This window comes from Dendropsophus ebraccatus, chromosome 6 (genome assembly GCF_027789765.1).
Source record: "Dendropsophus ebraccatus isolate aDenEbr1 chromosome 6, aDenEbr1.pat, whole genome shotgun sequence".
NCBI lineage: Eukaryota > Metazoa > Chordata > Amphibia > Anura > Hylidae > Dendropsophus > Dendropsophus ebraccatus.
In genome coordinates this window covers 3879120-4023298 of record NC_091459.1, presented here as the reverse complement: position 1 = coordinate 4023298, position 144179 = coordinate 3879120, and the positions used below count along the sequence as shown (strand labels likewise).

Sequence of the window (144179 nt, the reverse complement as noted above, 5' to 3'; positions counted from 1 at the left end):
CTGTAGTCAGTAGTTAAGCACAGCACAAAGGCCGAGTCACTTCTGCATGCTGCTAAAATTTCTAAAGGGTACCCCAGACGGCTAGCTCTACACAGTAGGAGGAGTTGTAATCCCTGATCGTGTGTCATTCTGTGGCCACATGGTAGCTTAGATGGATGTTCATTCCCTTGGATACAGGAACATTCTCTTAAGACTCCAAGCTAAGTACCAAAGTAGTCTTGCTGAGGATCCCACATTCACCCCCACAGACCCTTAAGTCGCTTCAGCTCCAAGGTTACTCAACTTCTCAAGGTTACTCATCTAAAAGCCTATTGTCTTCAAAGTAAACTCAACTCTGCAGTATATCTCCAGCTTCTATGCTGTGTAAAGTATCTAAGTTATCTGCTCTTATCCACCACTGTGTTGACTGAGTCAAAGTACAAAAGTCTGTTGTTTTGCTAAAGATTCCTATACTGTGAGAAATTTATCACTTTCTGAGAACTCCTGCAAAGCTATATCTGTCTATATATATATATAACTCTATCTCATTGTATCGTATTCCGAGTTCTCCACTAAAGACTTTTACTGTTTAAGTGTTTAGAGTCTTCAGTAGTGTGCAACTCACACAGCTCCCCACCACTATAACCACAACTCCAAGTATCCCAGCAGTGCCGGGTCAGTGTATCCAGTGGTGGCCACAGCTGGTCCCATTCCTGGCTACCGGGACAAGTGCCGTGCGATGCCTCTACCATCTGCCCCACTGGGTCGCTGTACTCGCACGCTGCACAGCTAAACTAAAAACTGCATAAGGAAAGAAATCTTAAAAAGCACAAAATATTTCTTAGCCAGCTGGCCTCCCGTCTTGGCTTCTCCAGGTTTCCTTAAGGTCTCAAACTGCACTGAGTTTCACCGCAAAGAAAATCATGGTCTAAAAATATAAAAATATAAAGAATCAAAAAGAACATTGATGTCATTTTGTTTTTAAAGGCTCGAATGTAGGTTCTTGTCTATGCATTTTCTTAAAGGGAATGTACCATCAGGCCCGGGCTGAAGCACTGGAGGCGGGCTGACCCACCCCCAGTAGGAGGAAACCCCCGCACCACTATGATACGGCTCTATTGATTCTAATGGAGCCCTGTCATAGAGGGTCGGGGGGTTCGGCCCACTGGGGGTGGGTCAGCCCGCCTCCAGTGCTTCAGCCCAGGCCTGATGGTACATTCCCTTTAAGCTGAAACATTAAGGATTAAATATGTGACTAGAAGATCTATTAGGTCTTATATCTGGTTTTCACCATTCTGTGCTTCTTTAACTTTTTATAAATGTGTTCGTGTAATGCTCTCAGGCAGATCCCATTTTTCACCCTTTTTAGGGATAATGGCTAGGATATGTATGCAACTCTTCTTGTATATCTATTAGGTTATGCACCTGTACAAAATACTTTCCAACACCTGCATATATAGTCAAAGGCCTATCAATCTACCCACATTAATCTAGCCAGTGATAACTACATAAAATGCCCATGTAAGAATGGGTTTCCCACCATTAACACCATATCATCACGTCCAACCAACCAATTTAAAAACAAATAAAAAATCTGTTTAAGGCTGGGTTCACACTATGTTTCTACAGTCCATTTTTTTCATCCGATTTTGCAAAAAACTGATGGAAAAATGGATAGAGACACTGAAGCAATTGTGTGCGTCCGTTTTGATCCGGTTTTCTATTAACTTTCATTATAAAAAAATAAAAAAAACGATCAAAACAAATGTGTTTTTGTTAGCATACACAAAAACGTGCCACGTTTTTGTGTGCACTAAAAAAAACAACTATTTTGATTTTTTTTTGTTATAATGGAAGGTAATAGGAAACTTCCATTGTGTGAACATAGCCTAATAGTGGGAGGGCTCAAAAAGGGAACTATCAACAGGTGAGCGGACTCTAACCTGCTGATATGTCCCTATTGCACAGGAGACGCTGAGGAGGATGGAATGTCTCTCATAGTGTGTCTCTTATAGTGTGTCTCTTATAGTGTGTCTCTTATAGTGTGTCTCTTATAGTGTGTCCCTTATAGTGTGTCTCTCATAGTGTGTCTCTTATAGTGTGTGCCTTATAGTGTGTCCCTTATAGTGTGTCCCTTATAGTATGTCTCTTATAGTGTGTCTCTTATAGTGTGTCTCTTATAGTGTGTCTCTTATAGTGTGTCTCTTATAGTGTGTCTCCTATAGTATGTGTCTCTTATAGCGTGTCTCTTATAGTGTGTCTCTTATAGTGTGTCTCTTATAGCGTGTCTCTTATAGCGTGTGTCTTATAGTGTGTCTCTTATAGTGTGTCTCTTATGGTGTGTCTCTTATAGTGTGTCTCTTATAGTGTGTCTCTTATAGTATGTGTCTCTTATAGCGTGTCTCTTATAGTGTGTCTCTTATAGTATGTCCCTTATAGTGTGTCTCTTATAGTATGTGTCTCTTATAGTATGTCTCCTATAGTGTGTCTCTTATAGTGTGTCTCTTATAGTGTGTCTCTTATAGTATGTCTCTTATAGTGTGTCTCTTATAGCGTGTCTCTTATAGTGTGTCTCTTATAGTGTGTCTCTTATAGCGTGTCTCTTATAGTGTGTCTCTTATACTGTCTCTTATAGTGTGTCTCTTATAGTGTGTCCCTTATAGCATGTCTCTTATAGCGTGTCTCTTATAGTGTGTCTCTTATAGTGTGTCTCTTATACTGTCTCTTATAGTGTGTCTTTTATAGTGTGTCTCTTATAGTATGTCTCTTATAGCGTGTCTCTTATAGTGTGTGTCTTATAGTGTGTCTCTTATGGTGTGTCTCTTATGGTGTGTCTCTTATGGTGTGTCTCTTATAGTGTGTCTCTTATAGTGTGTCTCTTATGGTGTGTCTCTTATGGTGTGTCTCTTATGGTGTGTCTCTTATAGTGTGTCTCTTATAGTGTCTCTTATAGTGTGTCTCTTATAGTGTGTCTCTTATAGTGTGTCTCTTATAGCGTGTCTCTTATAGTGTGTCTCTTATACTGTCTCTTATAGTGTGTCTCTTATAGTGTGTCCCTTATAGCATGTCTCTTATGTGTCTTGTGTGTCTCTTATAGTGTGTCTCTTATAGTGTGTCTCTTATACTGTCTCTTATAGTGTGTCTCTTATAGTGTGTCTCTTATAGTATGTCTCTTATAGTGTGTCTCTTATAGTGTGTCTCTTATAGTGTGTCTCTTATAGTATGTCTCTTATTGGGTGTCTCTTGTAGTATGTCTCTTACCTTCCTCCTCGGTGTCTCCTGGGTAATAGGGTACTATGGGCAGGTTACATTCGTCTAACCTGCTGATATTTCCCCTTTAATAAAACTGTTAACACAGCGTAATATAAAAGCCCAACCAAGAAGATATCTAAGTGGTTTTCAAGGTTTTCAAAAGATCCTGGAAAATTTTAACTGTTACGAAATACAAAATATTAGGTTAAACTTGTCTTATTATACATGGAAAGCTGGAGGTTACCATTACTAATTTTGTTAGTATGAGAATAAGATCATTTTCCCTTAATATTTCAATTACCAAGTATATTATATCCAAGTCTAATTGGTTATGGTTAGATAAAAGCAGAGACACTGTTGGCTTTTACACCAGGGGTTAGCCACAAATTGTAGACTTAGTGACTGGCTTAGAAGGGGCCTCCCGGCCTTCCAAGGCGGCATAATACAGCGAGAATCCAGCTGACTGCTGGGCAGCAATTGTGAGAACCAACAAGAAACTCTAGAAGAAACCTGCACATAGCAATGTGACATCTAAACATCAGTGATGAGCGAATAGTATTCCATCAAATAGTACGCTATTCATGGTTTTCGATTGCGTTTGAATATTCGAACAATAACGCAATAAAAATTCGATTCGCCCTCCCACATCCGCTGGCGCTTTTTTCCAGCTAATAAACATGCAGGGTGGAGGGACCGGCACTAAACCATGTGACCTCCTGAATATTAGAATAGGGGATTTCAGAATTGTGTTACTTGCTGGTTGGAGCTAGAGAGGGAGAGACTGTATACCAGGGAGAGAAAGCTTTTAGGTGAAGTTAGGTAGGGAGGGATCCCCAAAGTATAAAAAACAGATATTTAGAAGCTGTTGTGAGAGAGGCAGTGTGTTCAGACATCTACTGATAGTGTATACGGCTGTATACTATGATTGCGGTTTAATACCTGTTATCTTGCTACTACTGATTTGAGCAGTCTGCGTCCTGTAAAGGAGTTGAATAGCTCTTTCATTTTATTATTGTAAAAAACAATTATATATTCGGTATTCGGCTGTATACTGTGAGTGTGGGATAATACCTGTTATCTTGCTACTACTGATTTGTAGTTATCGTTAATTTTCGTTATTACCTATTTTACACTACACCTGACCTGATACGTATGCAAGTGCTTACTGCTAGCTTGAAACGTACACTTCTACTTTACGTCTGTAATTTGTTTGTGAATGTTCGTCGAACACAAACCGATCATGAACATTTTTTCTTGTCCATGTTCGGGATCCAAACCGAAAATTGGGATGTTAGCTCATCACTAGTGGTCGAATCTTGATTTCCAGGTCCCAAGTATTTTTCTCCCATAGACTATAATGGGATTTGATATTTGTTCGAATATATACGAATATCAGGAGCTATTGGAATCAAATTTCAAATTATCGAATATTTCACTATTCGCTTATCTCTACTAAACATGCCTGAACTAGTAACATGCAGGGCTGTGGAGTCAAAGTCGTGGAGTCAGAGTCAGAGTCAGAGCTAGCTTTGGATAGAGTCAAAATAATTATTTCTGACTCCAGCTTAAAAGAATATCTTTTCGTATAAATTTTATAAATGTTCCTCATCAATATATTTTATGTTTTATCAATCTAAGCCCCTTATTTATTAAAACCAGAAAAACCCTTTCTCCGATACATTTAGTTTCCTCCATATATCAGTAATAGGACACTGACCCTATTAGATAAGGGTGGTCGGGGAATATATCAGTAATAGGACACTGGCCCTATTATATAAGGGTGGTCGGGAATATATCAGTAATAGGACACTGGTCCTATTAGATAAGGGTGGTCGGGGAATATATCAGTAATAGGACACTGGTCCTATTAGATAAGGGTGGTCGGGAATATATCAGTAATAGGACACTGGCCCTATTTGATGAGGGTGCTCGGGGAGAAGTGGGCGGTCCCTATTTGGCAGTTTGTTTGAGTCCATTGTGTGGGGTGAGATCTGTGCTGGTCTCTTCCTGGATGCTGGATGACTGTATATGAGCGGCAGTGTAATATGGAGATATCCTGTGTAATATAGAGGAGGAGGAGGAGACATAAGTAATGTAGCAGTAATATCTTTCCTCAGGAGAAGATTATGTGTTTTCCTTCAGTGTGCTATGGCTGCCGCAGACTGTTTGTGTGTGTGTGTGTGTGTGTGTGTGTGTGCGTGCGCTATGGCTGCAGCAGGCTGTGTGTGTGTACGCGCTATGGCTGCAGCTGGTGTGTGTGTGTGTGTATGTGCTATGGCTGCAGCAGGCTGTGTGTGTGCTATGGCTGCAGCAGGCTGTGTGTGTGTGTGTGTGTGTTAGCTATGGCTGCAGCAGGCTTAGTGTGTATGTGCTATGGCTGCAGCAGGCCGTATGTTTGTGAGTGTGTGTGTGTGTGTGTGTGTGTGCATTCTATGGCTGCAACAGGCTGTGTGTATGCTATGGCTGCAGCAGGCTGTGTGTGTGTGTGTGTGCATGCTATGGCTGCGGCAGGCTGTGTGTGCTATGGCTGCAGCAGGCTGTGTGTGTGCTATGGCTACAGCAGGCTGTGTAAGTGTGTGTGTGCTATGGACGCAGCAGTCTGTTTGTGTGTGTGAGTGTGCTATGGCTGCAGCAGGCTATGTGTGTGTGTGTGTGCTATGGCTGCAGCAGGCTGTGTGTGTGCTATGGCTTCAGCAGGTTGTGTGTGTGTGTGTGTGTGTGTGCTATGACTGCAGCAGGCTGTGTGTGTGTGCTATGGCTGTCGCAAACTGTGTATATCTGTGTGTGTGCTATGGCTGCAGCAGGCTGTGTGTTTGTTTGTGTGTGTGTGCGCGCTATGGCTGCAGCAGGCTGTGTGTGTGTGCTATGGCTGCAGCAAGATGTGTAAGTGTGTGTGTGCTATGGATGCAGAAGGCTGTGTGTGTGTGTGCTATGGCTGCAGCAGGCTGTGTGTGTGCTATGGCTACAGCAGGCTGTGTGTGTGTGTGTGCTATGGCTGCAGCAAGATGTGTAAGTGTGTGTGTGCTATGGATGCAGAAGGCTGTGTGTGTGTGCTATGGCTGCAGCAGGCTGTGTGTGTGCTATGGCTACAGCAGGCTGTGTGTGTGTGTGTGTGCTATGGCTGCAGTAGGATGTGTAAGTGTGTGTGTGCTATGGATGCAGAAGGCTGTGTGTGTGTGCTATGGCTACAGCAGGCTGTGTAAGTGTGTGTGTGCTATGGACGCAGCAGGCTGTCTGTGTGTGTGCTATGACTGCAGCAGGCTGTGAGTGTGCATTGGATGCAGCAGGCTGTGTGTGTGTGTGTGTGTGCGCTATGGCTGCCGCAAACTGTGTATTTCTGTGTGTTCTATGGCTGCAGCAGGCTGTGTGTGTATGTGTGCTATGGCTGCTAGAGATGAGCGAATAGTGAAATATTCGGAAATTTGAAATTCGATTCGAAGAGCTCCTGATATTCGTTTATTCGAACGAATATCGAATCCCATTATAGTCTATGGGAGAAAAATACTTGGGACCTGGAAATCCGGAAATGATGCCAACACCTCTGGATGCATAAGGGACAGCAGGGGAAGCATGCCTGGCTGCATCTAACACTAGTGATGAGCTAACATCCCAATTTTCCCAAGTGTACGCCGAACATTCACGAACAATTTATGAACGTAAAGTAGAAGCATACGTCTCGGTCTAGCAGTACGCACTTGCGTACATATCAGGTCAAGCGCAGTGTAAAATACGTAATAAGAAAAATTAACGATAACTACAAATCAGTAGTAGCAAGATAAAAGGTATTATCCCGCACTCACAGTATACAGCCGTATACACTAACAAGGGCTTTTGGGGGTCTCTTCCTACCTAACTTCACCTAAAAGCTCTCTCTCCCTGGTATATAGTCTGTCCCTCTCTAGCTCTAACCAGCAAGTGACACCAATCTGAAATCACTATTCTTATACTCAGGAGGTGACGTAAATTAGCCAGCCAATCACAGTTAGAGGTTTTTTTTAAAGTCCTGCCTATTTGTAGTGCCTGTCCCTCCCCCCTGCATGTTTATTGGCTAGAAAAAGCGACAGGGGGGGGGGGAGGGCTAATCAAATTTTCACTGCATTTTTATTCAATTATTCGAACAAAACCGAATAGCTCGAATAGCAAAGTATTCGATTGAATAGCTATTCGATTGAATACTATTTGCTCATCACTAATGGCCGCAGCAGGCTGTGTCTGTTTGTGTGTGTATGCGCACTATGGCTGCAGCAGGCTGTGTGTGTGTATGTGTGCCATGGCCGCAGCAGGCTGTGTCTGTTTGTGTGTGTATGCGCACTATGGCTGCAGCAGGCTGTGTGTGTGTATGTGTGCCATGGCCGCAGCAGGCTGTGTCTGTTTGTGTGTGTATGCGCACTATGGCTGCAGCAGGCTGTGTGTGTGTATGTGTGCCATGGCTGCAGCAGGCTGTGTGTGTTTGTGTGTGTGTATGCGCACAAATCCTACATGCAAAAAAGTCCCCCCCAAGACTCTACATTCTAAGTATTACAATGTGTGTCAGGTTGTGTATTGCAGCTATACTGAAAGTGAGTCCCCCCCCACTGACTGCAATGTCTTATTTGCACCCAAATGTGTGAATGTCTATAAATATATCCTTATCCTGACTGGGGCCACGTTTGTGATATGTGACTATTGCTGTGTGGACTGTATTTTACCTGCCCCCTGTTCTTTCTGATTTACTGTATATTTAAAGTGACTCTGTACCCACAATCTGCCCCCCCCCCCCCCCCCCAAACCACTTGTACCTTCGGATAGCTGCTTCTAATCCAAGATCTGTCCTGCGGTCCGTTCGGCAGGTGATGAAGTTATTGTTCTAAAAAACACGGCACATGGGCTGGATCGTTAAGGCACCTGTGTAGTTTTCACTGCAGAGGAATAGAAAAAATGGTGAAGAGGGCGGGAAGGGGGGACGGAGGGGTGGTGCAAAGCTAGGGCACAGATACTCCAAGCCACGGCCGTGTGGCACGGGGCTGCAAGTTTAATAGTAGTTTTTTAGAACAATAACTGCATCACCTGCCGAACAGACCCCCCGGACAGATCTTGGATTAAAAGCAGCTATCCGAAGGTACAAGTGGTTTGGGGGGGTCAGATTGTGGGTACAGAGTCGCTTTAAGATGTTTTACCCTTTTACTCCCAGTAATTACAGACTGACTATATACATCACAGTGTTAGTGCATCGGCATCAGGGGCAGTGGGGCTAGAGTGACTTACACCCTTGGTCACAGGCATAAGGAAGCTAGGGCATGCCACCATGATGTCCCAGCCAGGGCGGATCGCAAAGAGTCCCAGCCTGCTCGATTTTTAAATGCCCCCCCATAGTCTGCAGGATGCTGTAAATGCTCAGGAGACAGATGCCCAGTGTTCTAGGTCACACAACTGCAATTCTGGTGTCACTAGCATCACTCTCCATCAGGGATGGGGAACCTATGACCCTCCAGCTGTTGCAAAACTACAACTCCCATCAGCCTTTAGCTGTCCAGACATGATGGGAAACACATCCGTTTTTTAGCGTACACATGCTAAATGCTAACAAAATGGATACGTTTTGATTTTTTTCTTTTTTGTAATAGAAGTTAATGGAAAGACAGATCAAAACGAATGCACACTAATGGATGTTTTTATCAGTTTTTCCTCTGTTTTTTTTTTTTGCATAAAATGGATTGGGGGGAAAAATAAAACTCCAAAGAGGCAGTGTGACCCCAGCCGCCACCTTCTCTTTTTATTATAGATATTTGTGAACAATACCAAGACACAAAGAAAACACCTAGGTACAGGACAATGTCAAAGCAAAGTCTGTTGGCGTCTTATACCAGCGGGTTCATGTCTTAAAAGAGTTTGTTTTTTTGTAATTTTATGCAGGTAGTTAAACAATGTTAGTGTATGAGAATCTGGGATTTGTTCAGATACTCATTGTTAACCCTAGAAAGCAGAGACGCTGGGGAAGGAGTAACATAGTTCCGTCATTTCGGCTTAAGAGCGGTATGATCAGCTTATTGGGGAGGTAATCTACTCTTATTATACTGTAGTATTGCACAATATATTAACAGGGCTATATACAGTATATACACAAGGCTATATACAGTATATACACGGGGCTATATACAGTATATACACAGGGCTATATACAGTATATACACAGGGCTATATACAGTATATACACAGGGCTATATACAGTATATACACGGGGCTATATACAGTATATACACAGGGCTATATACAGTATATACACAGGGCTATATACAGTATATACACAGGGCTATATACAGTTTATACACAGGGCTGTATACAGTATATACACAGGGCTATATACAGTATATACACAGGGCTATATACACTATATACACAAGGCTATATACAGTATATACACAGGGCTATATACAGTATATACACAGGGCTATATACAGTTTATACACAGGGCTATATACAGTATATACACAGGGCTATATACAGTTTATACACAGGGCTATATACAGTATATACAAAAGGCTATATACAGTATATAAACAGGGCTATATACAGTATATACACAAGGCTATATACAGTATATACACGGGGCTATATACAGTATATACACAGGGCTATATACAGTATATACACAGGGCTATATACAGTATATACACGGGGCTATATACAGTATATACACAGGGCTATATACAGTATATAAACAGGGCTATATACAGTATATACACAGGGCTATATACAGTGTATACACAGGGCTATATACAGTTTATACACAGGGCTATATACAGTTTATACACAGGGCTATATACAGTATATACACAGGGCTATATACAGTATATACACAGGGCTATATAGAGTTTATACACAGTCTCCTTCCTCTTTCAGATTCTTTGTATAGGATATCTATATACCGCTCAAGTTTCAGCTTTGATGTTTTGTAAAACAAATATTTTTCTATAAATAATAACATATGACATTATCTAGTACATTTTCTGACTAGTATTGTGGGGGATTTGTTCTATAACACTATATCTGTTCTTCCCTATATCATCTAATTGATTAATCACCTACACTACTTACAAAATATACATATCACAGGAACATGTCAAAACTTTTGATCACTCAACTGAGATTCCTTCCAACTGGGAGAATGAGGCAAGAGAAGAGCACGGTGGTGCATGTCCCTCCCCAGCCCGCAGAAGCTTCCAATGAGGCGACTGCATTATAAATCTACAGGGGATTGGATGGCAATGATTCATATGGGAGAAGTGAAGCTCATTCTCCCATTTGGTGGGGGTCTCACCACTGAGACCCTGACCAATCAAACTTTTGACTGTGATATGTCAAATGTTTTTTTTTAATTCATAGGTAGCTATAAATTAAGATTTAGTTGTAATGAGCAGACAAACACAAAAAGGTGAATCCCCCAAATCACTGAGGAGTGCTGATGTCTCTTCTCCGAGGAGCGACCTCTAAGGAGTTCCTGGTCTCCGCCAGTGCTTGCTGCAAGGCTCGCTACCCTCAGAGAAGAACCTCAGTGACCACCGACTGAAGAACTGAAGGAGCCTGTGGGCTGAGCTATAAATACAGGGGAGCAGGTGCATGACTGCCACTAGAGGGAGCCCAAACCAGCAGATCAGCTCGATGCAGAAAGGCTGTGGCAGGAGAAGCATGTGACAAAAGGGAGATGATCACAATGCAGTGTGACCCTGAGCAGGTAGGGGGCAACGGACGGCCATAACATTAGTTTCGGACCAAACTAACTCTAAAAGATTCCCAACCCAGGGAATCCATTATAGTAATCTATGGATGCCTTATGCATGTTTTATGATCCATTCCTGCAAGACAATATTGCTGATATTACAGAACACTCTACCAATCGTATTGCAGAATCTTTTCCTTAACCGAGTTTGTTGAGGCGGCAATAAGAGGCTATATACAATATAAAGCAGGTGGTTTCAATGTTATGGCTGATCTGTGTCTGACCTTGGTATTGACATGCAAGTTTCATGGTTCCTTTTTCTGATGGTACCATTAGTAGTGAAGCACAAGAATTACGGGTTGTACATACTATGCACTTATGATTGTGGAAAAGAAAATTGTCCATATACAATAAGCCGTGGAAGTGTTTAAACTAGAGATGTCATAAATCTCTCCCGGCTGCTTAACCTGCACTTAAAAAGTAAATGAGCAGCAGGATTTCTGACAGCTTTCGGTGATCACAAATTACATTACTTGCTTGAGTTTTATTATTTCAAGATCTTGGGCAACTTTCCAACCCCAAATTGTCTTTTTCTTCGTTGGCTTTCCGCTCATTCTTATAGTTTCCATAAAGTCCCTAATAACTATTTTTACTTTTTGTTCCTGGCGCTCTCATAAGATTAAATACTAGTTTGACTTCTAGGCAGAGAATAGGTGCCCATTGCCCTTTTATTTTAAGTCTGCTACTTATATTTTCCTGAAATTACAATTATTTTAGGGAATTTCGTCTTTCTGGATGAAGTAGGAGGTAATAGTACACAGATACACAGCACTTATACCAGTGACAGATAAATACTTATATAGTTTTTCTTTCAAATCAACTGGTTTCAAAAAGTTTTATAGATTTGTCATTTAATTCTATGTAAAAGTCTTCCAGTACTTATCAGCTGCTGTATGTCCTGCAGGAAGTGAGGTATTTTCTCCAGTCTGACACAGTGCTCTCTGCTGCCACCTCTGTCCATGTCAGGAACTGTCCAGAGCAGCAGCGAATCCCCATAGAAAACCTCTCCTGCTCTGGACAGTTCCTGACATGGACAGAGGTGGCAGCAGAGAGAACTGTGTCAGACTGGAGAGAATATACCACTTCCTGCAGGACATAAAGCAGCTGATTAGTACTGGAAGACTGAAGATATTTAAACAGAAGCAAATTACAAATCTATATAACTTTCTGAAACCAGTTGATTTGAAAGAAAAAGATTTGGCCGGAGTACCCCTTTAATATGATATTAGGGTATTGATAGGAGATGTAGGGATAGGTTCTGGTGCTGGGATACTGTTGGTGCTTGGACTTGGTTCTTTATCTTTGCCTGAGAAGAATCGGTATATTTTAAAAGTGTGTTTTTTAGCTCCCACTTTTATTGCCTTGGATCAGGACAGACGTGTGACCACCAGGTGCTCCAAGATGAAATACCCGGAATCTATTCACAAATATGAGCAACGCTTTTCAGTGCTGTACTAGCGCCTTCCTCAGGCTCCTCGGGGATCTCTGCTTATGGACTATCATATTGTGCAGGCAGCGGACTTCCATTCATACGTTCAGTAATGTTGTGCCTACCGGTTAGCTCAGCGCTGTCAGATTAGTCTGATAATATTATGCATTTACCATCTCACCGCCGCTGACCGTATTGCACTATAAAGCTCCCCTTATGTTTTTTTTAATTGTCTTTTCTTTTTCGTTTGTAATATTACCATTATATTAGATAATAAATTATATTAAACATCTTGCTTACTTTCACTTATACAGCCTCTGCAGTTCATCATGTGAGCTTTATTTCCTCTCTATACTTGTATACAGTATAGCTGATTTCCCACTGTAGACTGCCTTCTGTGTGCTCTCCTTGCTTTCACCAGCCTACATGAGCTGTCCTCTGAGGTTTCTCTCTCCCCTTGTCCACTCTTCGAGTAGTGTGTAACTTTCTCCCTATCTATATATTGTAAGATAATTCATATATTCCATGTTTATATTTGTTAGAGCAAATGAGTAAATGAATGTGCTGACAAACATTTTTGCTCTTTTTGGGTTAGGCTACCTATATTTACATACAAACAAATGCTCCGCTCGACTGAGCTTTCATGTTCACTGAATATAGAGGAGAAATATTATCTCCCCTGACTTCACACATTGAGGGGCAGTCAGAAAGCCTCATGCACATTGCACAGGTTTCCTAAATGTTTTTATCTAATGTGTACGGGGGGGAGGGGGGGGGATTGGGAAATAATCGATTAGTCGGCTTGCCTCAATTCGGTTTTAACAGTGAAATATATCTCCTCCTGTAGATCCATTTCACACCAGTAACAACCTGCACCATCTAGTTGAAAACGACTGTGCTTTACTGTAGTTTACTGTTAAATGCAAAAACAACATTAAGAAATAATAATATTAATAATAATAACAATAATGATGATGATTATTATTATTATTATTATTATCATCATCATTATTAGTATTATAGCAATTTATCATAGTTCTATTCCCCTATTCTCCTTTCCAATGTTCATGTAAATCAGTGGCGTAGCTATCATAGAGGCAGGGTAGGCAGTTGCTATGGGGCCCCTGCAGGAGGGGGGCCTGGGGAGAAGGTAAGAGCATGTGTCCTTCTGCTTAACCCCTTATGTACTGCAGTGTGTAAGTGACAAAATGTTTACTTACATGCTGCAACACAAAAAAGGGTTAACAAGCATAAGACAGAGATCTCTGCTTCACTGCTCTGATAACCTCTGACCTCTGTTCTCCAGCTGCGCAATCAAGAAGGAAAGGAAAATGTGAAGAGCTCTGTGCAGAGGTCAGAGGTATCTTCTTGTCTTCTAAACATTGGGTCACTTACACACTGCAAAAATTAGCTACAAAAATATGTGGTGTGTATCAATCTAAAACATAACGTTTAATACTACTTTTAAAATATACGGACAAACAAAACATGAATTGGAAAACTCTGCCACATCTCAATCAATGGCCACACTTAATCGATAATGCAGAGTGGGGACAAAGACAGTCACACTTACGGTTCTGATGTTTTCAAGGTCATCCGGCCCCAAACTCAGTGATGGTCTGGGAAACAAAATATCCCACAGTGAGTCACATTGATTACTGTACCTCAAAAATTAAAAGAACCTTGATAGCTGGGAAAATGCCCTAGTCAGCCCCTAATACAGACCAGGCTCTCCCTAGTCTGTCCCTGTCACAAGACACAAGGCCATTGAAAAAATCCTATGGGGTCTCATACAGACAGGGATCACATCACCATATTGCAGTCAGATGTGATCCTATACAGACCCCATCTTATACCTCTACGAGTTTCCCTCCTCAGCAATTAAATCTCAAGGAGTTCATCAGGAGGTTAATCCAAAAGGATAAATACGTCCCTGGGGTAAGGATACAGATAGATGGAAACCCACAGCGGGACCTGGCACCATGGATGGTGTGACTGTCTTTGTCCCCACTCTGCATTATCGATTAAGTGTGGCCATTGATTGAGATGTGGCAGAGTTTTCCAATTCATGTTTTGTTGTAAGTCCGTATATTTTAAAAGTAGTATTAAATGTTATGTTTTAGATTGATACACACCACATATTTTTGTAGCTAATTTTTTCTTGGAATAATAGGTGGTTGATTTTGATCATTTTTGTTTTGCTGTGATTTCACTTACACACTGCAGTACATAAGGGGTTAAACAGTAGATAGTCTGCTCCTGCACCTATGTATTTAACCATAAGGGCTCCTAATGGGCCCTTATAGGTAAAAACTGTGGACTGACAGAGCAAACAGGCATTGGCTCCCTGCTCTGACAGTCACTCTTGTGGCTGCAGCAAGGATTCTGCCAGGATTCCACCTGGATGTGAGGACAGCGGATAAAGGCGATGGGGACGTGGCCAGCAGGAAATTCGAACAGCGATCGTCACCAGAGGGATGGTAAGTATATATCCTGGGTGTGTCTGTGGTTTTTTGGGGGGTGGGGTGGCAGAGTACCCCTTTAATTACTGATAATGTGTCGTAAATTGGGCAATTCACATTAAAATAGTGCTTTTTATGGCAATTTTGGTGGAATAATTTTATCTTACCGCGGTTGCGCAATGGACATTTAATCATACACAAAAATGTTGACGACCACATTTTTGGTTATGTTAAAAAAAAATATATATTTAAAACGATGCAAAAACGGATGAAAAAAAAAAAACTAACGACGTAGTGTGAAGCCGACCAATGATTGACATCTCACTTCCTTCTGTGTTTGCTTTTGGAAATTTTGTTCTCATTCTGAATATAGTGATTATTTTCCATCAAAGACAATAGGGGCCGCTCTGGCAGCTCAGTATTAAGTCACTATGTGCTGTACGTGAGAATTTCACTACAAATTATAAATGAAATTGCTCAGAACAACTTCCAGTAATGATAGATAGAACAGGAGCCTGTGTTGTCGCAGTTTCTAACATACAATCAGTTGGCCCTGGTAGTCACTTCCTTCTCTGGTTACCTGCAGTAGACAGTGCTGACAGTCACCTGTCTCATGTTCTCAGCTTGGAAAATAAGAACATCCGCCTTTGGATGAAGTTGTATTACTTGCCAAATTTTTAACAGATGCTCAACTTATCCATGAGGAATGGAGCTGTGTCATTGTTTTCTGTATTCTCTGCATTGTTCTGTTATTCTATGATATGCTCCAGGTATCCAGTGTTCATATATATATATATAATATATTTATACACATTACCACAACATTTAAATTGAGAAAAAAAACAGTACTAAATACAAAATTTAAAGGGGTAGTTCACAAAAAATCAACTGGCACCAGAAAGATTTGTAATTTACTTCTATTAAAAAAATCTTAAAGTGACTCTGTACCCACAATCTATCCCCCCCCCCCCTTGTACCTTCGGATAGCTGCTTTTATTCCAAGATCTGTCTTGTGGTCAGTTCGGCAGGTGATGCAGTTATTGTCCTAAAAAAACAACTTTTATACTTACAGCCCCGTGCCCTATGGGAGTATCTGTTCCCTAACTTTGCACCACCCCTCCGTCCCTCCTCCCCACCCTCTTCATCATTAGGAATGCCACTGGGACATTTTCTCCATGCTGAACATTGCACAGGTCCTTAATAATCCAGCCCATGTGCCGGGCTGCCACAGGTGATGAATAGGAGGCAATCTGCCTGGAGCATTCCTAATGATGAAGAGGGCGGGGAGGAGGGACAGAGAGGGATGGAAGTAACATTTAACACTATTTGGTCCCGATGTAGCAATATTATTTAAAAAACAAAGCATATAAATAGTTTTTTGTGTCAGTCTTTTACAACTCTAACAACAATCCTGGCACCCCACCTTCTGAACTGAGTGAATGTGAGTAAAGGTGGCCATATATCTTCAATAACTATTGGCCGACCGATCCTTCAGCTGACAGTTTTCTCTCCCATCCAGCCCCATCCTCCTCATACACAGGAATGGCCGGCATGGCCGAGCTTTCCTGTGTTCTCTGCCACTGCCGGACAGATCTGGTGATGGAAAAGAGGTTGGGTGGTGATTTTCCATCGCATCCATTCCCTATGTCCACTGACATTATTTGTGAAATGACTGTCCAGAGGGCACATCTTATACTGGTGTCCGAACCCACTGTGAACAGAAAGTACCGCCAACATTTAGGGCCCCGCCTTCAACTTTGCCTAGGGCCACACTTAGTCTACGTGCCATGTGTATGGTGATCATACATAAATGTGTTACATGTTCTGCACACATTTGTCACGGCCGCGGCGGCATCCCGTGTTCCGGGCCGCCGCCGCAACCTCCTCCTGCCCCATGCAGCCACTGGGGTCCTTGTGCAGGGACCCGGCGCTGCTGCTAGTTCGGCCCCTGGGGGCGCCTCACCTTCCTCCGCTCCTGTCTCAGATTTAAAGGGGCAGTGCGCTCCTAATTGGTCCACATGTCAATCACTCCCCTATAAGTTCCAGCTCTGCCCCCTTCCAGGTGTTGGAGCCTCTACATGCTTCCCTTAGCGTTTGGCCCAGCTTCCTGTTGTTCCTGACCTTAGTCCTTGTCCCTTGTTCCTGTCTTCAGTCCTTGTCCCTAGTCCTTTCCACCTGCCTTCCCATTGTTCCTGAGTCCTGTCCGCCACCTGCTATCACGTCTACAGTCCTCTGCCTGCACTATCTCCTGCCTACTGCTCCTGCCACGCCTCGCCTGCCGTCACTAGCAACCAAGCCAGGGGTAGTGACCTGGGGGTCGCCTGCCGCAGCAAGTCCATCCCGCCTTGCGGCGGGCTCTGGTGAAAACCAGCGGCCGCTTAGACACCGCTCCCTGGTGAGGTTAGTGCCATCGCTGGTGACGGTCCAGTGGATCCACTACTCCAGGCGTTACAGTAGGCTCCAACAATGGATCCCGGCGAGGTGCCTGATATCCGTGACGTAGCCAGAGTGGTCGCTCAACAGGCCCTACAGATCCAGCAACAGTCGCAGCAGATCCAGCAACTGACTGCCGCCTTACAGCAGCATACTACTGCTCAGCGCTCACCACCTACTGCTGTCTCTTCGAAACTACAACTGGCTCTCCCGAGCAAATACGGTGGTGACCCCAAGTTGTGCAGGGGATTCCTGACTCAGTGCACCATGCATATTGAACTTTTAAGTAGTCAGTTTCCCACCGAGCGCTCTAAAGTGGCTTTCATCATCAGCCTATTGGAGGGTAGAGCTCTGGTTTGGGCCACGCCTCTCTGGGACCGAGATGACCCTACTGCTGCCAATCTCCGAACCTTTCTGGCCGACTTTCGCTCCGTCTTTGAGGAACCTGCCCGTGCATCTTCGGCTGAGACTGCTCTACTTAATCTCTCACAAGGGAATTCCTCCGTTGGCGACTATGCCATCCAATTTCGCACCCTGGCAGCAGAGCTAGACTGGAATGAGGCCGCTCTAGTAGCCACCTTCAAGAAGGGTCTGTCCAGTCGGGTGAGAGACGTGCTTTCCGCCCGAGACCTACCTACCTCCCTGAACGAACTCATCCTACTGGCCACCAGGGTTGATACTCGTTTTTCGGAGAGGGAGGAGGAGGTTCTGCATGAACAACGACTAAGCCTGTCCCGTCGCCATCACCAGCTGGCGCCGGTCTTTCAGAATCCTGACATTCCGCTGTTCCAGACGTCTCCTGAGGTTCCTATGCAGGTGGAACGAGCTCGCTTGACGCCTGATGAGAGAATTCGTCGTCTACAGCTGAATCTCTGCCTCTACTGCGGTGGCCCTGATCACTTTCGGCAGAGAGTCACTAGCAACCAAGCCAGGGGTAGCGACCCGGGGGTCGCCTGCCGCAGCAAGTCCATCCCGCCTTGCTGCGGGCTCTGGTGAAAACCAGCGGCCCCTTAGACTCCGCTCCCTGGTGAGGTTAGTGCTATCGCTAGTGACGGTCCAGTGGATCCACTACTCCCGGCGTTACAACATTGGATGCATAATTGGCTCATGTATCTATGTATACCTCATTGTTAATGTGACTAATACTATTAGATTCTCATGTGATCTCCTTCTATTTATAATTCTGCTTCTCAAATGTAATAAAACTAAAAGAATAAATTAGGAATATGAAAAAAAAAATGTATTAATAATATTGGATCAAGCAGCTGAAAAAACACAACCTTGACATTGTGGTAGATGTAATGCATAGTATTGTGCGTCATGAGCCTAATGTAAAGATGGGAGGTTGTTATAGACAATTATAATCACATTAAGATATTTTTTGTTCATAGTAACAATATGAATGACTAAAACCTTCTCAACACTTAATAATAATGCAACGAAGTTAGCAAAAATTCGCTTTAACTAAAAAACGTTTTCCATACTTCATAAAAAAATTGCTAAACATGGCGATCTTGATGGCAGCCGCACATGTTTCTTTACAGTACAGTCATTGGGCGGCTACAAAGCATTATCTATAATCCCTTGCAGCTGTCCAATCATGTGCACGTCTTCCTGTGATGCCAGCATTCACCCCTCACACTTTATATAGTTATCTACTTTGTGGAAGTGGGCAGTCGGTTGTATTTAGGGGAAAGAGGAACTGCAACAGACACGTTACTAAAAGACAGGGAGAAGTAAGCAAGGTATAGGAGAGAGGTAGAGAAAGTGAGAGATAGGTAGAGGTTAGTCAAAGATAGGAGAGTTCATAGTGGGTGCGTGTCTTTGGGTGAAGTTAAATCTATTGTTAACCCAGTGTGTGGGTGCTGTGGGTGAAGTTAACCCAGTGTCCATTAACCCAGTGTGGTTCTGGTGGGTGAAGTTAACCCAGTGTTAAAGGGAACCTGTCACCCCCGTGCCGGGGTGAAGGCCGCCCGACGCCCGCTAGAGCCGGATACTTACCCCATCTCGCCAAATCCCGCTCCTGGAGCCGGTCACAGGACGGAGATATCCTCGTCGGAAGCCCGGCGCGTGCCCTGCAGAGATGAGTCCGACGCCCAAAGAGAATGACGGCTCCATTCATTCTCTATTGGCACCGGACCCATCTATGCAGCGTGCGCGCCAGGCTTCCGACAAGGATATCTCCGTCCTGGGACCAGCTCCAGTAGCGGGAATTGGCAAGATGGGGTAAGTATTCAGGGCTCTAGCGGGGGGGGGGGGGTTGGGCAGCCTTCACCCCGGCATGGGGGGTGACAGGTTCCCTTTAAGACAGTGCCCAGTTAACAAAGTGTGGGTCTTGTGGGTGAAGTTAAGCCAGTGTCCAAAAAAACCCAATGTGGGCCCTCTGGGTGAAGTTAACACAATGTTAAGCCAGTGTTCAGTTAACCCAGTGTGGTACTATAGGTGAAGTTCAGCCAGTGTCCAGTTATCCAGTATCCAGTGTGGTTCCTGTGGGTGAAGTTAACCCAGTGTGGGTGCCGTGGGTAAAGTTAAGCCAGAGTCCACTTAATCCAGTGTGGGTCAAGTTAACCCAGTGTTAAGCCAGTGTCTAGTTAATCCAGTGTGGGTGCTGAGGGTAAAGTTAAGCCAGTGTCTAGTTAATCCAGGGTACAGTAGGTGCTGTGGGGGAGGTTAACCCAGTGTTAATGTAGTATCCAGTTATCCCTCTGTAGGGTCTGTGGGTGAAGTTAACCCAGTTTTAAGCCAGCACTCAGTTATTCCAGTGTGGGTCCTGTGGGTGAAGTTAACCCAGAGTTAAGCCAGTGCCCAGTTAACCCATGGTGGGTGCTGTGAGTGACATTAAGCCAGTGTGCAGTTGACAAGGTGTGGGTGCTGGGGGTGAAGTTAAATCAGTGTTTCTGCTTAGTGGAGTTCCTGGTGGCCTTGACACAACAGGAAATTGGGCAGAGGAAACGTCCTGCCCTTGGCACGGATTGGTGTTGGCACTGCTTTGTGAGTACCATTCTGGTGATTGCTGGCTCCGGGATTGACTACTGACTGCCATGGACCTTGAAATTATAATGATTTATAAGATTATAGCAGCTCGGTATTTTTCTGACCACTGGGTACTACTTGGAGCTGCAACGTTCATCCAAGCCTGTTAGGATCACAATCTCTGCCATTGCCACTGGCCATACTCTCAAAGGGGCCAGACTTCTTTGGACGCTTTGACATCTTTGCAGAACAAAATTCACATGGGAGAACTGGTTTATTTTAATTGAACTTAAAGTGACACTTGTTGTTGCCTCTAATAAGGGATGCAAAGGGTGCAACATAAGGGGAGGTGAAAGGGTAATTTAATGGGGATTGGAACTTGTTAAATGGTTTATTAAAAAGAGATTGGGTGTGTTTTGTCGTGATGACAGGGCGAGGTGCTGGAAGCACACAATGAGCTATCACAAGACTGGACCCAAATTAACCTTGGAGGCAACATTATTGTGACCTCTCCTAGACAAATATTAGCAGTGGATACTCATAACAGTATTAATTTCAAATTAAATTATTAAAATACATTAATATTAAATTAAATATTTAAATAAGTATTATTTCAATCAAAATTAAATCCATCAACGTCCACTGTTGTCCTTGGAGAATAAGTAAGTGTATGCTGCTGATCCACCAACATTCACTGCTGTCCAGGGAGGAAGCGCCATTTTAATTTCATAATCTTCATTTTCAACCATTTTCATTATTTTACAAATATAAATAAAAACATATATTGACACCAATACGCCAACACAAATAAAACAATACATACAATCATATAACTTATATAAATGAAAAAGACATTGCCATTTTACCCTCTGACTATATCCAGTAAGTTATGACCTTTTAATTCCTTTGGGTATGTGCACATTACGGAACCTATCCATTCTTTGGATGGATGACGGAGTCCGCCTGTGCATAGAACAGAGTCTATGACACGGGCGGAGACGCGCATGGCCGATAGAGTTCACAATCGGGTGTGAGCTGTGTAATCCGTGATTGGTTTTCCGTCGCAATGCCGTAGTGTGCACGTACCCTTTCTCTGCAAGAACTTATATCCTCCCAATGGGCTAAAGAATTAAACCCCATACAATATCCGTACTTATACCCCATGCAACCCATTACCAGATGACTTCCTTAACCCTAATGTCAACTATTAATTAATTGAAAAGCTGGTGAACTCAATAACACCTCCCAAGCAGCCCATAGCTAGTACCCATTCTAGTATAGTGGGCGGGTTCTGAACCTTCCATTTTCTAGGGATGACTGCTATTGTGTAAAGGGTGAATATCCCAGAGTGACTCTATCCAATAAGAGATTATACAACAAAGCGAGTGCATAGGCAGGAGGGGAGGATAGAAGGAACAGACTCTCCAGTCTAGTAGGTGGAGATATCATATCACTTCTTCTACTGGCCAAATTAACAAAAGATGATAGTTCCCTATATGATAACCGAGATACAGATGACGCAGGATGCAAAGTTTTAAAAATCTCCCAAGTTGGGAGGGGGGACCACCCCAGCACGTGATAGAATCTTAGCTCCTCATTTTGTGACTAAATGCTGGATTTTGAAATACAGGCGGAAGTGGGCGATTTTTCTTAACCAAAGAGTCTGTCCTTCTAATCCTATCCCAAACTGAAAAACATTCTACTAAGGGAGGAAAGTCTAAACCACGTATTCTATCATTCGGTCTATCCTCGGGTAACAACCACAGCAAAAGATTTAAATATGGATAAGTAAGATGTCTATCTCAAGAGAGACCCACTGTTTTGTCTCTCTATGGAAGTGCCAATCAAATAGGCGGAGGAGTACTGCTGCCCCATGGTATATTTTCAGATCCGGGAGTCCCACACCCCCCTTTAGTTTAGAACGGGTCAGTGTGCAAAAACTAACTCTGTTCTTACGGCCTCCCCATATGAATAGCAAAAACGATCTCAATTTCCTAAAAAAAGATAGCTGGAAGTCGGTAAAGCCTGAAACACATATGAAATTCAAGGCATGATGTCCATCTTCAAGACATTAACCAAACCAGGACAGTTTTTTATTCAAATGTTTATGTAGATCACTAATCATCCTGTCCAGTAATCCCATAAAATTAAATCTGTACAGTTGCGTGGGATTTTTCGGTATATTTATGCCCAAATAATTTATACAGTTTGACTTCCATCTAAAAGGGAATGCCTGGGCCAGATGTTTAACCTCACCCCTCTGCAACGATATCTGCAGGGCTTCTGAGATCACCAAATCTTCTTAATTCTTTAAGAATACCAGGAAAAGAGATTCTTGGATGTGAGACATATAATAGCAGATCGCCGCCATATACTGTAGTGCCGTCTTAACTTGCAAGGGACCAATTTGAAGACCGTGTGCATTGGGGTTTTTCCCGTATTGCAATTGCCAGATGTTCCATAACGATTGCATATAATATGGGAGACAGGGGGCAATCCTGTCGGGTTTTATACCTAATCAGGAAAGGACTCGACAGGAATACCACTATTGGGCGGTTGGTTAAGTATATAAATCTAGAACCTAATCCGATTTGATCAAGCAAAGCTCTTAAAAATCCCCAATTCACACAGTCAAATGGCTTTTCGCCATCTATCGATACCAAACAACAGGGGGGTCCTTTCTCCTTAGATTCGGATATTAATCGATGTCTTATCGATGTTATCCTTTGCCTCTTATCCTCTAACAAAACCCACTTGGTCCCAATGGATTAAAGATGGGAGAATAGGGTTCAATCGATTCGCTAATAGCTTAGAAAAAATCTTCACACCATTTTACACTGAAGATCCAAAAACATCCACTGCTGTCCAAGGAGAAAACATAATTTTACACTGCTCATCACCAATGTCCACAGCTGTCCAGTACGAAAACATACAGCTGCAGATTGACATTTTTGACACTTTTTTACAATTTGACAAATTTTAAAATATTTTTCACTTTCAAACAAATGTTTTACAAACCTTTACTCTGCTATAGCCCCACTGTTGTAGCTGCAATAGTTTAGCTGTTTCATTGTGATTTGTTAAGATTCGGGTGACAAAGTTTTCAAATTTTACTGTAAGAATCTCTACTGAAAGGTTGTCTCTACGAACAAGTATCAGCTTATTATTAAGCTTAGTGACCAAAACTTGCAAAACATGATTGTTTAAAAAAAATATATACAAAAATTCGAGTTACTTAAACTATGTCTAATGTAAAAACTTAATTATGTTTTTTTGTTAAACATATTAAGATTTTTTGTGATGTTTTCTAAAATTTTCCATTTTACTATCTATATATTAGAATAATCCCAAATTCTTGATTCCTGATTTTTAGACTGGCCACCAAGCCTAATAATATTTAAACTCTTGTTTTGTAGAGAAAACTTTAAGTAGTCTCCTCCTTACCATCACAGGCAGAATTACAGTGTAGTAAAAGGTGATGTTTATGTAAAGATAAGAGAAGATTAGGACATTCATAATAGGTGGATAGATAAAGCTCCATATCTCTTTGCAGAATGAGCTTTACATAGGTCATAAGGCATGCCTAGAAAACTCTCCCATATAGCTCAATAGGGACTTCACTAGTTTATTATTTCAAAATTATTTCAAATTAATATAAAAAGAGATTAGAAAGGCATTACATTCCTTCAAACAAAAGGTAACATTCTGATTACACATTACCCCGAAGTTGTTATTTCACTATTATAACAAAGACGGTAGTTTTCCCTATTTTATTAGTAGATGAATTTTCTTTTAAACAACAAACATAAAATATATTGAGCTTCATTTAATAGTTATTTATATTTCTAAATATAGAAACACACAATGAACATTCTGTAGCAATTTTTTTTTATCAGCCCTCAATAGCAGATCAGATTACGGCCCTCGCTCTAGAGCTGACAGACCTGTGGTTTCCCCAGCTATGAGGCTTTCACCACATCTCTTTTTCCCCACTGGACTGCCAGGCAACCAGCAAGTTGTCTAAGTGTAGTCATGTGATGGTCGAAAGCCTGCAAACCATCTACTGAGCGTTTATTTTCCTGAGTCTTATTTACAAGGCTAATTGCGCTTTACACATCCATAGTATGGCATCTATAGACATCTATTGTCTCCTTCGATACCTTTGTACGTCTTCAGTGTCATACCTCTTAGTGACCAAGAACATATCCATTTTTGCATCTTCTTTCTCCCCTTCTTAGAGTAATAATACTAATTTTAATAAGCAATATTAAGTAATATTTTTTTTAATTACAGAGCCACTTGAGGGCTTGTTTTTTGCAGGACCAGTTGTAATTTGTAATGGTATGTAAAATATTATCTGGATTATTCAGGTATGCTTAGAACAATATACAATTTATCCAGTTTTTGTTCTGTTTTACTATGTTTTTTAATGTCAGCACTAGAGATGAGCAATTTTTTCTTTTCGGCAGGTTCATCAAAAGGAACCTTAGATGAACTGCACTAAAACAGATAAATGATTGCAGTAGTTTAGCTGTTTTAGTGCAGTCCGTGCTTCCCCAGCGTCCTCCTTCTCTGATCTCCCCTGTCCACGGCTGCCAAAATCCCACTCAGCCAATCATTAACTAAGACAGATAATGCCGCGATCACTAACTGGCTGAGCGGGCTGTCATTTACAAGACAAAATTGACAGCCCGCTCAGCCAATCAGTAACTAAGATGGGACAGCGCCGTGGCTAGTGATTGGCTGAGGGGCTGTCACTCTTGTCTTGAGAGTAACAGTATGTTCATCCAATCACAGGAAAGCAGCCAGTGGTTGACTTAGCAGGCTGTCACCCTTGTCCTGAAAGTGACAGCCGGATCAGCCAGTCACTGGCCAGGGCGCTGTCCCATCTTAGTTGCTGATTGGCTGAGCAGGCTCATGGTGGATATGAACAGTGGGGGCCACTGGAGACCCAGAGGATGACACCAGAGGATTGTGGACAGGTACTTTTATTGTATACCCTTATATGTGTGCCCACCATCTTTATGAACTAAAACTTTTTGCAAATTTCGGTACAAATCTCAGTTGAGAATATTTGGTTCGCACATCCCTATTCAGCACTGCCGGAGGTAATATTCACAGAACCTACATGACAGATATGAAGATCTTTCAAAATCCTCCAGCTGCCATGGTAACCAGTAAACACACCCCTCAATTGCATCACAATGGGTGGGAATTAGGATCCTGACCGGTGCAACACCTTTCATTTAACCTTTTAATTGTTGATCATAAGTGAAAGATCAGAGAGCATGCTTAATCTGTGCTGGGGGATAACTTACACAGGAAAGTATTATAGAGGTAGGGAGAATTGGTTACTGATGCACTGGGGTGCAAGGTGCTCTACAAGCAGAAATGCAAGAAATTTCAGCAGCAATGAAAGTCTTACACTGAACTATTGTTGTTGCCGCTAAAGGAAAGAGGAGATTACACTGTAGCACTGTGGACATCCTGTACACCAGAGTGGTGAGAGATGAGAGGGGAGCCATGGTTTTCCTTATAGGAACAGTCTGGCTCATTGTGGAGGTACACAGATCAGGCTCTCAGACTTTTCCCTCTCCTGCACATAGCACATGCTAATCCCCGCCCCCTACTTCCTGTATTCTCTCTTGAGTCTCTGTTACTAGAGACATAAATCACCTGACATTAGGCACTGATCAGCAGACTGGGTGACACTTAGGGTACTATTACACCAAGCAATTTTCTGACGACTAACGATAAACGATCTAAACGACCGCTAAGGCAAACGACCCAAAATCGTTCGCCCAAGTACACGAAACGATGATCGTTATTTATGATTGTTCTTGCGGTCGTTTAGTCATTGCTATTGCGTATGTTTCAGCTGCGAATTCTTATTCCACCGAACGATGTGCAAACGATGAGCGCACGATCAAACGATAAAAATAGGTCCGGATCCTATTAAACGATCAACGATTTCTCGTTGGTCGTTTAATCGTTGCCTGCTATTACAGGAAATGATTATCGTTCAAATCCGAACGATTTAACGATTTTTCAAACGATAATCGTTCTGTGTAATACCACCCTTAGAATCCAATACTTTATAGCAGTTATTCTAAGAGAAGGATTCATTTTGGTAAAGTAATTAAAAAAATTGTTAGGAATCACATAGTCTATCAAATGGAGGGACGTTAATTGAAATAATAGCGACTATTGAAGACAGTATTCCTATTTTTGTTCTTTATTTTTAGCCCTTTGTTATAAAACTATGAGTCACTATAAATAGAGTCACTATGTGAATGTTGACACCAGATCTAGTAGGTGGCACTGTATCCACATGACAAGACTGCTGGGATGATTGATATGCAGATTTCTTGGATTTTAACGGCAGTATTAATGGCCGATTACTAACAGTTTCCATGGGCACATTGCTTTTGACTCATATAGTAACATGTATCTATGGTGATTCAGAAGTTTGTTGTATTTGATGGAACATGTTTTGTGCTTGCAGAATGTATGTCCTGTTACTATATTGTAGTGTTTGCCAGCATAGTGCACAATTGTATCTGAAAATTGCTAGAGTCTAATAAGATCGACCGCCCTTAGACATTAAGAAGTTCCGATAAACAATAATGCAACTGATATTTTAAGTGATACTTGTGCTTCTGCGGTGCGTTAAAGCATTGGCAGATGATGAAGGCCGCCATCTGCCGCTTCAATGAAATCCTGACCAAAGCAATACGAAGAAAACCCAACTGTATTTAGAATAATGTTACCTAGGTTTGGCCGCTAGCCGTCCAATTTCTTTCAGTTTTAATTTTAGCCTTTTTTTGTATTCAGTTTCTCAGTTGCCCCAGTATTACTTTATATGCTGTTATTTTTAGCTCTATCGCTCTTTGCAGCTGTTTATTGTAAGCGGGTCGAGTTTCATTTTTCGGAGCCTTTTTAAGAGAAAGCATATCTTCTAAAGCTGTAGAATTTTTAGATTTTTTTTTCTCCTTTGTGATCTCGCTTCTATTGTTGATCCCGATTTCTAGAATAAACTGCGGAGAGCTGCAATACCCAAGAACAGAACTAAGTTAATAATGCATAAGTAGGCTATGTTCACACAACGTACAGACAACAGTCATTGTTTGGCACTCAAAAACAACGTCTGCTGTTCCATTGAAAATTTAAATCAATGCGCAATCGCCGAAAATAATTCACGTCAGTTTATTCAATGGTCATGTCAAACAACGGCCGTTGTTTGCAATGACTCCAATGCAAGACATTTCACTATAAAAAGACCAGACATTTTAACAGTTTGTTTATTTTAATTGTTTTAATTGAACGGCCATTCTTTTCATAAACCAGACTATGCTCACACAACATTTTTTTTTGTTGTCCATACTTTTGGACAGCTGTCATTTTGAGCCAAAAATACAACCGTATTCTGACAATTACAGCCACAAATAATGCTCTTTATTGATGGCCATAATTAGCAGTTGGGCCGTATATTTGCCTCTAAGTGACGGCCGTCAAAAAATGCAGATAAAAAGAAAATTTCTCCTGGAGCCTTTGGAGCTGATTTTTTTTTCTATTGATGCAATGACTTTTCTTGTGAACTCACACGTAGCACGATACTTTGCTTCATCTATCCATCCATCAGTACCTTTATACTGAGAGTGACAGCTGAAATGATGTCTAAAACTTCAATGCTGGGTCTGTTACACTGAACACTGTAAAGAATAGAAGACTTACCTAGTGTTCTCTGTGAAGTCCAGCAAAATACAGTAATTATCACTCAATGCTTTTATCTTTGACATTAAAACTGCAACATCAGCAACTTTCTGATCGGGATGTTGCTTTAGCCTTTACGTGCTTATTTTTAGAGATGAGTGAACTTACAGTAAGTTCAGGTTCGCACAAACCCAAGCGCTCGACATTTGAATCCTGCTGCCAGAGATTGGTAATTTACTTCTTAGAAAAAATATTGTATTCCAGTACTTATCAGCTGCTTTATGTCCTGTAGGAAGTACTAAATTCTTTCCAGTCTTTAACAGTGCTCTTTGCTGCCACCTCTGTCCATATCGGGAACTGCCCAGAGCTGAAAATCCCCATAAAAAACCTCTCCTGCTCTCCAGACTGGAAAGAATACATACACCACTTCCTGCAAGACATAAAGCAGCTGATAAGTACTGGAAGACTGGAGATTTTCTAAAAGTGAATTACAAGTCTCTGGCACCAGTTGATTTAAAATATTTTTTTTCTTATTATTTAAAGGAGAACTTATTTTTTAATGTGTTATTACATGAGGAAAATTAGACAAATTCGTAATGTACACTAATTATGGGAAATGCACATACAGTGCTATACATATATAACATATAGTGCTATTTCCCTTAATTTAGTAGATCAGACAAGCTTCAATTTCTGTAAAAAACCGTGACGTCACGAATCAGGTGTAATTCATCTGAAGTGTCCAGCAGGAGCCGCAGTATATGTAGAAGTCTATGTAGTGTAGTGTCTATATAAGTCTATGTGGCGTAGTGTCTATGTAAGTCTATGTAGTGTAGTGTCTATATAAGTCTATGTGGCGTAGTGTCTAAGTAAGTCTATGTAGTGTTGTGTCTATATAAGTCTATGTGGCGTAGTGTCTATGTAGTGTAGTGTTTAGTGAGATGATTTTTTTTTTTTTTTAAAGTACAAAATTCTTTATTGATTTTTATGGATTAATTTGGGGACCAAGGACACCGGGCAGCACGGGGAGGAAAGGTAGTTAGATGCAAGGGTACCTCTCTCCCTCCCTACCCAGTGCCATGCGGACTGAGCATGGGTCAGGAGCGCTCATAGTATGAGTAGATGATGGGAGAAGTAGTACAGTGTGTATCTCTCTCTCTCCCTGCTCAGTGCTGTCCATCTCCCTCCCTCCCAGTGTGAGCGCTGGTCATCGACAGCACAGGGAGGGAGAGAGGGAGATGCAAGTAGGCTTGCTCCCCAAATTAATCCATAAAAATCAATAAAGTATTTTGTACTGTAAAAAATTATCTCACTGACTAAACACTACACTACATAGACTTACATAGACACTACACTACATAGACTTACATAGACACTACACTACATAGACTTCTACATATACTGCGCCCCCTGCTGGACACATCATGTGAATTACACCCAATTTGTGACGTCACGTTTTTTTTAAGAGAAATCAAAGCCTAAGGGAAATAGCAGCATATGTGCATCGCCCATAATTAGTGTACATAAGAAATTTGTCTAACTTTGCTTATGTAATAACATATTAAAAAATATGTTTTGGCCAGAGTTGTCCTTTAATATGAAGATCAGCTTGTGTGATCAACTTTTTTATATTATAATTATGTGTTCTATCAAAGTCTATGGAAAAGCATCTCACAATGCACATGTATGAAAACAGGTGTAATTTATTTTATGGTCCTTTTTTGTTTCCATTTTACAGTGTCCAGACTATAGTTTTTACTGTTTCTAGAAATGTTGTGGTTTTTCTAAAAAAAATAACTTGCACATTCTGATACACAGAACAAATAATAATATAAAGTACAGCAACAATTCACATCACACAAATATTTATAATCTTCCTTAAAATCTGAAAGTGGAAATGTATCTCCTAATGGTAAAATCCAGAAATTCCATGTTAGACACGCTGAGGAATACGTCTGGAAATCTGGTTACATAATAAAAGTACAGACAATTCATAAATCTTTCTAATCATTCCTGTGGAACTAATAGAGGTCGGTAATCTGAAGGAAAAAAACTTCCCAGAAATATCTCAGGGGTTTTAGCTGCTGAAATCGTTTCCATTGACAGAAATATTATAATATTTATCTGAAGGAAAGAGGCCGGAGTGTTGTTTAGTCTTTATTACAGCCCCCCTCTTACCTTGGCATCTACATATATAAAGGAAACCCTGAGTTGTTCAGGATCAGGTAGTTCTTAATAATATTATAACTGTAAGTTTACCTATGTTTAGTTGAACACTTAGTGACATTTGAAGTTATACATTTATAAGCACAATGCAATTCAATTTCAAAATCTTTTCTACACAATAATTCTGAATGAAGTAACATTTTTCATTAAGGGTGCGTTCACTCGTACAGGATCTGCAGCAGATTTGCTTTAAAACTAATCTGCGCCATTGAATTTGCTGCAGATTCTATACATGTGAAACACGCACTAAATGGGTATTTCAAGAATAAATGACTTGTCCCTTATCCACAGGATACAACCTCCGAACCCCCCGGTGATCTCTGTATCAGCCTCCAGCTTCTGTGTTGTTAATAGAGCCACGAGTACGGCACGTTACCAATATATATATATATATATATATATATATATATATATATATATACACACAGCCCAACATACTGTTATATATAACCCAGTATACTATTATATATACAGCCCAGCAAAAAAAAAAAAAAAAATATATATATATATATATATATATATATATATATATACAGCCCAGCATATCATTATATATATATACAGCAATAGACAAACCTTACCTACCAACCCTTCTCCTATATCACTATCCTTACCTACCAACCCTTCTCCTATGTCACTATCCTTACCTACCAACCCTTCTCCTATGTCACTATCCTTACCTACCAACCCTTCTCCTATGTCACTATCCTTACCTACCAACCCTTCTCCTATGTCACTATCCTTACCTACCAACCCTTCTCCTATGTCACTATCCTTACCTACCAACCCTTCCCCTATGTCACTATCCTTACCTACCAACCCTTCTCCTATGTCACTATCCTTACCTACCAACCCTTCCCCTATGTCACTATCCTTAACTACCAAACCTTCTTCCATGTCACTATCCTTACCTACCAAACCTTCTCCTATGTCACTAACTATTCTTACCTACCAACCCTTCTCCTATGTCACTATCCTTACCCACCAACCCTTCTCCTATATCACTACCCTTACCTACCAACCCTTCTCCTATGTCACTATCCTTACCCACCAACCCTTCTCCTATGTCACTATCCTTACCTACCAACCCTTCTTCTATGTCACTATCCTTACCTACCAACCCTTCTCGTATATCACTATCCTTACCGACCAGACCTTCTCCTATGTCACTATCCTTACCTACCAACCCTTCTCCTATGTCACTATCCTTACCTACCAACCCTTCTCCTATGTCACTCTCCTTACCTACCAACCCTTCTCCTATGTTACTCTCCTTACCCACCAACCCTTCTCCTATGTCACTATCCTTACCTACCAACCCTTCTCCTATATCACTATCCTTACCTACCAACCCTTCTCCTATGTCACTCTCCTTACCTACCAACCCTTCTCCTATGTCACTATCCTTACCTACCAATCCTTCTCCTGTCACTATCCTTACCTACCAATCCTTCTCTTACTTCATTTCTGATAGGATCCTCTCCTTCTGTGCTTTTCAGGCCATTCACAATAGCAGATTTTATCTCCAACACTTGCATCACTTCAAGGAAAAATAGAAAAACGGGCTGCCAAAAACTCGAGTGAGTAAACATAACAGAATTGGCGTACGGTACCACCTCCCCCTAAAAAAGACCGGACTACTTGGAAAAGAAGATTTTTTATTTTACTATAAAAGAATCAACGAGGGTTCTCTGGGGTGTTTTATTTTAATGAGTTTTCAAAAAGTTTTTTTTCCTACTTTTTTTGGCTTAATAGTAGAAGCCGTCTAATAGACGGTATGCATTACTAATCTGTGATTTAGCGTTAAACGGTAGAACAGCTAACACTCAAGGAGTGGGTTGGAGTCAGCTCACCGACACTCCCTCAATCCATGTGCTCGGACGAGCCCAATTCACGGCTCCCAACGAAATAGAATCTGTGTGTATGTCCAGCACAACAGAATAGGATCAGGCTTTCTCTCCACATAAATATCTTTATTGCAAATCCATAACACAAGGGACAGACAGTTTCGTTGACGCGTTTCGGCGTAGGCACATGCCTTGTTCACAACTTCCTGGCTCTTAAAAAAAGACCATTCCCCCAACATATTTATGGGGTGTGGAATACTGCATCACATGATCAGACAATTAAAACCAGATAACATACACATGATTAAAAACACAAGTTGGAGTACGAGGAACATGTTCACTATTACAGGTTATAAGAAAGATACAGAATATATATACAGAAACTTTTGTAACATAGTAACATAGTAAACTAAAAACATGATACCAATAAATACCATAGTGTATATATAACAGGATAGTAAAATCGCACAAAAAACGCATAGCTGCCTAATAAGTGAGAATAAGGTCATGTCTGGAATGTAACCCCTGTGGTAGTCTAGTGGCCAACCTGAATATCCAAAATGATTCCCTATTCAGTATCTGTCTCCTATGGCAACCACCTCTGCTGGGCCTACAAATTTTTTTCTATGCCCATCACTCTCAAGGATTGCACTTCACCCCCATGTACATCTCTAAAATGTTTAGAGAGTGAAGAAACATTGAATGCTTGCCCTTTACTGTCAGAGACATGACGCCGAATTCCAGTTTTCATGCTATTGGTAGTGCAGCCGACGTATTGTATGTTGCAATCCACACAGGTGGCTAAATAGACTACAAACGATGTGTTACAGTTTATATAACTATTGATTTTATATTCTTGTCCATTAGTACATGATTTAAATCGTTTGTCTGTAACCATATGTGTACATGTTATACATTTTGGATGGCCACATTTATATGAGCCTTTTATATCCAATCACCGGATTGCAATACATGGATGGTGACAGAGATGAGCCTAGGGTTGGCGCTCTTTTAGAAACAACTCTCACCCCCTCCTTAGACATTCCCCATATGGGATATTATGAATAACATGAGGTGGATGACACAATGTAGCTAATAGGATGCTGTTACCCACACATTCCTTCCGATACGGAGAAACCTCTATACTATTCTTCCCACCCTTCAGTCGTACGTCCAGGAAAACAATCTCTTTATCACCGTAACATGAGGTAGATTTTAAACCAAACTCATTGTTGTTCAAATATTCTGTAAAAGAACGGAAAGTCACCTCCGTGTATCTTCATACGATTAACAACTCATCTATAAACCGTCCTATCCAGTGTAGGCTGTCACGAAAGGGGTTACTATCAGAAAAGATGTATTTCTCTTCTAATACGGCCATAACTATATTAGCCAGCGAAGGGGAGAATTTCGCTCCCATGCTGACTCCCTGTATCTGTAGAAAAAATTCTTGATTGAAAGAAAAATAGTTATGCGTCAAAGGAAAATTAGTGGCCATTATCAAAAAGTCTACCTCTACATGTGTATATGACCCATACTTGGCCAAATAATATTCTTAACATGTAATGGCTATTTCCTTAGGTATGGATGGATACAAAGCTACTACATCCAGTGTGGCAAGACTCCAATCGTCACTCCAGCCCATATTCTGGACTATGTTGAGCACATGTTTTGTATCCCTAACATGGGATGGTGTGACGCTGACTAATGGCTGCAAATAATTGTCGACCCAGGATCCCAGTCGCTCACCCAAGGATCCAATCCCCGCCACAATAGGCCTAAGTGGGGGAGGGAATTTACCCTTATGGACCTTGGGTAGCGAATGGAATACTGGGATAACTGGGTCAGTAACGTACAAAAGTCCGATTGTTTTTGTGTAATGGCTCCCATGTGGACCCCTTCAGTTAATAATTTTTTTAGTTTGTCTTGAAATATTTTTGTTGGGTCCGACATTAGTTTACGATATGTACTCTCTTCAGACAACATTTCATAGTTAAGTTTTTCATACAATCCCGAGTCAAGCACCACAACTGCCCCACCTTTATCCGCATTGCGGATAACTATGTTTTTATTTTGTTGCAGTTCCTGTATTGCTATTCTTTCAGGCTTAGTTAGATTGTCACGGTGGGGAGTTTGTTTGGAGCTTGACTCTAAGGGCCCTATTCCACTGGACGATTATCGTTCAGATTATCGTTAAATCGTTCGAATCTAAACGATAATCGTTCGGTTGAAATGCAGTAACGATTAACGACCGAACGAGAAATCGTAGATCGCTTTATAAGACCTGGACCTATTTTTATCGTTGCTCGTTCGCAAAACGTTCGCAAATCGTTCGCATTGAATAAGACATCGTTCGGTCGTTCGCAACAGATACGAACGCAATAGCGAAGAAATACGGAAGAAGAAACGATCGCAATTACGATCATAAGTAACGATTATCGTTCCATGGAAATGAGTGAACGTTTTCAGGTCTTTCGCAATAGCGGTCGTTTGAGATCGTTAATCGTTAACGATTATGCTAACGATAATCGTCCGGTGGAATAGGGCCCTAAGATCGTGAGATCTCTTTCAACCAGCTCCTGAAATCTATCCAGCGCGTCACAGCGTGACGCTAACACTAACCTCACACTTACTACCCCAGTACCCACCGCCACTAGGGGTAATGGGGAGAGCCAGATACCGTTAGGCCTGGAGCATCAGAAAATTATAATACAGGACGGCAGCAGGCTGGGACCCCATGCATTTAATATATATATATATATATATATATATATATATATATATATATATATATAATATATATAGATATACATATATATAGAACTAATGTGTGGAGTCCCCCCTATTTTCCATAACCAGCCACATACAAAACCAAGTAGCAGCAGCCTGACACTATCAGGGTGGCGAGGGACATCTATTTTGGGGGGCAAAGGGGCCAGCCGAGGCTCTGTCACCCAAGGGCCCACAAAAACCTGGAGCCAACTCGGCATAGGAGCAAAGGAAAATGACATGGCAATAGTCTCCCATGCATAACAGTGAAACGGAGGGAAAATTCAATATATACATCAGTATTAGGTCACTCTATCATTGCCCAAATATATTTTGCCTCCTCTTATGAAACAACAAAGCAGTTGACTAGTAAAACTCATGGAATCTGGAATTTATGACTAAGTGGAATAACCACATGTAAAGTTTATTATAGAGTGGAAAATGTCAGAAGATGAAAGACAAAAATCATTGTATGCCCCAAATAGCCCAAAGTCTGTTACATGCCCCATGGGTCCATCCTGAGACCAGAAGACGTTACAGAGCACATCCTCACATATGGAGACTGCAACATGTATAGTGTATAAGTGGTGTATCCTTCTTGCTGATGTATGCGTTATTCACTACTTATCATTTCTAGGTTTTCATCAGTCTTGTTTATTTTTCCATTAATATAAAATATTTGGTCAAAGATTATAAATGAAATGGGTAGAAAACTGACTTCCACCTCAGGGTTTTCGTTTTTTTATTTATTTTTGCCTTTGTCTGAATCCCCACCTCAGGTTAATAGGCTTATAAACCTCAGTATTATGTTACGTCAGTGTTGGATCTGTGTCATGCTTATAATGTTATTTAGATTAAGAAAGGAGATATATTAAAAATCTAATTGAATACATGGACTGGGGACTATGACAGTGGATAATATATTTATTGGAGTTCTCAATCAATATGTTCTGTCTACCTTCATTATATACTAACAAATCTGAAGACTTGTTGTTCTTATGTCTATTCTGTATTGATTCGGCTCAGATAAAAGTTCTATATGCTTAACTGAAGAAATAAAAATAAGAACTTTCATTTCTGGTGTATGTAATCCCGATTGAGGACCTTCCCATGGATCCAGTCAAGATAGATGCTATTAAAGACCAAGAGTTCTCCAGACTCTCCAAAGATTCCTAGAAGATTCCTTCTCTTGTAAAGAGAGAGGTAGAGTCAAGGAGCAAGCTGTATGCTGCTGGCAGATACCGTGTGAAGAGCCATTAACCCATTCCCAACACCATCTAACCTGTTCCAAACACCATCCAACCCACTCAAAGCACCATTTAACCCTATCCAACCCCCCTTCAAGTAAACCTTTTACCGCATAATTAATCATTTTCCAAATCCAATGAAATCCTTTCCAATCACCTTTTAACCCCTTCTAGGCACCTTTTAACCCCTGTGTGGTCCCCTTTGTATCCGCTGGGTGTCAGATGGCATTAGGTTTGTTGTCACATAAAGTTTTTTCCTCCAATGTCCTTTGATTTTGCTGGTTGAAGGTAACCCAGTGAAGCACCCATCAGTTTATAGTGTGTGGCACAAGCATAAGTGGCACTTTACACCCCGTAAAAATCTTTCTTCTCCTGGGTCAATTTTGCTCTCCAAATTCGACAGAAGTATGTCTAAGTGTCCAAAGAAGCTTCATGACAGCCAGTAGCCAATCCCGGAGCCATCATGAGGGAATGCCACAATTCTGGGGCAAGGGCAGGAAGTTTCCTCCGCCGCGTCTCCTTTTGTGTCTCAAGTCAGCTTTGGAGGTCCATTAGCCAAAATGCTTCTGGAAAGCCTAGCCCTCTCCTTGCAGTCTCAACCTATGTATTTGGAAAATCTTTTCGAGGAATGAGAGGACAGTCAGCATTTGGAAGGCAGCAATGAGGCTCCAGGGGTTGCTTGGCCTGGGAGCACACAGGAGAGCCAGGAAGGGTAGCTTCAGCTGAAGCTATGGGATTGGACCTCATGCTATTGGAGGAAGATAACCTTGGAGAGGAAACATTCGTCGAGATGATGTTGCAGATTCACAGGCATCATCATCAGGTGATAAACATGTGTTTGTTCCTCCAAGCAAGCGTCAGGTTCCAAAGGCAAACTAGTCGACACACTAGCTTTCAGGAAGACCCAGGCACTTGACTGGTACCCCCAAGCCCAGAGAGAGACATTAAGCAGTGCACATGCTACAAAGACTGTTTGGCCACATACCTAAACATTGCACAGCTGTGCATTATACTCTACAACGCCATTGGAAGTGCTGGCCCCATCATATTTGTAACTTATAAGGATAACCCCCTGCACCCAGGCTTTTTATGTAATATAATGTACAATGTGCAGCCGCTATCTAGGACCGGGTTTGTACAAGCTTTATAAAACATTCGGTTTGATCGTGAACCAAACTTTTTGCACAATTAGCAACAATTTTGGTTTGTGAAGTTAAGTTCGCTAATCTCGACCCATAAGTTATCCTGAGGATATCTCATCATTACATTTTGCCCAGAAAATCCCTTTAAATATTTTATTTATTTATCTTTTTCCCACTGTTCATAAATCCATACAGGGACTTACGTTAAAAAATATTATAATAACAATATATTGGCACCCTGACATATAGCAGTATATTTTTACTATGCACCCGTTAGAGCATAGAATATTATTATTTTAATTCTATATAGATATATTGTCAAAAAGAACGTATGGCTAAACTTCATATCATGACATATGGGGAAGTCCCACAAAATTGTAAAAAGACAGACAGGCGGGGTATGCGGGAAATAATAAACAATGTTAACTCACCTATCATTGTGTTCTGTATCGCTGCTCCGGGGTCCCGTTCCCAGTCATCATGAACAGAACCTGTGAGCAGCACAATGGAGGCACAAAGAGGGGTGAGTTTACTTGTTTATTATCCCCCCATACTGATTTTTATTACCTTGAAACTTCCTCGTTAACAGTTAAAAGTTGATATGAAATATTCACCTTTGTCTACTTTTTTTTTTGCTTTTATTTTAAAGCGTGCACGTCATTGGAAATAAGGAGAGGGGGGTCTTTCTGCAATCGAGAAATGCTGTCGACATTTACAAATTATAATTGGCTCTGATCATAGTGTACACCATAAGGAGTTATTTACATTTCAGTCAGGAAGGACAATTACTGTGTATTCATTATAGCCCCTTAGTCTTACTATTCAAAGCCATTTTATTTTCATGCCCTTTCATAATAACTAGGGATTGATTATAAAATAATAGCAATAAAACATGTTGGCAGCTCAGGAAGTGATCCATAATTAGTTCGGATTACCACCTCGATGATTACCTCATTGTATGAGGTCACTGTGAAAATGAGACCCTTCCTTAGTCACACACTCTTGGTTTGCTTACGTCTTGTTTTGAAGGAGGAAAAGAAGGTGAAATGATTCTACAGAACTGGCAAACAATGTGTTTCAATGTGAACATGAAGTTTCTCAAACACTTGCGATAGTAAAGTTCTCCTTCGTCATCCTCTCTCTGCATCACATGCATCTCTAAGGACTGCAACCAGCAAATCACACTTATATCTAGCGCCTGAGCCTTAAAATATCATTTAATATTATGTAAATATTTACAGAAATTATAAAAGTAATTTTCCAATTAAATCTGACATTGCATTCCATTGTTTGTTTGATGACAAAAAATCCCCTCATGGTATATGTGAGAATGTGTTGTTTTTTACTTATTATACGTAAAATTCTTCCAAGCTTCTGTCTAATTGTAACTATTCTGTAAACATATATTACATAATAATATAGTCAATGTTTATAGTTGTCATATATATATATATATATATATATATATATATATATATATAGCTCTCACAATATTGAATAATAATAATTTAAAAATATAATCTAAATTCAATCATATATTTATTTTTTTCTGAAAAAATATTGTTTCTCTAAATGTCAAATATTTCTCTTTTTATCTAATTTGAAATAACATGTTGCCTTCTCTGAATAAGGTTCCGTTCACACCATGTTAGAGTTTATGCCTGATCATAGAACAATTTTTCCCCCCAAACCTGTGCCACAGATATTTGTTTGTTTAGTTGCATAGATTTACTCCTTACTCTTACTGTAAAAACATGCCATATACACTTTTTGAAAACCCTAATTTTGAAAGTCAGGGCCGATCAAATTTTTTCAATACAGTTAAATAAGGTCTGTTGGTAAAGGATATTCTAATGGCTTCCATTTGGTTAATAAAGTCTATGAGCACACTAGTCTACTCTAAGGCTATGTTCACACTACGTAAGTTTCTGGCCGTAGCGCGTTCCGTGAATAAGCGGCCGGAGATTGCGTACAATGGAAAGTATACGATCTACGGCTGCACAGTTCACACTATGTTCGAACTTACGCCCGGATCGTACGCGGCGCCGTAAAAAACGAACCAGACCATTGTTTGAGGATGGAAATGCTGTAACTTACGCCCGTAGCGTAACATGCGGTCCCGTACGGAGTGGTGATTTCTTCATTTTTCCACTTTGATTTGCCGATCCAAAAGGTTCAAGGGATTGCAGACAGGTAAGTATTGATGAGGAAATGGCTGAACAATTGTTTAGCTATTTTAGTGTGGTTCATTAAGGTTTGGTTTAAAGTAGACATGGGTGAAGTTTTTAAAAATTCAGTTTGCCAGGTTCACGAAAGTCAGTTATTTTGGCATAAAACTCACAAACCTGGGAAAATGAAGACTTCTCTCATCTCTACCTTTCACCATATGAGCCCTTACACTACAAGTTAGGAAGTGAGAAGGAGGGAAGGAATTTTTTGAGAAACAGGCATTTTTTCACTAATAGGTTATTTAACAACTGTGGTAGTAAGCAGGTGACAGCAAGTGTATACAGCAACATTGGCTTGGTTTGAATGGGGAGTTGATCCCCAGGGTCGGTGTACCTGGTGTTTTCTTTAAAAAGGAAAAAAAAAAAAAAAACATTCTTATAAGGCTATTATCATAATGCATCTTTTTAAAGGGGGAAGAAAGCAGAAACCTAGAAGGTTGATTCCTGAATCCTCCGGACGTCAGTGCAGAAAACAGTTCGATCAGTTGAGTGACAGCATCTTGCCACTGCAGCTTTATTTTTCTTAAAATGTGGTTTCACTATGATTATGCATTACAACATTATGTTAGAATTCTTGGGAACAGTCAGAACATGGAAGGGTTACATTGTGTGTAACAGTATACAGTATACCTACACTTTTCTTCCCTCCCGTATTTGGTTTTCATTTACTCCTTTTTTTTTTTTTACCGACCACCGGCACACTGGTTCTAATAATCTGTTATTTCCTTCAGGTGTTTGATGAGAATTTAATTCCAAATATCTTTTTACTGATGACAGAACCATCTTGTAAATGTCGTATTTTCACTTTTTGAAATGTAGTTGACTTTGGCTATATTTAATGCAAAGGTGTCTGGACGAGAATTATGGCCAGATTAACCCTTCTGTTTCACCAGTTGTTCATTATAGGCCACTATATTGCATTGTACATTGCTGTGCAAAGGTTTGGGTAGGTGCTATACTTACCAGAAATCAAGGCCCAGTCTCCTGAAGGCTGCTATATAACAGCTATACTTACTGTATCCAGGTCCAGTATCCTGAAGGCAGCTATATAACAGCTATACTTACTGTATCCAGGTCCAGTATCCTGAAGGCAGCTATATAACAGCTATACTTACTGTATCCAGGTCCAGTCTCCTGAAAGCTGCTAGATAACAGCTATACTTACTGTATCAAGGCCCAGTCTCCTGAAGGCTGCTATATAACAGCTATACTTACTGTATCCAGCTCCAGTCTTCTGAAGGCAGCTATATAACAGCTATACTTACTGTATCCAGGTCCGGTCTCCTGAAGGCTGCTATATAACAGCTATACTTACTGTATCCAGGTCCAGTCTCCTGAAGGCAGCTATATTACAGCTATACTTACTGTATCCAGGTCCAGTCTCCTGAAGGCAGCTATATAACAGCTATACTTACTGTACCCAGGTCCAGTCTCCTGAAGGCAGCTATATAACAGCTATACTTACTGTACCCAGGTCCAGTCTCCTGAAGGCTGCTATATACCAGCTATACTTACTGTATCCAGGTCCAGTCTCCTGATGGCAGCTATATAACAGCTATACTTACTGTATCCAGATCCAGTCTCCTGAAGGCTGCTATATAACAGCTATACTTACTGTATCCAGGTCCAGTCTCCTGAAGGCTCCTATATAACAGCTATACTTACTGTATCCAGGTCCAGTCTCCTGAAGGCTGCTATATAACAGCTATACTTACTGTCTCCAGGTCCAGTCTCCTGAAGGCTGCTATATAACAGCTATACTTACTGTATCCAGGTCAATTTATTTATTTCAATTCTTAATAAAATGGGTGGTTTCTCTTCAGTTGTGAAAAGTTCCTACTGAAACACTGTATAAACAACTCAGAAGCATCCTTGTTACATGTAAAGTTCTAAGGTTTCTGAGCATAGACTTTTTGTAGAGTCAGTCTACTTCAGTGAGGCGAGATGGGGAGAGAAGCATTAAGCTGAGTTCTCCTCATTTCTTCTACAGATTGGTGGGGGCCCTATAATGCTTTTCTACTAGAAAACATAATTAACTTGTTATGCTTACCTCTCCATGCTCCCCCAGCGTCCTGTTGCGTTGTCTCCAGTGTCCCCCCACTGACTGCAGTCCCGCCACTTCCAGGACAAACTCATCTGGGGAGCGACAGCCTGCTCAGCCAATCACTGACTGAGAAGGGACAATACTACAGGCATTGATTGGCTGAGCGGGCTGTCTCTCCACTAGGGAACAGCAGAAACAGGACACCAGGGAGGCGCGGAGAGGTAAGCATAACATGATAATTATATTTTCAAATAGGACAGCACTATAGAAAAATTGCAGGATAGCCCCTTTAAGGTAGCTACAGGCTATTTATTTAACTAACATTTTCATTAGTATAATAACACTTTTTTCCACCTCAAAATTCTAAAAGACCTTTAGCACCAGATCAGTGTCTGACACTTGGCCTTAGCAATGGAACAATCAGCCTTGGAAATCCATGATCCTAATGCATGCACATTATTTTGAGGCTTCCATTGATGGAACATTGTAATAAAATTACTGCATTACAAAAACAGTTAATCAGTAACCACAATAATAACTACATAATATGTGTGTTTGATTTTTAGTTTTCAAGACCAGACTGTACTATTTATAGGAATCTATCCATAAAGCTGCATTATATCAAGCAAAACAGTGGGTGCGTTCTCTGAGCACCATTCAAAGATGCACACTATATTCTAATAATGCTGAGCAAGCACTAAAATGTTTACATTTTTGTATATTTCGGCCCTTGAAGGATATTTGAACAAAATATACAAAAATTTGCTCATTAGAACATTAGAATGAAAAATTGTTATGGGTTACTGCGGCGGGCAGAAGATATAGCAATCATTCAGCTGTCACTTATTGAAGGTGTATGGCCACCTTTAGTCAAGCACCATGAGTAGAGATGATCAAATATCGGGATTTTGCAGGTTCGATCGAACTCGGACCTCTTCGAACCTTCCGCAATTGATTCCTGATGCCTTCCCCTTCCGTGGGGAAGGAGGAGACAGCCCTATTACCTAGGCTGTATCCCGGAATTCTAGGTGGTACTCGGGTCGTCTCCTCCTTTCCCACAGACCAGGAAGGCATTGGGAATCAATTGCGGAAGGTTCAAAAAGGTTCGAGTTCGATCGAACCTGCAAAATCCAGATGTTTGATCCTCTCTAACCATGAGGTGGTCGAGCGTCATACTCGATCTCGCACTATGCTCAAAAGATCAACACTAATTCTAATTATAGCGGCAGGTAGTTACAGCTCTTGCTCCTTTTGGCACATAGTGCAAGGTAGATTCAGGCCGAGGCATTTTGCACAATTTACCCATGACGTCATAGAAGCCAGCAGCTTATGATCGGCCTTACACACGTTTTTTGGAGGGGGGGGGCGTTTTTCTTTCCTCACTGGTGTTTTTGAGACTTCATTGGGAGTATTCTTGTTGTCTCATAAACGCCATTGCTGTGTGTTTTTTTCTGTCATTTCTGTTACCTTTTGTGGTCCAGCAGCGAGGTCATGTGAGGGAAAAAAGGTTCAGCACACAAAAACACCTAAACCACAAAAAAGATCATTTACACATAAAGTCAAAAACCTGAGAAAAAATGCCATAAGAAAAATTCAAATGCATGAAGAAAAAAAAAACACACCATGTGTCGCATTGGCGTTTTTTTCTTTTTTGCCTAAAAAAACACCAGTCAAAAAGTGTGTGTGAGGGCACCCTAATTATTGCACTTGATTTATAATGGACTAGGTTATTATTGGTTATAAGTCATTATAGGTTATTAGTGTGTTATATGTCAAAAACCCAAATTAGATCCTTCTTACCATTCTCACTAGCTATTTCCTTTAGCTTTTTACAGTATGATATGTCCATAGATTCATTTAGTGAAAATAGCGCGTCAGGAACTGTGAGCAATGTTCCATCTACAGGACACTTAACACTTTAGACCTAGCCTTTTAGACAGTAACCGGACAATTGTTACAACGTTTCAGCCATCATGCATTATCCTAGGAAACAAAGAGATAAACAATACATAGATCACAGTGTTACTCTATCACTTAGGAGTGGGGTTGTGGATTGACCACATTTTTGTTTGCACAAACCACTTCCTATAAAATACCCGCATAATCCCTTAATACATGTTATTTTATACTGCTTTAACATATGATCCAGAGCCACCGAACATAAGAAACTCGGAGTAAATAGTAAAACTCTGTGTCTTCTGCAATGGTTTACCACAATTTAAAAATATCAACCCTAATAAAATTTCAGCGCTATTTTGGGTCGCTTTACTTTAAACCAACCAAGCTACTGCAATAAACTGAAATTGGGGGCTTTGTCCTGTACCCAACAGTGCAATAGAACAAAATAAGAAAATAGCCTGTGGAATACAGCCTGGACAGGAAATACTATGAGCCCCGATTCCTCTAACAACAGATTTCTTGTTTATAAAATTGATATTTTTATCTCAGCTACTTGATTAAAAGGCATCCCAGATAACAGAATGTTTTATATGTTGCTGGGGACCCACTGAAAATAAAACATAACTGGGGCTGGCTCCAGGTTTTTGCAGGCCCTTGGGCGACAGAGCCTCAATGGGCCCCTCATCCATCCACTTTTCACCCATCATCCTGCGGTACCTGGGGGAAAGCGACCAAGGTGTCTGGTCTACTGCCTGGTCAACTGGTATGATGGTGTGGTAGCTGAGTGGGTCTAGGGTCAGTTGGGGACTTGTCATGGTAGCCTGGAGTGGTATGGAACCCATCCGCACAGTTTGGGGCCCCGCCCACAGAGAAAGGTTTAACCCAAGTGTAGGTGTGTGAAGGTGCGGGTGCGCAAAAATAGGCCAGAGTCCAATACTTGAGAAACTGAACAGTTTACTTGATGAAGCTTCAAGTGCAATATAGGTAAACTTGACAAAAATAAAGTTAATGTAATACAAAGAAACTTGAATTTACTCAGGTGCTTGTGAGAAAAGGGTTTGCAGAAGGGAGAGGAGAGGAGAGAGGGTGCCTGAAGGGCCTTGTCCAATTTAGTACTGTACTCTGCCAGGAAAAGTTTGTACTGAAGAGAATATCGAGAGAACACTCATATTCACATTTAAACTACATCTGACCGCCTTCTGCCCTACAGTTGCGAGCTACTTGTCCTGTCAGGGTAGTACGTGCCCCAGGCCTAGTTATCTGGACTAAGCAGACTCCCAAGACTCCTGGTAGTTCTGCACTGCGCAGTGGAATACCTAGAATTTCCGTATCTTTATTTCACTGGGGTTGGTTCCTGTGACTCCTAGGTAACTGCCCTGCATGTTTTATAGAGGTTCCTGGCATGGACAAGGTGATCCTTGTGTGGCTATTCTCCCCCTTGGTACTTTCTAGCACCGCACAGTGGCTGTGGCTTGCATAGAAAGAATCTATGACTTGCTTGCTTCTGTCCCTGTCATAGGACCTGGCCTAAGCCAGGCCCAGGTTTAACTTCAGCAGAGACCCCTGTCTGTGTAGCTACTTCATACACTCACTCTAGACAGACTGGACTAACTCCTCCCACCAGAAGCTAACGCCTTCCTACAGGGGTCTAACTGAACCCTACTGTGATTGGTGAGGGTTGTGTGTGCAAAAGAGAAAAAACAATGCATAGGATAAAACTGGAGGGAAAGCACCTGCATCCTTGAGACCATCCTCCTGAAAGGAGAATTAGGTGGACAAGGTGGTAGATCCCAGGATTTGAGAAGCTCCAGGCCTTTGTAGATGTAGATTTTGCCTTTTCAAGAGATCTGTGGCTTTGTAGGGTATCCCCATCAGTAAAGCACTGAGCCCTACTGCGTAATAGGATATACCGTATTTTACGGGTATAAATAAAAAAAAATAAAAAAACATTTAACTCACCTGGGGCCCGTTCCCGGCATCAGTGCACTACCCGTACCGTTCCCGGCGCAGGCACTGTGACGTACACTGCCTGCGCCAGAGATCCCCGAACCTCTCCCGGGCAGCCAAGCATCTTATTGGAGAGGCTCAGAGACGCTTGGCTGTCGGGAGAGCTTCGGAAGAATGAGAGGCTTCGGGAACTTCTGGCACCTCTCTCATTCTCCCGAAGCTCTCCCGGCAATCAAGAGTCTCTGAGTCTCTCTGATGAGGTGCTCGGCTACCCGGGAGAGGTTCGAGGATCTCCGTCTCCGGCGCAGACAGTGTATGTCATGCTGCCTGCGCCGGGAATGGTAGGGAGGTGCGCCAATGCCAGGAACGGGCCCAAGGTGAGTTAACTGTTTGTTTTTCTTATAGTGGTCACCCCATAAGGTGGGGATTCAGCCAATTTTTGAGCCCTCCCACCCCATGGGGCGACCATACCTGGCGAATAACACCATTCCGACTTCTAAGAAGGATTTTCGAGGTTAAAAAGTCGTCCTATGCCCCAGAAAATACGGTAATTCTTTACATGCATGGAGCTTGGCCGCTGAGTTCTCGGCAAACAGTTTCAGCTTGGAGTATGGGTCCAGTAATGGCTGCTGTTTCCTTGCAGCTTTTCCTTACTTTGAAACTTGCAAGAACATCTCTAGTAATTGTATTTGGGAGAGAATAGGGGACTCTGTGAGCCCACCTGTAAGCATGAAAACAGCGATTTAGCCAATTTTTATAAATATATCAGGTGGTGATTTGGTCCATTCTCTGCCTTAACATCCAATATTATTCCTTCTATTTCTGTCTGCGGCATCAGCCATTTTACATTGCATAGCTGTGACGGTATTATCCAGGATGTTGTGGGCATCTTCTAGCTTGTTATAGGCTGTAGAGTATGATGCCATTTTATTCTCCGCGTAGGAGACTATCTTCGATCTCAGTTAATGCAGTTTTCACCGTGATCAGCAATATGGAGAAATCCCTCCGTAGTGCCTCCTTAAACGCACATAGCATGGTGTCAGACACTACAGTGTTGGTAGTTTGGACCTCTGTGAATCCTGAGTCCAAATCCTGATGGTCCTCCTGTCTTGTATGCATAGGCTAACCCACATAGCTGATCAGAAGTGGACAGTCTCTGTCTCTGCTTATCCAGCCTGGTTGTGGGTGACGCTTCTTCTGCCTGTAATGGGGTAGTGTGGAGAAGCTTACACAGGGAGAGGTATACGATGCTTCATGGTTTCTCTTTCCCCTGCCGTCTGTTAAAAGTAACATTACTGTGTAATTCTCTCTGTTGCCTATTTTCTTTCGTTCTGTCTTTTTCACACTTTTGATCCGGATCTTTGAGCTGTATTATTCTAAAGTAGATGCTGATTTGTAAACTTACTTCTTCCCAAACCACCCAATTTTTTTTTTATAAAAATGATTTCCAGGAATTAAAGGTAGGTTCAAAGGAACATTTGGATGGAAGCATTAATGTTTTTTGGCCCCGCACAGGACTCCAGTCATAATACTCATATTTCTAAATGAGTTTATGTTTCACTGATATTTCTTGTGTAGCTCTGCAATTATTTTAATATCCTAATCTCCTTTTCATTCTCTGTTTGTTCCAATAGCTTGTGCCCATAGTAACAGCCTCTGGCAAGGAGAAAAATCTGGATTTCAGACTTTTAGTGACCATGTTCACTTAAAATCTAAACTTTTAACTGATAGAAAGAAACCCTTTATTGTTGTGCATGATGGAGAGAAGGCGAGGTGTGGCTTTAAAAGCCTAATGTAAATCTGTTCTATAGTACAAAACAGTATAAGAACAGAGATTAGTATTCTTATCTTTTAAACCACAGGTGTCAAACTCTGGCCCATGATGCATGGAGAACTAAAGCTTTGGCTGTCTGGGCATGATAGGAATTGTAGTTTTGCAACAGTTTCATACCCCTGTTTTAAAGAGTTAGTTCGCAATTAAACAAAAAAAAAAACAGCTGTTACATAGCTGCCTTTAGGAGACTGGACCTGCATACAGTAAGTATAGCTGTTATATAGCTGCCTTCAGGAGACTGGGCCTGGATACAGTAAGTATAGCTGGTATATAGGAGCCTTCAGGAGACTGGGCCTGGATACAGTAAGTATAGCTGTTATATAGCAGCCTTCAGCAGACTGGACCTGGATACAGTAAGTATAGCTGTTATATAGCAGCCTTCAGGAGACTGGACCTGGATACAGTAAGTATAGCTGTTATATAGCTGCCATCAGGAGACTGGACCTGGATACAGTAAGTATAGCTGTTATATAGCAGCCTTCAGGAGACTGGACCTGGATACAGTAAGTATAGCTGTTATATAGCTGCCTTCCGGAGACTGGATCTGGATACAGTAAGTATAACTGTTATATAGCAGCCTTCAGGAGACTGGACCTGGATACAGTAAGTATAGCTGTTATATAGCTGCCTGCAGGAGACTGGACCTGGATACAGTACGAATAGCTGTTATATAGCTGCCTTCAGGAGACTGGACCTGGATACAGTAAGTATAGCTGTTATATAGCTGCCTTCAGGAGACTGGACCTTGATACAGTAAGTATAGCTGGTATATAGCAGCCTTCAGGAGACTGGACCTGGATACAGTAAGTATAGCTGTTATATAGCTGCCTTCAGGAGACTGGACCTGGATACAGTAAGTATAGCTGTTATATAGCTGCCTTCAGGAGACTGGACCTGGATACAGTAAGTATAGCTGCCTTCAGGAGACTGGACCTGGATACAGTAAGTATAGCTGTTATATAGCAGCCTTCAGGAGACTAGCCTCGATACAGTAAGTATAGCTGTTATATAGCTGCCTTCAGGAGACTGGACCTGGATACAGTAAGTATAGCTGTTATATAGCTGCCTTCAGGAGACTGAACCTGGAAAGAGTAAGTATAGCTGTTATATAGCTGCCTTCAGGAGACTGGACCTGGATACAGTAAGTATAGCTGTTATATAGCTGCCTTCAGGAGACTGGACCTGGATACAGTCAGTATAGCTGGTATATAGCAGCCTTCAAGAGACTGGACCTGGATACAGTAAGTATACCTGTTATATAGCAGCCTTCAGGAGACTGGACCTGGATACAGTAAGTATAGCTGTTATATAGTTGCCTTCCGGAGACTGGACCTGGATACAGTAAGTATAGCTGGTATATAGCAGCCTTCAAGAGACTGGACCTGGATACAGTAAGTATAGCTGTTATATAGCTGCCTTCAGGTCACTGGACCTGGATACAGTAAGTATAGCTGTTATATAGCTGCCTTCAGGAGACTGGACCTGGATACAGTAAGTATAGCTGTTATATAGCAGCCTTCAGGAGACTGGACCTGGATTTCTGGTAATTTAAACTTACCAGATTTTCAGATTACAAACTATTCATTTTGCCTGTCTGTATAGTAAAAAGTAAATTCAGACATGTAATGCTAAATTTTTTTTGAGACAAGAATTTCCCCGGTGATTAGGCTGTGTTTACACATGCATTCATGTTGCATTTTTGTTCCGTTTCTGCATCATTTATTGCTGTTATTAAGAATTTAATTGCCGCCCAGCTGTACTTCATGGCATTACGGCAATAAAACTCCAACGTGTGTGAACATACCCATAGAGTTGGCCACCAACAATCTCTTTAGGCTGTGGTCACAGAATGGAAAATATGAAGGAAGCACTAAGGGGGCATTGACATGTTCCGTTCACAGTCCGTAAATACTGGGCCATGCTGGGTCAGTAGTGCAGAAATTTAAAATATTTTGGAGCTCCAAACTCTATTCTGTAACACAGCGCCTGTATTTATGGACCAGGCACAGAATGTGTGAATGCCCTCTTACACTTCTGCTGGATCCACTTATGTTTTTTGCTTAAAGACTACAGTGGCAGTTTTCCACAAAAACTACTGTGACAGCTATCTCAATATAACTTCATAAAGCAGACCTGTCAAAAGGAAAATAGCGTGCCTGCCCCCAGTGCTTCGGGGTGGGCCGGTGCACCTGAAAAGACCAACGCTGAGTGCGGGAACCAGGGGGGAAATTCCAAAAAAGGACCTTGCCACCACCAATAGATTAAGATAAAAAAGCACAGCAATGTACCTGATGGTCCATTCACTTTAAATAGTAATCTTTATGATTTAGATCTAAGCTGTTTTTCATTATTATGCAAATGAGACTCAAGTGCCCAGGCCCAGGGGTAGTCCAGGGAAGTCCAGCCCATGCCCCCTTTATCCATACCCACAGCGCGCTATAATCCACTTATCCTGTTTTGAGTGGCAGAAGTTAAATAAAAATGATCCTACTTAGACCACTGCTTTTTCTAATGACTGGAATTCTTTAACCCCTTTTCTCCTTACACATTCTGGGCCTTACAGTGTACTTGTCCTTTGGAAAAACTTTTGACATGTCATAGAGACATTATAGAGACATGTCAAAAGTTTTTATAAGTCCAGGTCTGAGTGTTCACACCTGTACCAATCGTGAGAATGAGCTGAGAGAAAAGACCCATTGTAAGACCCATAGACTTACATTAGGGGAAACAGAGACGAGAGAGGACCACACTTAGCATGGTCTTCTCATTCTCATGGGTGTGAACATTCAGACTTTTAAAGAATCTCTATGACATCTCAAAAGTTTTTGCAACTACAGTGACAATTTAATGCCTCAACTTTCTCTGAGCTGTATGAAGAGCTGTGCTCTTCATAGCACAAACGGCACTGTAATAAAGACATCCAGTATATATATATATATATATATATATATATATATATATGTGTGTGTGTGTGCATGAGAAACAGCATATGTGATATTATAAGTTACTGTATAGTATAGCAGCATGTGGTATATAATGTATAGTAACTGTATAACCCTGATAACACTGCAGCAGCTGGATATGTGATATATAAGTTACTGTACAGTATAACAGCATGTGGTGTATAATGTATAGTAACTGTATAACCCTGATAACACAGCAGCTGGATATGTGATATATAAGTTACTGTACAGTATAGCAATCAGCATGTGGTGTATAATGTATAGTAACTGTATAACCCTGATAACACAGCAGCAGCTGGATATGTGATATATAAGTTACTGTACAGTATAGCAGCATGTGGTGTATAATGTATAGTAACTGTATAACCCTGATAACACAGCAGCTGGATATGTGATATATAAGTTACTGTACAGTATAGCAATCAGCATGTGGTGTATAATGTATAGTAACTGTATAACCCTGATAACACAGCAGCTGGATATGTGATATATAAGTTACTGTACAGTATAGCAGCATGTGGTATATAATGTATAGTAACTGTATAACCCTGATAACACAGCAGCAGCTGGATATGTGATATATAAGTTACTGTACAGTATAGCAGCATGTGGTATATAACGTATAGTAACTGTATAACCCTGATAACACAGCAGCTGGATATGTGATATATAAGTTACTGTACAGTATAGCAGCATGTGGTATATAATGTATAGTAACTGTATAACCCTGATAACACAGCAGCAGCTGGATATGTGATATATAAGTTACTGTACAGTATAGGAGCATGTGGTATATAATGTATAGTAACTGTATAACCCTGATAACACAGCAGCTGTATATGTGATATATAAGTTACTGTACAGTATAGCAGCAAGTGGTATATAATGTATAGTAACTGTATAACCCTGATAACACAGCAGCTGGATATGTGATGTATAAGTTACTGTACAGTATAGCAATCAGCATGTGGTATATAATGTATAGTAACTGTATAATCCTGATAACACAGCAGCAGCTGGATATGTGATATATAAGTTACTATACAGTATAGCAACATGTGGTATATAATGTAGAGTAACTGTATAACCCTGATAACACAGCAGCAGCTGGATATGTGATATATAAGTTACTGTACAGTATAGCAGCATGTGGTATATAATGTATAGTAACTGTATAACCCTGATAACACAGCAGCTGGATATGTGCTATATAAGTTACTGTACAGTATAGCAAGCAGCATGTGGTGTATAATGTATAGTAACTGTATAACCCTGATAACACAGCAGCTGTATATGTGATATATAAGTTACTGTACAGTATAGCAGCATGTGGTGTATAATGTATAGTAACTGCAAAACCCTGATAACACAGCAGCTGGATATGTGATTTATAAGTTACTGTACAGTATAGCATCATGTGGTATATAATGTATAGTAACTGTATAACCCTGAGAACACAGCAGCAGCTGGATATGTGATATATAAGTTACTATACAGTATAGCAACATGTGGTATATAATGTAGAGTAACTGTATAACCCTGATAACACAGCAGCAGCTGGATATGTGATATATAAGTTACTGTACAGTATAGCAGCATGTGGTATATAATGTATAGTAACTGTATAACCCTGATAACACAGCAGCTGGATATGTGATATATAAGTTACTGTACAGTATAGCAATCAGCATGTGGTATATAATGTATAGTAACTGTATAACCCTGATAACACAGCAGCTGGATATGTGATATATAAGTTACTGTACATTATATAAATCAGCATGTGGTATATAATGTATAGTAACTGTATAACCCTGATAACACAGCAGCAGCTGGATATGTGATATATAAGTTACTGTACAGTATAGCAGCATGTGGTGTATAATGTATAGTAACTGTATAACCCTGATACCACAGCAGTTGGATATGTGATATATAAGTTACTGTACAGTATAGCAATCAGCATGTGGTATATAATGTATAGTAACTGTATAACCCTGATAACACAGCAGCTGGATATGTGATATATAAGTTACTGTACAGTATAGCAGCATGTGGTGTATAATGTATAGTAACTGTATAACCCTGATAACACAGCAGCTCGATATGTGATATATAAGTTACTGTACAGTATAGCAGCATGTGGTGTATAATGTATAGTAACTGTATAACCCTGATAACACAGCAGCTGGATATGTGATATATAAGTTACTGTACAGTATAGCAGCATGTGGTGTATAATGTATAGTAACTGTATAACCCTGATAACACAGCAGCAGTTTCTAGATACAGAATGGAGTGTGAGTGCATGGCTCATTATAGCAACAGTGTGTATAACTGAGTGTAAGCGCAGGCACATTATAGCAACATTGTGTATAGCTTAGTGTGAGTGCAGGCAGATTATAGCAGGAATAGAGAGGATGAGAAATACAAGGGCTGACAGAGACCGCAGGGAGGAATAAGCAGGGTATATGTGGGCACATAAATGCAGCACTCTCTGTCTGGGGAGAGAGGCGTTACAGCTATAAAGATAGTACCTCCACAGTCCTGTCCCCTGATGTAAGCCCCAGCCTGAAGTGGATCTGCTATGATTTGGAAGGTGAGGGAGACTTCCTGGGTCAGAGTACAGTGCTGTAGACCCCGCTATGCAGACCATGCCCCTCCCCCACTCCCCCTTCCACCCAGTACAGGAAGCTCTTACACCAAAGCAATGCTCCTACACCAAGTTACTCTTAAACCAAGGTACCACTGTGTATATATATCATCTGCCCAATAAAAGATCATAAGAACAGAGCTTCCATTAGAAATCCCATAAGGAGTTAAAGGGGTTCTCCAGTGCTACAAAAACATGGCCACTTTCTTTCAGAGACAGCCCCTCTCTTGCCTCCAATTTGGGTGCAGGAAGTTGTGTAACTTCGTTGCATTGGAGTGAATTGAGCTTACAGTATTTGCAAACCACACCTGACCTGGAGGGAGAGTGGTGCTGTCTCTGGAAGAAAGTGGCCGTGTTTTTGTATCGCTGGGGAACCTCTTTAATGAAGTTGAACCAGAGTGTGCACACTGCCACTCTATTCACTCATGGGACAGGGGATCTCCCCTTTCATGATCAGTGGGATCTGCTATCTTATTACCTACCCAACTATCACATGGATAGGTGATGTTAAGACCTTGGGAGAAGCCGGAAAAAGTAACCAGCCTTTTGTGATTATGATAAAAATATAACTGGTTAAACTAATCATTTTTAGAGTGACCCTATATAGCCCTTTCTTAGGATTTTACAAAATTACAACTTATAAAGACAATTGTGAAAAAATAATTCTGCATTTCCTGTGTTACATACGCTCGCCATGCGCCATTTCTGAATTAGAGCTGTAGAACGCCAATCATTACAAAATCAAAACATCATCCATTTGGTGCACTAAGTATAAGACATCATGGAAGCAAGGGAACAGATTTCTGTGCGTCACTTGAGCTTCAAATATAGGTATATTACACACAAGCATGTGGGAAATCAGATTCCAAACACCTTCATACTGCAGGTTTGTGTACTTACCGTCTTTTATAGTACGTAAGCTTTAACTCTCTTGTTGCCGGGTGATTATTACCATCTTCTATAGAGTGCCATTAGTTCCTGTATTTATAATAAGAGCTGTAAATATATAAAAAGGCACAACAAATATGGAGGCTGGTAATGACAAATACAGAGGGAAGGAGGACCCTGTCCACAAGAGCTTACAATCTATAAGGTGGGGGGGGGGGGGGTAGGTGAGGGAAGCAGCTGGTCACGTAGGAGTTGTAGGCGTTTCTACAAAGAGAGTCTTATAAGTTGCTTTGTAAAGTTTTGGTGGTGGGTGAGAGTCTGATTTGTTGTGAATATCATAGTATGGGGGACGCATGAGAGAAGCCTTGAAGATGGTTTTGTGAAGAGCGGACAACAGTTGTTAACAGTTTAAAGAGGTTTATGTCAGTAGTTATATGGCGTCCTATCTCAGGGTGGCATAAACTAGTGACAGAGAAGCTGAACAGGATGATGTATCACTTACATTGCTCTGTGCTGCTGATTCCCAGATCTTCTCCTAAAAACCATGGACAATAAGTAGTCCTCCCCATTATGTGCATGAGCCCAGTATTCCTGGATATTCATGAGAAGCAGAAAACTCCGCCCACCAGCTGCTGATTGGCAGTTATCTATCCATGCTGTGTATAGACAGTAACCTGTCAATCAGCAGCTGGAGGGCGGGGGGAGGGGTGTGGCAAGAATCCTATTCTCCTGCATATTAGGAGAACGGCTGAGCAGAATGATGTCAGTAATACACTGATCTGTTCAGTATTTCTGTCACTAGTTTATGCCGCCCTCATTTAAGGTAGAATAAACCTAGTGACAAATTCCCTTTAAACTGAATTTGTTGGGCAGTGAGTAGTGATGGGATTCGCAGAGGAGGAGCTAGGGAAGAGGTAGAATAATCAGACAAAAGAGTTGTCCCCACCCACCCCCTTCATTCTCTGCAGCAGGGTAGTTTTGGCACAAGGCTGGAAAACCTTTTATGTTCACACAACGTATGTTTTGTATAAATCATGGCCGTTGTTGCAATTTTCGGTACTGCAGTGCAGGCCGGCTGATCTTCACTAACACCGGCCTTTCTGTGATCCGTCCATCTGACCTGTGAATACAACGTTTTATGTGCCCAGACAGTCTCCAAACTGTACAGCTGCTTTTTTGCTCACTCATCCCCCTCAGCCCCTCCCCCTCCATAGGTTATAATGGACTCGACAGAACCCGTCTTCACTTTGCTTCTCTGAAGGGGAATGAAGACGAGTTTGCCTGAAAATGAGCAGATAAGAGGGGGGGGGGGGATTTACAGCTTTTTGAGTTTCTAAAAATCACTTTTACTATATTTTAAATGACAGGGACACTTTAAAGTCAGCAAGGGATGGAAAGCTGACACAATTGCCAGTGATCTTTCCCATCTGTTTTGTTCAGTAGCAATTTCACCCGGTATAACAGATATGCTGCACCAGAACATCAGTCTTTCCATATTTATTTTTTAAACATAATATAGGAAATATTTAAGACATGAGATATTGAACTCTACCTGAAAATGATACAAGGACTTTAGCTTCCACTCTTTACACCGATACTATCTCCTGATCTCTGGCACTCGAAGGATAAATAATTGAAAGGTGATCTGATATTTTCTGGTGTGGGAAAATTTGTGTAGTGGAAATAACAGCTGCTTAATGCTAAAATGTCAAAGTCTCTGCTTGGACTATAAAAGTAAAGAGAAGAAGCATATGTACTTTTTGTTACTCACAGTGATCTTATTCCTTACACAGTGGTCTATGGTAGCTGAACCAGGGCCAAGAAAATGTCCTTTATATAACTACTCTTTACCTATGTATAGATATTGTTGCTTAGTTGCTAGTAGTCACCTCCTGTCCCTATAACATCAAGAAAGAACATTTTCTGTGGATCAATTTCAGTGTGGGAAAATTGAGTGGTCACTGGTCATCAGGCTAAACTAGCCAAGGTTGGTATTTCAAAAACTGCCCGCATTGTGGTGCCCCCTAGTGCAACCGTGCTGCGAGCATAGAATAGTGGGATCAACAAAAACCCTCCTGCATCAATGAGATCAAAGAAGGATGTCATGAATTCATATTATGTAAAACGTTGTTTGACATGGCCGTTGTTTGCAGTGTCAAACAATGGCCGCTGTTTTACATGTTCCTGCTGCAGATAATGCCATACGGGTCACAGGAACATTATTTTGTTTCTATTTGCATTGCGTGTACCTGCAGTCCAATTAGCCATCGCCCTCTGTGTAATGTATGGCCGTAGTTTACCATATTGTTTGTGTAATATTCATCCAGAAAGGCAACAATGAGCACAATGTCGGCTGATCATTCTGAATTAACCAAAATCCTGATAACAATAGTGATTGTCTGCTGTGATTGTGGAAGGAGCGGCAGCAGAAGGCCACCACTATATTCTATCGGCTACCCGGACAATCTAAAGATCATCCGTGCAGACACCCCCGCACCCCCCCACCCGCAACTCGCTGTCTGTGCGTGTAATAGCACCAACAACAAGCAGGGAAGAAGGAGCAAGCGAGAGCTGACATGACAGGTCGGTGTTCCCTTGCTCCTAAATATCGGGCCATCCAATACGGCCTTTAGCGTAGGCCTGGCATGACCGGGTTAGCTGGGACAGGAGGTGAGTTTGAGGTTAAGAGAAGGAGTATATTTTCATAAAGGGAAAAAGGACAATGAAGGGTTAAGGTCAGAAATGGTAGGATGGAACAGGAAAGGAGGGGAGGGAGTTGTAATATCACTTACCAGGGGGGAGCCAAATCAGCTATAAAATGAAGTGGAGTAGAAGTAAAGCAACGTTTCCCGCTGGAACCAACTTCAGCCCGGCCGCTATGTTTTAGCATTTTAACTGTACTGGTGTCCGGGGGAGGGGGGCAATATGTCAGTGCAGACCTTGTTTTAAAGAGGTATTCTGACACGTATAGAAATGATTAAACAGCGGGGGGGCGTGGTTTGCCGCTGAAGGAAGCAGTCGCATGTCCGCTGAGCTCCTGTCTACTTAGCGACTTCACAGCACTAATCTGCTCCACCGCTCTCTTCTTACCACTGGGGATATATCCGGAAGCCTTGGTGCACAGTCCGAGATGGCTGCAACTTCCAGGCGGGCATCGGCAGCTGCAAAAAGGAAGATACAGCTGACACAGCCTACGGCCAGGGCCCGACAAGATGGCGCCGATTCCATCTCGGATTACTTCCTGCGTTCTCTCTTGGCAAGTGCAGAGGAGGCATGGCAGACCCCTTTGACGCCCGACAAGGTTTTGCAGCAAGGAAAGAATCCTGAAGGAGATCGGACACCCACTAAAGCTCAAAAGAGAAGGAATCGAAAGCACAGGACCGCAGGTACGAACTCATACCAGCTTCGGTCAGTTACCAAGGAGGATCGGAAGCAACTCCCCACATCTGTAGCTTCCTCCCTGGTTCCCCCTTCCTCTTCTTCTGCAGAGTGCCTGTCACATTATTCGCTGTCCGACCCGTGCCTCCCGGACCTATTCTCTGAGGACCCGACTATGATATCCCGTCCTGTGTCACCTCCTCCTGTTGCTATCATCTCCTCGAACAGCAACTTTGTATCTACGGCTACCCAGACTTGCATGGACACTGATCCTGCACTTTCATCTACGGCTATCTTCATGGGTGATGTTAGCTTTTCTGATTTTCCTGCAGTTATGCTTCCGATCAAGGAGATGATACTGAATCTTCGAGACACCATCAAGGCAGATCTGGATAATGCAATATCTACTATTAAAGAGACTGTGGGTTTGATAGCAAATAGAGTGCGGCGCTTGGAGGACTCCATGTACTCAGTTATTCATGAACACAATATCTTACTCGACTCCCATAGGCGTCTAGAATCAGAGGTGGGTCGCCTACGTGCCAATGTGGCAGCTGTGGATGATAGATCGCGTGCCCATAATGTTAAAGTTCGGGGTATTCCGGAGTCGATCCTCATTCATGATCTTCCTGTGTTTCTCCGCAACTTTATTATGGAGGTGAATCCGGACCTCCGAGTAGAGGATATTACTATTGACTGGGCACGCCGTCTTCCTAAGCCTATACACGTCCCGCCCGATTCTCCCAGGGATGTTCTCCTGCGCATCCACAATTTACACGTCAAAAAAGCTTTCATGATAGCCGCAAGACGCTCCACCATATCTTCTCCCACTTATGCAAGTCTCACAGTTTTTTCGGATCTCTCAGCGACTACATTGAACATACGCAGGGAGTTCGCTCCTATTACTTCTTCTTTAAGAGCCAAAGGTATTCAATACAAATGGGGAGGAGCGGCCGGACTTGTTATTATGCATAGCTCGGGACATGTCACTGTCTCCAATGTGGAAGCGGGCACCCTTCTTCTGCAATCTTGGAATACATCTCAACCCTCGTGCCAAGATGTGGACACTAACGTATCTTCTCGGAACGGAGCTTTGGTGTGTTAACTTTCTCATTCATGGCAATTGGTCTTCGTCCATACAGGATTTGTCTCAGCGGACCCTATTCATCGTCTTCCTCTTTACTACATTCCACCCTTCAGCTTGAATTGGACTCTGTGCCCTCCTGTCTTTTGTCAGCCACTGCGAAGCGAACACCATCTGGTGTTCTTCGCAGTAATCTGGCACCCCTCTATAAGCGACATTGGATGACTCGTTATAGTTTTTTCATCTTGAGATTTCATACCTAGGTTTTATGCTATTTTAGTTAACATTTTTGATTCTCAGAATGGACAGCAACACATTGAGTCACTATTTAGTACCTGTTTTGCAACATTGTGTGTTATCCCCCGATGTGCTCCTGTCCTACCCCTGTTGCACCCTCTTGTTTCTATTTGTCCCCTGTTGTACTGTTATATCTTTACATGCTTTCTGTTCAGCATACCTTATCCCTTTTGTGTTATTTTTCCAGCTACGAAACAGTTGTATACATACTGTCTCCTCTTCGCTATTTCTATGATGATGCTACTTGGATATGTTTTGAGACACACATCACACTATGTTGTACTATTTCCTACTTTGTTTATTATATACCTTCTAAAAAACTCTCTCAATAAAAAATTATTGAAACAGAAATGATTAAACAGCTTACTTCTTGGCGCTCTCCCGGTGTTCTCCTGGCTTTTCTCTGTATCTGTGCTGACTGCAGCTGCCTCCGATACTTTCCAACCCATTTCTGCAGCAACAGACCACTCAGCCAATCATTGGCCAAGATGAGACAGCGCCACGGCCAATGATTGCGTGGGCCTCTTCGAAACCTTTAACACTCTTCTAAAGCCCAGAGTTCAGACACCCATCACTGACCTCTGTGCTGAAGACCTGACCTCCTACCTCAAGTCCCATAAATCCTATTCCGTCTCCCACTCCCTCTTCACTCTCTGCTTTTGACAGAGACAAAGAACAGAGAACCAAGTCTCCAAACTCCTTCCCTCCCCTTGTCCTACTACCTACCCTGGTGACCCTATTCCCTCACACCTCCTCCAGTCCCTCTCCTCCTCTCATCCTACTACCTGCCCTGGTGACCCTATTCCCTCACACCTCCTCCAGTCCCTCTCCTCCTCTCATCCTACTACCGGTCCTGGTGACCCTATTCCCTCACGCCTCCTCCAGTCCCTCTCCTCCTCTTGTCCCACTACCTGCCCTAGTGACCCTATTCCCTCACACCTCCTCCAGTCCCTCTCCTCCTCTTGTCCTACTACCTGCCCTGGTGACCCTATTCCCTCACATCTCCTCCAGTCCCTCTCCTCCTCTTGTCCTACTACCTGCCCTAGTGACCCTATTCCCTCACACCTCCTCCAGTCCCTCTCTCCCGCTGTCGTAACTCAGTTCATAAAAATATTCAACCTCTCCCTCTCCTCTGGTAGCTTTCCCTCCTCCTTCAAATACTCTGTAATAACCCCACTACTGAAAACACCTTCTCTAGACCCGTTCAGTCAGCTATCAACCTGTCGCTAATGTCCATTTTTTCTCTAAACTCCTGGAGCGTCTCTTCTATTCTCGCCTAACCCGCTATCTCTCTGATAACTCTCTAATCAACCCCCTACAGTTTGGCTTCTGATCCTTTCTCTCCACTAAAACTGCTCTCCCCAGGGTGTCAACCTCCTTGCTCATTATCTTAGTGTTGTCAGTAAGATACTTTGGCACTTAGCAGCTTTGTCTTACTGGGGATCAGTTCCTCTTTCTTTCTTCTAGAGGGTGACTGACTCGACATTTAGGAAGATCCAAAGCGGAGTTAATGGTGCCCCAACCCCCGGTTACCCCACTACTAAGGCTTAGCACTGCATACTAGTGGGTTCAGTCTCTGGTAAAGTAAATAGCTACAGTCCCCATTAAGGGCTCTGGCCTAAGACAGGCCCGCTTGGTCACTGCAGCAGGAACCTGTGTCTTGAGTCTGTCTCATGCACACTGACTAAAAGAACTCTGCACCAGGACGCTATCCTGACCTTTACAGGTGTGACAGGAAGAAGAGAATAGAGAATGAGAGAGTGCCGAGTGTCTTGCACGTGTGATTGGCTAAACAAAGACAAAGCTAAACCCTAACACTGAGGCTGTGCACAGGGGAGAGTGAGACACCTAGTGGCTGGAGCAGAAAATCACAGCTCCCAGCTCTGGATGTGGCACCTGATAGAGTTACTTTCTGACAGGCGGTAAACAAGTTAGTGACCCCACTACTAGGACACTACAGACCACCAGCTCCTCCTCTCCATGCACCACTCTCTTGGCCTCAAGGACTCTGTTTTCTCCTCTCTGATTGCTTCTTCAGTGTATCCTTCTCTGGCTCTACTTCTTCTCCCTTACCTCTTTCTGTTGGAGTTCCCCAGCGATCAGTCTTTGGTCCTCTCCTCTTCTCCCTCTATACAGGACCCATTGGACAGACCATTAGCAGGTTTGGCCTTAACTACGATCTGTGCGCTGATTACACCCAGCTATATACCTCCTCCCATGACATCACCCCTGCCTTCCTGCAAAATACCAGTGACTGTCTGTCCGCTCTCTCTAATATTGACTTCTCTATTTCTCAAACTCAACCATTCTAAAACATCTCCAGAATCCGCCCATTTCTCACCACTGACACCGCTCAGACTCTGACTGTCGCCCTGATCCATTCTTGTCTAGACTACTGTAACTTCCTACTAATTGGTCTTCCCTCTTCTAAGCTCTCTCCTCTCCATCTATCCTGAACGCAGCAGCCAGCCTCATCTTCCTCTCCAGCCATTACACTGACGTCTCCCCTGTGCCAGTCACTGTAGTGGTTACCCATTAAAGATTTTGGTTCAAACTTCTCATCCATAAAGAACTCCACAATTCTGCCCCTCCATACATCTCTTCCTCCCAGACTCACAGCTACATGTGCACCCTCAGGCATTGGAAAATACTCGACCTGAGTAATCAGCATCCAATCATGTTAGTACTTTTTAACTGGTTCACCCTACTCGACAAGTAGAAACTGCAGAGGACCCTTGTCTGTGTTAGGATAGAGAGGATTGAGAGGTTTTGCAGTTTGAACCTCTCTTGTAAAAGAAATGCATTGATGTCCATCCCATGAAATTACAAGCCAGAGCAGTAGGGGTATCTATTCCATTCCCTGTTACCTATGTCAAGGTGCATTGAATATTTGTGCGTGTGTGCTTTAGGGTGGACCAGTGATAATTCACATAGGATTGGTTAAGATATGTACAATGATACCGTACATTAAACTCCAGCGGGAAAAAAAATTTTCATTTACTTCTGTTAAAAAATCTCCAGTCTTCCAGAACTTATCAGTTGCTGTTTGTCATAGACATACAGTAGATACAGACATGTAGGACGTACAGCAGCTGCGAAGTACTGGAAGACTTCAGATTTTTCTGATACCAGTTGAATTGAACAAAAAAAACTCCCCTGGAGTGTTAAATCATAGTTTTTCAGATATTAGTATCCCAAGGGCTACGTCAGATTTGGTGGATTACGTTGATGTAAAATGTTCAATGAGGGGTGTGGGGTTGTTTTCATTTAGCAAAAAATTGCTATTGTGTATCTGTCAGTGACTCGAGACTTTGACAGAGGTTGACTCGAGCAACACTCGTGTGGTTTACGTGGAAATGTATTGGAATGGCCTATTTAAAGCCCAGACCCAGACCAGACTTATCTTTCTCAACTTCCAGTTATAATTGCCGCATAGGGTGGCTCTACAAAGTACCGACCTTAGGGGGGTGAATAGTTATGCACACTGAAGTTTTCTGTTATTTTGTCCTATTTGTTTGCTTTAAACAAAATCTTCTTCATATGAAATGATGCAGACTTTCAAAAAATACATTTTAATTCCAGGTTGTTTAGTAGCAAAATATATAAAATTTCAAGGGCATAAATACTTTCGCAAGCCACTTTATGTACACAGTAGCTTGAAAAAGTCTTCACATCCCTTGAACTTTTCCAATTTTTTTTCACATTACACTCACAAACTCGAAACGTATTTTACGTGCAAAAAACTGATTCACCTTTTCAGACCTTGTACTCTGATCACAGCTGCAAGTCTTTTGGGGTACGTCTCTAGCAGCTTGGGGTAGGAATACTTTCTCATGGCACTATATATGCACCTATAGTATATATCTTCTGTCGTCTGCCGCTAATTCAGTTAGTGTGTATGAAATTATAATCACAATATAAAGTCTGTTTGTCTTATACCAGTAAGTTGTTAAGATGATGTCATGTGTTTGAGTTTATGTCAGTTGTAATTTAAAGTGTTTCCAAGCATTCAGAACTAAATGTCATTTGTTCATTTTGAGCGCTGTGGGTAGATAGAGCCCAACGTGCACACGGGACAATCTCATCCACATGTTGCAATAAATCCCCATGTGGAAATGACCTGCAGTACAGTCCTTAGTATGTACATTTCTCTTGCAGAAAGAGCAGAGTTTTTCTTTTGTTTGTTTCTTTTCCCAATGATTTAAAAAGCAAAAAAATCTACAAGTACTATAAAGTTTTTGATTCTGCTGCATATTACTGGCAGATCCACAGCAAAATCGAAACGAAACCCCACACATTGTTTAAATTATCAGCAGCAATTATTATTTAGAATGTAACATAATAAATCTGAAATCTCCTTAATTATAGTCTAAGGAGCAAATGAGTCTGATCTCGCAGCCAGACAGAGAGCGAAGCAGAAGAGCGCATGCTTGTCCTGCTTAGAACTAACAATGGTAGCGATTCTCAGGACAGAGACCTGGTGCGCAGGGCCGTATTACCAGCTGCTGCTGCCCTAGGCACTACCCCTGCGGACGCCCCATCTTCACTCACCAATTAGCATCATGATTTTCTAGTTTTTGAACATCATATTAATATCTGATCAGTCTTAGGCTATGTTCACACAACATCAAAATTAATGAAAAGGCGGCCGATTTAACTGACTGCAATGGCAATGCATTGAAGTCAATGGGAAGACAGACGTCCAATGCACACAGAGTATTAAATAACGGACGTTTTTGCAGCGGACGTCAAAATAATGAACATGATCATTATTTTCAGGCGTCTTTTGCAAACAGCGGCCGTTTTTTATTAGTAGTTCCCACAGAGTTCTTATTTTCTCACCGTTCTTTCTCCGTTTTTACAATTAAATTCAATGGACTTTTTAATTAAGCGGCACCCAAAGGTCAATTAGTAACCAAACTAGATTAATGTACAAACACCAGTCATTGCACTACAGAGAGGCCACGCGGCTAAATAACGTCCATTATTTTAGCCTCAAAATAACGGACATCATTTTAAACGGAGCTGTGAACATAGCCTTAGGCCGTATTCTCACATTAAGCTATGTTAACACAACGTAAGTTCAGTAGTAATCATGGCCGTTGTTGCCGATTTTCAACAATGGCCGTGATTACTACTGAACTTACATTGTGCTGCAGCTAAGGGGAATCCAGGCCGGAGAGTGTACACATAGTATAAACTCCGGCCGGGATCCCTAGCAGCGCCGCAAAAAACTGACATGTAAGTTTTCTGCGGCCACTATTCATTGAATAGCAGCCACAGAGAACCTGTCAGTTCACACAATGGAACGGAGAATTCGGAACACTGATGCGCTTCCGTCGGAATTCATTGGTAGTGAAGACTATCGGGCCGGTACCACTGCTGTACCAGCTGTGATGATCATCAGTAACACCGGCCAAGTTACAGAACGGCCGGTGTTTTACTACATGTAGACATGGCCTTACTGTGCATCACCACATGCAGCTGAAACCAGACCCTCATGTGGTAACCAATAGGTGTATGGTCACTAATCCTGGTAAAGGCACATGACTACTTGGGACTACCATACCTCCCATCGGGAAAGGCACCAGATTTACTGGCAAGTCTAAACGGGAGGTGGGAGACTAAAAAAATTAAAAACAAACAAAAAAGTTGTTACCTTCCCCCTGCTCCCTGGTACTGCCCCCCTGCAAGGTGCTGCCCTAGGCACCGGACCACAGGTACATAGTGGTAAATACAACCATGCTGGTGTGATCTAAACTTTTGACATCTTTGGACGATATGTCAAAAGTAAATAAATAAATAAATGACAGCCCTGCTTTAAACCCTATATAACAGTCAGGAAGCCATACAATAATTTATTGTGGTAAATTCAATTTAATAAAGGGAAGGTGCCATGAGAAAATGATTTCTTGTATAAATAATGGTTTTAATGTTAAACATATTTTTGGTGACAATTTTCTAATATTCCATTTTTTTCTATTTATTTTATAAAATAATCCTGATATGTTGCAGTTCTCATTCTCACCACTGGGGATAAAACTAAGCTGAGACTTCCTGTTGTGTCTGTGGTGATAAGAGGAGGCTGCTGTAAAGTTATCTGTACAGCATTGCAGCGTCATGTGACACCAGTAGATAGAGGAGACAATAGCAGCTCCCTGTGGAATGACCTATTCACAGGTCACAGAGCGCGCTCATTAATGTCTCATAGAGATGATCGAATAGTAAAATATTTGAAAATTCAGAGTAGATTCGAATAGCCCCCTACCGGATATCGAATCCCATTATGGTCTATGGGAGAAAAATACTCGGGACTTGGGAATCAATATTTGACCATTTGAAGGTCACCAAGTCCACAATGACACCTCAGAAAATTATGCTAAAACCTCTGGAATGCATCTGGGACAGCTGGGGAAGCATGCCTGGGTGCATCTAACACACCCAAGTCGCAGTATTACACCACTATCACAGCTTGTCTACTATACACAATATGTATAATGGAAAAAATACTTGGAAACCTTCTTTCCTCTACATTAGCATGGACAGAAAGCCAAATATTAAGCAAAAGAAACTTTATCATACACCCCTTTAAATCATGTTGCCCATGACAACCACAGATGGCATAGGCAAGGGGGAAATTACACAGCACCCACCCTTCACCTTTTAAAAACAAAGTTAGAGGTGTGGGGATTACTTTAAATGGCAATAGAGTCTCTCTCCCCATGCTGTTTAGCCAAACTTTTATGAGGCAATGGAAAAGCCTGGAATACGTGAGAGCAGTCATCCCACCCGTCTCTTAGACTGCTCCAGTAAAGCCGGATCCGGATCAGCTGAGCAAACAGCTGATGCATTTAATAAAAGAGTCACTAACCTAGAGTTACTGTCAAAAGCTACCGGTTCACTTCACGGAGGCCAGGAACAGAGGCAAAAATTAGCTTGAGGCCCAAGAGGTGAGCCCTCAAAAAATTAGCTTGAGGCCCATGAGGTGAACCCTCGAAAAAGTAACTTGAGGCCCATGAGGTAAGCCCTCTAAAAAATTTTATGAAGGCACTTGAGGTGAGCCTCCGAAAAAATTTTTAACATGGCCCTTTAGGTTGGTGAGCCTTGATTTAAAAAAAAAAAATGGCCCATTTCTACAGTAGTGGAGGAGGAGGAAATTACCTAGTGATGAAACATGTGACTTCACTTTTCGATGCTTTCAACTGGTGGAGAAGCGAAGTCTGGGTCTATCCCGGCTGGGCCGGTCATTTCGATGAGCTTCAGCCGGTCAGCACTGTCAGTTGACAGGCAGCTGGGCTTATCCGTGATGATGCCCCCGGGTGCGCTAAAGACTCTTTCTGACAGAACGCTGGCAGCAGGGCAGGCCAGCTCCTCCAAGCCATTTAAGGAAAGTTAGAGCCACATGTCCAACTTGGACACATAATACGTGTAGGGCGCCGAGGGATCGGGGAGGACAGGGTTGCGGTCGGCCAGGTACTCCCACAACATCCACCGATACTTGTCCCTCCTGTTCGCACTAGGCCCTGCAGTGATGGAACTTTGGCGAGTGGGTGCCATGAACGTGTCCCATACTTTGGAGAGTGTTCTTCTGGCGGCTGTGGACCTGATAGATGTTGTCAGGCTTTGGGAGGAGCACTCCTCTCTGCTGCCAGTGATGAAAGGTGAGAATCTCTCCATATTCTGCAGCAGTTCCCTCTGGTATTCAAGGAATCTGGTGGTCCTCTCCTGTACTGGAATGAGAGACAAGATGTTATCTTTACACTGGGGGTCCAGCATTACGAAAACCAGTATCTTATGTGGACAACACGTTTATCCCTTGAAAAGCAGCCCGACATGAATTCAGCCATGTGTGCCAGGCTGTGAAATGGCATCACTTCACTGCTCACACACCTTGGACAACATATGATACGTTGAACTCCAGCGAGTGGTAAAGTTGCACAAAGTTCAGGCAAATGCAGGCGTTGCTGGCGTTTTTTAAGGCTAGCAGCAGCCATGGTGGACTTCCGAAAGTGGGCGCACAGGTGCCGCACTTTCACCAGCAGCTTGGGCAGGTCAGGGCAGGTCTTTAAAAAGCGCTGCACCACCAAATTAAAAACGTGGGCCAGGCATGGAACATGTTGGAGTTTGCCAAGCTCCAGAGCCGCCACCAGGTTATGGCCGTTATTGCACATGACCATACCCGGTTCTAGCTGCAGTGGCAACAGACAAATTTCTGCCTGCTGCAAGATGGCATGCTTTACCTCTGGGGCACTGTGCCTTTTTTTCACCCAAGCTGATAAGCTTCAGCACGTCCTGCTGACTTCTCCCCATGCCAGTGCTGCCTCATTTCCAGCTCACCGCTGAGGTCGATGTTACAGAGGAGGAAGGGTTGTCAGAGCCTGTGCCGGCAATCGTGGGCTGGGGGAGGCGGGAGGCTGTCACTGGTTGAGACCTGGTACCTGCCTCCAAAACATTCCCCCAGTAAGCCGTCAGGCAGATATGGCATCCCTGGCCGCAGGCACTTGACCAAGCATCGGTGGTCAAGTGGACCTTTGTGCTAACCGCGTAACTCATGGTCCGCCCGATGTTATGGGACACGTGTTGGTACAAGGCGGGGACAGCACACCGGGAAAAGTAGTGACGGCTAGGGATGGAATACCGAGGTGCGGCAGCCGCCATCAGGTCACAGAAGGCCTAAACGGCAACATCTCTAGGACAAGCAATTTGGAGATGTGGCAGTTTAAGGCTTGGCCACAGGGGTGAGTAGAGGCGTACTTATGCCTGCGATCAAACGCCTGGGAGATGGACAACTGAGGTGAAGAGGCCTATGGTGGACGCAGGCGAGGGGAGGTTAAAGAAGGACCCAAAGTGGCCGCAGCACAGGCAGATGGAGAGGTGTCCTGGCTGGTGGTCTGGACTGTAATGCCAGCAGACAAAACAGGGGAAGACTCAGCAGTGGCCACGCCGGGCTCAGGTTCTCCTGCATTTGCTCTTTCCCACTGAGCCCAGTGCTTCGCTTCCAGGTGCACCACATGGCCGGGGTGGTCAAGTTGATCTTCTCCAAGCCTCTACTCAGTTTTGAGTGGCATAGCGTGCACACCGCGCTGAGCTTGTCATCCGTGCAAATATTAAAAAACCTTCACACCAAAGAACAGCATGACCTCAAAGGTGACTGGCTGCTTCGGTGAACAGCTTCGGCCCTGGTGGCTCTGGCCTGCCTTCGCTGACTCATCTGTCCTCTACCTGCCTCTTGCCGCCTTTTGTGGTGCTGTGTTGGCCTCCACACCTGCTGGACATCACCCCTGGCCAGGTTGGATCATTTACTTCATCGTCCAGCCCCTCCTCTTCCACCTCCTCTGCTCCTCCTGCACACTGGACATATCAACTGATTGGCTTAATAGCAATTGTGTCTCGTCATCATCGGTCATTGTGCCTTAAGGTTGCCTGTCCAGAAAAACAAGATAAACTGGACGCTCCAGATTTTGTGCATCTCTACAGACAAAATCCTCAGGTAGCTCCTGGGATTCTTCATGTAGTTGAACAGTGTCTAATTGTGGAAAGGGACCCAAAAAGAGCTCCTTGGAGTGGGTAAGGGTGGGATGACGGTTTTGGGATAATTGTGCAGGTTGGGAGAAAGGAATGTCAGATCCTTGGCTAGCCTCGAGACTGGAGTGAGTGGATGACTGGTTGGTGGATAAGTGAGTTGAAGTGCTCTCCGCTATGCATTGTAAGACTTGATCACGCTGCTCGGGCCTCGACAGTTGCGCAACTGTCCTATGAAACCAGGGATGCTGAATGCACACAATGTTGGCCGCCCCTCTGGAGCACGTGTTGTATCCCCACTCACTTGACCGCGGCTTATGCCCCCAGTAGCATTTCCGCCCCCCGTCCTCGTCCGCTTGTGCTAGCCTTACACATTGTAGCCGTATAACTGTTTTCATTTCAATTCGGTAGTACCAAATTGTTTTTTTTTTATAGCACACTGGCAGTATACAGCCGTATACATGATATAAAAAATTTTAAAATGCCAAACAGAAAAAGGTGTTCAAATTCTTTATAGGATGCACAGTGCGCAAATCAGTAGTGGCAAGATAATAGTTTTTATGGCACACTCACAGAATAAAGCCATATACCTCAAAGGTAGATACACTACAGCCTATTGCTCACACTGCACTGTCTGAACACACTGTCCCTAAACACCTTCTAAATCTCTACTTTCTATACTTTTAGCCCTAACAAGGGCTTTTGCGGGTCCCTTCCTACCTAACTTCACCTAAAAGGTATCTCTCCCTGGTATACAGTCTGTCCCTCTCTAGCTTCAACCAGCAGGTTACACAAATCTGAACTCCCCTATTCGTATACTCAGGAGGTGACATAGTTTAGCCAATCACAGTTAAAGATCCTGCCTATTTCTAGTGCTTGTTAGCCCCCCCGCATGTTTATTGGCTAAAAAAATAAGCACCAGGCGGATTGGGAAGACTAATGCAATTTTTACTGTGTTTTCAATCGAATATTCGATCTAACAGTTTGAATAGTGTAGTATTCGATCAAATAGCTTTTTTATCTAGCTGGGGGTCGGGAGCCTGTCACCCCGGCACGGGGGGGTGACAGGTCTCCTTTAAGAACAGCTCAGGCAATATGGCCGCCCCCAAAACAATGTACAAAAACTGAAATAAAAAAGTCAGAAAATAGAAACAGATTAGAATATATCCCCCCTGCGTATATATCCCCCCTCTGCAATAAGGCCTCCGATACAGTGTACCTCCCCTCCCCCCTCTGTAGTTTTTCCCCCATACTGTATATACCCCCCCTGCAATAAGGCCCCCAATGATGTATACCTCCCTCCCTTCATTGTAGTTGCTCCCCTAAACCATATATATCCCCCCTTTACAGGTAGCCCCCATACTTTATACCTCCCTTAACCCTCTTTACTTGGCCCACGTACCCTCCATCCCTCATGTTCAATGTACCTTCCTGTGCATCTTGTTACCCCTCCTGACTCCCCAACAGGATGGAGCATAACAAGTCTGGCCCTGAATGGCTGAGGATCAGCCCCCGGTGTCAGGGATCTGCTCAGATGACTGTAACTAGGGCTTCTTTTTGGGGTAGGGCTTATATTTCAAGATGCAAAATGAAGCTGGCAATGATGAGCGAATTTACAGTAGAAATGAAGTGAATCGCTTTGCTCCTATCTGCAATCTGCTCATCAGGCTTTGACGTCTGCTCCGCTCCGTGCCGCTCCTCTTTATTGGGAAAAGATGGGTCTAAAATGCCGACAGGAACAAAGCGTTTGACTTCATTTCTACTTCAGATTCGCTCTCTCTCTAGAAGCTAGGTCTTATTTTTGGGGTAGTTCTTATTTTCTGAGAAACACAGTACAATTATAAAACCTCATCAGCAACAATACCTCGGTTACCCGTACTGCTTAAGGTGCTGCACTAGAACGGTCACATTTATAGCGTTGTTAGATCACAGTCCTGAATACATTCGATTTTCTTGTTCTCTTTGCAACATTGGGTCAGTAATATTGTTACCTTTTGCGGGAGTCCTTGGTTCTTGTATCTTTCTCTTAATATCAATCTTATCAAAATTTAAGTCATGTACGTCATTTCCATTGGTTTTCACATAGTTCGATGAATAGAACGGATAATCTACAATATTTATGTGCAGGAAACTTTGGATTGATAGTTTCTTTTTAAAAGGTGAATGCATTGAGAAAGGTACATTGCATTACAATATTACGTGTATAAGGACTAGACTTAGGGGCGGGTTATCCCATTTCAAATAACACATCCACCGGATAGGGGTTTTTTTCCAAGGCATGGGTTTATCCATTGGATTTGGGCGGTTTGGAGAGCTGAGGCCCTCTAACCCCCTTTTGGCCAGGTGAAGTGGTTGGGAAGCTGACTGTAAGCCTGCCCTTTCCATAACCTTAATATAAGTAATTGGGCGCACATGCAGCCACTTCTCCAGTCTTCATTTGTACATGTAGATAAATAAATCTCTTAATCTGATCCAGGGATTAATCTGATCGCCATTGAAGTCAGGAAGAAATTTTCTCCCTGCGATGGGGCAATTAGCATCTGCCTCATAGGGGTTTTGCCTTCTTCTGGATCAACACAGTAGGGTTTCCCTAGGTTGAACTTGATGGATTTTTGTCTTCTTTCAACCTTATTAATAACTATGTAACTATTAATAGTTGCCAAATTGAAGAGATCCTTCCGGAAGAAAGATCTATCTATCTATCTATTGACACTTGATGCTGTTTGCAGAACATTACAGTATTCACTTTGCCCTTTAAAACTTGTGAACTAGAGGTTGCAATTACCCAGCAACAAAGGTAAAAGGACAGTAAGTTACACAGAGGAAGCACAGTCCTAAAATAAAGATCAGTGGAAAAATCTCTAGAAATGATGTAAGAGAAGCCTAGGCAGGGATTGGAGTGCGGAGGCTGGAGCAGGCTCTATAAAGTCTCTCCCAGAACAAGCTCAAGAAACAAGGATTAGACGGGAGGAGGAGGAGGAGGAGACAGAAACCCACCGAGCAGACAGAAACTTTCAATCAGTTGAATTCTATTCAAGGTAAGCAGGAAAAGGATTAGCGATGCGCAGTGGGGTCTTCTGTTCCTTATAACATTCCCATCATAAATATATGTATTATTATATATTTTATTCTTATTACAGGTTTTGTATCATTCATGGATTATCAATTTTTTTGTAATAATAAATAGTAATAATCTCTGAATTACCTAAACATTACTATTAGACCCAAAATAAAATACTCGGGAGACTTCATCTAATGTAACTTAATATTCTAAGAATAATCATTCATATAAAGAATATGTTCAATGGTCAAATCCTAGTTGCAGATTCCTAGAACGTGCAGACAGCGCGGCGTCTTTACTGCTTTTTGTTTTCTCTCTAATATCTGAACCTGTCTATCCCAGGTGTACAATACAGAGAGGGAATGATACACAGCTGGTATACACAGTATATACATAATATATGGTATTATAGTTCCTGTGATGATTCTAATATGCAATTAATATCTGATACTTGGGGTTCCCACTTCTGTACCCCAGTCACATCTATAGAATCTGTTGCACCTGTGTGCACAGGTATTTCTATCTACACAGGTAGAGGATATACTTCCCGAACTTTAGCCAGTTTGTAAAGTACAGCAATAAAGCGATGCATCCATCCTCCCAGAGCCCAAGATGAAAACAATTTGCACATGAAAGAAGAGAATCTGTTGATTTATTATTATTATTATTATTATTATTATTATTTATTTCTGCAATAAATGCAAAACTATTTTCTCTCTATCTATTATACTATTTTATTATTTCTTTCTACGCTTGTTGATTTAATTTGCATTCTATTGAGCACAGCTTCTGTAAAGGAAAAAGAAATGTTACAGGTGCTTGTAAGCTGATTATTAATATTATTATTCCCCATGGTGGGACTAGTACAGGATTATCATATTTTATCTTATTTTTCCTGTCATTAAAACCTTTTTATAGCTTATTTTTTCTACTTTATTTCCATGTATATATGATTTGTATCTCCAACAACCAAATCATTTGTTATTATTATTACAATGATGATTTCTTTATTGTTTTCTACAGCATTGACTACTGTTATCATCCAACAACAAGGGTCACATATCAGTGAATTTGCTTGTATGGCAGTGGAGTTATCCCAGTTAGGTTGCTGCTTTAGTGAGAGCTGGGATGTGATTGGCCACTAGGGGCAACTATTCCCCATTCTTTTACACCTGGTTTGATAAATGTCTCTCTTAATGACCCAGTAAAACTTGTTGCAACCTTAAAGGGGTTCTCTGGCAAAAATATTTTTCTTTCAAATAAACAGGTGTCATAAAGTTATATACTGTAGATTTGTAATTTACTTCTAATTAAAAATCTCCAGTCTTCCAGTACTTATCAGCTGCTATATGCGCTGCAGGAAGTGATGAATTCTCTTCATTCCGACACAGTGCTCTCTGCTGCCACCTCTGTCCATGTCAGGAACTGTCCAGAGCAGCAGCAAATCCCCATAGGGAACCTCTCCTGCTCTGGACAGTTCCTGACATGGACAGAGGTGGCAGCAGAGAGCACGGTGTCAGACTGGAAAGAATCCACCACTTCCTGCAGGACATACAGCTGCTCATAAGTACTGGAGAACAGAATTTTTTTTAAATAAAAGTCATTTACAAATCAATATATCTTTTTGAAACCAATTTATTTGAAGGGGAAAAAAATGCTGGAGTACCCCTTTAAGAAACATCTTTAGGACATCTCTAGGCATCTGAACATATGGCAGGAAAAGACAATAGCACATTTGCTAACACCATTTAGTAATATAGAAGTAAATATGGAAAACAATTGGTGCATTCAGTTACCATATTTAACACAGAATTTAAAGGGGTACTCCAGTGGAAAAAAAAAATTCTTTCAAATCAATTGGTGCCAGAAACTGCCAGAGATTCGTAATTTACTTCTATTAAAAATATACAGTCTTCCAGTACTCATCAGCGGCTGTATGTCCTACATATCCATGTCTATGTCTATGACATACAGCAGCTAATAAGTGCTGGAAGACTTGTGATTTTTTTAATAGAAGTAAATTACAAATCTCTGGCACCAGTTCATTTAAAAGATAAAGATTTTGGCTGGAGTACCCCTTTAAAAATTTATTTAATGATTAAAAACATTAAAATATTTGAAGTATAAATTAAAAATGTAAATAACTTTTTGTGCCTTTTATGTAATTTCTTAAAGAGACGGGAAGCTAGAATGCATGAGCAATATTTACTAAACTGTAAAGCTCATAGTTATAATAACTGGGATGTAGTTGTAGCGCAACCAGTAAAAATGGATTTTGTTAAGGGGGATTCTGATTTAAAAAAAAAAAAAAAAAAGATGTGCTAAGGGTGGGAAATGCTATATATCACCTGGTAAATTCCCCGTCATTCCAGCGACAGGGCCCCCCACTAGTCGTCTGGTATCATTTGTCTGACTACTGACATGGCAGCTGATCAGCAGTTTCTGTGTTGGTTCTGGAACAGCTGGTATAGTTATCGGGAGAATATTGAGCATTTATTATATTATGGCATTTCTTCTGCTTGTAGATTTCAGTAGGGTAGGAGGAATAAGGTGCTACCAGGCTGTCTAGCAGTGGGCTCTCCCATCATACACAATGGATAATCACCTTTTCCATCTTATTTTAATCTTGTTAGTTATTCTTAAAAGCTGTTCAATTATTGTGATAATTTAGGGTGCGTTTACACAGACAGATTATCTGACAGATTGAAGCCAAAGCCTGGACCAGACTATAAACAGAGAACAGGTCATACAGGAAAGAATGAGATTTCTCCTCCTTTCAGATCCATTTCTGGCTTTGGCTTCAATAATCTGTCAGTTAAACCTGTCTGTGTAAACGCAGCCTCAGTCGCATAAGTCTCAACTTCAGAGATTCTGTACAATATTTGTTAAATCTTTGTCTTGTAGAAAGAAAGAGAATATAATATAGTGAATACCTGTCTTCATATAGTAATTTAAAATGTCGCTGTCGCTGTGTCGCTGACTGACACAGTGTGGAGTTAGCGTAGGGACCCATGTGAACCAGGCGACCTGCACCTGGTACACGGGGCAATATGGTTTGATCAAATTATATACCAACATCCTGGCGTTGGTTTTTAAACAAAGCCTAGCGGCATTAGTGTCAGCCATAGGTGTGATGTGCAGCAGCTCTTTTCTCTCCATGTCGTAATTTAAAATCTCCCTGACACTTAAAAAAAACAAAAAAAACTTTAACGTGTCAAACATTTTGATCAGTTAGAGGATGAAGTACCCGGCTGAGTGCTTCACTTACTGTAAGCTCAATCTGGCTGCAGCAAATAGTCACCAACCATGTCCTGCACCGAGACCGAGACCACAGATGGCCTAGCTAGCTCTTCCCCCAACACCCAGACCCCAATCGATAAAAACTTTTAATATGTCTCCAGGACATAAAAGTACAAACGAACTATTGCATGTGAAAGACCCACCTGGGTTGAGATGTTGCTGAAAAATGGGTATTTCTTTTTTTTTTCATATCAACTGGTTTTAGAAAGTTATATAGATTTGTAATTTACTTCTATTAAAATCTCTAGTCTTCCAGTACTTATCAGCTGCTGTATGTCATAGACATAGACGTGGATATGCAGGACAAACTGGAAGACTGGAGATTTTTAAATAGAAGTAAATTACAAATCTGTATAACTTTCTGAAACCAATTGATTTGAAAGAAAAATATTTTCGTGGGGTACCCCTTTAATTGCTCAATCATGCAATAAAAGATGGAAATGTCTTGCACACCATTGGATGTTGCTGGACTCTCTTGTACTTGTATGTTCACAAACCGGAATTTGGGGCACCTGGCAAGCTAGCGTGCATCCTCTACCGGACTCCTATCTAAGGTGTTGTTGGACTCTTTTCTCTTTGTTATGTCTGTGAATAGGTTTTATTTTACATACAGATAGTATTTTTGTCAGTATTTTGGGAAGAAAGGATATGCAAAATAGCTCTTACTCCTCTTGAGCAAAGAGATGTCCCTTCAAGCCAAGTCTCACTCAATCTAGGAGTCTTAGATTGTCTTAGTCTTAGGGGATTTTATGCTGAACCAAACAATCTCTCCAGAAGGAAAGATCTCCCATCTGCAGACAGCAGTTTCAGGGTTGTTGCCCCTCATCAGTGCTTAGCAGGGGGTTGGCTGGCAAGTCAGAGGTCTATCAATGAGGGTTAAAGGGGAACTCTCTTTAAAGAGTCCGCCATAAAGATGCATATCCTTTCTTCCCAGAATTCCTAGTGGAACAGCAATGGCCTGTAAGTCTCCACACGTCTTTATGACTAACTCTTAAGGAGACGTGGTACCCCTGTGATATGTAAAAATTTTGGTGAGTATATGTAGCAAAAATCAGGAGTGGAACCAAAAAAGAAAAAAAGAAAGTATAAAGATTTGCCCAGTTTCTGTGTTTTCTATCCATTTCTGACCAACAATGACCAAAATACTGAGCAGAATACTGTGTGTGAACATAGCCTTAAGGCAACAGTGCTCATTTAAAATTTTTGAAGCATCAATTTGAATACAATGATTGATAGAAATATGTCAAGAGATGACTCATATGAAGTTACAGTGTTTCAGTTGCTGTACTTAACTTAAAGGGAACCTGTCACCCTGGCGCTAGGGGCAGAACCCACCTGACCCCCACACCCCAGCCCGATAGAACTCTCAATACTTACCCCTTTCTGCTGCTCCTGCTCCTGATGTAGGTCCTGCTGGGGAGAATTGCCGTCTGCTCATCTGTGCGCTCAATATGCAAATGAGAATAGATGAGTCTGATGTCCATTGGTAATCACTGGAGCAGTGAGGGGGGTAACTATCGGGGGCTCTATCGGGGGAGTTGGGGGAGTTCAGCCCTGGGTGCCAGGGTGGCAGGTTTCCTCTAATATCAGAAGGTAATGGCCCAGAATTTATCAATCTGTGTAAAACAAAAACTGTTCAAATTTGCCCTTAACAACCAATCACATCTCCTTAAGTTATGAATTATGAGCCCAGATTGGATGCAGCTGGAAATGACACAAGTTTTTCTTTTATACGCTGACCTTTGTTCTTGATGAATTGCAGATCACAGGTAACAGACAACTGGAATATCAATGTATATGTAATCAATGATAAAAGCTTTTGTGGTATCCGAACATGTTTGCAGCCGATCAAATCAAGATGTTCAGTGCTATTTCCTCCCTTAAAATTATCAGTCAGTTGCAGCTTGTACTGTCAGTGACCTATACATATATAGATACTATAGATACATATATAGATACTATATATACACATATACATATATAGATACTATAGATACATATATAGATACATATATATATATATATATACAGTGTGTATATATATATGTATATATATATATATATATATATATATATATATACATATATACATTTATACACATATAGATACTATTACTTTACATTGGATTATAGCCTGGAGTTATGGTGCGTTTACACAGACAGATTTATTTGACAGATCTTTGAAGCCCAAACCAGGAACAGACTATAAACAGGGATCAGGTCATAAAGGAAATACTGGGATCTATCCTCTTTTCAAATCCATTCCTGAGTTTGGCTTCCAAAATCTGTCCAATAAATCTGTGTAAACGCAGCATTAGTGCAGCCAGTAAATATGTTGTAAAATGCTATATTTTTCCTACATATTAACGAATCAATTCAACCTCGCAGAACCAATTGTTTAGGCCACATTGTCAGATGATTTGCAGACCCCTACTAATATGGATTAAAGGTTACTGATCATGGCTATGTTTCTTCTACATTTTTTCCTCTACATTTTTCAAAAGAAAAAATTACGTCCGTCATTTGGCTGTTTGTCCCTCGTCAGTGCAGTGACAGCTGTCGGTCCATTATTCTGGACAGATTACCCTTTGTCTTTAATTGAAAAGTCCATTGAATTTAATAGTAAAAACGGTGAAAGAACGGTGAAAAAAGAAAAACTGTGTGTGATCAACTAAAAAATAATGTTCGGTGTTTGCAATAGGCGTCCGAAAATAATTGTCATGATCATTATATTATTATTATTATTATTTGTTTATTTGTATTATACTGACAAGGTCCATTATTTTATGCACTGTGCGCATTGGACGTCCGTCCGGCTTCAATGCATTACATAGAAATCAACAAAATTGTGTGAAAAATGGACGCCTTTTCTGCTTTTTGAACGGCGTGTGAACATATCTGCTGGTTTACCAAATATTTAAAAAGAACTATGAGAGGCCACATACAGTTCACACACAGGATTTCCATCAGTATTTTTTCAACCAAAACCAGAAGTAGAGCTGACAGGGCAAATTATAATGGGAAGATTTGCAGAGTTTCTGTGTTTTCAACCCACTCCTGGCTTTGTTTAAAAAAAGACGGATAGAAATACTGTGTGAACACAGCCAATGACAAACTGCAGAAAAAGAGTGGAAGTACAAAGTAAGTACCATGCTAGATAGTACACTGGTATAATTCTAAATAACTTACTATTTTTTAAAAGAACGGCCATTGTTTTCCATGAAAATGAAATGCATTGAAATCAATGAAACAGTGTCCGTTTTATCGGTACGCTGTGTGAACATAGCCTAAGACTTTAGTAGATTATTTCCAGGAAATAGATCCTAGAGAGTTGGGTTGGGTGCTCTTCTCTAATTCAGAACTATTCCAAATAATATTTAATGCGTCCTCAGTCATATGGCATCGTCCATTTAATTCAGAATTGTTTTTCTACGGTAAAACTTCCCATGAAGTAACAAACCTATAAATCTTCCTAGTATCTGGGCAGCCCACTTAGTGTACTGAGAGAAGGGAAGTAACAATTCACTGTGTATCCTTCATACTAAATATATCATTCTCCTGGATGCCACCCGCCCTCTAGGTCAGACGTGTTTAGGTTAGGAGTTTAATCTCCTGGTCTATGCATTCTCTTTAGCATTTTATACATAAGCTCAGTAGTTTGAAAGAGGTTAGAGTGGCAAGGAAAAATTATTGAAACCTTTGGAATTACCTTAAAGGGGATGTGTCACCTTAATTACCTGTTACTGATTGGAGTCACAGACTAAAAATTGTTCTTTTATTCAAATCTGTTTCTATTTTCTGACTTTAATTTTATTTATTTCACTTTCTTTACATTGTTATGGGGGCGGCCATATTGCCTGGACTGTTTTTAACAGCATTTAGTGACACGCTTTACAGCAAGATTCATGGATATAGACGACAATAGACAGACTCTGTCCCCCTGAGATGAATGTGAGACATTACTGAGCGTGCTATGTGACCTGTGAAGAGGTCATTCCACAGGGAGCTGCTATTGTCTTCTCTATCTACTGGTGTCACATACTGGTGTCATAATTCCCATACAGCCAAAGTACCCCTAAAAATTGTGTTTGACCCACGCCTTGCTGGGAGGTATAATTTGGTTGAGATCAATTCTAGAGAACTAGCTAATATACCCAGTGGAGAACAAGAATGTGAATAATTCCCACATGGGGTAGGGGTTCCCCTGTATTGAGAATCCTGTTGAATGCTAGGCATCCAGGGTTATTGAATTTTGAGGGTCTATGCAGCGCAGGATAAAACTCAAAACACCTTTGCTGCTTAAACTCACAGGATCTCTTAGAAAGCGTACTCACCGCAATGTAATTGCTATTACTGGCTTGGGTGAGCTGAACTAGCCTGCCTGGGTGATTGAGCAATTTGGTATACGCTCACCAATATTCTGTCCACCCCACCCCCCCCCCCCAATATGCTCACTAACATAGAATATGTTGATGAGGCTATTCTATATTAGAGTATGTTCACACCACACCACAGATTCCGTAGCTCGCCCTGCTAGCATCTCCGCCTGTGCCGTAGACTCCATTCTATGCACAGGCAGATTATGCTGTCCGTCCAAAGGATGAACAGGTTCATTCTACGGCAAAAGGTGTAATCCGCCCGTGCATAGAATGGAGTCTATGGCACAGGTGGCGGAATCCGTGGCAGGTCATCCGCCCAGATTCTGTATTGTGAACAGCGCCCTCAGTGAGAATACCGCTCAATCACCCTGTGAGATTGTGCAGCAAAGGTGTCTTTTTTCCTGCGCTGCATAAACCCTTGAAATTAAATAACCCTGGATGGGGCATTGTCTAGCACTCAATACAGGGGAACCCCTACCCCATGTAGGAGCTCTTGTATAAGCTGTCGTCTTTATCATGATGAGCCCAGCTGGGCAGGTAGACATGCTCTAAATTGTATATTACAAGTGTGAATATAATGCATTGCAAAAAGAGCACAAGAGACAGCTATAAGTGTAAGGGTACTATTACACCAACAGATCTAACGAAAGATTATCTGCCAAAGATTTGAAGCCAAACCCAGGAGTGGATTTGAAAAGAGGAGAAATCCAGTCTTTCCTTTATGACCTGTTCTCTGTTTATAGTCTGTTCCTGGGTTTGGCTTCAAATCTTTGGCAGATAATCTTTTGTCAGATCTGTTGGTGGAATAGTACCCTTAGGGTGGCATTTATTAAGTCCGGCATTTTTTACACCGGACTTATAAATGCCCCCGCAGCTCCGGCGCTACGGAGATTTATGTAGAGGCGGTCTGCCTGTACATAAATCCCGTGCGCGTTGGTGCGCACCGCCGACAACCTATGCCAGCTGAGGACTGGAGTAGGCTTTCGCCGTATATTTGGGCGGAACGGATGGTAAATCGCACGGACTCTGAGTCCGCGCCCTCCGTTGCGCCCACTACACGCCCCCTTTCCGCCCCCCTGGCGTACTCGGCGGAAAGTGCAGATTTGCGAATATTTTATTCGCAAATCGGCCATTTGCGTATAAAAAAAAAATACGCAAATCGGCACTTTCCGCCGAAAATCATCCGTTCGCAGGATGATACATGTGGCCCTAAGTGTCTATATGGGGATATTTTATTCGCATCTTGTTCACATTTAGTTTCTACAATTTTAACTTGTATAATAAAGGTGAAACTTTAAGCCACTGGAGAAAATGGGGTATATGAGCTAGTTCTGTAGAATTGACCTCACACACAGACATTAGCATACATGTATACACACAGACATCATCACACATGTATACACACACATCAGCACACAGGTATACACAGACATCAGCACACATGTATACACACAGACATCAGCAACCATGTATACACACACATCAGCTCACAGGTATACACAGACATCAGCACACATGTATACACACAGACATCAGCACACATGTATACACACAGACATCAGCAACCATGTATACACACACATCAGCTCACAGGTATACACAGACATCAGCACACATGTATACACACAGACATCAGCACACATGTATACATACAGACATCAGCACACATGTATACACACAGACATCAGCACACATGTATACACACTGATCAGCACATATGTATACACACAGACATCAGCACACATGTATACAGACTGATCAGTACACATGTATACACACTGATCAGCACACATGTATACACACTGATCAGCACACATGTATACACACAGATCAGCACATGTATACACATTGATCAGCACACATGTATACACACAGATCATCACACATGTATACACACTGATCATCACACATGTATACACACAGACATCAGCACACATGTATACACACTGATCAGCACACATGTATACACACAGACATCAGCACTCATGTATACACACTGATCAGCACACATGTATACACACTGATCAGCACACATGTATACACACTGATCATCACACATGTATACACACAGACATCAGCACACATGTATACATACAGACATCAGCACACATGTATACACACAGATCAGCACACATGTATACACACTGATCAGCACACATGTATACACACAGACATCAGCAACCATGTATACACACTGATCAGCACTCATGTATACACACTGATCAGCACACATGTATACACACTGATCAGCACACATGTATACACACAGACATCAGCACACATGTATACACACAGACATCAGCACACATGTATACACAGAGATCAGCACACATGTATACACAGAGATCAGCACACATGTATTCACAGAGATCAGCACACATGTATACACACAGACATCTGCACACATGTATACACACTGATCAGCACACATGTATACACACAGACATCAGCACACATGTATACACACAGACATCAGCACACATGTATACACACAGACATCAGCACACATGTATACACACAGACATCAGCACACATGTATACACAGAGATCAGCACACATGTATACACAGAGATCAGCACACATGTATACACACAGACATCAGCACACATGTATACACAGAGATCAGCACACATGTATACACAGAGATCAGCACACATGTATACACACAGACATCAGCACACATGTATACACACTGATCATCACACATGTATACACACACTCAGTGGTTAGCACTGTAGCTTTGCAGCGCTGGGGTCCTGGGTAGAGATGAGTGAATTTGCTGAAGTTCGGGTTCATATGAACCTGAACTATCAGCTTCTGATTCCCGATGTTTGCCCGCTCCGTGAACAGGGTGGATACAGCCTAAGGACCGCCTGGAAAATCGGGATACAGCCTATGCCAATGTCTGTATCCCAGTTTTCCAGGCGGTCCTTCCACTGTATCCTCCCTGTTCACGGAGGCTGCAGACAGCGGGAATCATACGAACCCGAACTTCGGCAAATTCGCTCATGTCTAGTCCTGGGTTCAAATCCCACCAAGGGCAACATCTGCAAAGAGTTTGGTTTCCACCCAAACCATACAGATTAGATAGTGAACCCTATTGGGGACTGGGAGCAATAATTGGCAAAACTATGTAAAGTGCTGCAGAATCTGTGTGCGCTGTACAAATAAAAGCGTTATTATACAGACGGATCAGCACACATGTATACCAACGATCAGCACACATGCATCTATCCTACTATATACCATATTACTAGGTGTGCACAAGGCTCTTTATAGGGTTAAGTTCCGGACTCGCATTAATTTACGGTTTAATCCAGCAGCCAGGAGGACGTCTTCAGCATAAAAGCAATCAATCTTTATTTATACCATCTCATAAAATCACAGAGTGCAGTTCATTATAAGAAAGTCACACTAACGCTTACGCAGATCAACCCTGCAGAGGTTATTAATCATAGTCGATAGACTTGTATACTTTGTGCTGCTGTCATGTTGCATTATCCAACATCTCTTTATTGTGAGGTCATAGACGATTACCCATACTCTCTAATACCTTCAGATTCATGGTTCCTTTAGTGACTGCAGAACAGCTATTCCCTAAGGAAGCCGGGCAGCCTCTAACTGTGATGCCCCCTCCCCTTGTTTCATAGTAGGGGTAAGGGTTTGGCCTTGGTGTGCACTGTTCCTATTACCTCAAGCATAGCCGTGTGCATCACCTACCCATATAAAATGAATCATTGTGAAACATATAGGTGGTTTGGGGCAAACTTGAGACGGGCCACCAGAGTAGTGGCATCCTCCATGATGTCCTATTCTTTTTTAGTGTTTTTTAAACAGTTTTGTGTAGGTATTTTTCTGTTTAATTAGTATAATTTATAAGGGTACGTTCACACTGAGGAAAACAGGTGTCATGTATACATAACCCCACGTTTACCCAGTTCCTTGCCGCACAGTCCAAACTCCTTCATCCCAGACAAGAACTTGGGGCTCGTAAGGATTTAGTTACATTTATTTCTTATATTATTCTTGATTTGACTTTTAGAACTAAATTCTTCAAACTATCAGTGATAATAATTGTATAAACCAGCGGTAAAGCTATGCTGTATGCTGTATGGGATTTGTACCTTTTCCTCAGTCTTTACTCCTTTTCAGTCTTTAGGGATAAATCTTTTGTGGTTTCTTCACCTCACTGTGACTCATTCTTTTACAGTAAATGGAAACATGGTAGGTAAATCACTCCGAGAAGCTTCAGTTGTTTTTCATGTTTCTCTTGTAACTGTTGCATATTGTATCAGGGGATTTCAATTAAACTGGTTCTCCAAATCTTTGGGATATTCTATGAGCAGTTGAAAAAATACAAAGACATTATAATAGGAAAGAGATAAAGGGGGTTGTCTAAAGGTTACATAGCTGCAGTTATATAGAAAATAATAAGGGGCCGATGCTCACCTCTGTCAGGGCGGGGACCTTCCATGAGTATCAGGGCGAGGAGCTTCTATGAGTATCAGGGCGAGGAGCTTCTATGGGCATCAGGGCAAGGAGCTTCTATGGGCATCAGGGCGAGGAGCTTCTATGGGCATCAGGGCGAGGAGCTTCTATGGGCATCAGGGCGAGGAGCTTCTATGGGCATCAGGGCGAGGAGCTTCTATGAGCATCAGGGCGAGGAGCTTCTATGGGCATCAGGGCGAGGAGCTTCTATGGGCATCAGGGCGAGGAGCTTCTATGGGCATCAGGGCGGCTCTTACCTGCTCCTCTTTGCTCAGTGTCGGTGTGTGTAAAAGCGCCAGCAGTGAGTGGGGGTGGGTGGGGGAACAAGGAGGAAGCGAGTGCTGACCTGACAGGTCGGCACTCGCTTGCTCTCCACATCGCCTCATAATAGGGGCTTTAGTGTCAGTTATTAGGAGCGGGTGCTGTGAGGTCCTGCCGCATGTTATAGTGGCTGTTTTAGGATTTATTTAGAAATGTTCTTATATGCCTAGCAGGGTCCCTGGAGAGTTAGAGAACCTGGGAACTTGATATTTTAATAGGGTTGTGTCAGTGCAGGTACTCCCTGCTTTGCCCCCCTTTTGTTGTACCCCTTTAGCCCATGCCAAGCCCGGGTCCAGAGGTAACAGAGGGGTAGATAAAAGACCCCCCCCCCCCCCCCAACTCCCAAGTCAATAAAACACTGAGTGTGGGTAAAAGATTAAAAAAATATATTGTATCATTATGTTGCAGTAACAGTGAAGACCTCAACAATGGTAGAAGTCCCCTATAGTTACAGGGCCCGTCAGGTGTTGTTTGTTTTCATTTTTCTGCCCCTATGATAGAGCAGAAGAAAAAGAACAATGACAGTAGGCGATCGTAGCCTCAAAGTGTCTCTCGCCTGAGAGGTGGTTACTTGTAAACAACTGAGGACTTGAACTGGATAGATAGGCCAGGTGTTCCACGGCCACATTCTGGTTCATGCAAAGTGTTGGGAGTGCAGACCTGATCTCCTGGAGGACCTGTGGTGTGTGTGTAAAGTTTGTTTTAAAGGGGTTATCAAGGGCTTCAAAAACATGGCCACTTTCTTCAAGAGACAGCCCCTATCTTGTTTAAGTTTAGGTTTTGCTGCTCAGTCCATTGAAGTGAATGGAGCTTAATTGCAAACTGGAGACAAGGGCGGCGTTGTCTCTGAAAGAGGGTGCTGGATAATGCCTTTAGACTATGTTCACACTACATATATTTCAGTCAGTATTGTGGTCCTCATATTGCAACCAAAACCAGGAGTGGATTAAAAACACAGAAAGGATCTGTTCACACAATGGTGAAATTGAGTGTATGGCCGTTATTTAATGGCAAATATTTGCTGGTATTTTAAAACAACGGCTGTTATATTGAAATAATGGCAGTTATTTACTGTTATATGGCGGCCATCCACTCAATTTCATTATTGTGTGAACAGATCCTTTCTGTGTTTTTAATCCACTCCTGGTTTTGGTTGCAATATGAGGACCACAATACTGACTGAAATATACTGACTGAAATATACGTCGTGTGAACCCAGCCTAAAGGTTTTAAAGTGACACTGTCACCTCCTTTTTGCATTCTGACATCTCTACACAGGTCTAAAGGGTAAATTTTACGGTTTTCATACCTTATTTTATATCATACGTCATGGTGCTTGTTCAAGTAAAAAGTCATCTTTTATCAACTGCAGATTGTGTTAAGTGGGCGGGGCCTCGTGACATTAGCGCCACTTAGCCCCGCCCACAATGTCACAGTTGGCCCCGCCCCCTCGTCGCCCATTGGAACAGGCTGGCCAAAAGGCCTAGACCCCACCCCCTTTACGTTGGCCAACCAATGGGCATCAAGGGTGCGGGGCCAACGGGGCACTAATGCTGCGAGGCCCCGCCAACTTAATACAATCTGCAGTTGATAAAAGGACACTTTTTACTAGAACAAGCACCATGACGTATGATATAAAATAAGGTATGAAAAACTGCTAAATTTACCCTTTACACCTGTGTAGAGATGTCAGAATGCACAAAGGGGGGGACAGTGTCACTTTAAGCTACTTTACACACTGTAATACAATGGTCGTAGTTGACTACATTTTATGTATATGGTTTTTTGATCATGTAATTCTGGTGCTCTTTTTTATTTTGTTTATTTTGTGTTCTCTGTGCGGTGTAAAGTAAAGTTTATTAACCCCTTAAGGACAGAGCCTGAAATGGCCTTAAGGACCGGAGCAAATTTTATGAATTTGACCAGTGTCACTTTATTCATTAATAACTTCGGGATGCTTTTACCTATCCGGCTGATTCTGAGATTGTTTTCTCGTGACATATTGTACTTCACATTTCTTGTAAATTGGAGTCGATACTTATAACGAATCTTTATGAAAAAACCCAAAATAGCGTGAAAAATTGTGAAAAAATGCATTTTTCCAACTTTAAAACTTTTCTGCTTATACAGAAAATGGTTATACCACATAAATTATATATTAAATAGCATTAGCAACATGTCTACTTTATGTTGGCGGCATTCATTAAACTATATTTCATTTTTTTTAGACAATAGGAAGCTTAAAACATTAGCAGCAAATTTCCAAATTTTCAGTAAAATTTCAAAATCAGATATTTTTAGGGAACTGTTCAGGTTTAAAGTGTATTTGAGGGGACTGTGTGTTAGAAAGCCTCACGAAGCACCCCATTTCAGAAACTGCACCCCCTAAACTCTGCAAAAGCACATCCAGAAAGTTTTTTAACCCTTTAGGGGAGTCACAGAAATAAAAGCTAAGTGTGTAAGAAATTTGAAAATTTTAATTTTCTGTGCAGAGATTTTATTGTAATCCAATATTTTTCATAATTATAAACCTATTACCAGAGAAATGCACCCCAATATTGATTGCCCCATTTCTGCAGTTTATAGAAATACCCCATATGTGGCCCTATTGCGCTATTTGACGCAACCACAAGCCTCAGATATAAGGGAGCGCCTAGTGAATTTCAATGGCTCCGTTATTTTTGGTCATTTTTGACTGTACCACTTCAGGTTGGCAGAGGCTCTGGGGTGCCAAAACCTAAAAAACACCCCTAAAGGGACACCATTTAGAAAACTACACCCCTCAAGGAATGTAACAAGGGGTGCGGTGAGCATCTGGACCCCACAGGTGCTTCACAGATTTTCCAAACAATATGGCTTGAAAAAAGACTAAAGTATTTTTTACACTAAAATGTTGTTCTAGCCTTCAATTTTTCATTTTCACAAAGGGATAAAAGGAAAAAAAAAACACAAAACATGTAGCACAGTTTCTCCCGAGTACGGAAATACCCCACATGTGGACATAAAGTGCCAAGCGGGCGCAGGACGAGCCTCCAAAGGGAAGGAGCGCCAATTGGCTTTTGGAAGCTGGATTTCACTGGAATGGATTTCAAGGGCCATGTCGCATTTACAGAGCCCTCGTGCTGCCAAGACACTGGAAACCCCCCACAAGTGACCCCATTCTGGAAACTACACCCCTCAAGGAATCTAACAAGGGGTGCAGTGAGCATATGGACCCCACTGGTGACGGGCACAAATGTGGAAAAATGTGACGTGAAAGTGAAAATTTTCATTTTTTCACTTTCATGGCACAAATGTGCCCGTCATCCAGGGGTCCATATCCTCACTGCACCCCTTGTTAGATTCCTTGAGGGGTGTAGTTTCCAGAATGGGGTCACTTGTGGGGGGTTTACAGTGTTTTGGCAGCACAAGGGCTCTGTAAATGCGACATGGCGTTCATCATCCATTCTAGCCAAATCCAACCTCTAAAATCCAAATGGCGCTCCTTCCCTTCGGAGGCTTGCCCTGCACCCACATGGCGCTTTATGTCCACATGTGGGGTATTTACGGACTCGGGGGAAATTGCTCTACACATTTTGTGTGTTTTTTTCTCTTTTAACCCCTTGTGAAAATGATAAATTCAAGGCTAGACCAACATTATAGTGTAAAAAATTTAATATTTCATTTTCACGCCACATTGTTCCACATTTGTGCCCGTCACCAGTGGGGTCCATATGCTGACTACACCCCTTGTTACATTCCTTGAGGGGTGTAGTTTCCATAATAGGGTCACTTGTGGGGGGTTTAACTGTCTTGGCAACACAGGGGCCTTTTGAATGCAACATGGCCCCTCGAAATCCATTCCATCCAAATCCAGCCTTCAAAAACCAAATGGCGCACCTTCCCTTTGGAGGCTTACCCTGCACCCGCATGGCACTTTATGTCCACATGTGGGGTATTTCCGTACTCAGGGGAAATTGCTCTACACATTGTGTTTTTTTTTATCTTTTAACCCCTTGTGAAAATGAAAAAATCAAGACAAGATCAATGATTTAGAGTAAAAATTTTAAAAAAATTACACTAAATGTTGGTCTAGCCTTGATTTTTTTCCATTTCCACAAGGGGTTAAAAAAGAAAATGAACACAAAACGTGTAGGGTAGTTTCCCCTGAGTACGAAAATACCCCACATGTGGACATAATTTGCCATATGGGCACAGGGCAAGTCACCAAAAGGACAGAGCGCCATTTAGAGGCTGGAATGGGGGATGGAGGCCATGTCGCAATTACAAAGCTCCTGTGCTGCCAGAACAGTAGAAACCCCCGACAAGTGACCCCATTCTGGAAACTACACCCCATAAGGAATCTAACAAGGGGTGCAGTGAGCATATGGACCCCACTAGTGATGGGCACATGTGTAGGACATGTGCCGTGAAAATAAAAAATACCATTTTTTTCATTTTCACGTCCCAAATGTGGCCGTCACCAGGGGGCCATATACCCGCTGCCCCACTTGTTAGATTCCTTATGGGGTGTAGTTTCCAGAATGGGGTCACTTGTGGGGGGTTTCTACTGTCCTGGCCGCACAGAGGCTTTGTAATTGCATCATGGCCTCCTCTAATGGGAATGGCAGCCATACCTATTTAGCTGGGGAAAAGGGACAATTCTAATTTATTTGGGGGTATTAGGCCAATTATTAGTTTATAAGGTTGAAAATGACAGGTGTCCATCAAATTCAACCTGTATTGACCCAGAGGAAGGCAAAAACCCCTCGTGAGGCAGACGACAGTAGCCTCATCACAGGGGAAAAATTCCTTCCCGACTCCATAATGGCTATCAGAATAATCCCTGGATCAACGTGACCCCTGAAATAGGAATAAGGGACAGAATTTAGATAATGTAGAACCCCAATGACGTGTAGTGCGCCTTGGAGCGATCCAGTATGCAGAGGCCGGGGGGATCAGGACAGGTGTCACACTGGTAAATGTTGTCCTTCCTGATCCCCCTGTTACGCCACACTCTGCACTTCTTCTGGGGTCTCCTGTTCTCCAGTGTGGGGGACGTCACCTGGAGAATGTTGTCCTGGTGCGATACGGGGTCCTTCATATCCAGAAGCGCTGGGTCCGCTCCATGGCTGCTAAATATTAGGGCTCTATTACTACTTCTGATATGTTCGGATCGTGCCGCAAGCTACAGTAGCTCGGGCAGCGAGGGACCGGAAGAGGGGGTGCTGGTATAAAGGTTATCCCCGTACGGGTGGTGGTGACCTTTATCCAGCAGTGGGAAGATCAGTTCCCGGACGATCTCCCCACTAACTCCGAGGATGGGGGGGGGGGCATCTGGCGGCTGGATTCGAGTGTCCCTTCCTTCATACACTCTAAGGGTACGTGCACACTGCGGAATCGCGAAGGATAACCCTTTGTGCATTCCGCAGTTGGCACCCGCCGGCGGACTGATGCAGGCGCACGTCTCCGTCCGTGTCGTAGACTCCATTCTATGCACGGGCGGATTCCGCTCTGCGTCCAACGTGTTGATGGAATGACGGATAATGGAATCCGCCCATGCATAGGATAGAGTCTATGACACAGGCGGAGACGCGCCCCTGCATCAGTCCGCCGGCGGGTGCCAGCTGCGGAATGCACGAAGGGTTATCCTTCTCCATTCCGCAGTGTGCACGTACCCTATATCTGTAAGAGTACCCTGAGGTACTCTCACAGAGTTTGTAGAATTTCACGCCATACCGTCATCTCTTATTGGGACGGTACTGGCGGAAAAGACGTGTCCGGGAGGCAGCGTACGCTACGCTACTCCCAAACACGTCACTGGATGATGAGGAGGATGAGGATGAATGGAGGAAAGAAGGATCCCCCCAATTCATCCTCACTGGCTGTTTTGGTGTCGGAGGCAATAATAACGTATGCGTCCGACACCGAAAACACCCTGGGGGCCATCTTTATATGGGGATTGGTATATGGGGTATGTAGTGGTGTAGTGTAAAACTTTATTCAATGTAGTGTGGTGTAATGTAGTGTTTTTTTACGTGTTTTTTACAGTAAGTATACAAAAAAAACCTACGCCAAAAATGGTGTTGCTGATGAATGCCGCACTTATGTTCGGCACTTATAAGCAGACCGTGGCAGTAGGATATAAAAAAAAAACACCCTACGCCAAAAAGGAGGAGTTGCTGATTAGCAGCGCACTTTCGTGCGATGCTGATCAACACTCAGCGGCGATAGGGTGCGGAAAATAGAAAAAAAAAAAATTGGGAAAAAAATTTTTTTTTTTACTACATTCTGAACATCCCTGTAGTGGCTGATACGTGTATTACACTTATCAGCCGCTAGGGGGCAGCAGAGCGCAAGATCCGAAAATAGACGACGCTGGAGCCGGAAAAATACGAAAATAGACGACGCTGGAGCCGGAAAGAGACGATCGGGACTCACGGAAGAAGCCGAAGTCCCAACAAGAGGAAGTGGACGCCGGGAACCCGGAAGACGCCGATCAGGACCCCGGGACAGGTGAGTAATGTACAAATACCTGCTCCGGACCCCTCAGCTACCTAGCTGAGGGGTCCGGAGCAGGTATTTATTACTTGTGGGGACTTTGATCGCCGTGAACGGCCGGCCGGCTGGCCGGCCGTTCACGGCGATCGGGACGGTGGTACCGTGACCACCATTACTTTTTACAGTAATGGCGGTCGGTGCCGTCCTCGGACAGCACCGACCGCCATTTTTTTCCGGGTCATCGGGCCACCGATGGCCCGGAAAGGTTCCGATCGCCGCTATGGGCTTATCAGCCAATAGCGGCGATCGTCGGCATGGGGGGGGTTAACAACCCTCCATGCCGACAGGGAGAGATGGCCTGCTATGTATTATAGCAGGCTATCTCCCCCGATCGGGACCCGGCCGGCCGCGGCGCCCGTTTAAAGGGATGACGTACCGGCACGTCATGGGTCCTTAAGTGACAGTGATCCATGACGTGCCGGTACGTCATGGGTCCTTAAGAGGTTAATAAATAATAATAATAATTATTATTATTATTATTATTTGGAGGACGGGGTAGGGATGGGGTTTAGGGTGCTAACAGACACGACCGATGTGCAAGCAGACCAGCAGCAGATTTGATGGTGCAGATTTGATGCTGTGTTCCGTTCTTTACATCAAATCTGGTGCATATCCGCAGCAGAAAATTCACTGGGATACGGTGTGTGGGAAGCTACCCTTAATGATTATATTTTATGTTATGGTGCGTTTACACGAAACGATAATTGGCCCGAACGTACGATTAACGATGTCGGAGTAACAATTTTTTTCTTAACGATCAGCGTTTATACGGTACGATATATCATACGGAAAATTTTTTTGCGATCGTTTTGCGATAGCTTAAGCCTATCTCACACATTGGTTAAATCGGCGAACGACTGTTCACACGGAACGATCTGTGAATTTTTGGCAAACGACAAATGACGATTTGATAACATGTTGAAAGATCAAAATGAACGATTTCTCATTCGCCGTTTGATCGTTCGCTGCGTTTACACGTACGATTATCGTTCGATTTCGATCATTATCGCGCAAATTCGCATGATAATCGTTACGGGTAAACGAACCTTAACTCTTTTTGGTATGCCTTCTTTGAAACAGTCTGTATTAAAGGGATGCAGCTTGGTAATAAATTTCTTGGAAGTGAAAAAAAAAAATCAGAAGCTACAGTAGTATTATGTACAATCTATAAGACTTAGCATACTGGCAGGATAGAGAGATCGGCGTTCAGTGACTCTTCAGCATACGCCGCCTTCGTTCTTCAGTAATGAGTGTTTATCCTGACATTGCCAGATTTTTTTTTAACTTCCATATTTTATCAACATTAAAGCGCTACCAATTATCTTAGAATTTCAAATGATAGTGCCTTGTTATGGGAGAAATATGTGATCCTGTCCGCAATAAAGGTTTTACGCAGAAATGACGATTAAGACTGAGTCATAAATGGTCTCGCTCTTAAGAGGAACATTTAATCTAATGTAATATATACAGAAGCATAATTCAGTAATATAAACTGTCAACATGCAATGTTCTAGGAGAAATCCTGGTGTCGTGGATATTTGTCCTAAATGAAGAATGGAAATGCATTTATCTTGTAAATTAAAGAAGTACTCTAGCGAAAAAAAATTCTTTTAAATCAAAGGCTTTCAGAAAGTTATTTAAATTTGTAATTTACTTTAATTTGAAAATCTGCAGTCTTCCGGTACTTATCAGCTGCTGTATGTCCCGCAGGAAGTGGTGTATTCTCTCCAGTCTGACACAGTACTCTCTGCTGCCACCTCTGTCCATGTCAGGAACTGTCCAAAGCAGGAGAGGTTTTCTAAGGGATTTGCTACTGTTCTGGACAGTTCCTGACATGGACAGAGGTGGCAGTAGAGAGCACTGTGTCAGACTTGAGAGAATACACCACTTCCTGCAGGACATACAGCAGCTGATAAATATGGAAAACTTTCAGAAACCAGTTAATTTGAAAGAAAAAGATTCGCCGGAGTACCCCTTTAAGGCTATTTTCACACAACGTACATGTTTTCAATTATAACAGCCGTTCTTTTCATAGTGAAATTTGTTTAACTGAAGTCAATGCAAACAACAGCCACTATTCACACAATGTATTGAACAACAGCCGTTGTTTGATAGGGGTCATCGAGATAATTGACATGTCAATTATTTTCGCTCGCTGTGCAATAATTTCAGTGCAATTTTCAATGCAACAACAGCCGTTGTCCATACCTTGTGTGAACAAAGGGGTTATCCAGCACTTTAAAATGCAGGCTGTCACTCCCGAGATGAGTTCACCTCAGTGGCAGCAGCTGCGACCAGCAGTGGACATGGGAGACACTGCAGAAGAACACCGGGGAGCGCAGAGAGGTAAGCAAAGGCTACTTGTTATTTTCCATAAGTCTGCAGCACAATATTCCTTTTTTTTAAGTGCTGGATAACCCTTTAAGGCTATGTTCCCACAATGGAAAAATGACGACTGCCTTTTTGCCTTTTGCAGCCGTAATTACCAATAGATAGCCGACATTTTCCCGTTGAACGTAAATTGCGCACATTCTACCCTAATGCCCAGTATTTTCCACCTAGATGTGTATTAAAAGAAAATATAATGGGTCTCCATAAGAATAAATTAACCTTTAGACTATGTTCACACAATGCACGGACAACGGCCATTGTTGCATTGAAAATTTAATTAAAAACAACGGCCATTTTTTAAATAACATGTATGTTGTGTGAACATAGCCTTAGGCTATGTTCAACCAGTGTATTTTTTAAGATATGAACGTCCGTTCTTGGCAATTAAAATAACGGCCATTCTTGTCTTAAAATAAGAAACTGTCAATTATTTTCAGCTGCTAGAGTTCTGACGGCACGTACATGCAACGTACATTGCAAAGAGATCTATGGTGATTTGGATGGCAGACACACCCAAATGTACCCGTAATCCAAATAAAATAAAATGATGTTCCTGCAGCCGTTATGGCAGCATCGGCCGCAGGAACATGTCAATTAGCGGCCACTGTTTTAACACTCAGATTGGCTCAGCTGCCACAGATTCAGAAAAGATTTGTTTTGGATCGAATTGTGTCTTTAGTTAGAAACATTGTACAGCAGCAAATAGCATGAACCTAAATCCTCCAGAACTTGCTGTAGGTTCTTGTGATCAGATTCCGCGTAGCCCGCTATGGAGCACTCACCAGGTAGCAGAGTGAAATGTGTCCATCCATTGTGAGAGGTCACAAGGTAGGATCTCCCCAAAAATTCCAAAAATTGCCTCAAAGTCTTAAAATAGTTTTCCCCTAAATCACCTTTAACCTCATGATTTTGTTTTGGGCGCCAGGGTGAGGAAGTAGGAGGCGGCAAATGATCCCACTTCCAAATGCTGCCCGAGTCTCATTTCAACCACTTAATCAAGTGTCTTTTGTGCGGCAGGTGCTGGGGTTTATTTTTGTTAGTATACCATATCCTATTTTTAGGATTTTGGATGAATAAACCCAAGCAAGCACATTAAGCCATATTAAATGTGTGTATTTAGGCAGGCCGTTTATTTTTACATCCTCACGTCCAAATAATCAGGATGTGGTTATCGAAGGGGCAATAGAGTCTCTTTATACTTCTACATGCATACAGGCATATTATAAAACTATTCATGGATTCTCTATTGTGGGAGGAAGAATCATACACAACAAAGCTAAATACACATCAAGGCAGAATCTCTGATGACCGGTCACAAGCGGGTTAAAATTTGCTTTACAAAGTAAGTTACATAATAGGCCAAGCAGCTTATATGTTTTTCTTTTTTGCATTTTTCTACGTATTCCACCACTTGAGACAAACATCGGCCAGCAGCAGTATGTAGCTATCCTATATTCATTATCTAGACTGTTTTAGAGACCAGTTATTTCATGCAGCCTGAACCACAGGCAGCAAAAAAACAGGCATCAGATCCCTCACTACAATGAACTATGGTACATGATACTTTGAGATATTACAGTGTTAAGTATTCAGTCAAGGACGCCAGCTCTCTGCCATCTTATCCCGACCCTGCTGGATTTGGCTGACAGGTCCCTACTAGAAATTACTAAAGTTGAATTCACTGCAAATCGCACAGTCAATTTGCTTCATTCTGCAAAGCGAATTACAAATGATTCGGTAACAAATTTGGTAAATATGGTGGCCGGGATGGCAGACACACATGTTAGCTTACAGCACTGTCACTTGGCAGGAACAAGGGTTTATCCATATTCCCTTGCGGCCGTCCAATCACCTGCAAGGCCCACTGTGTCAGCACCTCCCCCTCTTTATAGTGTGAGCTACTTCCTGGGGGCAGGCAGAGACAAGAATGATCACAGGAGGCAGTTAGGGCAAGGCAAGGAGACAAATAGAGCGAGATAGGGAGAGAGAGAAGAGTCCATTGAGGGTGGGCGTCTGTGGGTGCTGGAGGTCAAGTTATCCCAGTGTATGGGAAAAGTGGTCAGTGTCCATTAAGTCTAGGCTGTGGGTGCTGTAAAGCCAGTGGTGTGCATACAAACCAGTCTGTGGGGGTTGTGGGTGAAGTTAACCCAGTGTTCCTGCTCAGTTAAGTTCTTGCTTAGTCAGACTACTGAATAGGGGGTAATGTAAATCTTTACTGTAGTGTAAAACACATGTACAATAAAGTATTCAACTCCTTCCATTCCCCTTGCCCCCCCCCCTTTTCGGTTACATCAGTCCAATTTAGTGAGGCACCAGTAGTAGCAATATCCCCCATATAAATAATTTATTTGGCTCCCCATAAATTAATTATTTGAATTAATTAATAAAAAAATTCAAAGTGTGCTAAAAAATCTGGTAATATAGACAGTTAGCGGCCGCGGTGGCACACAAGGTGGTCTAAGTGGAACACAGGCTTGTAGGAGAGTTGCTCCCAACCGGATTTAAGGAAGATTTCAGCTCCCTGTGTGCATTCAAACCAGATTGCTGCTGGTAGTAGCTTTAGAAGTTGTTCTATCACAATTAGAGGACTTCACCCTTCATGATATACACCCCAGGACCCCATAGCCTTATACCTCTCAAGAAACCGCCAGATCCGTTAAAACTTCACACAACAAATACCCTTCTGTGAACCATAGTGCGACATCCAACTATTCTCGTGATATTGTAAAAACTCCAAGAACAGTGATCAGCCAGTCACCATGCGTGTCCGTAAAAATGCATATGACTGCTACTATTCCTTGTCACAAGTGCCAGTGACTAAAATCCCTGCATCTATGGTAACAAGAAGGGAAATGTCCTCTCTGAGAAAGATAGTTTTGGGGAGTTGTGCCTGGGTAATCCTGTGTTTGGGGATTGGGTTGCATGGTGCAGGTATTGAGTTGCTGGGGAATATATATGCCTGTGCTGCAGATGGTTTCATGGGTCTACACCAAGGGCAGGAAATGTGAAGATGGGGTACTATAGACTTATGGTGACTGCTGGCTGATGTTTCAGTCTTTGGATAGGGACAGGAAGACAGAAGGACAGGTGAGCCCTGACGCTGACACCCGCCCCTCTGTACCTACTTACTTGCCTCAGATGCTCTAAGCAGCAACGGGCAACTGGACGGAAGTCCCTGAACTAACCAAAGTGCAACACGGATACACAACACAATAAAGGGAGAGTCAGAAGTCCAAGTCAAAAACCAACTGAGCAGCAATCGTATTCAAGTGTAGTCAAAGGGTTAATAGCAGAAGTCAGGTAACCGGGATACAAATGCAGGAAAATGCTAGGTCAAGATACACTAGTAAACTAGGCAAGGCAAGGAGGCAAGGTACATATGACTGGGGAGGATACTTATGGGGCCCCAGGCGTGATTGGTTCTGACACTCCAGCCCCAGGTAACACACTATAGATTTATTGGTGGTGCCAGCCACCAATAACTCCCATCAGACCCGGATCAGCTGTGCCGCTCAGCCAGGGGCAGGCAGCTCCAACTGCGGCCTAATGAATAGACGCTGACGACCCCAGAAACCAGGACTGCTGCTAGGGATGCCGTCGGCGCGCCCCTAGAAACCGGCCAGGCCAATCGCTAGGGACACCATCAGCTCCCCTGTCAGGCTGGCCCAGTCTCTGACAGTCAGTCTCTCCACACTGGAGCAAGACACTAAACACCCTCTCAGATGTCACACTGCTGGCTGAGCAGGACAGCAGGGTCAGAGTGAACTCTGCCAGCTGCGTCCAGATGTCCACCTTCTCTCCCCAAAATGCACCAAGTCAAAAATTGTTAAAATATTTAGGGGGAAGGGTAACTCCAAGTAAGACTCCTGTAATTTCAGCTGCTGCTGGGGGAAAACTTGAGCGTGGGGATGATTGGTTTCTTCCTTTAACATTTGACTCTTTTGACCCCAGCTATCCTTGTTATCTGGCACCCCTGGCCTTTGGCTATTGTGACCTACATTTTCTGTGGATTTGGTACCTCTGCTGGTCGTATGGTGTGATCTCAGCCAGAGATGCCCCCCATTAGTGTTTGGAACCCCTGTTTATATAACGTCTCCTCCCCTTCCTCCGCCACCCCAATTTCATGCAGATGTGTAGTCAACCGACTACAGGACCGAAGACCAAGTCCACACCAGAATACGATGAGCGCAGGAGTATACACAATTTACACACGGCGGTGCAACCAGAAGTTATCCAAAAGTAGATGGCGTAATAAGTCAATGTTCTTTTATTGCAACGCGTTTCGGCCCTATATTATCCAACATGGGCCTTTATCAAGCTTTGCTTGATAAAGGCCCATGTTGGATAATATAGGTCCGAAACGCGTTGCAATAAAAGAACATTGACTTATTACGCCATCTACTTTTGGATAACTTCTGGTTGCACCGCCGTGTGTAAATTGTGTATACTCCTGCGCTCATCGTATTCTGGTGTGGACTTGGTCTTCGGTCCTGTAGTCGGTTGACTACACATCTGCATTTGTCTTTCCCACCGTCGGTGGTGATGTCCCCCAGTATAGCTGCGGAGTACACCCCTTCATGCTGCATTTAGAGTTGTGCCTAATATTCGCACAACTTATCCAGGTGAGTGGATCCTTGTCAGATTTTCTTTCCATCCACCTGGCCACTCTTCACTACACGAGGAAGCGCCCCCTGTTTTCCCTTCTTTTCACCCCAATTTCATGCCTCTCTGTGCTCTGGTTCACGTGGTAGACCGTAGCATTACTCCCTTCTGGGATTATGTTCAATACAGTCTCCATAATGTGAAGCAGGGAGATGATGTCATTTATACCCTAATCGTTGCAGCTGAGTTTTCTCTCAAAGGGTTCAACGATTCAGCATGAAGCTGCCTGAATGGGCCAAGAGAAGTTTGTATACCATTGGTCCAACCTCTGGACGGCTGATAAACCGATTTTCCTGAATTCCACTATGGCGTTGGATCTGGCGAAGGGCATCATATGCCACGTAGGGGTGTTTGGAGTGTGAGCAAATTTTCCACAAATTCTTTAAAAGCTCCTTGAGTCCTGGGAAGGAGCAGGGGTACGTTTGTAGGAACGTGGGTCATCCTTGCCTGCCGCAGTGCAGACACAATATTCCTCCCATTTTCTGTCACTTCAGCGTCAACCTTCAGATATCGAGGGGTGCGCCATTTTAAAATTTTGTGGACCTAAGCAGTTCCTGCCAGATGTGGCAGCTTTAGTGCACCACAGGGACAGGGTGTGTTGCAGCGTGATGACAGAATGAGGTGGTGGAGACAGATGATGAGGTGTCTCAATGACAAACATTAGTGTCCTGAATAACATGATCAGTCAGTAGCCCTCTCCATCAGTAGCCCTCTCCGTGCTTTGGTGTAAGAGCTCCCTGTACTGGGTGGGAGGGGGAGTGGGGGAGGGGCATGGTCTGCATAGTGGTCTACAGCCCTGTATTTTGACCCAGGAAGTCTCCCTCATCTTTCAAATCATAGCAGATCTACTTCAGGCTGGGGCTTACATCAGGGGACAGGACTGTGGAGGTAATCTCTCCATAGCTGTAACCCCTCTCTCCCCAGACAGAGAGTGCTGCATGTATGTGCCCACATATGTCCTGCTCATTCCTCCCTGCTCCCTGCAGCCTCTCTCCGCCCTTGTGTTTCCCATCCTCTCCATTACTGTACAGTAACTTATAATATCACAGATTCTTCTGTTTCCGAATATTTGTTTCATTAGTTTTACATCTTAATCAGAATAATGAATGATTATTTTTGGGTGCGGAACCAATTGTCTGCATTTCAGTTATTTCTTATAGGAAAATTTGCTTTGGTTTAAGAGTGGATTTGGATTACAAGCGCCACCCCGGAAAGAATTATGCTCCTAATCCAAGGCACCACTGTATTACTAAGCTATGTAATGACATTTAAACAGTGGCTATATAGCGGAATTAGGCTCAAAGATTTTCATCTAAATGAACCTTTCCCATGCTGTTACATTGTTATATTATATTAGTAGTTACCTTCTGTACTTCTGGATCCACACACTATACAGTGAATGCCACTGGACGCTACCAAACTCTGAGGATGTGTATATATCCAGGGCCGGCCTTAGGGTAGATGGAGCCCTGTGCGAAGCCACTGTTGATACCACCTAATAGTTAGATAATAGAAAGGAGATAGATAGATAAAATGCAAATAGTGTACACGGCACTCAGAGAAGAAAGTCGGGTGCCGGCAAGCATGCTGGGGGTCCACCAGGCAATGGTAAATATATCCTTCAAAAAGGCTGCAGCACTCCGGAGGTAGTGAAAAAATGGTGCAAAAATTTATTCACATCCCAAATCAATACAATGAAAGCTTTCATTGTATTGATTTGGGATGTGAATACATTTTTGAGGAGATAGATAGATAGATAGATAGATAGAATATAGATAGGAGATAGATAGATAGATAGATAGATAGATAGATAGATAGATAGGAGATAGATAAATAGATAGATAGATAGATAGATAGATAGATAGATAGATAGATAGATAGGAGATAGATAGATAGATAGGAGATAGATAGATAGATAGATAGATAGATAGATAGATAGATAGATAGATAGGAGATAGATAGATAGATGATAGATAGATAGATAGATAGATAGATAGATAGATAGATAGGAGATAGATAGATAGGAGATAGATAGATAGGAGATAGATAGATAGATTATAGATAGGAGATAGATAGATAGATAGATAGATAGATAGATAGATAGATAGATAGATAGATAGATAGATAGATAATAGATAGATAGGGGAGAGATAGATAAAAGAGATAGAGAGAGGTAGATGAGAGGGAGGATAAAGAGCTAGACAGAGGAGAGAGAAGCATCAGGCTTACAGCAGGGGCACAGCATGCTGGACACTGCAGGAATTGCTGGAGAGAGGAGGCACACGGGTGGGCAGAGGTGACAGGTCACCACACTGATGCTACTGTGCCACAGAGAACAGCTGACACACACAGCTGATGACACTCCAGTTCAGCATGCTGCATTGTGGCAAAGTATCCCACCCGCAGTGGGTGCCAGGGGCGGGGCTTATCAACGGGGGGCGGGGCTTACCGGGATGTACCCGGAACGTTAACTTGCCAGGTCCACAGTCCATCTGGCTTTAGGAGCGCCCGAACCAACCCCTATGGAAAGAGGGCAGGCGGCCAGCTAGGGGGGCGCTCTGGCAGACAGACAGAATGTCTGTCTGCCAGACCAGTTATGTGTGCAGCTGTCTGCAGAGCGCCCCCCCAGCTGGCCAGGAGTGATGCGCCCTGTGCAAAGGCACAGGTCGCACACCCCAAAGGCCGGCCCTGTATATATCCTTGTAAAATCTATTACAGCAAATGTTTTCCTCAAATGTAAGAATTAGATGTAAGTTTTCACTCAATGTGGATCTGGGGCCGGTGACTATAAAACAGTTTCTGGAATATATTTTTCCAAGATTAACAACATTTAGGAAAAACCCAGTAACGTGAGATGTGTGGTGGTATAACATGTATCCTATCTATGGACACCTAATCTTCTAAATGTAAAAAAAATGTAGAGTGAACCCAGCCTTACATTTCTATTTCCATCCTACAATAGTTACAAATAGGACAGCTTGTAACGTGGTCCGCAATTGTGGTATAAACACTGCAATAGAAGTCCATGGGAGCCTCAGCATTTTGCAAAGAACTCAGTAAAACCATCTGCAATTGCGCTCCGCAATTCTTTGACATCACCATTTAAAGGGGCACTCCAGCGAAAATCTTTTTCTTTCAAATCAACTGGTGTCAGAAAGTTTTATAGATTTGTAATTTACTTCTATTAAAAAATCTCAAGTCTTCCCATACTTATTAGCTGCTGTATGTCATGCACAAAATGTTGTTTTATTTTCAGTCTGGCACAGTGCTCTCTGCCGCTATCTCTGGCCGAGACAGGAACTGTCCAGAGCAGGAGAGGTTTTCTATGGGGATTCATAGAAAACCGAGACAGAGTTCCTGTCTCGGCCAGAGATGTCAGCAGAGAGCACTGTGCCAGATTGCAAATAAAACATTTTGTGCATGACATACAGCAGCTAATAAGTATAGGAAGACTTGAGGTTTTTTAATAGAAGTAAATTACAAATCTATATAACTTTCTGATATCAGTTGATTTGAAAGAAATCCCTTTAAGCTTCTCCTGGCTGGTTGGGACAGTTTTTTTGAAGATCCACAAAATACGGAGCACAATACAGATGATATTTTGCGGATTGCTGAGTAAATATCCTGACTAGAGATAAGCGAACCTGGAGCAGCTCGAGTTGATCCGAACCCGAACTTAAGGCATTTGATTAGCGGTGGCTGCTGAACTTGGATAAAGCCCTAAGGCTACGTGGAAATCATGGATATAGTCATTGGCTGTATTTTTATTTTTTTTTTGCAGACAACCTTAGAGCTTTATCCAAGTCCAGCAGCCCCCGGCTAATCAAATACCGAACGTTCGGATCGACTCAAACCCGAACCCGGCTCACTCATCTCTAATCCTGACGTGTGAATGAGGCCTCAGAGTGCAAAATCTGTCCCAGGGTCCCTCCCTGCTTCATTGATACCAGTGGCCTCCTCATATGGGAAGAAAGATTTTATGGGGGCTCCCGGGGAGGGATACAACCACACCCTATGCGGCCTGGGATATATTATTTAGGAGTAATATTACCCATTCTCTTACAGATGCTTGACTGGAGCAATGTGAGTGCCTACCTCTTCCTTGCTGTTACTATACTGAAGTGGAGCGATCTTACTGAAGCTTCTTCACAGGTAGATGAGAAACTACTGTACAATCATCATCTAATAAGGTGTTTTAACAAAGAAAATGGGTTCACATTACGTTTTTTCATCCGTTTTGTTCATCCGCTTTTGCAAAAAATGCATGAAAAAACAGATGCATTTGTGAGCATCTGTTTTGATCTGTTTTTCCATTGACTTCCATAAAAAAGGGTCAAAATGCATCCTTTTTTAACATACACAAAAACATTGACGACATTTTTGCATACGTTAAAAAAAAGATTCATTTTGATCCTTTTTTTTTTTTACAATGGAAGTCAATGGAAAAACGGATCAAAACAAATGCACACAAATGCATCCGTTTTTTCCATCCATTTAACTGTTTTTGCAAAAATGGATGAAAAACACCTAGTGTGAACCCAGCCTTAAGAAGTTGTAAAAGTTTAGAATAACATGTCAGCTTCCTTCCAAAAGAATACCTCTCCCCTCCTCAGGCTGGGTGAGGTTTTACAGTTCAGTTTTATTTAAGTGAATTATAATACCACACACAGCCTGAGGTGGCGCTGTTTTTGCTACAAAGTATCTGTGCTTTTTCTAATCCTAGATAACCCCTTTCATATTAGCTTTGTATATATATATATATATATATATATATATATATATATATATATATCTTCTCAGTGTACAGTTTATGGCTTGTTTGGGATTTCTATTTACCGTTCACGTTGTATTTCATCAAGCAGAGGTTTGACTCGCCTCTAGTTTTGGACGTTGGTCAACGGACAGTTTCGAATGAGGAGAAGTCATCAGATCTGGCAGCTAAACTCTTACTTCTGGATGAACTAGTTTCTCTGGAAAATGATGTGATTGAGACCAAAAAGAAAAGGAGTTTCCCTGGATTTGGATCTCCTCTAGACAGAATATCTGCGAGCACCACTGAAATAAAGGGAAAGCAAAGGTGGGTGAATAAATGGCACAACACAACAACAACACAACAACAACACAACAACAACAACACTTCTTTACATTATAAAAATTGTGGTTTTATAAATAATAATCCTGTACAAGAGCTCAAGAAAATACACAAAGACAAAGCTGTGCTACAGAGGCTAGGATAAGTTAAAGGGGTACTCCGGTGAAAATCTTTTTCTTTCAAATCAACTGGTGTCAGAAAGTTATATAGATTTGTAATTTACTGCTATATAAAAATCTCTAGTCTTCCAGTACTTATCAGCTGCTGTATGTCCTGCATGAAGTGGTGTATTCTCTCCAGTCTGACATAGTGCTCTCTGCTGCCACCTCTGTCCATGTCAGGAACTGTCCAGAGCAGCAGCAAATCCCCATAGAAAACCTCTCCTGCTCTGGACAGTTCCTGACATGGACAGAGGTGGCAGCAGAGAGCACTGTGTCAGACTGGAGAGAGAATACACCACTTCCTGCAGGACGTACAGCAGCTAATAAGTACTGGAAGAGTGGGATTTTCAAATACAAGTTCATTACAAATCTAAAGTATATAACTTTCTGAAACCAGTTGATTTGAAGGAAAATTATTTACCCCGGAATACCCCTTTAATGTTTGAGCTTTGTGCTCTCCTGTGCTGTTTTACTAGTAGGCATCAGTATACCTTTACATCAATGAGGCAAAAATGTAAGGCCTTATGCACACGTTCCGTAATTTTTTCGGGTCCGGAAACCACCCGCTAAAAATTATGGGTTGGACATCCGTATTGCTTCCGTATTGCATCCGGAAGCACGGAAGTCTGATGATGCCTGCAATCACCACCGAGCACGGAAGCGTCCCCAGTTGCCATGGTGATCGCAGGGGGACACTTCTGTGCTCGGTCTTTACAGGCATCATCAGACCCCTCCTGCGATCACCATGGCAACCGGGGACGCTTCCGTGCTCGGCCAGGATTGGCATCATCAGACCCCCTCTGCGGCATCAGACCTCCTCCTGCGGCGGCATCAGACCCCCTCTGCGGCATCCGCCCCCCTCCTGCGGCGGCATCAGACCCCCTCTGCGGCATCAGACCCCCTCCTGCGGCGGCATCAGATCCCCTCTGCGGCGGCATCAGACCCCCTCCTGCGGCGGCATCAGACCCCCTCCTGCGGTGGCATCAGACCCCCTCTGTGGCATCAGACCCCCTCCTGCGGCGGCATCAGACCCCCTCTGCGGCATCAGACCCCCTCCTGCGGCGGCATCAGACCCCCTCTGCGGCATCAGACCCCCTCCTGCGGCGGCATCAGACCCCCTCCTGCAGCATCATCAGACCTCTCCTGCGGTAATGATGCGATCTCCTATGCGATCCTCCTGTGCCGTTCTGCCTTCAGTGCTCTTAATTGATTTATTGATACTTTCCTAACTACATTGTAAACACCCCAATTTATTGAGGTAATTGGTACTTGTACCTTTGTAGCCCAGCTGCCAATCATCATTACCAATTAGCACAATAAATTGTTTACTATGTGGTTAGGAAAGTATCAATGAATCAATTAAGAGACTGTGAGCAGTGAATGAATGGCCTGTCAGCTAAATTCGGCACAATATAAAGTATGCAATGTTCCGAGCAGGCACCCTTCTGTATGGTCTTCACCTTGTGGAGTACTACAGATCCCAGCTCTCTGATATACCATCACCAACACTGCCTCCATAACATTCGTCTACTGATTCTGCTACAATCGGCACACGATAGGATTCTGCTACAATCGGCACACGATAGGATTCTGCTACAATCGGCATACGGTGTTCAGCAACAGAAATCCGGAGAACTATAGATCCCAGCACTTCTATATACTGCTGTGCAAATAGGAGCATGAGTTATCCATATTTTTCTACGGAAATACGGATGCCAAACATGTTGCAATCCGCAAACAATCCGTAGACAATTGATGTCAATGAGAGCATCCGTGAAAAAATCTGGGTCCGCACCCGGTCCGCACTAGGACATGTCCTTTTTTTTTTACGGATTGATTTTCATCCATTTCTGCTACTGATTTTGTGAATAGCCCAATAGACTTCAATGTGCACTAACTCGGATACGGAAATACAGATCCGTAAATTACGGAACGTGTGAATAAGGCCTAAAACACTTTTTAACAATATATACAGATTTGAAGCCGATAATATGGCTATTGCTACAGTTCTGATGTCCCTTCACAGACATCTCCTCACAGACATCCCCTCACAGGCTGTAGTCTCCTCACAGATCTCCTCACAGGCTGTAGTCTCCTCACAGATCTCCCCACAGGCTGTAGTCTCCTCACCGACATCTCCTCACAGGCTGTAGTCCCCTCACAGACATCTCCTCACAGGCTGCAGTCTCCTCACAGATATCACCTCACAGGCTGTAGTCCCCTCACAGATATCTCCTCACAGGCTGTACTCCCCTCACAGACATCTCCTCACAGGCTGTAGTCCCCTCACAGATATCTCCCCACAGGCTGTAGTCCCCTCACAGAGATCTCCCCACAGGCTGTAGTCCCCTCACAGATATCTCCTCACAGGCTGTAGTCTCCTCACAGATATCTCCTCACAGGCTGTAGTCTCCTTGCAGATCTCCTCACAGGCTGTAGTCTCCTCACAGATCTCCTCACAGGCTGTGGTCCCCTCAGGTAATGATGTTACTCCTACCACAGCTGCACTCCACTAACCAGGGGCTTCCTATCACAGCTGCCTCCTGAGGAGAGCTCATTAGAATAGCCCCTCCCTCTTTCCGGACCTTTCTCCTAGCTGGTGTAGTACAGTGAGGAGGCAGCTGGTGTTGCTATGGTAACTCCCTGCTGTGGTGTGTGTATCTATGGTGACCCATCTCCATCATGGCTCCTCTCTATAATACAATAAAGAATAACCAATATATTACTAAATTTATGTCACACAGGCTCCATTCTCTGCCCGACCCCAGGGAGACCCCCATCTCCTGTACACTACCATTACACACTTGAGTTATAGCCCATTGTTTTCAATGGGGCTATTCACACCATCAGTAGATTACATTCCGATTGTACGGATCAATTTTATTTTTATTTTTTTTACGGATTCACCAATAGAAGTCAATGGGATCTGCAATTTTTTTACGGATTGTAACCTTTTGGTATCAGTATCATGCAATAGGAAGGTGTGACAGGCACGGTCAGCAAGTGACCGAAGATCCATCAGGGGAGGTTGTTAGGTAAGAATAGGCTCTTTATTATGTTCTATATGAAGGCAGCAATATATACAGGATCTGCTGCCCCCTCTGTCCATGTCAGGAACTGTCCAGAGCAGGAGAGGTTTTCTATGGGGATTTGCTGCTGCTCTGGACAGTTCCTGACATGGACAGAGGTGGCAGCAGAGAGCACTGTGTCAGTCTGGAAAGAATACACCACTTCCTGCAGAACATACAGCAGCTGATAAGTACTGGAAGACTGGAGATTTTTAAATATAAGTAAATTACAAATCTTTATAACTTTCTGAAACTAGTTGATATGAAAGGAAAATATTTTTGTCGTAGTTCCCCTTTAAAATATGTTTATTCCATTATAACATGATCATAACTCTATTTCCCAAAAAATCAATTAACCATTCACTTCAATGTAATGTACGGCCACCACTGCACTTTACATTGTGTGAACAGCTATTATTTCCGGACTTTCTTCATTAAACAGCATCCGGGAATAATAGGCAGGCACAAGAACAGGTGATAGCTGACGATGTGTGAACACAGTGGGCGGCATTGCATTGATTTCAATGCAATGCTGCCGCTGCAGTAAAGAACGGACGCTGAATCCATTGCAATCCGTTCTTTACTGAAATATTACGTAGTGTGAACCATACATTGGAAAAAAAACAGCACATACATAAAAGCCTTATTCACACCTTTAGTAGTTCTTCAGGACTGAAGGGAGGAGGGGGAGGCAGAGAGAAAAGCTCACACATAGACTTTTGTGTGTTCAGCAGAAAGCAGCAGCTAGGAACTGGGGGAAGGAGACTGAATAGATAATAACAAGTATGGAAGGAATTGTTAGTCCCACCCTGGGCAGCTGCATATCAAAAGTTAATTAAAGGTGATCAGTATTGTTTAGGATGTTAGGGACATTTCTTTCACAAAGATTACGGACACTCCCATAGACTTCTATTAAGTAGATTCTATGAATCCAATGCTGCAATAACAGCCCGTATCTTGCGGATCTGCAATTATGGATAAATTTATGGAATGTGTGAATAAGGACAAAGCGAGTATACAACACGGTTATCAAAGCACAATTCACATCATAGAAACTTCAAGATGTAGTTTTCAGATGTTACCAGGAGAGGGAGCCAAGAAACTGGAGATGATAACATTGAGCTCTGGATTCCTTTCTTTGGATAACATTGTATGCTGGGAATTTGGTGTAGAACATACATGTTTATAGCAAAAGTCTACAAAAAAAAGTCTCGGGCTGGGTCCCACTTCCTGTTTACTTAGATTAGAAAGGAAAACGGATTGCAACCTGTACCTTTTTATCCAGTATACAATAGAGTTGTTGACTATGCTTCTGTATACAGAATTAAATAGACTGTAACCGTAGCAGCAAGACAGAAACACAGTGTGAACCCGGCCTTATAACAATACTAAAATAGAATCTAATTAAATATATGTCTGTGTATATATATATATATATATATATATATATATATATATATATATATGCATGTGTGTATATCTGTGTGTGTGTGTGTGTGTGTGTGTGTGTGTGCGTTAATGTATGTGTATATATATATATATATATATATGTCTGTATAGCTATATTAAGGGATATGAGTGTTTGAATATTATACATAAATGAAATAGAAGCCCTGATCTGTCACGCTGTAATCTCCTTTATAACAGATCAGGGAGTGTCATGGTGGCAGGGTGTGCCGGGGAGATGACCCTTCACTCTTCACACATAAATAATGGAGAATGGCTGTCCAGCTAAAATGTTGCATTTGTGGTGAAAATAAAAGTCACGATTTGCTGGTTCCGTCTCCTCCACATTGTCCGGCCATAGAGGGAGACTTGTGGTTCTTACTCAAAGAAAAATTTACAGATATTATTATACTTTTTAATTCAAGCATCCACACATATGGGATCTGCTGCAGATTGAAGCATCACACATCCAGGATCTGCTGCAGATTGATGCAATCACATATATACTACCGTTCAAAAGTATGGGGTCACCCAAACAATTTTGTGTTTTCCATGAAAAGTCACACTTCTTCACCACCGTACGTTGCGAAATGAATAGAAAATAGAGACAAGACATTGACAAGGTTAGAAATACTGATTTGTATGTGAAATAACATTGTTCTTCCATCACACTTTGCTTCCGTCCCAGAATCCTCCTTTTGCAGCAATTCCAGCATTGCACACCTTTGGCATTCTAGCTATTAATCTGTTGGGGTAAGCTGGAGAAATTGCCCCCCACGCTTCTAGAAGCAGCTCCCACAAGTTGGATTGGTTGGATGGGCACTTCTGGCGTACCATACGGTCCAGCTGCTCCCACAATGGGGTGGTGATCTGGTGACTGCGCTGGCCCCTCCATTCCCTATGAGAGAATACCAGCTGCTGCTTCTGCTGGAAATAGTTCTTGCACAATTTGGAGGTGTTTAGGGTCATTGTCCTGTTGTAGGATGAAATTGGCTCCAACCAAGCGCTGCCCACTGGGTATGGCATGGCGGTGCAGAGTGATAGCCTTCCTTATTCACAATCCCTATTACCCTGTACAAATCTCCCACCTTACCAGCACCAACCCCAGACCATCACATTACCTCCACCATGTATAACAGATGGCGTCAGGCATTCTTCCAGCATCTTCTCATTTCTTCTGCGTCTCACAAACCTTCTTCTTTGTCATCCAAACACCTCAAACTTGGATTCATCCGTCCACAACACTTTTTTCCACTCTTCCTCTGTCCAATGTCTGTGTTCTTTTGCCCATCTTAATCTTTTTCTTTTATTGACCAGTCTCAGATATGGCTTTTTCTTTGCCACTCTGCCCTGAAGCCCAAAATCCGGCAGCCGCCTCTTCACTGTAGATGGTGACACTGGTGTTTTGTGGGTACTATGTAATGAAGATGCCAGTTGGGGACCTGTGAGGCGTCTGTTTCTCAGACTAGAGACTCTAATGTGCTTATCTTCTTGCTTAGTTGTGCAACACGGCCTCCCACTTTTTCTACTCTGGTTAGAGCCTGTTGGTGCTGTCCTCTGAAGGGAGTAGTACACACCGTTGTAGGAAATCTTCCATTTCTTAGCAATTTCTGGCATGGAATAGCCTTCATTTCTAAGAACAAGAATAGACTGTCGAGTTTCAGACAAAAGTTCTCTTTTTCTGGCCATTTTGAGCGTTTAATTGACCCCACAAATGTGATGCTCCAGAAACACAATCTGCTCAAAGGAAGGTCAGTTTTGTAGCTTCTGTAACCAGCTAGACTGTTTTCAGATGTGTGAACATGATTGCACAAGGGTTTTCTAATCATCAATTAGCATTCTGAGCCAATGAGCAAACACATTGTACCATTAGAAGACTGGAGTGATAGTTGCTGGAAATCGGCCTCTATACACCTATGTAGATATTGCACCAAAAACCAGACATTTGCAGCTAGAATAGTCAGTTACCACATTAGCAATGTATAGAGGGGATTGGTTGTAAGTTAGGACTAGTTTAAAGTTATCTTCATTGAAAAGTACAGTGCTTTTCCTTCAAAAATAAGGACATTTCAATGTGACCCCAAACTTTTGAACGTTAGTGTACTTGTACAGGATCTGCTGCAGATTGATACAATCCCACATACAAGATCTGCTGCACTTGGTTGGTGTTTCATACAGAGGAGAGCAGTTGTGCGCAGCCTTTGTTTCTGTTATACCTTTGTGCTTAGTGGGGGATTTCCTGTCTTTTTATCTGACCCGAAGCTGCAAATGACCAGAGGGAATAATTGTCACTTACATCGCTGAGAATGGAAGCAACCTGACAATTTGCTTCTGTAATGAACACTGTCATCACTGGGTCGTTTTTATTTTAACTTTTTAATCATAGGTAGAAAGTCGGCTACTGCAAAACTTCTTGATTGTATCAGTTTAAAGGGGTATTCCCCCCAAAATTATTTTTGCATTAATACGTTGCCCACCCGTAGCTTTCCATCTTTCCAATATAAAGTTATTATAGATTCTGCACAGTTTCGCTGTTATCTAGGTACATTCACCCCCACGGAACGCATAGAATCATCAAATCCCAGTCCAACTCGTCACCACTCTCTGCTCCTGGCCCCCACCCTCCGAGACGGCATCACAAGTCCTCCTTCTCTTCAAAGCCAAGCTGTAGTGAAGGAGGACACTGACGGGACGGCTGCTGTTAGAGAGGGAGACAGTGATCAGTGCAGCTGTCACTGTCTCCCTCTCTAACAGCAGCCACCCCAGTCACCAGAGCTCATCCCCTGACTGTGATCCCTCATCTCACCATCGCACCACCCACGGCTCACTTTCCCCCCTCACCCACGGCTCACCTACTGGTGACACTGCGGCTCACTTTCCCCCCATCACCCACGGCTGGGCTCAATCGCCGTCACCCACGGCTCACTCCTGCCGCTCGCCAACAGCACCTTGCGGGGCTTACCGACGGCTGCCACCCCACCGTGGCTTACTGTCCCCCCATCACCCGCGGCTCCATTACTCCATAACCGCGGCAGACCCCCCCCCCATTACCCGCTGACCCCCACAACTCTTATAGTGTGTCCCTTATAACTGAACCCACAACTTAATCGTGGCACCCCCGTCACCCGCGGCGCTTACCGGCACCACTGCGCCCCACTGTCCCCCCATCACCCGCGGCTGGGCTCAAATGCGGCACCCCCCGTCACCCACTGTCACTCGCAATGCTGGCCCGCAGCACTCCCGCGGCGCTTACCGGCGGCACCCCCCGTTACCCGCAGCTGTCACCCACGGCTCCATCACTCCAAGACCGCGGCTCCCCCCGTCACCCCCACAACTCACCACCCCCCGTCACCCACGGCTTAGCGTGTCCTCAATCGCGGCACCCCCTGGTCACTTGCTGTCACTCGCGATGCTGGCCCGCAGCACCCCCGCAGCGCTTACTGTCACCCCACCCCCACCCCCGTCACCAGCGGCTCACTATCCCCCCGCAGCTCCATCACTCCATGACCGTGGTGGCACCAGAACCCCCCCCCCCCCCCCCCCCCCGTCATCCCAACGACTCAACCCCCCCCCCCCCCCGTCACCTGCGGCTTACCGTGGGCTCAAACGCGGCACCCCACCCCCTCCCCCCTGTCACTTGCTGTCGGCCGCTGACCCCGCACAACTGTGCTCAGCCAATCGCGGCTGAGCAGCTGATGACGCGGCAGAGGGCGGCCGGCACTAGGGATGGTCGGAGCGGTTCGGCCGGCCGCCCGAAGATTACATCATTGTTGCAAGATGGCGGACAGGGGTCGACACGGATCAGGTGAGTATAGAGCACTACACTTCCGGTGGTGGCGTGGGTGGGGGGAAACACGGGGAAGGGGGCCATTCACTAACATAACATACATTACAAAGTTGTATAACTTTGTAATGTGTGTTTTTTAGTGAATAATTGTTTAGCGCCGCACTACTTTAAACAATCGACTGGGTGAATTATCGCTCCTTGTAAACGGACCATAAGAGTGAACTGTTCTAAGTAAAGTGAGCATACTGTATTTTTAAATTCATCCCTCCACCCCCTGCCCGTAATGATTTTTTGCCTCCTACCTCTATCCAGTAACCCCCACCCCGACCCTGGTGGACTTCTCCCTGGTGTGCAGGATCCACAGATTAGATCAAATCTCCTGGATCCTCTACGTGTGAACGCACCCGTAAGCTTTACACAGTATTTTGTTGCTCATAGGACTGAATTTTCATGAATGTTTATCAGTCTAGTTTACTCAGAATTTTTTAAAGGTTTTAAAAAAAAAAGTGTAGAACAACAATAATAAAACTAATCATAATGAAGGAACATAGATTGGCTTATCATTATATAAAGTTCTACTTCCATACAGTGGACCATATCCGGACGTTCTTCTGCCTTGTTAGATGGAACTCATGCTAGAACTTATACATTTGCTTCTGTCCTTGCAGGAAAGTAGTAGAGCTTCCAAAGAGGAGATTCGGGCTTCCTATCGACAGGATCGGCATGAATCGTCTCACCAATACTAGAGGTTAACAGAAATCTATGGTGAGCAATTCCTTCTCTTCTCTTCCTGCTTTATACTAAATGTGGTATCTGCATCTTAGGGTTTCCTTATGCATTAGAATAAAATTTATGAAGACAGCTGATTTCATGCAAAATGATTATGTGTTGGGTGAAATCAGGGGCAGATTAACTTTACCAGGCCTGGACCCCCCCCCACCCACTGTAACTATGACAGCATAGGTAATGTATAGTACAGCATAGGTAATGTATAGTACAGCATAGATAATGTATAGTACAGCATAGGTAATGTATAGTACAGCATAGATAATGTATAGTACAGCATAGGTAATGTATAGTACAGCATAGATAATGTATAGTACAGCATAGGTAATGTATAGTACAGCATAGATAATGTATAGTACAGCATAGGTAATGTATAGTACAGCATAGGTAATGTATAGTACAGCATAGATAATGTATAGTACAGCATAGGTAATGTATAGTACAGCATAGATAATGTATAGTACAGCATAGGTAATGTATAGTACAGCATAGATAATGTCATGATGCCCTGATTTGTGCAAAATCGACGTAAAAAGCAGCGATTGTTTGCAAATCATGGCAGAGCCAGTACACCACTGAAAGTATAAGTCTGTTTGCATGGCTATGGGCCGGGCTACCGCCAAGAATGGACTTATAATCCGCTACTGGGCGAAATTTAACATTGAACAATAATCTTGGCCAATGAAAGAACGTCAGAGTTGGAAAAGAAGACATATAATGTCCACTAATGATCTTGTAGGGCAGTGTCCGAAAAATGGACGATCAATCGCTAAACTGTTGTTCAACTATCAACCTATTGGTATCCAATGTGTATGATGACTTCCAGGTATTTATATCATACTTAGAGTATATGTCTAGGTGTGTGTCCCACCTCTACTGGGAATCCTGAAGGTCCAGTAGGTGACGGCCCCTGATTAGCCCTGCAACTATTACGTCCTGAGGGTATGCTATAAATGCTTAAAGGGAAATTATCAGCAGGTGAGAGGAATTTAACCTGCTGCTATGTCCCTTTTGTACAGGAGACGCTGAGGAGGAAGGTATGTCTCTTATAGTGTGTCTCTTATAGTGTGTCTCTTATAGCGTATCTCTTATAGCGTGTCTCTTATAGCGTGTCTCTTATAGCGTGTCTCTTATAGCGTATCTCTTATAGCGTGTCTCTTATAGTGTGTCTCTTATAGCGTGTCTCTTATAGTGTGTCTCTTATAGTGTGTCTCTTATAGCGTATCTCTTATAGCGTGTCTCTTATAGTGTGTCTCTTATAGTGTGTCTCTTATAGCGTGTCTCTTATAGCGTGTCTCTTATAGCGTGTCTCTTATAGCGTGTCTCTTATAGTATGTCTCTTATAGTGTGTCTCTTATAGTGTGTCTCTTATAGCGTGTCTCTTATAGCGTATCTCTTATAGCGTGTCTCTTATAGCGTGGCCCTTATAGTGTGTCTCTTATAGTGTGTCTCTTATAGCCTGTCTCTTATAGCGTGTCTCTTATAGCGTGTCTCTTATAGCGTGTCTCTTATAGTGTGTCTCTTATAGCGTGTCTCTTATAGCGTGTCTCTTATAGTGTGGCCCTTATAGTGTGTCTCTTATAGTGTGTCTCTTATAGTGTGGCCCTTATAGTGTGGCCCTTATAGTATGTCTCTTATAGTATGTCTCTTATAGTATGTCTCTTATAGTGTGTCTCTTATAGCGTGTCTCTTATAGTGTCTCTTATACCGTGTCTCTTATAGTGTGGCCCTTATAGTGTGTCTCTTATAGTGTGTCTCTTATAGTGTGTCTCTTATAGTGTGTCTCTTATAGTGTGTCATTATAGTGTGTCTCTTATAGTGTGTCTCTTATAGTGTGTCTCTTATAGTGTGTCTCTTATAGCTTGTCTCTTATAGCGTGTCTCTTATAGCGTGTCTCTTATAGCGTGTCTTATAGTGTGTCCCTTATAGTGTGTCTCTTATAGTGTGTCTCTTATAGCTTGTCTCTTATAGTGTGTCTCTTATAGCGTGTCTCTTATAGCGTGTCTCTTATAGTGTGTCTCTTATAGTGTGTCTCTTATAGTGTGTCTCTTATAGTGTGTCATTATAGTATGTCTCTTATAGTGTGTCTCTTATAGTGTGTCTCTTATAGCGTGTCTCTTATAGTGTGTCTCTTATAGCGTGTCTCTTATAGCGTGTCTCTTATAGCGTGTCTCTTATAGTGTGTCTCTTATAGTGTGTCTCTTATAGTGTGTCTCTTATAGTGTGTCATTATAGTATGTCTCTTATAGTGTGTCTCTTATAGTGTGTCTCTTATAGCGTGTCTCTTATAGTGTGTCTCTTATAGTGTGTCTCTTATAGCGTGTCTCTTATAGCGTGTCTCTTATAGTGTGTCATTATAGTATGTCTCTTATAGTGTGTCTCTTATAGTATGTCTCTTATAGTATGTCTCTTATAGTGTGTCTCTTATAGTGTGTCTCTTATAGTGTGTCTCTTATAGTGTGTCTCTTATAGTGTGTCTCTTATAGTGTGTCATTATAGTATGTCTCTTATAGTGTGTCTCTTATAGTATGTCTCTTATAGTATGTCCCTTATAGCGTGTCTCTTATAGTGTGTCTCTTATAGTGTGTCTCTTATAGTGTGTCTCTTATAGTGTGTCTCTTATAGTATGTCTCTTATAGTGTGTCTCTTATAGTGTGTCCCTTATAGTGTGTCTCTTATAGTGTGTCTCTTATAGTGTGTCTCTTATAGTGTGTCTCTTATAGTATGTCTCTTATAGTATGTCTCTTATAGTGTGTCTCTTATAGTGTGTCTCTTATAGTATATCTCTTATAGTCAGTAAGTCAGTAAGCCATTTGTAGCTTCCTTTGGAGACAGTTCCTTACCCACAGTGCCTGCTCTTATGCTCCTTATAATTTCCATTCCTTTTAAAGCCAATTGATAGTTTATAGAATGTTCAATAGGTTATAAAGCCGCGTACGGAATACAGATCGCCAGCATTTTAGCGTCAGTAAATATCAGGTCATTTTGTGAAGTAAAAACCAGACCCCGGTGAGAAGATGTGGCCTGGTCTTACAGAAGCTTCTTCTTTCTTCTCTCTGCAGGTAGATGCCCCCCTGGATGATGTATAATACGTCTCACAAGTCCCCAGAACCCTCTAACACCTTGCCGAGCTGCGGATCCTGATTGATGTTACATTGATTGATGAAGCGGCCGTCTATAAATCTATTTCATGTCCATTGTCAGAGCAATAATAGATCCAATCCATCAGAAGAGGCGGGGTGTGTCTGTGCAGGTTACAGGGTGGATGTACGGCCCCGCACCCGCTTCTCACTATAGGTTTGTGTCTTATCCCCAAATATCAGCATTTCGTACCGGATGGAAGAGACGGATCCTGCATGGGAACTTACTGCACCTTATGCGGCCAAAACCTTACCAGACCAATAGATTCACGGCCCTCATTGCAAAAAGCACCAGACACGTCCATTTTGCAGATTATGGCAGATTATGTTCACACAATGTAAAAAAGAAAAAACAGCCATTTTTGGCCCTCAAAGCAATGGCCGTTGTTTTAGGTAAAAAAAAATTGCTTTGAAGTCTATGGACAAAAAACGGAAATAATTGACACAATCGTTTTTTCAATAGGTTGATCATCATTCGATTCATTGTGTGAAACATTGATTTCAGTGCAAATCATTGCATTATGAAAAGAACGGCCATTGTGTAAATTGAAAACAACAGCCATTCTTTTCATAGAAAGTGTGTTGTGTGAAGATAGCCTATTCAACTAAAATTGTACTAAAGGTCATGTAACCTTATCACCAGGTCTTGGAACATTCTAGATAAAACGATACGTCCATCTTATGTATATCCTCTGGGCCTGATAGATGACAAGAAGCCTTAGAAAACACCAACATGAGATTTACTGGATCCTGTGTAACCGGGAACCTGCAGGGATCCTTTACATCCAGGTTTAGGCTAGGTTTACAAAACATATAAACATAGAGACCGGGTCACTGCTTGTATATACCTTACACTACTTGTATATACAGCAGGTAGCATGTAGGTCTCTATGGTCACTGCTTGTATATACCTTACACTACTTGTATATACAGCAGGCACCATGTAGGTCTCTATGGTCACTGCTTGTACAGTATATACCTTACACTACTTGTATATACAGCAGGTAGCATGTAGGTCTCTATGGTCACTGCTTGTATATACCTTACACTACTTGTATATACAGCAGGCACCATGTAGGTCTCTATGGTCACTGCTTGTACAGTATATACCTTACACTACTTGTATATACAGCAGGTAGCATGTAGGTCTCTATGGTCACTGCTTGTATATACCTTACACTACTTGTATATACAGCAGGCACCATGTAGGTCTCTATGGTTACTGCTTGTATATACCTTACACTACTTGTATATACAGCAGGTACGATGTAGGTCTCTATGGTCACTGCTTGTATATACCTTACACTACTTGTATATACAGCAGGTACCATGTAGGTCTCTATGGTCACTGCTTGTATATACCTTACACTACTTGTATATACAGCAGGTACCATGTAGGTCTCTATGGTTACTGCTTGTATATACCTTACACTACTTGTATATACAGCAGGTAGCATGTAGGTCTCTATGGTCACTGCTTGTATATACCTTACACTACTTGTATATACAGCAGGTACCATGTAGGTCTCTATGGTTACTGCTTGTATATACCTTACACTACTTGTATATACAGCAGGTACCATGTAGGTCTCTATGGTCACTGCTTGTATATACAGTAGGTACCATGTAGGTCTCTATGGTCACTGCTTGTACAGTATATACCTTACACTACTTGTATATACAGCAGGTACCATGTAGGTCTCTATGGTCACTGCTTGTATATACCTTACACTACTTGTATATACAGCAGGCACCATGTAGGTCTCTATGGTCACTGCTTGTATATACAGTAGGTACCATGTAGGTCTCTATGGTCACTGCTTGTATATACCTTATACTACTTGTATATACAGCAGGTACCATGTAGGTCTCTATGGTCACTGCTTGTATGTACCTTATACTACTTGTATATACAGCAGGTACCATGTAGGTCTCTATGGTCACTGCTTGTATATACCTTATACTACTTGTATATACAGCAGGTACCATGTAGGTCTCTATGGTCACTGCTTGTATATACCTTACACTACTTGTATATACAGCAGGTACCATGTAGGTCTCTATGGTCACTGCTTGTATATACAGTAGGTACCATGTAGGCCTCTATGGTCACTGCTTGTATATACCTTACACTACTTGTATATACAGCAGGTACCATGTAGGTCTCTATGGTCACTGCTTGTATATACCTTACACTACTTGTATATACAGCAGGTACCATGTAGGTCTCTATGGTCACTGCTTGTATATACCTTACACTACTTGTATATACAGTAGGTACCATGTAGGCCTCTATGGTCACTGCTTGTACAGTATATACCTTACACTACATCAGCTTTGCAGTACAGAACAAAAAATGTTCTTTAAAAAAAATCAGAGCTGCCCGTCACAGGAGCCAGGTAGTCCCTGCAGTTTTATGTAGCACATTATGTAGCACTGTAGCATAAAGAATTACATTTATATCTGTCTCACCCCTTATCTAAGGTCAACGTTAGATTTATACAATGCAGGTTGGATTTTCTGTGTGTTAAATGTGTATAAGGTCCAAGCATAAAGACTACAGTATGCTGATCAGTGTGCAGTATAAGGCTGCGTTCACACTATGTATATTTCAGTTAGTATATTTCAGTCAGTATATTTCAGTCAGTATTGTGGTCCTCATATTGCAACCAAAACCAGGAGTGGATTGAAAACACAGAAAGGATCTGTTCACACAATGTTGTAATTGAGTGGATGGCCGCCATTTAATGGCAAATATTTGCTGTTATTTTAGAACAACGGCCGTTATATTGAAATAATGGCCGTTCTTTACTGTTATATGGCGGCCATCCACTCAATTTCACCATTGTGTGAACAGATCCTTTCTGTGTTTTCAATCCACTGCTGGTTTTGGTTGCAATACTGACTGAAATATACTGACTGAAATATACTGACTGAAATATACGTAGTGTGAACGTAGCCTATATGTAACGCTGGAGCTGCATAGTAACTCAGCACAAGACCAAAAAGTCATTAGAAAATGGAGTAAATATCACAATATAACATTTCCTTATGGGGGCCTTCACACCTACCGGATCCGCAGCGGGGGTTAACACACATACAGCGGGATATCAATCCTGCTGTGAGTATGTGCTCTCATAGGGATGAATTGCACTGGACCCACAGCGGATTTCGCTGCAAATCTTCACAAAATCTACACTGCAGCCTAAGTATAGTTTTTCTTTTTCCTAAAAATATTGAAGGGAAACTTTGAGCAGATGAGAGGAATCTAACCTGCTGCTATGTCCCTATTACACAGGAGACGCTGAGGAGGAAGCTATGTCTCTTATAGTGTGTCTCTTATAGTATGTCTCTTATAGTGTGTCTCTTATAGTGTGTCTCTTATAGTGTGTCCCTTATAGTGTGTCCCTTATAGTATGTCCCTTATAGTGTGTCTCTTATAGTGTGTCTCTTATAGTGTGTCTCTTATAGTGTGTCTCTTATAGTGTGTCCCTTATAGTGTGTCCCTTATAGTATGTCCCTTATAGTGTGTCTCTTATAGTGTGTCTCTTATAGTGTGTCTCTTATGGTGTGTCATTTATAGTATGTCCCTTATAGTGTGTCTCTTATAGTGTGTCCCTTATAGTGTGTCTCTTATAGTGTGTCCCTTATAGTGTGTCTCTTATAGTGTGTCTCTTATAGCGTGTCTCCTATAGCGTGTCTCTTATAGCGTGTCTCTTTTAGCGTGTCTCTTATAGTGTGTCTCTTATAGTGTGTCTCTTATAGTGTCTCTTATAGTGTGTCTCTTTTAGCGTGTCTCTTATAGCGTGTCTCTTATAGTGTGTCTCTTATAGTGTGTCTCTTATAGTATGTCTCCGGCTAGTTGCAGATATAGGCCCATACTGAGAAATACACTATAAGGCTATGTTCACACTACGTATATTTCAGTCAGTATTGCAACCAAAACCAGGAGTGGATTAAAAACACAGAAAGGCTCTGTTCACACAATGTTGTAATTGAGTGGATGGCCGCCATTTAATGGCAAATATTTGCTGTTATTTTAGAACAACAACTGTTGTTTTGAAATAATGGCCGTTCTTTACTGTTATATGGCGGCCATCCACTCAATTTCATCATTGTGTGAACAGAGCCTTTCTGTGTTTTTAATCCACTCCTGGTTTTGGTTGCAATACTGACTGAAATATACGTTGTGTGAACGCAGCCTAAATCAGTGACTAGCAGGCCGCACGTGGCTGGGGATCTATGTGGCCATATGCACTGGTAATGGACATCGTAGCAATCATAGCCGAACCACTGAGCAGGGCCGACTTGGATGGTACAATAATAGCGTCACATTTAAACTGAAATATCAAAAATTTTTTGAATTCTTGTTTCTGGTTCATTTTTATTTGACTGTCTCACAAAGTACAAAAAAGTGTGTGACTCTGCTGTAAATGATCGAAATCCTTCAATTTTGTTATCTAGGGATGGCGAGCAATCTCTTTGGGCTTTGCTCATCTACATCTTTCCTAATTTTTATCATTGCTAAGGCTGGGTTCACACTACGTTTTTGCAATCTGTTTTTTTTTCTTTTGTTTTGCAAAAAAAAAAAAAACTGATGGAAAACAGATGCATTTGTGTGCATCCGTTTTGATTTTGTTTTTTCCATTGACTTCTACTATTAATAACAGGATGAAAACGCATCCGTTTTTATTAACTTACACAAAAAGGTAGCAGACATTATTTTTGTGTACGTTAATGGAAGTCAATGAAAAACAGATGCACACAAATGCATCTTTTTTTTGTTTGTTTTTTTTTGCAAAAATGGATGAAAAAAATGGATTGCAAAAATGTTGTGTGAACCCAGCCTAACTACACTTTAGACGACATGCTTCCTTAGTCTATGTTCATACTACATTTAACAGTGTCCACTGCATATCAACGGATGCTGCTAAACTGCTGGCCGCTGGGCTGCATTCAGGATGTTACAGAGGTATCGGCTGCAGGAACGTTCTTATTTCAACATTGACTTGCAGGCACCGCAACCCTAACCCTAACCATTCACTTCAATATAAAGTGCGGCTGCCGCACATTACATTGTGTGAACAGCTATTATTTCCGGATGGTGTTCATTGAATGTCTAAAGATTGGGCGTTAACATAACCATGTGTTAATAGAGCGGGCGGCATTACATTGACTTCAATGCAATGCCACCTCTGCAGGAAAGAACGGACGCTGATTCTATTGCAATCAGCGTCCGTTCTTTTCTGAAATATTATGTTGTGTGAACATAGCCTTAAATTGATTTTTAAATGTGGGTTTAACGGAGCACTGCAAGCCTGTTAATGTTCAAAATGTCATTGTCGTCATAAAAATGTTTGACATGCCACAGAGACATCACAGAGATTCTGGTCTGAGTGTTCACACCTGTACTGATTGTAAAAACGAGTAAGGAGAGGGATGCGCTGCGGCGTGGTCCGCTCTCAGGTCTGTGTCAGTGAAATTAGTCGGGCTCTGTAGACTTACATGATGCAATTGTGTGCAATCCATTTTTCCATTGACTTCAATTATAAAAAATAATTTAAAAAAAAGACACGGATCAAAGGGGATGCATTTTTTTAGCGCAAACAAAAACTTGGGCGACCACGTTTTTGTGTAAAAAAAAGCATCTTTTTTTTTTTTAAATAATGGAAGTCAATGAAAAAAACGGATCAAAACATACGCACACAATCACATCCATCTTTCTGTTTTTCCCTCCGTTTTTTGCAAAAATGCAGCATGAACCCGGCGTTAGCTTCTAAGGCAGCTCGTCTCCGTCTCTTACCATCACCATAGATTTACCAGTTCTTACATGTAGCATCTTACACCATATTTAACTACTTATTCCCCATCAGGAATGAATCATAGATGTAGTAGTTACTAACCCCTCTGACACTCATTCTCATTGAATGCTAGATGGAAGTTATATTACTATTGTTTTACCACTATATGTTGGTGTATGTAACAGATGTTAGATTCGTATTTATACTGACAGAATACTGTATTCCTATTACCAGGGTGGTGACAATGGACGCATTGCAGGGCAATGTAATTCAGCTGTGTCTATGGCGGTAGCACTGTATTCTAAAGTAATATGTGACAATACTGACGGTACAATCCTTAGCCAGGATATTTTTGTATAAGAAGCTTCAGCTCTATGACATTTCTTGGTTTATGTATCTACAGCTTGTACAAGGAATATAATTACACCTACTAAAATTACAAACATATGGAGGATATGCCTAAAACTATATAATAATCTGAGAGTGAATAAAAACAAAATATGCATAAAAACAGCTCATGGTATTGAGATTTTAAAGGGGTATTCCACTCAAACGTAACTTTTGATAAGTTGCTGCCCATGGTGAGACTAACAATTCCTTCCATACTTGTTATTATCTATTCAGTCTCCTTCCACCAGTTCTCAGCTGCTGCTTTCTGCTGAAGACACAAAAAAATCTGTGTGTGAGCTTTCATCTCTGTCTCCCAGAGAGTTTATTAGCAACTTGACCTCAGATTAATCCTCCCAGCATTATAAAGAAGCTACAGTGTTGCAGATACAGCCTGCCAGGGATACTGTTTACATCAGCCGTCTCAGAAGGGAGGGGGGAGGAGGGGGGACAGAGAGAAAAGCTCACATGCAGATTTTTGTGTTTTCAGCAGAAAGCAGCAGCTGAGAACTGGGGGGAGGAGACTGAATAGATAACAGATCAGAAGTTATATTTTGAGTGAAAAGTTTGACCTCTTTTATAATTTTTTTTATTTTGTAATTTTATGTACATTGAAATATTAATATGTAAATTGAAATATAATTTTTTTATACCACTGTGATACAACCACAGTCCTAATACCATCAAATGTTGTCACTGGTTACATGCAATATAATATGGGAGCACTGTTCTGGTCATTTTCTCTATCTATGTTTACTTACACATATACCGCCACAACCCGCAGACTTTTTACTACTGTTAGACTTCAGAAATATTTTTTGTTTGAAATAAAATTGATTATGAAAATGATTTGATGTGTTTGTTATTTTTAGATTATGTAATTCGGCAAATGCCCTAACCTGCTTGAAAACATATTTACTAAGGAGTGTAACGGGAACGACTATTCTAATGTGGGTCAGTGTTTATTTTGTTCCAATATATTGTGTGAGATTTATGGAAAAGTAACACTGTCATAGTAAATGCATGTAAAAAAAAAAAAAAAGTTGCAAAAAAGTTCCCCTGGCACTGACCAGACGTCTGCCTGCACCTGTTTTTGCGACTTTGGAAAAAGTCACAAATGATGAATTGTGCGCAAATCCTGGATTATGCAAGTTTTGAATGAATACTCAAAACAGGCAAATAAAAAAAAGTTGCATCTAAAAAACATTCGCCTGTCAAATACCGGTTCATGAACAGAACTTAGACCAAAAATGGGGGAAAAATCCAATTGTCCAATTTATCATTTAACATTTTTTTGCAGAAATCAATAAAACTCTGTATTAGGTTCAGTTCTCCGGAGTGACTTTCTGTCTCCCAATCCATTGTCCTGAGTAGGTTCCCCCCCTCTGATACTGTACATCATTGGCAACAATACTATTATGTGAAAAGTTTGGATATAATTGATACATCTTTATTCAATCAATGTAAAAATGGAAGTCTGGATATAATGTAAGTAATGAAATACATTGTGTAATAAAGGAAGGAATGGCTGGCAGCTGCAAACACAATGGGAACTTCATCCCATAACGTCTAATGGGTCGGGTGATGCAATATTCTTAATGCATTGTGGTAAAGCGCGGGGGGATGGACGGCTCAGTAACGTCTCAGATGCAGCGTCCAATGCGGTGACCACCAAACTACACAAATAAATTACAAATGTTGCATAAAAATATAACTTCACAGTTTTTCATTGTATTTTTGGTCGATTTGCCGGAGCTCTGGTAAGAATTAGCATTAATAGGCTCTTCCCTGCAGGGCGGCGCTCACACACAGTATTTCCAGAAGCAGGCTGCGAAAAGACAAGAAAAAGACGCTCAGAAATCATAAAACGCACACGGATAAAGGATAGAAACCTTTGTGTGACCCCTGACCTCCCAACGATTCTATTAGTTCCCATCAGGCCTTGGAGTCCACATCTATCTTCAAATTTCTCTGTATGTTCACACTATGTAAAACAACGGCCATCCCAGCCAGAGATTGGCTGTGCAGCTTGTCACTTCAGAGACTGATCGTTCCCATTGGTTGATCGTTGTCTTTATTACACGGAGTGATTATCGGCTGGATCGGCCGGATTTGGCAGATAATCGGCCGTATTTGGTAACAGGGCCCCGAGACACTAGATGCTATAACTACAACAAGCCGTGAGCGGGTGACAGCAGCGGTTATAGCTACAGTTTGCTGTATGTTAGTGGTGGTCACATAACCTCTCCCATCTCCCCCCTTTTTCATGTAGTGCCCACCAACACCCACCTCTCCCCCCGGAGGACAGCAGTCACAGCCACAACAACGGCCGCACAGTTCTGGGTCTCAGCAGATTTGGTCTATCAGGAAGGGTCCTTTATTGCCCTGTGCCACAATACGGCTGCCCACCCTCTTACCATGCCCGTACTCAATGCTGCTGCACAATGGCGCCCTCACTACTCATTATTGTTGGTGCTAGAAAAGCGGAGTGGCCGTATTAGTGCACGAGGCCTCATTGACATATTAATAAAATATTTGTACATAAAGAATAAAGTAATAAAATTGGTACAGCGGTGTGCTATGATGAAGGCACTAAGGGGAGATTTAATAATGATGCCCCCCGAGCGTACACCATGGAGGCAGTGCAGATCTTGGCCTTCTCCCTGACATATGCCTGCCGTAACCCCTCCTCAACCGATGGGCGGGCAGGCGTGGGGGGTAAGGGGGGGGGAGACCTTCTCCCGCTCCTCATTTATCAAGATTTACACCTTGTGTTAAGACCCTATTCCACTGAACGATTATTGGCTGTATTCGTACGATATCGGCCGTTACGGACGATAATCGTCCTGTGCAATAGGAGGCAACATGTTGAAAGATAAACGACTTATATAGCAGCGATCTGCAACCGCCGCTCCGTACAATAGGAGCGGCGGCAGCAAACTGCCGCTATATCCTATGGGCTGCCCGGACGATCAGCAATCACCCAGGCAGCCCCCCCGCAGCTTCCCCCTGCCCTCCCCGGACTTACCTGCTCGCTGCTGCCGCGTGTAATAGCGGCAGCAGGGAGCGGGGAACGAGGAGTCAGAGTCGGCCTTTACGTAGAAACCAAGCAAAACTCTACACCTGCTCCACAATGCCTGTGCCAGATATACTGGGAGACAAGGCTTTATCTAACACTGGCGTGGAGTACACCAGCACACCAGTACACCAATACTCCAGTACACCAGTACACCAGTACACTAGCACACCAGTACGCCAATACTCCAGTACACCAGTACACCAGTACACCAATACTCCAGTACACCAGTACACCAGCACACTAGCACACCAGTACTCCAGTCCACCAATACAACAGTACACCAGCACACCAGCACACCAGCACACTAGCACACCAGTACTCCAGTCCACCAATATACCAGTACACCAGCACACCAATACTCCAGTTCACCAGTACACCAGCACACTAGCACACCAGTACTCCAGTCCACCAATACAACAGTACACCAGCACACCAGTACACCAATACTCCAGTACACCAGCACACCAGCACACCAGTACACCAGTACACTAGCACACCAGTACTCCAGTCCAGCAATACACCAGTACACCAGCACACTAGCACACCAGTACTCCAGTCCACCAATACACCAGTACACCAGCACACCAATACTCCAGTTCACCAGTACACCAGCACACTAGCACACCAGTACTCCAGTCCACCAATACACCAGTACACCAGCACACCAGTACACCAATACTCCAGTACACCAGCACACCAGTACACCAGCACACTAGCACACCAGTACTCCAGTCCACCAATACAACAGTACACCAGCACACCAGTACACCAATACTCCAGTACACCAGCACACCAGTACACCAGTACACTAGCACACCAGTACTCCAGTCCACCAATACACCAGTACACCAGCACACCAATACTCCAGTTCACCAGTACACCAGCACACTAGCACACCAGTACTCCAGTCCAGCAATACACCAGTACACCAGCACACCAGTACACCAATACTCCAGTACAACAACACACCAGTTCTCCAGTCCACCAATACACCAGCACACTAGCACACCAGCACACTAGCACACCAGTACTCCAGTCCACCAATACACCAGTACACCAGAACACTAGCACACCAGTACTCCAGTCCACCAATACACCAGTACACCAGCACACTAGCACACCAGTACACCAGTACACCAATACTCCAGTACACCAGTACACTAATACACCAGCACACCAATACACCAGCACACAGCACACCAGTACTCCAGTACACCAGTACACAGCACACCAGTACTCCAGTACACCAGTACACAGCACACCAGTACTCCAGTACACCAGGATACAGCACACTAGTACACCAGTACACAGCACACCAGTACTCCAGTACACCAGCACACCAGCACACCAGTACACCAGCACACCAGTACTCCAGCACTCCAGTACACCAGTACACCAGTACACCAGCACACCAGTACACCAGCACACCAGTACACCAGCACTCCAGTACACCAGTACACAGCACACCAGTACTCCAGTACACCAGTACACCAGCACACCAGTACACCAGTACTCCAGTACACCAGCACACCAGTACACCAGCACACCAATACTCCAGTACACCAGCACACCAGTACACCAGCACACCAATACTCCAGTACACCAGCACACAGCACACCAGTACTCCACTACACCAGGACACAGCACACTAGTACACCAGTACACAGCACACCAGTACTCCAGTACACCAGTACACCAGCACACCAGCACACCAGTACTCCAGTACTCCAGTACACCAGCACACCAGTACACCAGTACTCCAGTACACCAGCACACCAGCACACCAGTACACCAGCACACCAGCACTCCAGTACACCAGTACACAGCACACCAGTACACCAGCACACCAGCACACAAGTACTCCAGTACACCAGTACACCAGCACACCAGTACACCAGTACTCCAGTACACCAGCACACCAGTACACCAGCACACCAATACTCCAGTACACCAGCACACCAGTACACCAGCACACCAGTACACCAGTACACCAGCACACAGCACACCAGTACTCCAGTACACCAGCACACTAGTACACCAATATTCCAGTACACCAGTACACCAGCACACTAATACACCAGTACACTAGCACACCAATACACCAGTACACAGCACACCAGTACACCAGCACACAGCACACCAGTACTCCAGTACACCAGCACACCAGTACTCCAGTACACCAGTACACAGCACACCAGTACTCCAGTACACCAGTACACCAGTACTCCAGTACACCAGTACACAACACACCAGTACTCCAGTACACCAGTACACCAGCACTCCAGTACACCAGTACACAACACACCAGTACTCCAGTACACCAGTACACCAGCACACCAGTACACCAGTACACCAGCATACCAGTACACCAGCACACCAGTACACCAGCATACCAGTACACCAGCACACCAGTACTCCAGTACACCAGTACACCAGCATACCAGTACACCAGCACACCAACACACCAGTATTCCAGTACACCAGCACACCAGTACTCCAGTACACCAGCACACCAGCACTCCAGTACACCAGCACACCAGCACACCAGTACTCCAGTACACCAGGACACAGCACACTAGTACACCAATATTCCAGTACACCAGTACACCAGCACACTAATACACCAGTACACTAGCACACCAATACACCAGTACACAGCACACCAGTACACCAGCACACAGCACACCAGTACTCCAGTACACCAGCACACCAGTACTCCAGTACACCAGTACACAGCACACCAGTACTCCAGTACACCAGTACACCAGTACTCCAGTACACCAGTACACAACACACCAGTACTCCAGTACACCAGTACACCAGCACTCCAGTACACCAGTACACAACACACCAGTACTCCAGTACACCAGTACACCAGCACACCAGTACACCAGTACACCAGCATACCAGTACACCAGCACACCAGTACACCAGCATACCAGTACACCAGCACACCAGTACTCCAGTACACCAGTACACCAGCATACCAGTACACCAGCACACCAACACACCAGTATTCCAGTACACCAGCACACCAGTACTCCAGTACACCAGCACACCAGCACTCCAGTACTCCAGTACACCAGGACACAGCACACTAGTACACCAGTACTCCAGTACACCAGTACACCAGCACACCAGTACACCAATACTCCAGTACACCAGCACACCAGTACTCCAGTACACCAGCACACCAGCACACTAATACACCAGTACACTAGCACACCAATACACCAGTACACAGCACACCAGTACACCAGCACACAGCACACCAGTACTCCAGTACACCAGCACACCAGTACTCCAGTACACCAGTACACAGCACACCAGTACTCCAGTACACCAGTACACCAGTACTCCAGTACACCAGTACACAACACACCAGTACTCCAGTACACCAGTACACCAGCACACCAGTACTCCAGTACACCAGTACACCAGCATACCAGTACACCAGCACACCAGTACACCAGCATACCAGTACACCAGCACACCAGTACTCCAGTACACCAGCATACCAGTACACCAGCACACCAACACACCAGTATTCCAGTACACCAGCACACCAGTACTCCAGTACACCAGCACACCAGTACTCCAGTACACCAGGACACAGCACACTAGTACACCAGTACACAGCACACCAGTACTCCAGTACACCAGCACACCAGTACACCAATACTCCAGTACACCAGCACACCAGTACTCCAGTACACCAGTACTCCAGTACACCAGCACACCAATACTCCAGTAGACCAGCACACCAGCACACCAATACTCCAGTACACCAGCACACCAGCACTCCAGTACACCAGCACACCAGCACTCCAGTACACCAGTACACAGCACACCAGTACTCCAGTACTCCAGTACACCAGTACACCAGCACTCCAGTACACCAGTACACCAGTACACCAGCACACCAGTACTCCAGTACACCAGTACACCAGCACACCAGTACACCAATACTCCAGTACACCAGTACACCAGCACACTAATACACCAGTACACCAGCACACCAATACACCAGCACACCAATACACCAGTACACAGCACACCAGTACACCAGCACACAGCACACCAGTACTCCAGTACACCAGCACACCAGTACTCCAGTACACCAGTACACAGCACACCAGTACACCAGTACTCCAGTACACCAGCACACCAGTACTCCAGTACACCAGTACACTAGCACACCAGTACTCCAGTCCACCAATACACCAGTACACCAGCACACCAATACTCCAGTTCACCAGTACACCAGCACACTAGCACACCAGTACTCCAGTCCAGCAATACACCAGTACACCAGCACACCAGTACACCAATACTCCAGTACAACAGCACACCAGTTCTCCAGTCCACCAATACACCAGCACACTAGCACACCAGCACACTAGCACACCAGTACTCCAGTCCACCAATACACCAGTACACCAGAACACTAGCACACCAGTACTCCAGTCCACCAATACACCAGTACACCAGCACACTAGCACACCAGTACACCAGTACACCAATACTCCAGTACACCAGTACACTAATACACCAGCACACCAATACACCAGCACACAGCACACCAGTACTCCAGTACACCAGTACACAGCACACCAGTACTCCAGTACACCAGTACACAGCACACCAGTACTCCAGTACACCAGGATACAGCACACTAGTACACCAGTACACAGCACACCAGTACTCCAGTACACCAGCACACCAGCACACCAGTACACCAGCACACCAGTACTCCAGCACTCCAGTACACCAGTACTCCAGTACACCAGCACACCAGTACACCAGCACACCAGTACACCAGCACTCCAGTACACCAGTACACAGCACACCAGTACACCAGTACTCCAGTACACCAGCACACCAGTACACCAGCACACCAATACTCCAGTACACCAGCACACCAGTACACCAGCACACCAATACTCCAGTACACCAGCACACAGCACACCAGTACTCCACTACACCAGGACACAGCACACTAGTACACCAGTACACAGCACACCAGTACTCCAGTACACCAGTACACCAGCACACCAGCACACCAGTACTCCAGTACTCCAGTACACCAGCACACCAGTACACCAGTACTCCAGTACACCAGCACACCAGCACACCAGTACACCAGCACACCAGCACTCCAGTACACCAGTACACAGCACACCAGTACACCAGCACACCAGCACACAAGTACTCCAGTACACCAGTACACCAGCACACCAGTACACCAGTACTCCAGTACACCAGCACACCAGTACACCAGCACACCAATACTCCAGTACACCAGCACACCAGTACACCAGCACACCAATACTCCAGTACACCAGCACACAGCACACCAGTACTCCAGTACACCAGCACACTAGTACACCAATATTCCAGTACACCAGTACACCAGCACACTAATACACCAGTACACTAGCACACCAATACACCAGTACACAGCACACCAGTACACCAGCACACAGCACACCAGTACTCCAGTACACCAGCACACCAGTACTCCAGTACACCAGTACACAGCACACCAGTACTCCAGTACACCAGTACACCAGTACTCCAGTACACCAGTACACAACACACCAGTACTCCAGTACACCAGTACACCAGCACTCCAGTACACCAGTACACAACACACCAGTACTCCAGTACACCAGTACACCAGCACACCAGTACACCAGTACACCAGCATACCAGTACACCAGCACACCAGTACACCAGCATACCAGTACACCAGCACACCAGTACTCCAGTACACCAGTACACCAGCATACCAGTACACCAGCACACCAACACACCAGTATTCCAGTACACCAGCACACCAGTACTCCAGTACACCAGCACACCAGCACTCCAGTACACCAGCACACCAGCACACCAGTACTCCAGTACACCAGGACACAGCACACTAGTACACCAATATTCCAGTACACCAGTACACCAGCACACTAATACACCAGTACACTAGCACACCAATACACCAGTACACAGCACACCAGTACACCAGCACACAGCACACCAGTACTCCAGTACACCAGCACACCAGTACTCCAGTACACCAGTACACAGCACACCAGTACTCCAGTACACCAGTACACCAGTACTCCAGTACACCAGTACACAACACACCAGTACTCCAGTACACCAGTACACCAGCACTCCAGTACACCAGTACACAACACACCAGTACTCCAGTACACCAGTACACCAGCACACCAGTACACCAGTACACCAGCATACCAGTACACCAGCACACCAGTACACCAGCATACCAGTACACCAGCACACCAGTACTCCAGTACACCAGTACACCAGCATACCAGTACACCAGCACACCAACACACCAGTATTCCAGTACACCAGCACACCAGTACTCCAGTACACCAGCACACCAGCACTCCAGTACTCCAGTACACCAGGACACAGCACACTAGTACACCAGTACTCCAGTACACCAGTACACCAGCACACCAGTACACCAATACTCCAGTACACCAGCACACCAGTACTCCAGTACACCAGCACACCAGCACACTAATACACCAGTACACTAGCACACCAATACACCAGTACACAGCACACCAGTACACCAGCACACAGCACACCAGTACTCCAGTACACCAGCACACCAGTACTCCAGTACACCAGTACACAGCACACCAGTACTCCAGTACACCAGTACACCAGTACTCCAGTACACCAGTACACAACACACCAGTACTCCAGTACACCAGTACACCAGCACACCAGTACTCCAGTACACCAGTACACCAGCATACCAGTACACCAGCACACCAGTACACCAGCATACCAGTACACCAGCACACCAGTACTCCAGTACACCAGCATACCAGTACACCAGCACACCAACACACCAGTATTCCAGTACACCAGCACACCAGTACTCCAGTACACCAGCACACCAGTACTCCAGTACACCAGGACACAGCACACTAGTACACCAGTACACAGCACACCAGTACTCCAGTACACCAGCACACCAGTACACCAATACTCCAGTACACCAGCACACCAGTACTCCAGTACACCAGTACTCCAGTACACCAGCACACCAATACTCCAGTAGACCAGCACACCAGCACACCAATACTCCAGTACACCAGCACACCAGCACTCCAGTACACCAGCACACCAGCACTCCAGTACACCAGTACACAGCACACCAGTACTCCAGTACTCCAGTACACCAGTACACCAGCACTCCAGTACACCAGTACACCAGTACACCAGCACACCAGTACTCCAGTACACCAGTACACCAGCACACCAGTACACCAATACTCCAGTACACCAGTACACCAGCACACTAATACACCAGTACACCAGCACACCAATACACCAGCACACCAATACACCAGTACACAGCACACCAGTACACCAGCACACAGCACACCAGTACTCCAGTACACCAGCACACCAGTACTCCAGTACACCAGTACACAGCACACCAGTACACCAGTACTCCAGTACACCAGCACACCAGTACTCCAGTACACCAGTACACTAGCACACCAGTACTCCAGTACACCAGCATACCAGTACACCAGCACACCAGCACACAGCACACCAGTACACAGCACACCAGTACTCCAGTACACCAGCACACCAGTACTCCAGTACACCAGTACACCAGTACTCCAGTACACCAGCACACCAGTCTTGATAAATGCCCCCTATGCACCTCTGTGTGGGGAACATCTATGTAAGCTGACCTAGCTTGCTGATAGATTCCCTATAGGCCACTGGGGAGAGCTGGCCTCATGTGTGCAGCTCTCCCCATTCTGGTATATAGGAGCGTAGCATACCCATATGTTCATGTAGTACCTACCTCGCTTGTTTGGATGTGACGCTGGGAGTCTGTCCATAGCATATGACAAATCTCCAGACTTTTCTTCCAAAAGCTCCTCCTTCAATTTTTCTAGCTGATTGAAAAACAAAAAGTTATTTTTAGTATACTGTATGATTAAGGGTCAGTTCACACGTACAGACTCGCAGCGTAAATCTCACTGCCAGTCTGTCAGGTCCCTTTCACTACATACTCGCAGCGGTCGTTATGTAATTCTGCCGGCCCCTTAACCCCTTCGTCTCCCGCCTCGCTGTGTCTGTATATACATTACCTGTCCTCGCTGCACGGGTTCCCACTGTCCTGCTCTCCCGCCCAGCCAATCAGTTGCTGCGGCTGGGCAACACACTGATTGGCTGGGCGGGAGAGCAGGACGCCGGGACCCCGTGCAGCGAGGACAGGTAATGTATATACAGACACAGCGAGGCGGGAGACGAAGGGGTTAAGGGGCCGGCAGAATTACATACACGCAGAGGTCGTTTAGACTGCAGCGAGTAGGAAGTGACAGTGAACTGCCAGGACCTGACAGACTCGCAGCGAGATTTACGCTGCAAGTCTGTACGTGTGAACTGACCCTAAAGGGGAACTCCAGCAATCCCATACAAAAGACACATACACCCATCCCCCCACCAATTTACACCTTTCCCAGGTGTCTACGCTGCTCGGAGCCCAGATATAAATCCTTATCAACTCTTACAAATGATCCCAGTTTTACTTCATGGCATCTGCAAAAATATAATTATTGTATAAGTAAGCGATACCATTAACGTTCCATCACTTACCTGCTCCAGTTGTTCTAATTTGCTCTCCAGCTCCATATCTATGAAATAAAATATTATACAGGTTTAAAGAATGCAGAGTATTTCCTAAAGGGGCATTCTAGAAAGAGAAGAAAAATAGGTTGGTGCCAGAAAGTTATTCAGATTTGTATATTTCCTATGTTTAAAGGGGTATTCCACTCAGACATCAATTTTGATATGTTGCTGCCCATGGTGAGACTAACAATTCCTTCTATACTTGTTATTAACTATTCAGTCTCCTTCCCCCAGTTCTCAGCTGCTGCTTTCTGCTGAAGACACAAAAATCTGTGTGTGAGCTTTTCTCTCTGTCCCCCCCTCCTCCCCCCTCCTTTCTGAGACAGCTGAGTCCCTGGCAGGCTTTATCTGCAACATTGTTAGTCTCACTATGAGCTGCAACATATCAAAAGTTCTGTTTGAGTGGAATACCCCTTTAACAATTCCAGCCATTCAGTATTTAGCACCAGATTTTTTAATTATTTTATTTATTTTAGTTTTGATTACCTAATAATGATGTAGTCCCAAATGGCAAATATAGATGTAGAGCCCCTTATATTGCAGTTTGTGAGACAACCAGAACTTTAGCTTAAATCTTAATCTTGAATTTCATCCCCTGTATGACGCGGTTCCATTCATTCTAAGGGAGCCGCATCATACAGGGGAGGAAATTCCCTCCCACTGGGGCGGCCCGGTCCACCTAGAGTGCTTGAGCACCGGCCAGTTCCGGTGCATAGTACGGTGGCGTGCATAGGAATCGGGCACCGGCTTCCCCGTGACAGCGCCGTTCGATCCGTGGGTTCAGCTTAAAGAGGATGTACCTGGTGGTACATCCTCTTTAAGTGCCGGCCGGGGTCACGGAACGGCCGGTCTCATACAATGTGTGAACATAGCCTTACAATGATTATTTTATCTGACAGCTTTTAAAAAAAATGTATTTCTCTATTCCCAGGCTTATAGCGCTTTCATCCTTTGGTCTATGGGGCTGTGTTATGTGTCAGTTTTTGCGCCATGATCTGTACTTTCTATCAGTATCTTGCTTTTGTATATGCAACTTTTTGATCACTTTTTATCACAATTTTTCTGGCTTTGATGTGACAAAAAATACGCAATTTTGCACTCAGAAATGTGAATTTCATAGTTTGGGCGATTACGCATGCGGCGATACCAAATATGTTTATTTATTTATTTTTATTTATAAAATGGGGGAAAAAAGGGGGTGATTCAGACTTTTATTAGGGGAGAGGATTTCTTATTAATAAAAACTTTTTTTAACTGTATACTTTAACTTTTAGTTCCCCTTGGGGACTTTCAGTATTACTGCACTGATCTACCATAGAGATACATATATACTGCACTGATCTCCCATAGAGATACATATATACTGCACTGATCTCCCATAGAGATACATATATACTGCACTGATCTCCCATAGAGATACATATATACTGCACTGATCTCCCATAGAGATACATATATACTGCACTAATCTCCCATAGAGATACATATATACTGCACTGATCTACCATAGAGATACATATATACTGCACTGATCTCCCATAGAGATACATATATACTGCACTGATCTCCCATAGAGATACATATATACTGCACTGATCCCCTTGGTGACTTTCAGTATTACTGTACTGATCTCCCATAGAGATACATATATACTGCACTGATCCCCTTGGTGACTTTCAGTATTACTGTACTGATCTCCCATAGAAATACATATATACTGCACTGATCTACCATAGAAATACATATATACTGCACTGATCTCCCATAGAGATACATATATACTGCACTGATCTCCCATAGAGATACATATATACTGCACTGATCCCCTTGGTGACTTTCAGTATTACTGTACTGATCTCCCATAGAAATACATATATACTGCATTGATCTCCCATAGAGATACATATATACTGCACTGATCCCCCTGGGGGACTTTCAGTATTACTGCAGTGATCTCCCATAGAGATACATACAGTATATACTGCACTGATCTCCCATAGAAATACATATATACTGCACTGATCTCCCATAGAAATACATATCTACTGCACTGAGCTCCCATAGAGATACATATATACTGCACTGATCCCCTGGGGGACTTTTATTATTATTGAAGTGATCTCCTATAGAGATACAAATATACTGCACTGATCTCCCATAGAAATACATATATACTGCACTGATCTCCCATAGAGATACGAATATACTGCACTGATCTCCCATAGAAATACATATATACTGCAGTGATCTCCCATAGAGATACAAATATACTGCAATGATCTACCATAGAAATACATATATACTGCACTGATCCCCCTGGGGGACTTTCACTATTACTGCAGTGATCTTCCATAGAGATACATATATACTGCACTGATCTCCCATAGAAATACATATATACTGCACTGATCTCCCATAGAGATACATATATACTGCACTGATCCCCCTGGGGGACTTTCAGTATTACTGAAGTGATCTCCCACAGAGATACATATATACTGCACTGATCTCCCATAGAAATACATATATACTGCACTGAATTCCCATAGAAATACATATATACTGCACTGATCTCCCATAATGATACATATATACTGCACTGATCCCCTGGGGGACTTTTATTGTTACTGAAGTGATCTCCTATAGAGATACAAATATACTGCACTGATCTGCCATAGAAATACATATATACTGCACTGATCTCCCATAGAGATACAAAAACACTGCAATGATCTACCATATAAATACATATATACTGCACTGTTCCCCCTTGGGGACTTTTATTATTACTGCAGTGAACCCCCCTAGAGATACATATATACTGCACTGATCCATTAGATCAATGCTGTATTACTCCGGTCTGCAGCAGACCAGATACATTGATTGTCGAGCGGGGATCAGTGTCAGTGCGACGCTGAGCCCCGACCCGGTAAGCAGAAGGGATTTTCCCTCTAGACACCAGGGAGAGGGGCGCATAGTACATTTACATGCAGCTGTCAGTCCTTCCTTTATATTTCCCATTCCTTTTAATCCAAATTTGGCTGTTGGTCAAAATACTGAAATAAAATCTGCCATGGAAAGCTGTGCATGGACCCCTGTTAAAAACTTTAAAGGGGTAGTTCACTAATAATGTTTTTCTCTCAAATCAACTGGTGCCAGAAATTTGTAAATTACTTTAAAAAAACTCAAGTCTTCCAGTACTTATCAGCTGCTGTATGTCCTACAGGAAGTGGTGTATTCTATCCAGTGTGACACAGTGCTCTCTGCTGCCACCTCTGTCCATGTGAGGAACTGTCCAGAGCAGCAGCAAATCACCATAGAAAACCTCTCCTGCTCTCCAGACTGGAGAGAATACACCACTTCCTGCAGGACATACAGCAGCTAATAAGTACAGGTCAACTTGAGGTTTTTATTAGAAGTAAATTACAAATTTCTGGCACCAGTTGATTTAAAATAAACAATTTTTGTCGAACAACCCCTTTAAGTTTTTTTGGGGAAAAATCTATTTTTTCAGTAACAGTTTTCCTCCTGTTCATGGGCTGTTTTTAGTAACGTATATTCCATCTCAGCTAATATAGTTCCATGTGTAGGAATCATCAAGATAAATATTTTATAATAATACAATAATTTAACAAACCTGCCTCCTTCTCCTGATATGCCTCTCTTTCCTTCCAATTGTTGACAGCTCGTTGTCTAGGTTACCGACCACCACTCTGCTCTAAAAACAGTAGTTTGGCTAGTGTGTATATAAACATAATGTAGAAATGTAGTGTATAGCTATATAGTGTGTATATACTGATTATATATAAATATGTTACAGGACTAAATAAGGGTCAGGAGGGAAATGCTTATAGAAAACAGTGAACTCAAGAACAAAAGGAGACAGTGATATATATATTAGCTATATATACCAGGCAGACCACTGCTTTAGAAGTAGAGAGGTGGTCTGTAGTCTAGACAATAAGCTGTCAACAATGGGAGGGAAAGAGCAACATATCAGGAGGAGGAGGAGACAGGTTTTCTAAATGGATGAACATGGATAAAACCCTAAATGGATAAAACCCTTGGTTTTAGAGTAACTTGGATTAAGAGCGTTTTGCAAGAAGAGCTCACAGTTTTTCAAAATTGTGACTTGGTGTAAGAGCGTTGCTTTGGTGTAAGAGCTCCCTGTACTGGGTGGGAGGGGGAGTAAGGGAGGGGCATGGTCTGCATAGTGGGGTCTACAGCCCTGTACTCTGACCCAGGAAGTCTCCCTCACCTTCCAAATCATAGCAGATACACCCCAGGCTGGGGCTTACATCAGGGGACAGGACTGTGGAGGTAATCTCTTCATAGCTGTAACCCCTCTCTCCCCGGAGAGTGCTGCTATACTGTGTCCACATCTGTCCTGCTCATTCCTTCCTGCTCCCTGCAGTCTCTGTCAGCCCTTGTGTTTCCCATCCTCTCCCATCATTCCTGCTATATTGTGCCTGCACTCACACTCAGCTATACTCACTGCTGCTATAATGTGCCTGCACTCATACTCATCTATACACACTGCTGTTATAATGTGCCTGCACTCACACTCAGCTATACACATTGCTGCTATTATGTGCAGGCACTCACACTCAGCTATACACACTGCTGCTATTATGTGCAGGCACTCACACTCAGCTATACACACTGCTGCTATTATGTGCAGGCACTCACACTCAGCTATACACACTGCTGCTATTATGTGCAGGCACTCACACTCAGCTATACACACTGCTGCTATTATGTGCAGGCACTCACACTCAGCTATACACACTGCTGCTATTATGTGCAGGCACTCACACTCAGCTCAACTTTGCTTTGGTTTAAGAGTGGATTTGAATTGCAAGCGCGGTCCCGGAACGAATTATGCTCGTAATCCAAGGCACCACTGTATTAGTAAAAAAATATCCTACAAGTATAACTATATTAGCTGAGCTGGGACTATATCCCTTTAAGGTACACTTTAAACCAGTCACTTAGATGTTTTTATAGAGTCGATCATCAACTACTGCGGTGCTCCGGAGCTGTGTGCGTATAATGGACTGGAGTATAATAAGCTAAATGCTTTTTAATCAAGCTAATTGCTGTGTATGCGGCTACAATGATACGGGGCGGATAATAAGACGTGCTGTAGCTTTATCCAATCTATAGTTCTTACCAAAGTGCGAGGGTCTTCTTACAGGTAAGTGCTTATTCAGTAGAAGGGTCAGCAGCATATCCTGGTGGTTTACTTCTTTTTGTGGATACAATTCATTGTCTGTGATTGACAAAAGAAAGCAACATAGTAAGACAATGGTGGGCGGCTTGGGATACGATGAGTTCAAGTGGAATGCATAGAGTATATGGCAGGAGTATATGGCGGGAGTTTATGCCGGGAGTATATGGCAGGAGTTTATGCCGGGAGTATAGGGCAGGAGTATATGGCAGGAGTTTATGCAGGGAGTATATTGTGGGAGTATATGCCAGGAGTATATGGCGGGAGTATATGGCGGGAGTATATGGCGGGAGTATATGGCAGGAGTTTATGCCGGGAGTATATTGCCGGAGTATATGCCAGGAGTATATGGTGGGAGTATATGGTGGGAGTATATGGCGGGAGTATATGCCAGGAGTATATGGCGGGAGTATATGGCGGGAGTATATGGCAGGAGTTTATGCCGGGAGTATATTGCCGGAGTATATGCCAGGAGTATATGGTGGGAGTATATGGCGGGAGTATATTCCAGGAGTACATGGCGGGAGTTTATGCCGGGAGTATATGGTGGGAGTATATGGCGGGAGTATATGGTGGGAGTTTATGCCGGGAGTATATGGTGGGAGTATATGGCGGGAGTATAGGGCAGGAGTATATGGCAGGAGTTTATGCCGGGAGTATATTGTGGGAGTATATGCCAGGAGTATATGGCGGGAGTATATGGTGGGAGTATATTCCCGGAGTACATGGCGGGAGTTTATGCCGGGAGTATATGGTGGGAGTATATGGCGGGAGTATATTCCAGGAGTATATGGCGGGAGTATATTCCAGGAGTACATGGCGGGAGTTTATGCCGGGAGTATATGGTGGGAGTATATGGCGGGAGTATATGGTGGGAGTTTATGCCGGGAGTATATGGTGGGAGTATATGGCGGGAGTATAGGGCAGGAGTATATGGCAGGAGTTTATGCCGGGAGTATATTGTGGGAGTATATGCCAGGAGTATATGGCGGGAGTATATGGTGGGAGTATATTCCCGGAGTACATGGCGGGAGTTTATGCCGGGAGTATATGGTGGGAGTATATGGCGGGAGTATATTCCAGGAGTATATGGCGGGAGTTTATGCCGGGAGTATATGGCGGGAGTATATGGCGGGAGTTTATGGCGGGAGTATATGGCGGGAGTTTATGGCGGGAGTATATGGCGGGAGTTTATGCCGGGAGTATATGGCGGGAGTATATGCTAAGCATGTTTTCTGAGGTTCCATTAACATCAGACAAAAGAGTGTACAAAAATAACAGTAATTGTAAATTCCATACAATGGTATAAAGTGAAAAATGAACTGAGTGCAGTATACATTCTTATAAAACTGGGACCTAATAGGTGATCTAGTCCATGCTACGCCTATATAGTGGATAATAACCTTCTATTGGAGGAATCCTGCAGGGTTTCTTTAGGAATATACAGCCAACAGACTATAAACCTGCTGCAGACATAGGCTAGGTCCACACAACGTCTCTTTTTGGCCATTCAACGCCGTCATTTTGAAGTCAAATAACGTCTGTTATTTTGAAGTTACAGGCGTTATTTAACCTCAAAATCATGGACATCCACAAAGATGGCGGTCGAACAGCCAAGAAAAGACGTTGTGAGGACTAACAATGCACTCTTCATATAGTGTGAGGGAAGATTATCAATCACAGGGCTGATAACGGAGAACAATTAGCCGGACTCTGTCCTCATGGCGGCTTGCTGTGTATTATTGCCAGTTATTTAGTATGACAAGTACCATAAGTGAGACAGGATGTTCACCCCTCACAGCAAAGTAATACGAAAACACCATGGGTTATAGGTTACATTCACACACCGTAAAATATATTAAAAAAGGTAAAATATGGGCAGAATGTGGAGGGAAAGATGCAGCCGTATTTTTATTTTACTAATGCGCTCTATTGAAGTCAATGGGAAATTAGCCAGCAGTGCACACACCGTATAGAATAACAGCCGTATATTGCTATTATTTTACTGTATGTGAACATTAAAGAATACAAAAAATTTGAAAACTTTTGTACAGATAAATGGGAACTAGAGAACATCAAGCTGAGCCTAATAACAGTAAGTAGAGCGACTAGTAGTAGAAATAAATGCAAACAAGACAGCATTGGGGACAATAGTAAACATTGCGCATAGCATGCAGCAGTATAGTACCTAGCATGCAGCAATATAGCACATAGTATGCAGCAGTATAATATGCAGCAGTATAGTACATAGCATGCAGCAATATAGTATGAAGCAGTATAGTACATAGCATGCAGCAATATAGTATGCAGCAATATAGTACATAGCATGCAGCAATATAGTACATAGCATGCAGCAGTGTAGTACATATCATGCAGTAGTATAGTACATAGCATGCAGCAATATCGTACACAGTATTCAGCAATATAGTACATATCATGCAGTAGTATAGTACATAGCATGCAGCAATATAGTATGCAGCAGTATAGTACATAGCATGCAGCAATATAGTACACAGTATGTAGCAATATAGTATGCAGCAGTATAGTACATAGCATGCAGCAATATAGTATGCAGCAGTATAGTACATAGCATGCAGCAATATAGTACATAGCATGCAGCAATATAGTATGCAGCAGTATAGTACATAGCATGCAGCAATATAGTACATAGCATGCAGCAATATAGTATGCAGCAGTATAGTACATAGCATGCAGCAATATAGTACATAGCATGCAGCAATATAGTATGCAGCAGTATAGTACATAGCATGCAGCAATATAGTATGCAGCAGTATAGTACATAGCATGCAGCAATATAGTACATAGCATGCAGCAATATAGTACATAGTATGCAGCAATATAGTACACAGTATGCAGCAATATAGTACATAGCATGCAGCAATATAGTATGCAGCAGTATAGTACATAGCATGCAGCAGTATAGCACATAGTATGCAGCAATATAGTACATAGCATGCAGCAGTATAGTACATAGCATGCAGCAATACAGTATGGAGCAATATAGTACATAGTATGCAGCAATATAGTATGCAGCAGTATAGTACATAGCATGCAGCAATATAGTACATAGCATGCAGCAATATAGTACATAGTATGCAGCAATATAGTACACAGTATGCAGCAATATAGTACATAGCATGCAGCAATATAGTATGCAGCAGTATAGTACATAGCATGCAGCAGTATAGCACATAGTATGCAGCAATATAGTACATAGCATGCAGCAGTATAGTACATAGCATGCAGCAATACAGTATGGAGCAATATAGTACATAGTATGCAGCAATATAGCACATAGTATGCAGCAATATAGTATGCAGCAGTATAGTACATAGGATGCAGCAATATAGTATGCAGCAATATAGCACATAGTATGCAGCAATATACAGGTAGTATGCAGCAGTATAGTACATTGCATGTATTAATATAGTATGCAGCAATATAGTACATAGCATGCAGCAATATAGTACATAGCATGCAGCAATATAGTATGCAGCAGTATAGTACATAGCATGCAGCAATATAGTATGCAGCAGTATAGTACATAGTATGCAGCAATATAGTACATAGCATGCACCAATATAGTACATAACATGCAGCAATATAGTATGCAGCAATATAGTATGGAGCAATATAGTACATAACATGCAGCAATATAGTACATAGAATGCAGCAATATAGTATGCAGCAATATAGTACATAACATGCAGCAATATAGTACATAGCATGCAGCAATATGGTATGCAGCAATATAGTACATAGCATGCAGCAGTATAGTACATAGCATGCAGCAGTATAGTATGCAGCAATATAGTACATAGCACGCAGCAGTATAGTACATAGTATGCAGCAGTATAGTACATAGCATGCAGCAGTATAGTACATAGTATGCAGCAATATAGTACATAGCATGCAGCAGTATAGTAGGCGGCAAACCTTATAGAGTTTTAAACATGTTTGGCTCAGGGAGGTTCTGCTGCTGGTCTTATCTATGGGTAACTAAGATGGGACATTAGGAGCTTACAGGGTTATGGATTGTATTGTATTATGTTTATTTGCATTTTACTTCTTAGACACTTTGTATGTATTAGACACTTTATTTCTTACTAAGTTATTATTGCATCTGCACTTTATGATATTATGATGTAACATCCTCTGTCTGCTCCATTATCTGCTGCTGTGTGTGCATTGGGCACTTTATCTCTATTTAGCACCTGCACTTTGCTATGTCATCAGATGCATAATATACCTATAGTTATTGATCAGCTCTGCAGTTACCCTATTATATTATTATATTATTTTTTGGGTGTTCTTAACATTCATTAATATGCAATAAACATGCAATAATAAAACGAATTCATACATTTCTTATTTGCTTTCTCTTTGGGGGGGGGGGGGTTGTAGGATTTTTCTTTATAGAATAAAGTTATTTTAAGATTAAGATTAAAAGTTAAGATTTTGCATTAGTTTTTCAGAATTTGACAAACTTGTCACAGAATTCTCCGAGTGACCTGAGCCTGAACATCTATCAGGACCCTTCACCCAATTCCCTTTCACAAAGTTCATTAGAAAATGCTAAATTTAAGCAATTCAGATGCATTATACATCAAAGCGACATATAGAAATGGCGCATTTACAAACAATGAACAATAGTGGGAACAAAGCACAGAACTATCTCCAGAGATGGCTATACATAGTATACACAATGGTCTTCAGCTGCTATCAGTATTATATAGTTGTATCAGGCTATGTTCACACAACGTCAAAAATATTGAAAAGGCGTCCGATTTTTATATTTTAAAAAAACATCATTTTTTGCCGAGATTTAACTGACTGCATTGGCAATGCATTGGAGTCAATGGGAAGACGGACATCCAATGCACACAATGCATTGAAAAACTGACGTTTTTGCCGCGGACGTCAAAATAATGAACATGAACATTATTTTCCGATGTCTTTTGCAAACAGCGGACGTTTTTTATTTGTACTTCACACACAGTTTTCCTTCTGTCACCGTTCTGTCTCCGTTTTTACTATTAAATTCAATGGACTTTTTAATTGCATCCAACGGCCGATTAGTAACCAAACTAGAATAATGTGCAAACACCCGTCAGTGCACTAAGGGGAGGTCAGGCAACTTAATAACGTCCGTTATTTTAGACTCAAAATGATGGATGTCATTTTAAACGGAGCTGAAAAAACGTTGTGTGAACATAGCCATATACTGTATAAATTGTGTTATATAGTTATAATATATAATATTGTATATATTGTGTTATTTAGTTATATTATATAGTATCTATTGTATTATATAGCTATATTATATTGTATTATACTGCATATATTGTGTTATATTATATTGTATTATATTGTGTTATATTATATTGTATTATACTGTATATATTGTGTTATATTATATCTATTGTATTATATAGTTATATTATATTGTATTATATTGTATATATTGTATTATATAGCTATATTACATTGTATTATACTGTGTATATTGTATTATATAGTTATATTATATAGTTTTGTCTTCCTCTGTTCTTGAAGGGCTCAGCAGGTGAAAACCAATATATCTACCTGTACAATCTATTTACACTTACTGAACATTTCTATGGTTATCAATGAAGACTTGATCATATAATACGATGACCTGAACCAACAATGTAAGAATTATGGAGAACTTACCCTGCAATAGATAAGGTTTGCCTTCAACTGACTGCAGGAAGATCATGAGCAGGAAAGTTAATGTCCCCAGGCAGAGATGGAGAGAAGCAGCTTTATGGAACATTTCTTCAGGACTGATGGAACCTGGTGTATACCTGGGACCTCAGTGCACTCCTCATCTGTGGCCGCTCACTTTTAAATAGTAGCCACAGTCGTCATTGTTTCATATCCCCCCCCCCCCCCCCTTATAAAAATCCTTCATCCTGTCAATGGCTTCAATTCTTGGAAAACTGACAAATGAACTGCGTGAATTTCTTGACGTCAAAGCCGGATCAATCTATCCAGAATATGAGCAGTAGAGGAGGAGTGGCGGGGTATACGGGCGGGATACAGATGGCAGCTCGGGGTAATTTATAGTTGCATTTCTATGCTCTCATTTTAATTACTGGGAGATCTTTGTCCTGGACGAGGCCAAAATGGAGCCGAGGAATCACTAATTGAATTGATTTCAGGTCCTTGATCTTAAAATGACTTGTATGGTTCTCTGCATGACGCTACACAATTGGTTCAGAGAAGAAGATGATAAAACGAGGAAGAGAGAGAAGACGGAAGACAAATGTGAGATTCATCAAAGAGACATGGGCGCTCCTCAGAGGTGTCAGGAGAAGTTGTAATACATGGAGCCTCTTCAGGAGCGCAGGGCA

The 144179-nt window shown here is 42.7% G+C and overlaps 2 protein-coding genes and 1 long non-coding RNA gene across 6 annotated transcripts; 1 reads left to right on the top strand and 2 right to left on the bottom strand.

Annotated features, from left to right (window-relative positions):
* The first annotated feature begins 70936 nt into the window (after positions 1 to 70936).
* Positions 70937 to 115404, top strand: OSTN (osteocrin). Its single transcript, XM_069973375.1, has 5 exons — positions 70937 to 71003; positions 101173 to 101259; positions 101970 to 102184; positions 111330 to 111426; positions 114510 to 115404. Exons 2-4 carry the CDS (start codon positions 101173 to 101175, stop codon positions 111412 to 111414), a joined length of 387 nt encoding a protein of 128 aa, XP_069829476.1. The 5' UTR covers positions 70937 to 71003; the 3' UTR covers positions 111415 to 111426; positions 114510 to 115404.
* Positions 82104 to 104908, bottom strand: LOC138794606 (uncharacterized). 4 transcript variants are annotated; one of them, XR_011363468.1, is made up of 4 exons: positions 104729 to 104908; positions 101944 to 102162; positions 98472 to 98602; positions 82104 to 83041 (listed from the first exon to the last, which is right to left on the bottom strand). It is a non-coding gene; the product is annotated as an uncharacterized lncRNA (long non-coding RNA). The 4 variants fall into 4 exon arrangements; XR_011363471.1 differs by having other exon boundaries at positions 104747 to 104908; XR_011363469.1 differs by lacking the exon at positions 104729 to 104908 and adding an exon at positions 104491 to 104681.
* Positions 115405 to 122256: 6852 nt separating the features above from the next.
* On the bottom strand, positions 122257 to 143655 carry UTS2B (urotensin 2B). The gene is made up of 5 exons (XM_069973374.1): positions 143497 to 143655; positions 137725 to 137823; positions 132519 to 132556; positions 131722 to 131815; positions 122257 to 122603 (listed from the first exon to the last, which is right to left on the bottom strand). The coding sequence occupies exons 1-5, from the start codon at positions 143597 to 143599 to the stop codon at positions 122578 to 122580; spliced, it is 360 nt and encodes a 119-aa protein (XP_069829475.1). The 5' UTR covers positions 143600 to 143655; the 3' UTR covers positions 122257 to 122577.
* Between the last annotated feature and the right edge of the window lie 524 nt (positions 143656 to 144179).

Bases quoted from the DNA above. Each gene is read 5' to 3' on its own strand.
- OSTN (XM_069973375.1), top strand. From the start codon at position 101,173: ATGCTTGACTGGAGCAATGTGAGTGCCTACCTCTTCCTTGCTGTTACT. The intron at 101,260-101,969 runs GTAGATGAGAAA...TTCATCAAGCAG, and splicing joins TTACTGAAGCTTCTTCACAG to AGGTTTGACTCGCCTCTAGT. The intron at 102,185-111,329 runs GTGGGTGAATAA...CTGTCCTTGCAG, and splicing joins GAAATAAAGGGAAAGCAAAG to GAAAGTAGTAGAGCTTCCAA.
- UTS2B (XM_069973374.1), bottom strand. From the start codon at position 143,599: ATGTTCCATAAAGCTGCTTCTCTCCATCTCTGCCTGGGGACATTAACT. The intron at 137,824-143,496 runs GTAAGTTCTCCA...TGTCAATCACAG, and splicing joins CAAACCTTATCTATTGCAGG to ACAATGAATTGTATCCACAA. The intron at 131,816-132,518 runs GTAAGTGATGGA...TTTTTCAATCAG, and splicing joins AATTAGAACAACTGGAGCAG to CTAGAAAAATTGAAGGAGGA.